The following is a 137,256-nucleotide window of genomic DNA, read 5'->3' as shown; positions in this document are numbered from 1 at the left end:
GTCCCCTCTCAGTCTTCTCTTTTCCAAACTAAACAAACCCAATTCCTTCAGCCTTCCTTCATAGGTCATGTTCTCAAGACCTTTAATCATTCTTGTTGCTCTTCTCTGGACCCTCTCCAATTTCTCCACATCTTTCTTGAAATGCGGTGCCCAGAACTGGACACAATACTCCAGTTGGGGCCTAACCAGCGCAGAGTAAAGCGGAAGAATGACTTCTCGTGTCTTGTTTACAACACACCTGTTAATGCATCCCAGAAACACGTTTGCTTTTTTTGCAACAGTATCACACTGTTGACTCATATTAAGCTTGTGGTCCACTATGACCCCTAGATCTCTTTCTGCCATACTCCTTCCTAGACAGTCTCCTCCCATTCTGTATGTGTGAAACTGATTGTTCCTTCCTAAGTGGAGCACTTTGCATTTATCTTTATTGAACTTCATCCTGTTTACCTCAGACCATTTCTCCAACTTGTCCAGATCATTTTGAATTTTGACCCTGTCCTCCAAAGCAGTTGCAATCCCTCCCAGTTTGGTATCATCTGCAAACTTAATAAGCGTACTTTCTATGCCAACATCTAAATCGTTGATGAAGATATTGAACAGAACCGGTCCCAAAACAGAACCCTGTGGAACCCCACTTGTTATACCTTTCCAGCAGGATTGGGAGCCATTAACAACTACTCTCTGAGTACGGTTATCCAGCCAGTTATGCACCCACCTTATAGTAGCCCCATCTAAATTGTACTTTCCTAGCTTATCTATAAGAATATCATGCGAGACTGTATCAAATGCCTTACTGAAGTCTAGATATATCACATCCACCGCTTCTCCCTTATCCACAAGGCTCGTTATCCTATCAAAGAATGTTATCAGATTAGTTTGACATGATTTGTTCTTTACAAATCCATGCTGGCTATTCCCTATCACCTTACCACCTTCCAAGTGTTTGCAGATGATTTCTTTGATTACCTGCTCTATTATCTTCCCTGGCACAGAAGTTAAACTAACTGGTCTGTAGTTTCCTGGGTTGTTTTTATTTCCCTTTTTATAGATGGGCACTATATTTGCCCCCTTCCAGTCTTCTGGAATCTCCCCCGTCTCCCATGATTTCCCAAAGATAATAGCTAGAGGCTCAGATACCTCTTCTATTAACTCCTTCAGTATTCTAGGATGCATTTCATCAGGCCCTGGTGACTTGCAGGCATCTAACTTTTCTAAGTGAATTTTTACTTGCTCTTTGCTTATTTTCTCTTCTAAATCAACCCTCTTCCCGTAAGCATTCACTATACTAGACATTCCTTCAGACTTCTCAGTGAAGACCGAAACAAAGAAGTCATTAAGCATCTCTGCCATTTCCAAGTCTCCCGTTACTGTTACCCCCTCCTCATTGAGCAGTGGGCCTACCCTGTCCTTAGTCTTCCTCTTGCTTCGAATGTATTGATAAAAAGTCTTCTTGTTTCCCTTTATTCCCATAGCTAGTTTGAGTTCATTTTGTGCTTTTGCTTTTCTAATCTTGCCTCTGCATTCCTGTGTTATTTGCCTATATTCATCCTTCGTGATCTGCCCTAGTTTCCATTTTTTATATGACGCCTTTTTATTTTGTAGGTCACGCAAGATCTCAAGGGTAAGCCAAGGTGGTCTTTTGCCACATTTTCTATCTTTCCTAACCATTGGAATAACTTGCTTTTGGGCCCTTAATAGCGTCCCTTTGAAAAACTGCCAACTTTCCTCAGTTGTTTTTCCCCTCAGTCTTAATTCCCATGGGACCTTGCCTATCAGCTCTCTGAGCTTACCAAAATCCGCCTTCCTGAAATCCATTGTCTCTATTCTGCTGTACTCCCTTCTACCCTTACTTAGAATTGCAAATTCTATGATTTCATGATCACTTTCACCCAAGCTTCCTTCTACTTTCAAATTCTCAACAAGTTCCTCCCTATTTGTTAAAATCAAGTCTAGAACAGCTTCCCCCCTAGTAGCTTTTTCAACTTTCTGAAATAAAAAGTTGTCTGCAATGCAGTCCAGGAACTTATTGGATAGTCTGTGCCCCGCGGTGTTTCCCTGCGGGCCAGTGTCCTGCAACTTCCATGTACTAAGTACTCACTTCCTGTGCAAGTTAAGATTCGAAAAGACCCGTGAGGTTTTGCAGAGAGGGGAGGGTGGGCAGTGAAAGCTGTTAGGTCACAATCAATCATTACTAGCCCAATTTCTTCCTCAATCTGAAGCCCGGATCCAGCTCTCAAAAAGAGCAGTGTATCTTTGCTTTACAACTCCAGCACTGAACTATTCCATCACAAACACCAACCTGATGTCCCTGGCCACTCCCGATCACCTGGGAGCTCCTGTACCGCAGGGTTTCTGTCTGTGCTAGGAATGTTAGTGACCTGGCTTCATGCTCTTCCGGTGCTCGCCCAAACTCCTGCTGAATGCACTGCTTGAGCTCCCATTGTCAAGTGCAACTGTGTAATTCAGACTCCTCTCAGCTTCTGCTGAAGTTCTTGGTTAGTCAGTTCTCTCTCCCCCGGCTCTTCAAATCTCGTTCCAGAACAAATGTCAAACCCTCTTGAGCCAGGTTGACAAAGGTTTTTAGGCTCTTGGAGCTGCAGGGAGGTCCTGGATGGTGGTGATGGTGTTTTGCCAGGTGAGGCACCTGATTTCCAGTGGAACGTCAATGGGATCAGGTGCGTAACTCACTCAGGCATATTGTGGTGCCGAATGGGACTACATCTGCATCTTTAGGTGCCTCAATACCTGTGTGAGTCTGGCACTGTGTGTACAGCGCTTGGTACGACCTTGCCTGGGCTCTCTGGATGCTGCCATAATGGAATAGAGAGATTCAGACTCTGACATCTGCAACTTTTTTTTTAAGGCACTTAATCGTGGGAAAGGGCTCCTTCCAGAGCCCAATATCCTTCAGATTCTTAACAGTCTGGGGAACCCCGCTTCGATCCAGCTCTTACTCAACCCCCTACTTCACGGAGCCGTTGGTGGAAAACAGGGTAAGAATGAGTAATGGGCTTTCTTACGTGGGGCTACAGCCCTAATGTAGCTGTTGTAGGGAACAGGTCCCATGGGGTACTGTGAGTGCTGCCCAGAGCTCCCCAGACAGCTAGATTCCCTCTGTGCTGACTCTTCTCTAACAGCGGGAGCAGGTGGAGGGTTGTACCGATGGTCACAGTCGCTCTTTAGCTGGATGACTACGCTGCTCCTTCATTAGAAGGAAAGCAACTGACCGTGGCTGGGAGCAGAAAATGGGCTCGAGGCCGAGCCTGTTTAGCTAGTCCGTAGCAAGCCCAGGCTTGTAACCTTCTATGGGGCTCCAGAGAGGCTGGCCAGCAGCCAGCCACAGAGCCCAGCGTTCTCCTATTGAGCTACGTGTACGCTGCGTAGGAACCCAGGTGTCTGACACTTCAGGCTTGTTCCCGTCTTGTCCGGGGCCTGCTCAAATTCTCAGCTCTGCTGGCAGCACTGACATGACGCACACGTGCCTTCCTGTTTGTATTTGCATGGTGCTAGCCCAGGATCTCGTGTCACTTGGGGGAGCCGTGCAGACCAAGGCAGAGGTGCCAAGTGGTGGGACAGAGGCTGGGAACAAGGCATTCCGTCCCACTCTGGACAACGCCTCGTTGCTAGATGGCCCGTGCCACCATTCTCCATGCAAAAGTCGGCACTGTCAGTGTGTTGGCAGCCAGTATCAAAACGGTCTTATCCTTTTTCTTCGCAGGAATCCTGGGGGCCCCCCCCGTCCATGCCACTCGTGACCAACCCAGCCCTCTCTGCTGCTCTTCTTCAGCTCGCTCTGCAGAACCAAACGCAAGCACAGCAGGTACTCGCACAAGCCACTCCTGTAATGTCCTGGAAGCAGCTCTGCTTCAGACTTAAGAATTTCCTGTGCTTGTCTCTGTATGTATATTGCTCCCATCACTTGAGCACCTCAAGAACACTAGCAGATCTATTCTCACGGCACCCCTAGGAGGTCTGCTGCAGCCAGGAGTAGAACCGAGCTCTTCTGTGGCTGAGCAGTGCTTTAACCATGCCCTCTACTAGCTACATCCCGCTTCAAGGGAGTGGGAGGAAATTGCCCCCACCCAGTTATAAACAGGCCCTTCTGTGAAGGGAGAAGCTGAATAACAGCCAGACTTTCAGAAGTGGCCACTGAATCCAACTGGTTACAAGACAGGGAACAAAGGGTAGGAATAAATGGTAAATTTTCAGAATGGAGAGGAGTGACTAGTGGTGTTCCCCAAGGATCAGTCCCCGGACCAATCCTATTCAACTTATTCATAAATGATCTGGAGAAAGGGGTAAACAGTGAGGTGGCAAAGTTTGCAGATGATACTAAACTGCTCAAGATATTTAAAACCAAAACAAACTGAAGAACTTCAAAAAAATTTCACAAGACTAAGTGGGCAACAAAATGGCAAATGAAATTTAATGTGGATAAATGTAAAGTAATGCACATTGGGAAAAATAACCCCAACTACACATACAGTGGGATGGGGCTAATTTAGCTACAACGAGTCAAGAAAGAGATCTGGGAGTCATCGTGGATAGTTCTCTGAAGACGTCCACGCAGTGTGCAGCGACAGTCAGTAAAGCAAATAAGATGTTAGGAATCATTCAAAAAGGGATAGAGAAGAAGACGGAGAATATCTTATTGCCCTTATATAAATCCATGGTACGCTTACATCTCAAATACCGTGTACAGATGTGGTGGTTTCATCTCAAAAAAGATCTACTGGCACTAGAAAAGGTTCAGAGAAGGGCAACTAACATGATTAGGGGTTTGGAGCAGGTCCCGTATGAGGACAGATTAAAGAGGCTAGGCCTCCTCAGCTTGGAAAAGAGGAGACTAAGGGGGGATATGATAGAGGTCTATAAAATCATGAGTGATGTGGAGAAAGTGGATAAGGAAAAGTTATTTACTTGTTCCCATAATACAAGAACTAGAGGTCACCAAATGAAATTAATAGACAGCAGGTTTAAAACAAATAAAAGGAAGTTCTTCTTCACACAGTGCACAGTCAACGTGTGGAACTCCTTACCTGAGGAGGTTGTGAAGGCTCGGACTATAACAGAGTTTAAAAGAGAACTGGATAAATTCATGGCGGTTAAGTCCATTAATGACTCTTAGCCAGGCTGGGTAAGGAATGGTGTCCCTAGCCTCTGTTTGTCAGAGGGTGGAGATGGATGGCAGGAGAGAGATCACTTGATCATTGCCTGTTAGGTTCACTCACTCTGGGGCACCTGGCGTTGGCCATTGTCAGTAGACAGGATACTGGGCTGGATGGACCTTTGCTCTGACCCAGTACGGCTGTTCTTATGTTGTGTGCCTAACTTGAGATGCCCCGGGCCTGACTCATCCCATAGCTCTGGTCGGGTACACAAATCTCACACAGTATGCACCCGGGCATACAGACACACTGCATGACCTCCGAAAACATTGGCCTTGAGCTCTGGCCCACCAAACCTACAGCTGGAGAACTGAATCTGAACTCTATCTCTGTCAGTGGCGCCCTGCGCTGCCCCGTTATACTTTCCTGTCTGTTAGCCTCGCTTTCTTTCACCCTCATTGACTGGCGTTGCTCCTAGCGGCGTTCCCCACCTCCCCAGAGTGGCTGGTGTCAATCTGGGCATTTGGAGGCTGGCTTAATGCTGACTCTAGCTGTTCTTCGCTAACATCTGCTCCTTTAGCTGCCCCGGTTCATGAAGTGATCTGTCTTTCTGGTCTGTCTGTCTTGCTTTGATTTCTGACCCAGAAGGCATTGCTTGGGAGCTCCCTGTTACTGCAGAACCAGGTCTGGACGCAGCTGCTGCAGAACAAGGAGAACCAGGCCGTACTCCATGTGAGTGGTAGAGGGCTTCCTGTGTGTGTGTGTGTGGTGTGGAGACGCAGCGCCAGATGCACCCTCAGGCCTGGTCCAAATTCCACTCATGCACTGACCTTTCGGGCTGGTGTGTAAACTGCACTGTCCTGTAAACTGCACACCTGTCAAAATGTCTCCTGTCACCACCTTGCTCCTGAGAGGTCAGCACTTCCTGCTGGTCTAGGGGTTTGACCCTGCTGCCATGGAAATCAGTGGGTGCCTTGCCACTGCACTTCCCCAGGAGCAGGATCCCAGCTGTACCAGCAGTGGGTTGCTGCAGCCCTGCCTGTGGCTTTAGGGAGTACTAAGGTCTCCAGCCATCCCCTCCCTCCCATTTGCAGGGGTGTGGCCCCTGGATCCAAGGGCCTGTGTAGGGCTGTAAGGGGGTTCTGAGCTGGGCATGTCGCAGGTCGCAACCTAACCTCTAATGATCTAAGCATCTCTTTGGGGTTGGTAGTATCCGTCTGAGCGGAGCCCCCCTCTGCCTCATGGGTAAGGCTCAGTTAATGTGCTGCTGCCTAAGCAGGGCTTCTGCCAGTGGAAGAGCGTGTGCCGACCAGGCCTATGGCTGCATTCAGCTGCGGCATCGTGAGATGTGTGCCGTGGCGCAGGCGGGGCCGGGCCTCTCAGCGCTGGTTCTGTTGGACAGTGTTAACATCTCCATTTGTTAGTGGCACAGGATTTGGGGTGAGCTGAGCTGGCCTCTTGGTTCTAGGGAAGCAAGTGGTCTGGACAGAAGGGAGGGCACTGCGTGGGAGTAATCTGGTTTCTATTTTCAGTGGTTTATCTGTTTAAAGAGCCATGAAATTGCTGCAGCCGTCTCCCTGGCGGCCCCTCCAGGGAGAGCTTTGAAATGCAAATAGTGCTCTGGAAAGACAAGCAGCGGCTGTGGTGTGCCCCTCTCCGGGGAAGAGAGCCAGGGAGTGCTTGTGCTAACAAGCTGTGCTGTGTTTAGATCACTCCAGTGCCGGCTGAGCTTCCAGCCCGCTCCCTTGGGAAATGGTAGCTAGAACTGCTCTCTGCAGCCGCCCGTCGGGTCCCTGAGCATGCAAAGTTTGCCAGATCTTCTGTCTTCTCTTCCTTTCCTGGGAAGCTCCAACTTCCCCTCCCATCTGTAAATGTGCAAAGCCTCCTGTGTCCGACCCCTGCTTATCTGGGAGGGGTGTGCTTGGACTGTGATCACAGCACTTCCTTGGCACAAGGTCACCCGGCTGCAACCGGACAGCTGGTATTTGGCCGGGCCTCCCCAGCTGCTGCTCAGCACAGAGAGCACTATAAACAAGTCATTGTATGAAATGTCATTGTGCACTGGCTTGGCCAGTGCTTTATATGTAGCTGGATGTGTTGCTGTATCCCCTGGAAGACCTCTGCGTGCCCCAGGGGTACATGCGCTCCTGGTTGAGAACCGGTGCTCTAGGGAATTCTTCACGTGCACATGGCTAGTGAGCACATGGCAGGCTAGTACTCTGCAGGTTCTGTCCCCGTGTGCTGTGCATGAACTGCTCATGTAGGGCCCAGAGCTGAGTGCACCTTAGGCTCCGATTTGCTTGGGTTGGCTGCTTGCAATGCTCTCACCGCTTGGCTGCACCGCTGGCATTTCATACTAACCGCGTTTCCCGCTGTGCCTTCTGCTTGGCCTTTAACCTGCCTCTTGTTTGCAGAAACCCGGGATCTTGGGGGACTCTCCTCTCAGTTCTCTACAGCACAGCACCTTGGGGTTGGCGACCGCCCCGGCTCAGCCCGGAAGCTCGCTGCTGGGAGAACTTGCCTCAGGTAACGCTGTGGGTTTGTGGCACGAGCCGATTGCTCAGGAGTTGTGATTCCTGCAGCAGGTGCTGGATGCTGGGCAGAGCTGCAGCCGCTCATGTGAGTGCAGCTTCGGTTCTCTGTGCAATGCCCCATCCCGGACGCTGGGGTTTGCAGTTACTGCCACCCTGGGCGCTGCCCATTCACCGTGCCGCCTCGCGCATGGAGAAATATCTGCAGTGCCCATCACTGGAGATTGCTGTGCTGGCATTGACTTCGGGGTCTAAAGCACGGGCATGTTGGACTGCAGATAACCCTGGAGGAGGGCAGAGCCCTTTAGGAAATGCTGGGGTGTGTTGGTGTCAGAGCTCTCTGCCCTCTCTGGAGTAGGAGCCCTTGGCATGGGCCTGCAGCGGAGGGTGACCCAACCCTAGCAGCAGGTGTCTGGGCGCCCACCTAGCTGTTCTCAGGCTCAGATGCAGGCGTGTGGGTGAAGAGGTTGCTGAGTGACTGTCTGTAAAGCGGTGGCATCTCTTCTCCCCAGGGGGGCCTCTGCCTGCTGACATGACGCAGGGGCATGTGAAGTCACCGATCCTGCCTGCGGGGGGCATGCCTCTGGCATCCTTCCTGGGACCAGTGGGGACAGAGAGAGAGAACTCGGCAATGGGGACGCAGGTGTCCCAGCTGACCTCATCTCCTGGCACCCCATCACCCCTGCCGGGCCTCACCACTTCCATCCTGGGATCGGTGATCAGTGGACTTCAGAAACCAAAGCAGGTGGAGAATGGGGTAAGAAGAGCTGCTGTGTTCAGAGTCCGCCTAGAACAAGCACTTCCCACTGCCCATATGCCGCTTGCTCCCCAGTCTGTTCGGTGCATCCTTAAGAGTCTGTAACGCTTCCAGCCTCTTGTCCCTGGCAAAGCAACGTAGTGGTCGGCAGGAGTCTGAATGGCCTGTGCGTTTTCCTCTCCTCCTGACGCTCCTCTGAGTGGCCTGCCTCGGGGCATACCATCCAGCAGCACTAATCCCCGGCACTCCTTCTCTCCTAGGCCTCGCTGCTGGGAGAGCCACCCAAAGACTTCAAGATTCCTCTCAACCCTTATTTAAACCTGCACAGCCTTCTTCCTGCAAATAGCCTGGGAGGTGAGCTGGCGGGGGGCGGCTGCCCCTTTAAACTGACAGTAGGAGAAGCATGGGAGTCGGCATGACTCTTCAACTAAGTGTGCCCTGAAAGGGGCGGATAAGGCTGGAACTGAACCTGAGCTTTGGGGGGAGGGGGGGAGCTGCCCATGCTGGGACCAGAGCAGGGCTGCAGACTAGACTATGGCTCTGCCTGCAAACCTGGGGGAGTAGGGCTAGACTCCTGCCTCAGCTCAGTGCCTGTCTGCACAGCAGAGAGGGATTGATGTTAGGAGTCTGCCAACAAGCGCCCAGCAGTGCATCTCCTGTGCTACCACCAGGACAGCCTGGGACCCAGCACTTGGCTCAGTCAGGCAGACGCCAGTTGGGAGACTCTTTTTGAATGGAGGTGGGGGCAGACTTCGCCTGTTGACCTCGTGCCATGGGGTCACGGATCCCCACTTGCCCAGGGGCACTTGGTGTCAGAGCCAAGAGCAGGAGCAGCCATTAGTCCACCGTGCTGCCCTGACTCGGGTAGGGCAGAGATCCTGCTGTGTTCGAGCTTAGGGTTAAACTCAGTGGATGGCAGGCCAGAGGGACAAATGATTTCAGTTTTGCCTTGTGGGCATTACTGAAGCGAGGTCAGGCTTCGTCTCCAACGCACTGCTAATGGCCCACGGGGCGACGGTACTGTCTGAAACTGTCCCTCTAGCAGGCATGGGGCGTCCGGGGGAAGGGAATCCCGAGGGCTGCGAGTTACCAGGGAGAGCTGCCTCTCCCTGGGGGCAAAGGGCAGGGCTGAGCAGTGCAGTTGGGTAATGGGGCAACCTGCAGTAATTCTCTCAAAAGGGAGCTGTGGCAGCTGGGCTCTTGGCTATCTGCCCGGCTGCCCTGGTGTTAATGAGTAACGCTCTTCTGCAGGTGGTGCCAATAAAGCATTTACTCTGAAGGCTGGAGTGCTCGGTAATGTTTCCAATCCCAGAATCCCACAGCCTCCCATGGCTGACCCACCACTGCCCTCTCCCGGGCTGGCAGGAGACAACTATGCTTTCGACTATCAGCCGGTAAGTACCTTGGGGCAGGACAGAGCCTTAGACCAGACTTCAGCTGGGACAAGTCGAGTCCTCTGGGTATTAAAGCAGCAGAGCAGGGAACAGAACCCAGGCGTCCTGCCTGCTCTTCTCTCGTTTTCTCCCTCCCTGGTCAGGCACACCCCTGACCCACCTGATCTTGTGTTATGGCCTCTGGAAATGCCTATGTAAGAGCCTTGTTTGCTCTCTCCTTTCTCCTGGAAGGACTTGGGATCCCGAATGTATGCCCAGTCGAGGGACCACGCTGGACCCATCCTGGGCGGATTTGGACACAGTAGGCACAAGGTAACTTCTGCTGGTATTCAGCTAGGAGCTGAGCCGTGGGGCTGTTCTGAGTGCAGCTGCCTGGATTCTGAACCTCCCTCTTTCTAGGCGACGATGCACCAGACTGGCAGCTCTGTGAGACTGGGCTCTGTGCAGCCCCTCGGGTGCCCTGCAGCTTCTGGGCCTCTCTGTGGGGGTGGCCTGCTGTTCTCGGGGTTCCCTGGTTGGCTGGTTTTGGGGTGTGGGAGGAGCCTGCCTAGGTCACTAGAAGTGGAGTTCTGCCCTGCGCGTGCCCTGCACAGCTTTCTGCCTGCTTCTCCCAGCACCATTGCACAGCTGATCGTTCCCACCTCTGCCACAGAGGCACCAGGCAGTTCCCTGTCCCGTGTGTCCATGGCTGCTGTGAGGGTATCGATAACAAGGGCCTGATTTGTGGATCTCGTCGGGGCAAGCTGCCAAGTGGAGAAACCATTCCCAGGCTGGCCAGAAAGTCGGTGATGTGTCTGCTCGCTGCTCAGAGCACAGCTGTCAGCCTTGCCCAGAGCAGGATGTCGCAGGGCGACTGTTAGGTCATGTTGGCCAGTGTCTTCCAGCTATCACGCTGGAAAGCCCAGTGCAGACGGGACGTACCGTCTCTAGCAGGGTCTAACTGGAGCCAGAGGGAGGTACCTGTTGCCTTGTCTACATTCGATTTCCAGTGAGTTAGACCACATTAGCCAATCCCTAGCCTCACGCCTTTCTATACTCAGCTAGCCCAGGCCTTCGGGCTCCATGGTGGCATGTTCTTGCTTTTCCACGAGTCCTGTGGGCCTGCTTCAAGGGGGATCCCTCCCAGCAGCCCACCGTCCCTGAGCAAGAGGGGGTATTGTGTCCTTTGCGCCAAAGAGAACTTGGTTTCATTGGGTACGTCTACACTGCAGTAAAACCTGTGGCACCGTGTCTGGGTCAATTGACTCAGGCTGCGGGGTGAAAATTGTGGTGTAGACATTTGGGCTGGGCCCTCAGCTCTGAGACCTCCCCGCAGTGGGGTTTCAGATCCCCAACCCAGCCCAAACGTCTACAGTGCAATTTTCAGTCCTGCAGCCCACAGCCAAGTCGGTTAACCTGGGCCTGTGGTGGGTCTTGGATCGCACTGTAGACACACCCGTTGATCTATTTCCACGCTGCAGAGCACGTAGGCACAGCCTGCAGTTCTGCCTCCAGGGGGCTGAACTGAGCCTCGATCCAACTTGTGATGCGGAGCCGCTTCTCTTCCAGATGTCATCTTCTCCTGGATTTGAGCGGAGCAGCTTGGGGCCACCCCTGCCGCCCTTTTACTCAGGATCCCCAACCTCCTACTTCACCAGTGGCCTTCAAGCTGGGCTTAAGCAAAGCCACCTGAACAAAGTGAGACGTCACTTCTGTGTGTGCCGGGGGGGGAGTGTCTGGGCTTCCGGCTGCTCAGGGTGCAGATGGGTGTGCGTCAGCTCGCTCGCACTCAGGATTCCACTTTTCGGAGTGACTCAAGGATCTAGGCAGGCGGGCTTGGTGATTCCTGGTGGGGATCCCAACCTGCCGTGGCCCTGCACAGCCTGGGTTTTACAGTGGCCGTGTGCTGTGGGGTATTAGCTTTTAATGGAAAAGGCCAGGCCTTCGCCTTGCTCTGGTGCTGCCATGAAATAGAGCCGCCTGGCGGATGAGCAAGCCGGCCAGTTGTACGGTCTCAGGGCCGAGGGGCAGTTCTGAGGGATGCGCTTACTCAGTGACAACAGAGGTCGAGCGCTAAGAGTGGGACCTGGAGGCTGGTACCTTCCCTCTGGGGTGAAGGTCCAGCCAGTAGTGATTAGAAATGGCCTGATATTTGAAGCCCAGCTCTTCCTGTAAGACTTGCTGGGCCAGCTCCCAAAGGGAGCTGCTCTCCCTGGAGGAGAATGGGCACATTCCCTGCTGTCTCGATGTTGCATTCAGTGCCATAAAATCTGCCACTAGGGTCGCACGGCAGGAGACGGAGATGCAGCTGCAGCCCCGTTCCCTAGAGGGAGGGGGGAGAGGGTAAGGGGTGTGTGCAGAATGCTAGGCCCCGCCAGCCCCTTGAGGTGGGAATAGGCCTTTGAGGGATCCCTTGAATGGAGAGTGGCTGTGTTGAGACAGTGGAACTGCAGGGTGCTTGTGGGCCCATGCAGTGCTGGTAAACAGGGACATCAGTGGCGGCGACTCTCTCTTCCAGGCAGTAGGGATGCCACCTGTGGGCACCGGGGACAATATCCTGGGCTTGGGACCAAACAGCCATTCCCACGGCTCCCACTCCAAGGTGAGTATCTGTGGGGATGAGGGCAGAGCTCGCGCTCTCTCTCACACTTTGTCAGTCCGCTGACGCTCAACTCCCGCTGTCTTTTCCAGACTCCGATCGGGGGCCAGAAACGCGCCTTCTCCCACCTGCTGCCATCCCCAGAGCCCAGCCCGGAGGGCGGCTATGTCGGACAGCATTCTCAGGGCCTGGGAGGGCACTATGCAGACTCCTACCTGAAGCGGAAGAGGATATTTTAACCTCCTCCCTGCTGAAGCACTATCATCCCCTCCGCGTGTAAATCTTGTACAAACTTTTTTTTAACGTTAGTCTTGATTTTGAGGTTTTTACATTTGTGAGAAAGATTTGGCTTCTCTGAGCGGGGTGGGAAGCCCCACAGGCTTCCTGCTGGAGGATGGGCCCTTCCAATTCCCCCTCCCTCCCCATCATTCCAGAACCAGCACCTGTCTGCGTCACAGGCAGCCAGAGCAGAGGCGAGCACTCCGCAAATGTACCGTACGGGGGGGAGGACAAAGCTGGCCCGTCTCTGCTGTTCTCGGTGCCTCTCTGTGGGGCGGAACCTGCTGGGGTCGTGCTGTATTCTGATTGCAGTAACTGGGAGCCTACAAACAATCCTGAGGACAGTGAGTCCTAGGGAGATGCACGTTCCCTGCCTTAAACTGCTGCTTCAGAGAGAGGAATGTGACTCCAGCAGGTGCCCATTGCTCACCGGAATGTGAGCATGGAAGCTCTGGTAGCGCAGAGGTGGCGATCTAGGGGGCTAGGCGTACAGAGGTCTAGTTACGCCGTAGGACTCCGGATCTGGCTGGTTCCTGGCCCCACCCTGCTCAAAGCCTTCAGAGCTGCGTCTGGGATGCAGCGCTCCCTAGAGGCTCACGCTGAGCTCGAGGTCTCAGGCCCCGCCTGCCTCTCCAAATTCCTGTTCCGTTTTGTTTTTTAAACCCTTCAGATGCTGAGGTTTTACACTTCTGTTTGGAAATGAGATTTGTAAGTTGCCTTTTTAATTCATGCTTTGGTTTTTATTTCCTTTTTTAACTAGCTAGGAGCAGGAATCTTGGTCCGTTATAAGGTCGCTGAGCCTGGTCATTCCTTTTTTAGTTTCTCTCTCCTGGGAATGAACTTTTGGTTCTAGAAGTTTTTTGGGGTGGGGGGGAGTCAAACATTTTCCTTGATTTCTGTTTTGCTGAGTCTTGCAGTAGAAGCTGGCTGGCAAACAGCTGCTTTCCCTGCAGCCAGGCACCCTCTGGACACTGCTTCCCAGGAAGCCGCTCTGCCTCCCTCTCCTGTTGACCAAGCTTGGAGGGCGATTGTGGCTTCGTGATGTCCGACAGGAGGCCGCCCTTTGTTTGGTGTGGAACTAGACATTCAGCCAGCTGCACCCTCTCTCCAGCTGCATTTTGAATATAGCATTACATGCAGCAGAGCCAGTGTTGGCAGCTTTGGGTATCAAGCCCGTAACGGTGCGTGCTGCTGAGAATTGGATGGGTTAACGCCTAGGGACCGAGCCGCGAGCCAGCTGATTTAGTCGAGCAGGCTGCAAAGTTCCACAGCGAGCTGGTGTCCAGTGATTGAGAACGGTGCCCTGCTGTCCCCCAATGAGGGGAGGGTGATGAGCTGCTTTCTCGGGGAAGGATTTGTATAGAGACTCCCCACTCTCTTGATTTGGGGTTTATAAAGTTGCTACCATGTTTCTACTGTAGATGCTGTCTGGCTTGCTGTATTTGTGGGGCTTCCAAACCCTCGAGAGCTGGACATTGCCTTTCCAAAGTAAAGAGAGATTTCTATCAAGCTGTGTCCCCTTTCTATACTTGCTATAAATGTGTCCTTTTCTGAACACTTACAATTCCTTGGAGCTGCACCGCCCCCTGGGGCCGGGAGCTGTTGGCCAGAGAGGGGCCTGGGAGCCAGGCAGACTGGATTTAACCATGTTTCTCTTGGCTGTGGCTAAGTCCATGAACACCAGCATCTGGTCCTGCAGACACTGGTCTGTGCATCCATCCAGCTCCATGTTAGACCCTCCAACCTTCTGTCCCCAGGGAGACTTCCAGGAGCTAACCGTTCTGGTGGTTCACAAGCCCCATCACTCCAATCCTGCACCCTATAACCTCACAGCAGCTTTCAGCATCCAGACCTCCCCACCCCTTTGCTACACTGATCTGCATCCCCTCTTGCTTTTACCTGAAGGCCTGGGGTGAGTCACAGATCATCTCCAGCCTGATCTATATTGGTAACTGCAGTTGTGTTGGGCTTCAGCCCCAATTCCCTTCCTGCTACTCTGCTCCCCGGGCAGCCGCTGAGCCGGGCTCTCACAGCTCTGCTGTCTTGTTTGCTGGGGATTTTGTTCTCGTTTTTACTTCATGCTGCCTTGATTTGGTTTCCCCTTTTCTGGTCCTTGCTTGCTGCTGCAGGCCCTGGGGAGAAGCTCTTGTGCCCTGGCCTGCGCTGGGGTTCAGCTGGGAACACGGCTCCAAGCAAGTGTTTTGTTTGCTGAGTTGAAATTTTTTAAGTGAAAAAAAAATTTGTAATGAGCTCCCCGTGCCTGACTTTCTCCTTATTAGTGTTTAGTAGGGTGGGGCAGGCCCTGACCGGCACTGGCTTCTGGGGGGTAGTCCCTGCCTAGAGTGAGACAGCTTGCACTCTACATCGACAGGACCCAGGGGGAGGGTGGGAGAAAGGGTGTAACCCCCAAGTAGAGCGAGCGAGTCATTCCATGATGGTGGGGAGGGGGGTAATTAGAAGGGGAGCAGTGCGCCAAGAAGACAAGGTGAGAGTAGCAGACAGCAGGGAGGAATGGGGGGAACTTCAGTGAATTCAGTGGGCTGCCCGTGTCCTTTGAGTTCTTTGGGGATCCCAGCGCTAGGACTGCAGGGAGGTCTGTCCCTTGCAGCTTGCACATACCGAGCCCCTGGGATGGCCGTAGGGGGAAGTAGCAGCAAGACCCATCTCACCGTAACTGCTGCAGGCTGAGGTGGCTTTTGCCTGCACTCAGCTCATGGAGATAACTGGCTGAGGAGCATCTGACAGCTGGTTATGTAGCTGCTGCCTGCGCGTTTTCACTGAGTTCATCTCCACCCTGTACTAGTCTGCAGGCACAGGGCAGGTGCAGCTTTGGCCTAGGCCAGGGTGCCACCCTCACGCAGCCCCGTGCGCTGAATGCACGACAGACGAGAACCTGTGCAAACTGCAGCAGTAAAGCAGGGGGTCCCTGAGCCCATCTCTCACTTCCCTGCTCTGCTGCAGCCTCTTTGGCCTAGTGCCCTGTCTGCCCAAGGGGGAGGGCCTGTCCCAGCTCTTAGCAGGTGTGTGTTGGGGCAGAGCTCAAAGCGCTTTATGCAGCAGGTTGGTAACGTTCAGTTTCTGCCTCTGGAAATGAGGGTAGAGCAGGGATGGGTTGTGCCTAAGGTCAGGCGCTGAGCCCTGCAGCTAGAACCCAGCTCTCCTGCAGCCCAGGCTCGTGTGATCTGCTGGGGCTCCTGGACCAGGGGCCAGATGGATCAAAGCCTGCCAGGCACTCAGCTACTCTGGGGCTGGGGCAGAGGGCAGGGAGGCTTGGTCTGACTCCACTGAAATGGGGATGAGCCAGGTCCCTTTGGTCCCACGGGTGTTGCCCCCAGGCTGGGTGCAGGGCTAGGGGAAGCAGAACGAGATGCTCTTCTGTACTGTGGCTGCTGCCTACAGAGCACGGCTGGCACCAGGCTGAGATCCTGCATCTGCTTCCCTGGACCTGAGCTGGGGTCGCTTGCCCAGGACCGGCGCTAGGGTTTCTCGCGCCCTAGGCGCACGGGCATTTCGCCCCCCCCACGCTGATCCTGCGGCTCCGGTGGAGCTGCCGCCATCATGCCTGTGGGCGGTCCACCGGAGCCAAGCGAGCAGCCGCCCGTCCGCAGGCATGACTGCGGCAGGTCAACTGGAGCCACCTGCCACCCCCCTGGCAAAATGCTGCCTCCCGAATAATCCTGGCACCCTAGGCAATTGCCTAGGCTGCCTAAATGATAGCGCCAGCCCTGTGCTTGCCCCAACCTCCTTCCTGGTTCTGCCCCTCACCGCCCCCCCAGCATAGCTCTAGCCCCACTCTGCCTCCCTCTTGGTCCTGCCCCCTAGCATGGCCCCAGGCTCCCACCCGCTCTCCTGGTCCTAGTCCTGCCTCTCCCCCAAAGCACGGCCCCAGACCCCTCCTGGTCCTGGTCCTGGTCCTGCCCTGCCCCTCACCACCCCCCGCAGCATGGCCCCAGGCCCCGAGCCCCTGTCCTGGTCCTGGTCCTCACCACCCCCCCAAGCATAGCTCTAGCCCCACTCTGCCTCCCTCTTGGTCCTGCCCCCTAGCATGGCCCCAGGCCCCCACCTGCTCTCCTGGTCCTAGTCCTGCCTCTCCCCCAAGCACGGCCCCAGACCCCTCCTGGTCCTCACCCCCCCCCCCCCAGCATAGCTCTAGCCCCACTCTGCCTCCCTCTTGGTCCTGCCCCTCAGCATGGACCTGGGCCCCCACCCGCTCTCCTGGTCCTGCCCCACCTCCCTCCAGCATGGCCCCGGCCCCAGGCCCCCACCCCCGGTCCTGGTCCTGCCCCTGCCCCTCACCCCCCAATGCCCGCCCCCCTCTGGTCCCGGCCCCGCCCCTCAGCATGGCCCCGCCCCCTCCTGTCTCCCGGACTCACCCGCTGCCGGTGACCCCTGACCCCGCCTGGGTCACGTGACGCCTGTCATGGCGGCCCCCGGGGCGGCAGGCGGCGGGACGGTGACTCGGCGGCTGCTGCTGGGGGCGGCCGGGGGGCTGCGGCTCCGCCCGGCGCGGGGCTTCCGCACGGCAGGTGGGGCGGGGCCGGGCCGCCCCGAGCTCGGGCAGGGCCGCGCGTGGGACCCCCACGGCCACGGCCACGGGCGGGCTCGGCGCTGGGGGGGGCTCCGGGGGGGCCGAGACCCGCCAGACACGTCACGATTGTCACCGTCACCCTAGCGGGGCGCGACTGAGCCGGGTGCCCCCCCGTGCAAGGCGCTCGTCGGAGGGGGATGCCCCGCCCGGCTGCGGGCTCGGCGCGGGGTCTGCGGGGCGCCCCACTTCCCGCTGCCTTCCGGGCTGAACTGGGCTCCTAATTCCCTGGCACCTTCCCACGGGCCCGGCCCGGCCCGGGTTCCTGGGCCCGCGGCTCCTTCTGTCCATGGCCTGTTCGAACCGGCCGTTCCCATCCCGCCCGCTGCCCCCTGCCCCGCCAGGGCCGGGCCGGCGTGGGGACCGGGCAGTGGCTGCGCCACCTCCGCACGTACCGGCCCAGGACACTGTTCGCCCCGTGCGCTTTCAGGCTCCTGCCCCTCAGGCTGGGCCGACGGCCCCGGGAGCTCTGCCGCTAGCTGAGCTGCCATGTCTTTGTCCCAGGGGTGCTCCAGGTGGAAGACGAGAGCTGCACAGCGGAGCCCGCGGGCGACGTGTGAGTACCAGGATCCGCGCATGGGACAAAGCTCAGGCCCTTTTCGCAGCCGTCGCATTGGAGGATTGACGCTGCCTCCTCAGCCAGGACAGTGTCTGTGCTCAGAGGCTGCCAGACATGGTCCAGAAGGACGTGGGCAGTAGTGGGCTGAGCACAGCACTGGGGTGCAGGATGCCTGGGTTCTAATCTCAGGGCTGACACCAACTCCGTGTGTGACCTCTGGCAAGTCACTGCCCCTCTTTGTCCCTGGTCAGTAAAACAAGGATCATACCTGCCTCCCTCACCAGGTGGATGATATTTCCAGATCCTGCCCCTCTGTAGGGGGGCTCAGAGAATGGGGTCCTGGGGGCCTCTACAGCCCTGCAAGAGTGGCAGCATGGCCCCGTGGGTGCAGTGCTGGACTGGAATTCGGGAGACCAGGGTTCTGTTCCCAGCTCTGCCGCTTGGGCAAGTCTCTGGCTTGCTCTGTGCCTCAGTTTCCCCACCTGTGATGTGACTAGGATGACCCTGACCTTGCTCTGTAACGTACTGTGCAATCTGTGGCTGGGAGGTGCTGTGTCTGGCGCGTGGCTAATGCCTGTCAGTCGCCCTGGCGAAAGAGAGAAGCACCAGGATTGCCGTGTGGTCCCATTCCAGCTGGCTTGCAGGCTGCCCTGACTTGGAGGTCTGCTGTGTGTGCCCCGAGAACTGATCCCCCCACCCCCGTCAGCAGCCCTGGCTCCATTCACTCTATATAATCCTGCTAGCCCCCGTCTTCCAGTGGTGGCAGGAGGTCACCGGATCTGACTGTGTTTCCCCAACACCCCCCTTCCCTCCTCTAGGGTGAACGTGGTTTTCATTGACCGTTCCGGGCGCCGGATCCCCGTGCAGGGGCGTGTGGGGGAGGATGTGCTGCGCCTGGCCCAGAGGCACGACATCGAATTGGAAGGTCTGTGCCGCTCTGCCCTCCCCTGCCCCGTGCTGGGTGGTAGACGATCGGGGATGCAGACAGCTCCGTGGGCCGGCAGGAGCCAGGCTCTCCCTGGGCCCCAGCAGCTGCCAGTGACTGGTGTGACTACAGGAGCCCTTGGAATCTCTTCAGTGCTCCCCCCAACCCCCCGTATTTCAGGGGATTTTCCAAGTCCCCAGAGGGGGCCATGGTGCAGGGAGGTGGGAAGGGGCAGGGCGGGGTCAAGCTCATGGTCCCCGCACGTCCCTCCCTGTAGCCAGACTCCGCTTCCCCCCCAGGAGCCGAGGATGAGGCTGAGAGGGAGTCCCAAGAATCCAGAGTGGGTCCCTTTGGGGTGAGGGCACTGAGGCCGTCAGGCCGCTGGAGGGTGTCCCAGAGCTGGACCCAGGGGGCAGGAGAGGGGAGCTGCCAGAGGTGAGGGACTCATGTAATCTGCCCTCCCTGTACAGACACGTGGCTGGGCTCCCCCTTCTCCCTGGGGGTAGCTCAGCCCCCCTGCTCCTTTCCACTGCAAGGGCCTTGTCCGCCCCCTGACTCTCTGCTCTTGTGTTCCCAGGCGCCTGCGAAGCCTCTCTGGCTTGCTCCACGTGCCACGTCTACGTGAGCCAGGAGTTGCTGGACAAGCTGCCTGTCCCTGACGAAAGGTAACGGCCTCTGGGTGTCTGGGCCCTGCTGCCCCCCCATCACCAGGAGGGCAGGGCTCTGCGAGAGCCTAACGCTGTATTCCTCTCCCTGTTGTGCCGGGTGAGCGAGAGCGGCCCCCCCTGTGCTGGGTGCAGCAGCGGGGTTCCTGCCCCTCACCGTCTAAACAGACCAGTGAAGAATTTTCTCCATTTTATAGGTGAGGGAAACTGAGGCCCAGAGCCAGTAAGGGCCCGCCCAGTCACCACGAGCATTGCCAAAGCTGTGACTCGAACCCAGGGCTCCTGGGGCCCAGTGTTTTAGCCCCAAGCCTGTTCTTTCCCTTTGCAATACTGCGTGGGGGCTATTCAGCTGCTGCCCTCCCCCCCAGCAGCAGCTGCATTTCAGTGAAACAGTCGCCTGCATTCAGCCTGGAAAATGCTGCCCACCAGCTAACGCCCCCCTGCCTTGTGGATTCACCCTTGACTCTTCGGCTCCCTAGGGAGGAAGACATGCTGGACCTGGCCCCGCAGCTGCAGGAGAACTCCCGGCTCGGCTGTCAGATCATCCTCACCAAAGAGCTGGAGGGGGCAGAGTTCACCCTGCCCAAAATCACCAGGAACTTCTACGTGGATGGCCATGTTCCCAAGCCACACTGAAGGCTGGAGGAGTCTCTGGGCTGCCCGCGGCTCTGGGACTGGGCCTTATAGAGCCCAAAGCAAGGGGGGCTGGTCGGAGAAGGCTCCCCTGGGGGCCTGCTGGTGACATGGAGAGGTGCGGGGAGAGGTTGTTAGTTTTATAGGCCCAGGGTGAAGCGCTGAGCTTCCTACAGGCCTTGGGGGCGAAAGGAGGAAGATGGCATCAGCAAGGATGCTAGAATAACACCCCCACACCAAAAATCCATTCCAGCTCTGCCACCCTCTCCCCAGCACCTGTGCTCACAGCCCCAGAGGTGACGTGGGATGGAGGAGGAGAGGGGGCCGTACAACAGCCCTACATTTTCTGTCCAGGGAACGGGTATTTATTGGTGTTGGTTGACAAACCCTGCAGCCCATCCGGAGGAGAGGAAGGAGGGCGGGGGGCTCTGCATTCTCCCTGCCTGGCGGTCGGTGCCTGATGGCGTTCTTTAATATACAATGGGGCCTTGGTGCATTCCATGTGCCACTTGACAGGGATGGCAGGGACCGAAGCCGCATATTCGCTGGGCTGGTCACAGTCGTTCACCCTGTAACCTCAGGATCAGGGCCGCTGCCCCTCCCGCAGCCACATTCGGTTATTAAAGCTCACGTTTGTACAACACACTGCCTGCTCTCCTCCCCGGCCTCCACACCTGGGACTGTCCACACGGGCATCGTAGGGAGCAGAGAGCCGCTCGCTCTCCAGCTGGAGCCAGGCACTAGTTACAGCTGGCCTGAGAGTCAGTGGTACAAGATTTACCCCTCCCAGGCAGCTGCAGAACCCAAACCCTTCTGCAGCCCCCCATGGAGCACAGGAGGTGGCTGAACATCAGCCAGGGAAGGCGAGGGGGTTACCGAATTACACACGCTCCTAGCATGTGTCTTACCACGACACACGGGAGCAGGCTGGGCTGGTGCTGGGGAGAGCCCCAGGACAGCTAGCTACTGTGCTCCTCCCCTGGAATCAGTGCTAGACTGAGCGGGGTGTTTAGGGGGAGCCCCAGCATCCTGGGGGCCAGATCCCGTTGAAAGCCAGGAACCGGCTTTGCCAGCCAAACACCCATCCAGGTGCTGACTGTTCTACCTTTCTGCAAAGGGAGACACTGCATCTACCCCCAGACATGCACCCACCCCTCTGCTGAACTGTTGCTGTCTGGTTGACAAACAGCTGTTGTGTCCCTCCCCAGAGGTGGCTGCATTGTACTGGTGGGGCTGTGCCCCTGCCCTTTGGAACAGCCTCCACCCTCCCATGAGATGTGCGCAACTGGTCAAGTGTGTTTCTCTGCACCATCTTACCCCCCAGCCCCCACTGGGGGTGGGGGGAAGGGCTGGGAACAGCCACAGCAGCTTAGTGAGTCATTGCAGGGGGTGGGGGGTTCTGACCTGAAGTCTAGCTTTGGTGGCATGTGCAGTGTCACTTTCTCCTGCCTGGGGAGGTGGGAACGTTCCAGCCCCCCCTAGCTCCATGGCTAGTCTGTCTGGGCAGGGAGCACCCTGCATGGTTTGGCAGTGGTAGGACGGCTGAGGGCAGGTGGCCTGAGACCTGACAGACTCACTCCATGGAGGGTCTGGATTCCTGAGCCCAAGGTCACTCACCCAGCAGGAACCGAGCTGAGTCCCAGGACTGCTGCTAGGTGCTCCGCCTGCTAGGGCGCCCTGGCACGGGATGGGATGCCAGAGCCAGGCCTGGGGAATTCACCTGCCCAGCTCTGCCACATCCAGGCCCCAGAGCCTGCAAGAAAGCTGAAACCCAGCCCCAGGGCAGCTCTCCCCCCAGGCTTGTTCATTGGGGGTATTCCGGTAGGTCCGCCGAGCCCCTTGTGCTGGGTACAGCACAGACCCAACCCCAAAGATCTCCGCAGAGCCAGGACGGGGAATGGGGACCCGCACCCCCAGGTACAGGCAGCACTGGCCCAGCCAGGGATTAAACCAAGCCCCAGCTCCATTGCCGTAGCCTCTGGACTATTCAGCCAGTCTGCCTGCCACCTCCCTCTGCCACGTGCAGCACTGTGTGCCCGAGGGGCTCCCAGGCCCAGCTGGGCCGTGGCTGCACACACAGATCCCCAGGCCAGAAGGGGGCCCTGAGAGCACCTAGTCTGCCCCCCTGCACAGGCCAGAGGGGGGAAGTCTGAGGAAGTGCACCCTTGGCATAACCACAGCAGTACCGGGGTGGGGGGTCTCCACGCCACCCAGTGCTCACAGCTCTGGGTCCCACGATGCATTCACTCTACCCCACTGACGGGGGGGGGGGGGAGGAGAGGGGGAGAATCACCCCTAGGTGGTGCTCACCATCCACAGCCAGGGCAAAGGGGGGGGGGGTGTCCGTGTCTCTCCCAGCCCGGCTGGGCTGAGAGCTCCTGCCCCTGGGGAGCCGCTCTGGGGTCCTCAAATGCTCCAGGGCTTGGCAGAGCCATACGGGGGGGGACAAACACCCCACTGCTGGGGCAGGTGGACATCAAACAACCCCCCAGGTTCTAGCACAGCGAGACACAAGACAACCCCCTGCACCGGCCAGACCCACGACCTGGCCAGGCTCCCTCCCCCCTGCTGCAGCCGCCCGGCCCCGGCCCTCCAGGTTCTTATAGGGCGAGGCCCCGGCTGCCCAGGTGTGTCCGGTTAAGTCCCCCCCGCCCCCCAGCTGGGGCCTGGCCCTTGCTCCGGCCGCTCCCCGCAGCGAGGCTGCCGGCCCCGCGCATGGAGGGGGAGCTGTTCCTGGACGGGCACCCCCCCGACTTCTCCCTCCTGCAGCAGCTGCTCTTCCCGCCCTGCCTGGAGCCAGAGCCCGGCAGCCCAGCCCGGGGCCCGGCCAGCCCGGGAGGGGCAGCCAGGTCAGCGCCGGGGGGGATCCGGATCGGCCCCATGGACCTGCCCTGGGGGAGCGGGGGAAGAAACGAGGAATCGGGATCAGCTCCATGCATATGTCCCGCCGCCCCTCCCCCGAGGGGAGATCCGATTCCTCCTCATGCACGTGCCCGTAGGGAGGGAATCCGGATCAGCCCCATGCACTTGCCCTGGGGAGGGAGGGGAGGATCCGGATCAGCCCCACGCCCTGGCTCCGGAGGTGGGGTGGGGGAGGATCCGGATCAGCCCCACGCACTTGCCCCGGGGAGGGGGAGGATCCAGATCAGCCCCACGCACTTGCCCCGGGGGTGGGGGGGAGCATCCGGATCAGCCCCATGTACTTGCCCCGGGGAGGGAGGGGAGGATCCGGATCAGCCCCACACCCTGGCCCCGGGGGCGGGGGAGGATCCGGATCAGCCCCACGCACTTGCCCCGGGGGCGGGGGAGGATCCGGATCAGCCCCACACCCTGGCCCTGGGGGTGGGGGAGGATCCGGATCAGCCCCACGCACTTGCCTCGGGGGCGGGGGAGGATCCGGATCAGCCCCACGCACTTGCCTCGGGGGTGGGGGGGAGGATCCGGATCAGCCCCACACCCTGGCCCCGGGGGTGGGGGGAGCATCCGGATCAGCCCCATGTACTTGCCCCGGGGAGGGAGGGGAGGATCCGGATCAGCCCCACGCCCTGGCCCCGGGGAGGGAGGGGAGGATCCGGATCAGCCCCACGCCCTGGCCCCGGGGAGGGAGGGGAGGATCCGGATCAGTCCCACGCCCTGGCCCCGGGGAGGGAGGGGAGGATCCGGATCAGCCCCACGCCCTGGCCCCGGGGAGGGAGGAGAGGATCCGGATCAGCCCCACGCCCTGGTCCCGGGGAGGGAGGGGAGGATCCGGATCAGCCCCACGCCCTGGCCCCGGGGGCAGGAGGATCCGGATCAGCCCCACGCCCTGGCCCCGGGGAGGGAGGAGAGGATCCGGATCAGCCCCACGCTCTGGCCCCGGGAGGGGGAGGGCAGGATCCGGATCAGCCCCACGCACTTGCCCTCGAGCCGGGCGCGAGCTCCGGGGCTGGTTTGGGCGGGCAGCTCGCGAGCCGCAGCCTCCAGCTGTCATTGGCCGGGGGCTGCGGGCGGGATCCCGGGGCTGAGCCTGGGGGCTGAGGGGGCCGCCCCTGGGGATGAGTGGGGGAGGAGGCCGCCCTGGGGGGAAGGAGGAGGGGGGGTGAGTGGGGAGGTGCCCCGGGGGAGGAGGGGGAGGGTGATCAGGCCCCGGGGGGGAGATGCCCCAGGGGAGGGGGAGGTGCCCCCGGGGGGGTGAGTGGGGAGCTGCCGAGGGGGAGGGGGAGGTGCCCCGGGGGAGGGGGAGGGTGATCAGGCCCCGGGGGAAGGAGGAGGGGCCGAGGGGGAGGGTGATCAGGTCCCGGGGAGGAGATGCCCCAGGGGAGTGGGAGGGGATCAGGCCCCGGGGGGGGAGTTGCGCACGAGGGGGGTGAGTGGGGAGCTGCCCCGGGGCGGGAGGGGGAGGGTGATCAGGCCCCGGGGGGGAGATGCCCCCGGGGAGGGGGAGGTGCCCCCGGGGGGGTGAGTGGGGAGCTGCCGAGGGGGAGGGGGAGGTGCCCCGGGGGAGGGGGAGGTGCCCCCGGGGGGGGTGAGTGGGGAGCTGCCGAGGGGGAGGGGGCGGGGGAGGTGCCCACGAGGAGTGTGTGGGGAGCTGCCCCGGGGGAGGGTGAGGGTGATCAGGCCCCGGGGGAAGGAGGAGGGGCCGAGGGGGAGGGTGATCAGGTCCCCGGGGGGGAGATGCCCCAGGGGAGTGGGAGGGGATCAGGCCCCAGAGGGGGAGGTGCGCACGAGGGGGGTGAGTGGGGAGCTGCCCCGGGGGGGAGGGGGAGGTGCCCACGGGGAGTGTGTGGGGAGCTGCCCCGGGGGAAGGGGAGGGTGATCAGGCCCCGGGGGAAGGAGGAGGGGCCGAGGGGGAGGGTGATCAGGTCCCCGGGGGGGAGATGCCCCAGGGGAGTGGGAAGGGATCAGGCCCCGGGGGGGGGAGGTGCGCACGAGGGGGGTGAGTGGGGAGCTGCCCCGGGGGGGAGGGGGAGGGTGATCAGGTCCGGGGGGGGGAGATGCCCCAGGGGAGTGGGGGGGGGAGCTGCCCCAGGGGAGGGGGAGGTGCGCACGAGGGGGGTGAGTGGGGAGCTGCCCCGGGGGGGAGGGGGAGGGTGATCAGGTCCGGGGTGGGGGAGATGCCCCAGGGGAGTGGGGGGGGCTGCCCCAGGGGAGGGGGAGGTGCGCACGAGGGGGGTGAGTGGGGAGCTGCCCCAGGCCCCTTGGTGCTCCGCCCCCCTAACGCCCTTGTGCTCTCCTCCCCCAGGCCCGCGGGGCGCCCCCGCCCGGAGTCCCCCCCCAGCATGGCCTGCTGCCTGCAGGTTCCGGACAGCAGCGCCCTGAGCTTCCTGCAGGAGTCCGCCCAGAGGCTGCCCCAGGCGCCGGGGGGCCAGGAGGAGCCGAGCCGTGCGCCCAGGGCGCAGCACCAGCAGCCGCCGGCGGACCCAGCCGTGCGCCCAGGGCGCAGCGCCCCGCAGCCGCAGCCGCAGCCGCAGCCCGGGGCCAGCCCCCTCGCTTCCCTGGGCACCTGCAGCCCCATGGACACCCTGAGTCTCATCAGCCTGCACTGTTCTCATCTGGTGTCGGGCGCAGCGGCCCCAGCCAGCCCCCCCGAGACTAGGGCAGGGGCCCAAACGACGTCCCCCTGCCTCCTCCCCAAAGACTGCAACGGCAACCCTTCCAGAGAGGCCGGGGCAGCAGGGCAGGAGGGGCGGAGCTGGGAGCCAGGGGCCGGCGGCCCCAGCCAGCCTGAGCCGAGCTGCAGGAGGAGAAATCCCCGCAAGCAGCCCGCACCCAGCCGGAGCGCTGAGGCCCGAGACCCCTCTTTCCAGGGGGTGACCCTCTGCATGCGCCTGTGTCTTTCCCAAGGCAGCTCCGATGGGTACCAGCTCCTCATCCGCCCCCAGTACAGCAGGTACAGGGCTCCTGTCACAGCGCGGGCACTGGTCACTCTCTGCTAAGGGAGACTGGACTTTTCTGTCTGTCTGAACTACCCCCATAGGCACCCAGAGCTGGCTTGCTAGCTACCCCTATGCACACCCAGTATTTATCCATCCGTCCATCCACTTACCAAACACGCCCAGGATTGATCGATCAATTGATCCCCATACACCCCCATCTATCTATCTATCTATCTATCTATCCATCTATCCCCATACACCCCCTCTATCTATCTATCTATCCCCATACACCCCCTCTATCTATCTATCTATCTATCCCCATACACCCCCTCTATCTATCTATCCATCTATCCCCATACAACCCCTCTATCTATCTATCTATCTATCCCCATACACCCCCTCTATCTATCTATCCATCTATCCCCATACACCCCCATCTATCTATCTATCTATCTATCTATCTATCTATCTATCCATCTATCCCCATACACCCCCTCTATCTATCTATCTATCCCCATACACCCCCTCTATCTATCTATCCATCTATCCCCATACACCCCCTCTATCTATCTATCTATCTATCTATCTATCTATCTATCTATCTATCCCTATACCCCCCTCTATCTATCTATCTATCTATCTATCTATCCCCATACACCCCCTCTATCTATCTATCTATCTATCTATCTATCTATCTATCTATCTATCTATCTATCTATCCCCATACACCCCCTCTATCTATCTATCTATCTATCCCCATACACCCCCTCTATCTATCTATCTATCTATCCCCATACACCCCCTCTATCTATCTATCTATCTATCCCCATACACCCCCTCTATCTATCTATCTATCCCCATACACCCCCTCTATCTATCTATCTATCCCCATACACACCCATTATTTAGCCATCCAGCCCCTTGCACCCTGCCCACCTATGGAGCTCTCTCCAGTGACCGTGTTGTGGCGTAGCTGTCACTGTGCTATCTGCGTGCTGAAAGCAACAGGAAAATGTGAATCACACCAAAGAGGGCAGGGTCCCTGCTTTATGATTGTTTATCATGTATGTGTCTGTGCCTTCTGCAGGTGCTAAAGGAACCACCAGCCCCAACTCCTGCCATCTCTCCTCCAAGCTTCCCCCCCCCAAAGCTTGGGCTACTGGAGGACTGTACGGAGCTCTGTGTAGGGATCCCCTTTCTGCAGGGGGGTCAGAGATACTGAGCTGGGATTTGTCCTTGAAGATACAATGTGACAGTGTGTAATCATAACACAAGTTATGTCATTTCCCCGTCCCCGGCTCCATTGTCTCTCCACTAGTGCTTTCCGCTCATATAATGATCGGATTTGGGGGGGATGCGGGGGTGGGAGGGGATCGTTTGTTCTCTGGCACTTTAAACTGCAGCCGGTTCAAACAGACTTAGGAGCAGAGGCATTGGCAGACCAGCTCAGCCCCGACACCCATCTAGTCCAGGATCCAGCCTCTGTCAGTGGCCAGCCCCAGCTCTTTCAAAGGCAGGTAGTAGCAGCTGTGGGATAATCTGCTCCCCACTTGAAGTCTGGTTTAAGCCCTGGAGCCTGAGGTTTACTGTCTCTTCCTGTAATATCTCCTACTACAGCCTGGTCTTCTCCCACTCGCTAACTTGTCCATCAAAATACAGGACAATCCCCAAATGCCTTTTAAAGTTACAGAGCAGAAGAAAAGAGACTTCACCTTGGTTCTGTTTTCAGCCTTTAGCCTGGAGAGATACGTGGAAATGTTGAAAATTCACATTTGGACAGGAATTGGGATGGTGGTGGGAGGTGTTTTTTAGCCACCTAAGTGTTTTAGGAGCACATGTTCCATTGACTTTTGAAAGAGACGTTTGTGCCTAAATCCCTTAAGATATTTTTGAAAACTCCCCCTCAGTCCTTAGACAGTGGGGCCTGATTTGCCGTTGCCACGTTCAAGGAAAACAGAAATTGGCAAATTCAAACAGAGTACAGGAAATCCTTTTTAAATGCCGTGTGTAACTAGGCCATGGAATGTATTGCAGCGGGAGGTCACAGAGGCCTAGAGGGATCGGACATGATGTGGATAACAAGGATCTGCACAGTTCTAACCACTAGTGCTAATAACCATTTTGGAAGGGGCATTAAACCTCCTGCCTTAGGTCTTAAATCAATCGCTAACTACTAGGGGTTGGGATGAGACCTACACGGGGGGAAGATCACCCCACATCCACCTGCTGTGGAGTTTCTTGGACCTTTCTCTGAAGGAGCTGGTGAGTTGGGAAGTCCTAGGGCCTGCGTTGTACGGGAGGTCAGTGGTCACAACAATCCCTTCTGGTTTGATAATCTCTGAATCCATTGTGCTGTCCCCTGACTAGGCGTCCCATAGGTCAGATCCACTATGGCAGCTGCTCTGTCCTGCACCTTGAACTCTCATTGACACCAGTGGAAAGAGGCTGTGAAACACGACAGGCTGATCTGGGAGCATTTTGTGCCCACTTTGCTAGGTATCCGCGATTGCCCAGCAAGCAGAGGGATGAAAAATCTGACCCTCGGTAGCTGATTGTTGTTGGTTTGGGAGGAAGATTTTTTTTAATGCTGATCCACTGGTTTTTGCTCTTTGTTTTTGTAATGTCACAACCTGGTAAGATTTGTCTCATCTAATCTGTCTGCAGTGCAACATGTGGGAAAAGAAGCCGTAACCCAAATCCAAGTCACGTCTCTTTAACAAGAGAATTTTGCAGAGCCAGCAGTTCTGAGGAGGATCAAGGCTCCCTCTCTGTCCAGAGTATGTTGCTTTTCAGAAACAAAAACTGTTACAATCAAATGGTAACACTCGTAAACAATTGGGGCAGCTATAAATACCTGTATGGGGCCCGATTCTCCTATTGCTGGGAGAAATTCAGTCCTGTGTGGAGACCAGCTTAAGATCTGTACTCCACTTCAATTCCTCTCTAGCCAGAGCCTAGCTGGTGGAAATCAGACAGCGCTCCAAGGAGCAGCCATAGACTCACAGAACCACAGGGTTAGAAGGGACCACAAGAGTCATCTAGTCTCACTCAGGGGCGGCTCTAGGTATTTTGCTGCCCCATGCACGGCAGGCAAGCTGCCTTCGGCGGCTTGCCTGTGGGAGGTCCTCGGTCCCGTGGATTTGGCGGTATGCCTGCGGGAGGTCCGCCAAAGCCGCAGGACCAGCAGACCCTCCGCAGACATGCCGCCAAAGGCAACCTGCCTGCCGCCCTCATGGCGACTGGCAGAGCCCCCCTGTGGCTTGCCGCCCCAGGAACTCGCTTGGCATGCTGGTGCCTGGAGCTGCCCTTGGTTTCACCCCTGCCAAGATGCAGGATTTGTTGAGTCTAAACCACCCAAGACAGGTGGCTCCAGTCTCCTTTTGAAACCTCAGGTGAAGGAGCTTCCACGACCTCCTGAAGCGTCCCTGCCTGATTTACATCAACTGAGGATCTGGGCTTTTATAACTGAAGTGCTTCCTCTCACACGTACTTACTACCGGGTGTGGCACTTCTGTGAGCAGTCCCCTTAGCTTCAACATGCAATGCTCATGGTTGTAAGCGTTACAGGTACTTGTGTGGCTGGACACTGCTTTGGTCACTGTGTTATTGAATTCTAGGATTAGTTTTAGAGACACAGTTGATGAGAAAAGCTATGACAAAATAAAGCTGCAACCGTACTGGGCCTATTGCGACTTCCTCTTTCTTTTTTTCTGCCACACCACAAACTCAAATCCTATTTATCCACCAGCAAGGAAATAGATCTCAAAGCCCTTTCCTCATTTTCCAATACCTGGGGATTGTGGTTTTAATAAACCCACAGCTGTTGATTTGTCTTCCTGTGACATAAGGAACATCAGAAATTGGGCACCAATTTTTAAGGGTGAGGGTGACTCACCATGGGAAAAAAGCTACCAAGGGAAGTGGTGGGTTCATCTCGTGAGGTCTTTATATCCAGACTGGGGAGGTGTTTTAGCAATACAGGGGTAAATAAGCAGGTGAAATGTAATGGCCTGTGACAGGTAGGAGGTCAGGGTAGATGATCTAATCATAGCAGGGTAGGGCTGGAAGGGATGTCAATAGGTCCCCTGCACTCAGTGAAACTCCATGAAACTGTGCCATAAAGCCACCACGCAGCCCACATCTGACACTTGTCTTTTCCTTAGGTGGTAAGTGTTGTGCTTCCTGCCAGACGAGGAAAACTCCCCTGTGGAGGATTGCTGAGGACGGCACCCTACTCTGCAATGCTTGTGGCATCAGGTACCGGTGATACAGTGCTGCCAGTGTTGCTTTCTGAAACTGTGCACAAAAGGGCCAGGCCAAGGTCTGTACAAAATTAAATATGTGGGTGAGTGTCTGCAGGATGGAGGCTTTTGGATTCCTGTAGTCAGGCACCTAAACAAACATCTTGTTTCCACGTTCTGAGCACCCAGCAGTTCCCACTGATGCAGCAGTTTTGTAAAATTAAGCCACGCTTGGGTTAAAACCGGGTAGGTGCCTGGCATAAGATGGCAGTGACGCCATGCCCTTATTTAGGTGCCCAAATCAATATTGCCAGCTCTCGTGGTCTTACTGGGAATCCTGCGATAATTGGCGTTTTTCTGGAAGCTCCAGCTCCCAGAATCATGTGATTACCCAAAACACTGAGCTTTAATTTTTGAAAAATGGTTCAGAAAAAAGCTTGAAACTTTGAACAATGGTCACAGAGCTGAAAACACGACCCGTCACCCTAGTTGACCACATGAAGGCTCTGAAGCCAGACAGCAATGACAAAGAAATCAACAGTTCATTATTTTTTTGGTTTGGTTTCTAAGCTAACCCCTTGATTTTTTTGAGGGTCACTGCCTCATGGTTTTAGAACCCTTGGTGCTGGCAAGGCCACGAAATATGGGTTTAGGAGCTGAACCCAGGCCCAGGTTCTCAAAGGTGACTAACTCCTCTTGATTTCAAGGCACCTAAACACATTTGAGAATCTGGGCCCCATTTCCAAAATTCTTGGCCCAAGCCATATCCCTAAATAAATTCCACCCTAAATATCCCCCTTCTAAGCAAGGAGAACATTTCAAAAAAAGGTGTTTGTATTTATCTGAACCAACTGACTCCCCCTGCCCCTCCGCAGGTACAAAAAGTACAGGATACGATGTTTCCGCTGCTGGAATATCCCAAAGAAAAGTGGCAAACCTTACTCCCGCTGCTCGAACTGTGGAGACAGACTGCGCATGGCCGCGGCCCAGCAGAGAACCCTGAAAAGGTCATTCCCATTTGATTGATTTGTTTAAAAAAGGAGCAGCTTTGGCTGAATCACAACATCCTTCTTTTAAAATTAACACACACCCACACCCACACCTCTTCCAAAGCCTTTGCTCAGGCAGGCTGGGCAGTGGAAGCCACAGACTTGATCCCGTGAAATTGTTCACACTAGCGAAGGGGAGTGGAAGGAGCGAATTGTTTAAATGTATCAGTTCTTGGTTACAGTGAAGTTAGTTGGTGCTTAGAGGCTGAAATTTGCCCTTCTGCAGGGAGTCAGAACAAAATCTGGGCCCTCTTGTCCCATTTAAGCCAGGAGCCTTGTGGTGGCTCTAGACATTTCGCTGCCCCAAGCATGGTGGCATGCCATGGGGGGCGCTCTGCCGGTCGCCGGTCCTGCGGCTTTGGTGGACCTCCTGCAGGTGTGCCGGCGGACGGTCCGCTGGTCCTGCGGCTCCACCGAAGCCGTGGGACCAGCAGACCCTCCGCAGGCATGCCACCAAAGGCAGCCTGCCTGCCGCCCTCCCGCAGAGTGCCCTCAGTGGCTTGCTGCCCCAAGCACGTGCTTGGCGTGCTGGGGCCTGGAGCTGCCCCTGCTCTTCCCACATATTCAGTTTCACCTACTGGAGATACTTTCCCCTGGAAAATAGGTATTATTTTGCCACAAGAAGTTATTTTGCAGTAGAAACATTCTCCCCCTCTCTGTACTCTGGGGGTGTGCGCGTGTGTCTCCCTCCCTGGCCCTGCTGGAGGAGAGGAGTCCTGCCCTGGATGCGTGTTGTGAGGCAGGAAGGAACTGCCTTCAAGTAAAACAGCACACACCTGACCTGACACAGCTGGACCTGTCTGCAACCAGAAGCTGGCTTATGCAGCAGGTATTTAAACATGTTACCAGCCTTCTTTCATTGTCACTGGCTCTTCTCTCTGGTGCATGTGCTTCCTGCTGCAGCGTTCACCTGCATTAGGTTAGCAAAGTGACAGAGTTGAAAAGAGACGGGACATGCTGGGGGCTCAAATTAGCAAGAGGCAAGTGGCTGATTGTAGTTAAGTGCAAGTAGCACTGGTTCCAGAGTGATTTGTTGCCCCCTCTTCCCCCAGCTCCCCACTCTGGCCTGGTCTCAAATATTTTGGAGGTCGGCTGCTCTGAAATGTATCCATCCGGCACCTCTGTCTCTCTGCACTCTCAGTGCATCTTTTCCAAGAGTCAGCTGGGTGCTGGGTGGTCCAGTGGATCCCGCCCTGGCCGGCGAGTCAGGAGCTCTGGGTTCCAGGCGCAGCACTGGCTCTGCACCGACCTCCGGTGAGTTGCCGCTCGAGGCCTCTGTTTCCTGCTCTTTGGGGCTGGGAGTGTCTCTTGCCCTGTGTTTGTCCAGCACCCGGCCCAACAGGGCCCCAGTCTCACTCGGGGTCTCCTCATGCCACTATAATACCCCACTTCAGCGTGACGATGGAGGCCTTCCTCTGATCTAGGCCTTCTCCCCCCTGCAGCTCCAGCCGGGGAACGATCATAGTAACTGTAGCTTTAAAGGGCATCATTGAATTAGGCTCCTTTTGTTTTATTTTCTAGAAAATGTGACGACTTCCTTAAATCTCAAGCAAGGGCTCTTTGCTATTAGCCGGACAGCGGGCTCTGGTACCTGCTGGAGTGAGCAGGGGACCAGCGCTGCCCTGTGGGCTGAACGGAGGGATGCGAGAAGCGTTGGCTCAGTCCAGTTGCCTTTAGGACCAGTTGTTGCGTTTCCCCCTTCCTCTCGTGCTGTTGTGTTCTGTAAAATTAACGTTCGCTCCTGCCTTTGGTTTGCGCGAAGTGGACGGGAAAATGAACCCAGGTTTTTGCACAGGTGAAGTTGTTACAGAGCCTGAATGAGGGGTGGGAAAATAAGAGTTGGAATCTTAAGCTTGCTCCTGGCTCGCTGGGTGGGTGTGAGTGTGGGTGGCTGCTTGTTCAGACCCCAGGATACACTGGCCTGCAGTGCTATGCCCTGGGTCTAACCTGTCTTGACTGTAGAACAGATCACTGCAGGGAGGCTCTCTCTAGCAGGGCTTGTTATGGGGCAAATGCAGACTCCAGAAGAAATTGAGATAATTCTGGATGTTAAAGAAAATAAAATGTTAGCTCCATTCAGATAGTAACTTGCACCTGTGGCAGCAACAATCACTGCTATGGACATGAGCTGAACATGTGGATTCTGGCAATGCTTAAAAAACCTGCTCAAAATGAAATGAAGCATTGTTAAGGGTTTAAGAATGTTGTAGATCAATATTCGTTCATGGCCCCAATGAAGAGCTTTCCTGTTAACGTGCTGAGGTCTTTCCAAGGACAGACACTAAGACTTGTAAACTTGCAGGGCTCAGGCTTCAAGGCTTTTATATTTGCTAATTTAAAAAACTAAATAACATCAAGTGAGTTGGGGATAATTAATATGGAACCTCATTTGTTTTGTTGCACTAAACTTAGTAAGGGTTGCACTTTCTGAATAGCGGGATTATCTCCTTCGTTAGCTCGTTATGCATTTCAGAAACTTATTCAATTCTCAATTAGTTTGCTACTTAAAATAGTACTGATGGGGCATTCTTGTACAAAATGATTATCTCCATCTATTATATGTGTAAATAATATATTTATTTTTGCAGTACGGCACTGTTTACACACACACACACACACACACACACACACACACACACACACACACACACACACACACACACACACACGTGCCAAGTTGTGAACTTGGATGAAAATTGCCATGTTTTCTCCTTTCTGGTACCAATGTTCAAACACTCCAACGTGGTGACAAAGTGGGGAAGAGATGTGGTTTAAGATGATCGGGTGCTGTTGGGTTTTTTGGCTTTCATTCAAGAGTGAATGTGATGGTTGCACTTTAGAATAAAACTGACTTCTTGTTGCTGTGTATGACAAGACTCTACTCGTGCGTCCGTTTTGAGTTTCGATGTGACGTGTTGGTTTCTCCTGGGAGATATAAAGCCAGGCCTCCCCCATTCACAGCTGGGTCAGTCCTGTCTCAATGGTTTGCAAGCAGCAAAGAGTCTTTAAATCAATGGGTGTTAGATGCCTAAACACCGTAGCAGAGCCAGACCTAAGTGACTTGGGGGCTTAGCTGCTTCCAGGAGCTTTACCCATGAGCAATCCCATCTCTGTTCAACACAGCATTTAATCATGTGCTTAAAGTCAAGGTCTTTGCCCTATCGGGGACTAAATAGGAAGCCTAGAGGCGGTGAATTCAGATGTTCCGTGGCTGGATGCAGTATATTGCTAGAGAAACCCATCTCAGGGGCATTATTTTCCTGTCTCTGGCCAGTGACTATGGGCTTGGTTTATTCTGCCAATGAACTTCTCAAAACAGTGAAACCCCTGAGAACAGACTGGTCCCTGCTTTTGCACAGAAAAGCCACCCTGTGAAAAGAGAGTGGAAAGCTTAGAAGTGTTGACCTTGGAAAGACGAGGAAGTGAGGTCAGTACATAAAATAAAGACTGGGCAGAGAAAGGAGAGCGTGAGTTCCTGGTCTCTCATGTCTCATCACGCAAGGGCCAGGGGATGTGCAGTTAAAAGATGGCCGCTTCAAAACTGATGGAAGCAAATGCGTTTTCATACCGTGTGATTAGTCTGTGGAACTCACTGCCACTGAAAGTCATGGAAGGCTAAAAAATTTAGCAAGATTCAAAGGGGAGTTGGAAATTTAGATGGATAGCAACAGTATCCAGAGTTCTCCTAATGAGGTATACAGATTTTGGGAGGGATTTTAAACCTTGTGCTTCAGGGTTTAAGCCAATCTAACTAGTAGACACCAGGAGCAGATTATCCCACATCTACTACTGAGGTGGGTGTGGTTTTTATACCTTCCCGTCCAGTACCTGAACTGGGCACTGTAGGAGATGAGATGCTGGTCGAAGGGACCTTGGGTCTGATCCAGCCTGGGGATTCCTGTTTATGCTGTTTTCATTTCAGCGGCTTGGTGGTGCTGTTGCTCCTGCTAACTCTTAAGGCTCCGATTCAGCAAAGCAGTTGGACTTGTGGCTTTCTTTAATAATGGGTTTAACTCCATTGAAGTCAAAATAAAGCCAAATGAATGCTCAGGGGCTGGGCTGAATTGACTGAAAAGCTTCTGACATGCAGTGCACTGAGGCCTATGTGGGATACAGAGTCCAGGGGTTTCGTGATTTATTATGGGATGATTTATGATGTATAATAAACTGGATGTAACTCCCTGGCGAATGCATGTCACATGCCCTGCTCTCTGTAAGCCGCAGGGGTAGGGGATCCCTGATTCTTTAGGTCAGGCACTAGTAGCTCATGCTTTTAATCCTGCCAGTCCCAGGTCCAATGCCCGGTGTGTTGGCCTTTCCGTTAACATATCGTAGGGCACAATTCCCAGGGTATGGGAGCACACCCTGTTAGCAGCTAGCTAGTAAATAGTAACACTCCTGCTTGGATTGTGGAGGATCGGAACAACCGTGAGCCTCACAAATCTTTCCCTTGTTCTAATCTGCACGATTCTGTTAGCAAGGATGTGCTTGGCCTTTTGCTTTGGATCCATCCATGTGTGGGCATGGGGGTTTTCCCCATGTTTCTCCTGTGCACAGACATCGCTGGTGCTTCCTGGGAGCTCCACTAGTCTGGGCTTGAGGACCAAAGTTTGCAGAGCTCAGGACCAGGTTGACAAGGGCCCAGCACCTACCATCACTGGTTAAGATCTGGAATAAATTGCTCAGGTAGGTTGTGGAATCTCTGCCACTGGGGATTTTTAAGAGCAGGTAGGACAAACACACCTGTCAGAGATGAGCTAGATAATCCTTAGCCCTGCTAGGAGTGCAGGGGACTGGACTAGATGCCCCCTGAGATCCCTTCCAGTCCTATGATTCTGGGATCAGGGCTGAATTTTCAAGACAATTCAGCTCCTGCTGAGGAACCATAACAAGGGGTCAGGTGTCCAAAAGTGCTCAGCACATGGGATGGGATCTGCCAAAAATCTGACCGCAGATGAACTTGGAAATGAGGCTCCAGGCTCTTCAGAGAATTTGGTCCAATCTGTTTACGTTCTACATTTCCCAGCGAGTCCTCTACCCACCCGCGTGTGCTAGGGGAGGAAGGATAAGGGTGTGCAGGAGACCCAGCTCGATCAAACCCAATCTGGCAAGCCCAGAACTACGCTGGGGTTAGGGGAGAGCTTCCCAGATGGGTGCAGTCCTGGGCCTTCTCATGAGAAGTGTTGCAAAGTGGAAAGAAGTGAGAGGACTGCAAAGATTGGCTCATTTGAGGATAGTAAGATGAAAAAAACTCTACAGTGAAAGCCTAGCACAGAGGTCTTGGGGCCATGGCCCCACACACTGTTATAGGAGACAAGGTAGAGAAGACTGTGGCCCTATTCACATGTAAGGGTCAGATTCTCAGCTGTGTGAACTGGGCTTGCGCTGTTGACGTTGAAGAAGTGACATTTATTTACCCTGGGCCAGAATCCAGCTGTCCCCTCTGCTGAGGCCATGTTAGCAACGCTGACACTAGCCACCAGCAGCTGTCCTGAGCCGAGAGTGGCTGGGAGGTCATCCCCCCCCACGCAAAATTGAAACAATTGATTTTTTTTGTTTAAAAAAACAGAAAATTGGAACTTTTCTAGTTTTCTATTTTTCACTGAAAACCTGGAAATTTTGACAGAAAACATTTTCCTGTGAAGATTTGCGTTTTTGTCAAAAAGCCGTTTGCCCCCCACGCATCAACCCTCCCCCACCCCAACTGTTTTTGGGAAAATTTTCCACCATCCCTTCCCACAGCCTGTGCCATTTCCTGAACAGCTGCTGGAGGGGAGTGGCTGTTTGTCCCAACGGTGTGGGGGGGGGCTGTGAACCCAAGGTTGGGTCCTTGCTGTTTTCCCGTCCCATGGTTGGGAGCCGTGAGAGATCAGTTCACGACGACCCCCTGACTCCGCCCTCGGCCTATTTTTTCTGCAGTGGCGATTTTAGTTGCTTAGACCTGAGCCCCAGGTCTGTGCCTTTGAGGCCAAGCACAGCCCCGTGCGGAGGGCTGGTCAATGGCTGGGGTCCAGGGGGGTGAGTGGGCGGGAGCGGTGCCCTGGCCTCGCACTGTCTCTGTGCAGGGCAGGGGTTTGAGGCTGGGAGGCTGTTAACATTTAGGATCCATTAGTGGCAAATGGTCTTGTGCTGCTGACTTTGCTGGAGGGATATCGCCGTACCCCAGCTGAGAATGTGGCCCCGACAGCCAAGGGAGCTGGTTCCGAAAGAGGAGATTACGGCAGCTCAGGCCTTTAAAAAGACTCCGCTTGCCAGAGGATGAACGTGAATGGCCTGGTTAGCAGTGGAGCCGAACTCCCAGTGCTGGGGTTGGGTTGCTGACCTGGGTTTAATTCGCTGCAGTGCCAGGACCTGGGCCAAGGCAGAGGAGGGACTATCTCGCATGGGCCCAGCTTTGATGCTGACACAGAGCTCTGCGCCTTGGTGGGGTCTGCCTGTGCCTGTTTCCCATCTCGACAGCGAGGTTGGCATTTCTCAGGGCATTGGGAGGTTAAGCACAGTGCAGGCCGTGGCGGCACTGGGGAGGGGTAGTGGAGTCAGGGCATTCCAGGTTTCTAGCCCAGCCGGTGGGGAACCACTTTGGCCCATGCGCTGGCTTGGGTGTAGGCCACGCTGGGGTGGGCGCTGGCACTTGTTAAAAGGCAACGATGTCTTTATTTGGCTCCCCCCTGAGCAAAACGCAGGAATGTTTCCTGGGCAGTCAGAAGGATCTACACGGCCCCGGAAGCAGGACACTGCGAGCTCCGAGGAGTGTGTGTGGGGGGGATGCTGGGGCTGGGAGAGGGGATGTAGTGGATGCACTTGAGCAGCCCCCGGGATGGGTCCTGCCGTGGGGGAGCAGCTGTGACTCTCTGGCCCACTGTCCACTGAGGAGGGGGCAGGAGCCTGTGTCCACCAGCAGGATGGGATGGAGGGGTCAGCAGTGCCCCAGGCACCCGGTACTGCAGGTGTGGGGAGCGTAGGGCTCAAGGAACTGACATGGGAGCGGCTGTAGAAAGAACTGGAAAGCTCCTTCCCAGCCTGGGGCTGCCTGTCCATGTTCTACGAGTCGAGCCTAGAACCCGAGCTCGGCAGAGCTGCCCTGAGATAAACCCCTTTACGCTGGTGTAACCGCATCCACAGGAGGGGCGGCGTGTGCTGCTGTAACGAGACGGGTCCGGTTAAATCGCCACAGCCCTCAGGCGCTGACCTCGCCCTCGGTGCACGGCCCAGGGCTGTGAAAAATGTTGTGTTGTGTGACCGACCTCCCCCTCCTCGGTTGTAACTGCAGCTGGGGTGATGGAAGAACTGTTCCCTCGCCCCAGCTCCAGCCCCTCAGCGAGGTGGAGTAACCACAGCGGTGGAAACCCCCTCTCCAGGGAGGCAGGAAATGTCCCTGCTATGGCACAATGCTGCAGCTGGAGCTTGCCCCCAGAGCCATGTAAATCTGCCAACCTGCCCCTCGGTGTAGACCGGGCTCGGCAACCTTCCAGACGTGCTGTGCCGAGTCTTCATTTATTCACTCTGATTTAAGGTTTCCCGGGCCAGTCATGCATCTTAACGTTTTTAGAAGGTCTCTCTCTATGTCTATAATATAGAACTAAACTCTTGTATGTAAAGTAAATAAGGTTTTTAAAATGTTTAAGAAGCTTCATTTAAAATTAAATTAAAATGCAGAGCCCCCTGGAGCGGTGGCCAGGACCCAGGCAGTGTGAGTGCCACTGAAGATTAGCTTGCGTGCCGCCTTTGGCACACGTACCATAGGTTGCCTACCCCTGGTGTAGACAGAACTCTGGAGGGGACGAAGGCTTCTGGGGGCTGAGCTCCCTGTGCTTGGGGACGTGATGTTCTTGTGCCAGGGGCCGAACCCCTCTCGCTGGCATAGGCTGCGGCTACATGCTGGGTTTCCGGCAGCTGCTGTGCAGCTCCAGTCCTCGCTGTGAGAGGCAGCCTCAGGCGCTCGGGAAAGGCTCATGCTCCACCCTTTCACCCGTTCCCCAGCTGCCGATTCTGGAGAGGCAGGCCGACCTCCTGCCCGTGCTCTCGGCAGTGAAACGCTGCCGGCCAGGCCAGGGGAAAGAGGCGAAGGTTCAATCTGTTAGAGAACTGGCACAGAAACTCACCCCAATGCGACTTCTTAACGCTGGCACCAAACCCACCCTCACATGCATAGGAGCCTAGCGAAGACCAGGGCTAGGCCGCATCCAACCGCACAACCAGCAACACTGGCGCTCACGGTCACTCTCACACGACTGGTATGACGCCCACTGAGCACGTTTGCCTGTAGTTTATGGGACAATTTAGTAAATACAACGAAACACGCTGCAACCCTCTATAACAGACTAAATCCCTGCTCCCGTGGCTAGCGCTAGCTACATTGTCGCAAAGCCCAGCTACCCCCCAGGTAAACCAGCCCCCGGGGAGGGGGAGAAGGTGCTTTCATTGTGGCGTTTGCTGCACGTTGTAGGCGTGCAGAATGAGTCATTGCTGCAGCCCTGGGAGTGCGCCGGCCCTGCAGGGGGTGTGGGGGTGGCACTGGGGAACTATTTTCACAGCTTTTTTTGCCCTTTTCTTTAACCCAACTTTACCGACTTGTCCTTTCTTATTCCTCGGGGAAGCATGTTTTAAAACCATTCCTAAGCTGCGAGGCCAGCACTGCCCAGAGCTCCGGGGTTATGTGTGGGAAGGGACCCGTTCATTACGTCGTGCACTGTGGGCCCCCGCCCGCCCTTACGGAACATTAATTCTAGTGCAGCTTGCAATGACGCAGGCCCGTGCTGCGGGGGAGCGAGCCAGAACATACACGAGCAGTTAGAAACGGCTGGCAAACAGCCCTCGAACCCAGCGGAGCCGGCTGTGCAAAGCCCCAGCTCTTCCCCAGTGCACTGTGCCCCTTGAAAAGCTGGCAGAGCAGGACCCATATTCATTAGTGAAACCCGCCCCAAACGAACCCCTTCGTTAGTTACATCCCAGGTGCAGCTTGCTGCTGAACTGGGATTTTTAAGCCTGTGTAAACCCTCTACAATGTGCCACTGGGGGACGGGGGGGGAGCTCAGATGACTCTCAGCCTGATTCTCTGGGATGCTCAGGTCACCGCAGAAAGGGGCCTCATGGTGGGTGGAAGCAGCCCTTTAGAAATCCCCTGTGGGGCAGGGGGCCGGCCGGTGCAGAGATGGCCTAAGGGCTCGATCCCGGGGACAGATGGAGCGTCTGGCCATAGCCACAAGGGCTCCACGGAGATTCTCAGCGTGCCAGGTGGGCGTGGGACGCAGAGCGTCACTTGCACCCAGGGGTGGGTGGAAAATGCGGAGTGCAAAGGGGGCTTCAAGCTAGCTGCATGCTCCTTCCCCCACTGCTGCCAGCGCAAAGTGGGTTTCAACCAGAGCCAGCTCTGCTGCTGCGTCTCCGACCACCTGCTGCTGCTGGAAATCTGCCTGGACGCAGCTCCTGGCGAAGGCGGTGGGTTAGCGCCAGCTCACGGCAGCACCACGCTGGTAGGATCCTTAGCCCAGGAGCCCCACTGCTCCAGCGGGAATGTCCTCAGCAGAGCTGCTTGGGTTGAACCTGTCCCCAAATCTTCCACTTCCAAAGCAGGAGCCAGCATCGACCCCAGGGCAGGCAGGGAGAGAATCCCCTGGTAGCAGAATAGTCCATCACTGGCCCCTCCTGGGACTCCCACGCCCTGGGTGGGATGAACCGGGACAGGCTGGATGGACCCCCCCCTCTGAGCTGCTCTGCCCAGTCCGAAAACTAAACGAAAGAAACAAACATTCCGCTCACGTAACAGGATGAAAATCAAGCCCCGGGTGTCTCTATAAAACCTGCCTTGACCGTTAAAGACAATCACAGGCGTTTGAGAGGCTGGTTACGTCTACGGGCCAGATCGTCCACTGGTGTAATGCAGCCTGGCTCCGTGATGTAACGCGGCAGATCCGTGTCTGTACAGAGCTTAGGGCAGGGCGTTCTGGCCCAGGAGCGGTGGGATCTTAATACATAATGTACAGTGCCTTGCACAATCGGGCCTTGGGCCATGACCGGGGATCCCACCAAACCCATTCGCTGGTGTCAGCAGCGCGTCTGGCCCTTGCTCGGCAGGTCCCAGCACCGTGCCGACTGGCTATCCCACATCTTCGCTGAGCGTGCAGAGCCCCGAGGCTGGCAGCCTACAGCACGCTACCCTGCAAGCTGCTTTTCCCACCTGCTTCGCGTATGGCTTGCCAGGCACGTGCCAAGAAGGAGCTGGTTTTCTCTGCAGCTCAGCCGTGAGGCTGTCACCGATGTGCTAAATTTGTCAGTTGCTAGAGAACAAAGCCTGTGCTGGTAATTAAGTCTGCCTGGAGAGAGACAGCCACAGCGGCCAGTCTGGTACAAATTGCGCAAAGCCAGCAGATGGAGGCTTTTTTTCTGGTGTTTGCAGTTTCCTATGGCACTCTGCCCTGGGAAGTGGGGGGGCTGTTGTTTAATTCTGCCCCACAACACTCACACAAACACGCTGTGGTGTTACATTGTCGCTAAAGAACAGCTCGCCGGGCCCCGGACATTGGAGCGAGCGACAGCACCACACAGCAAATGCGACTCATGCTAGAGTCAGAGCTTGGCCAGTGGAGTGATGCTGATTTGCACCATCTGTGGGCCCAGAAACACTAGAGTTCACTGCCCACTGCGAGCTGGGGGCAGACGTGTGTGGGGTGGGTCCCTGGCTGTCTTTGAGGCAGGAGGGGAAGTTTAACAGGCCGTGGCTGTTACCGCGAAGCAGGAGCAGCCTGGGTGAGCTGCACCCAAACGCTGACTGACAGGGGGCACGGGGCGCTCAGACCATAAACTTAGTGGCCTGTGATGAAACAAGTTTGCTGGGTCTCAGCGCAGTTTCTAGCAGGCCACATGACTCATGCTGGCCCCCAGCTGTTCCGTCTGTTCAAAAAAGAACTCGATAAGATCCTGGAGGACAGGTCCATCAATGGCTATTAGCCAGGCTAGGCAGGGATGGTGTCCCAAGCCTCTGTTTGCCAGAAGCTGGGAATGGGCGACAGGGGATGGGTCACTTGCTGATTCCCTGTTCTGTTCATTCCCTCTGGGGCACCTGGCATTGGCCATGTTGGCAGACAGGATCCTGGGCTAGAGGGACATTTGGTCTGACCCAGTCTGGCTGTTCGTATGTTCGTATATCTGAGGACAGACTGGCCCATTCCTGCCAGCACAGGGACAGAGACCCAGCACACTCATTTCCCTGCAGGCCCCTGACTGTGCTTGGTGGCTCCTGCCTCCCCTTGGGTTGGAATCTGGGACCTAGATGTTCAGATCCCAGCGGGTCACGTACCCATTGTCCCCTGCCCGTGCCAGTCCACCCAGGCACTGGGTTAGGCACCCTGCACCCTGCACGCTCCAGTACAATCATGGCCTGGTCGGGGCCAGCTCATGACCCATTTCCCATATTTAAGGCAAGGTACTGGAAGTTCCACCAAGGCCACGGGGCAGGGCTCTGGAAGGGAAAAAGGGAGGAGCAGATCCGAAGCCAGAAAGATCCAGGGACAGAAGCTGCACGCGGAGGTGCTTGGACGGAGACAGGCCGGGTTTGGACAGAGAACACAGCTTGGCAGGAGCTTCCAAAGTGACCGGAGGACGGATGCAACAACGAACAACCAACCAAACCAGCCAGCCCCCCGGCCGCAGGGACGCACTGCCGGGTTCCCTCCAGCAGCCCTTGCATGGGTGGCTCTGGCCGGCTCACGTCTGGGTGAGCTGTATCCCGTAGACGGCACTGTCGTGGCCGAGGCAGGTGGCTTTGGAGGAGCTCTCGGCGTCCTGCACGTTGTACTCGCCTTTCTTGCAGGCGGTGGATTTGAGGTAATAGACGAGCCCGGCTGTCCCACCCAGCAGCAGCACGGCCGACCCCGCGATCAGGGCGGCGATGATGAGTCTGTGATCTGGCGGGGGGGGCAGGGACACGCAGGTGAGGCTCCAAGAGGAGAGACAGACCCTGCCCCAAAGAGCTTCCAGGCTAGACAGAGGCAGTGAGAGGGGAAGGGACACGCCCAAGGTCACACGGCAGGGCAGAGGTGGGGGAAGGGAAACCGAGTCACAGAGCAGGGCTGCGGCTTGCCAGGGTCGCTCAGCAGCCCAGTAGTGGAGCTGGGACTAGACGGCAGGTCGGCTGGGTCCCAGCAAAGAGCCCCAGCCCCTCCCACCGCCAGGCAGCTTCTCTGTTATGAAGCGAGCAGAGACTTGCCCCAGGTGCGTGGTGCTGCTGAATCAGGCTGGGCTCGTGTCCTGCCTCCTTGCCTGCTGCATGGCAGGAACTCGGCCCCCCAGGGCTGCTGCAGAATGCCCAGTAATCCCACAGGGGGTCTGTCCCCCCCCTTTGCCCTTCCCTGGCGTCCTCGCCCCATGCTCCGTACCTGTCACCTGGATTCGGACCTGGCCCAGGTGCTGCCCGTGGGCATTGGAGACTCTGCAGACGTAAATGCCGCGGTTGTGCCGGTCAGCGCTGGCCACGCTCACGGTGCTGTTATCGGCCGAGCAGTGGACATTGGGGGCCGGGGGCACCGTCCAGCGGTAGGCGGGCGCCGGGGAGCCCTCGGCACGGCAGCTGATGTTGAAGTTGGTGCCACGTGGGACTGTGTCAGAAGGGCTGACGGCCAGGAGCAGGACGATGGGCCTGTCTGGAGAGAAAAGGTCACGCACTTAGCAGCTGTGCGGCCCTAGGTCCCTCTGCTGCCCCTCCCCATTTACTGGCCACCGCTACGGGTGAGCAGCACCCCCATTCTACAGGGCGGCACCGAGGGAGGCCCTGGGCTGTGCAAGGATGGCACTGAGGCCTCCTGAGTCCCAGGTTAGTGCTCTAACCACTGCACCATCCTACCTCTCTCACAGCTCCCTTTGCTCAGCTAGCCCCGGACCCCACACTGCCCTGCGATTTCTCCTCTGAGCTCTGGTAAAGCCTCCCTGCATTCAGCAGCAGGGCAGATCCCTGGCTCCGCCACAGATGCCCTGCGTGACCTTGGGCCTGTCACCCCATTGCAATGGGCCTCAATTTCCCCAACCCTAAAACGAGGCTAACGCTGGCTGAGCAGCTGGCCACGGAGTGATGCTGGCGCCTGGAGTGATGCTGCGACAGTCAGAGCTAATGGCTCCTTGGCTGGGCAAACAGGCGCAGGGAGGCGATTTTACCCCGGTGAGACCGAGACGGGAACGCTGCGGCCGGGTCTGGCTTCGTAAGGGGAGTGGGAAGAGCGGAGCCAGCGCAGGTTCCTGGGTGGAAGAAAACACCTGGCTGGCAGCAAGCAGTGTAACGTGCTTCGCTGCTCAGACAGAAACCTGCGAGGGGAGCTGGTCCCGGCGTGCGAGGCGCCATCCCGGGCAGAAATCCTGGCAAACGGCCCCGGAATGTCGCTGAGGGAAGCCAAAGAAGCACCAGTGCCTGGCAGCTGAAATGGTCTCACTGCAGGCATGTGCAGCGCCCAGTGCCAGGGACAGGCTCGTGCTCCGGCCCCAGAACCGGCTGTGTAGACGCTGCGGCGCCGGCTGGGGCTCTGACAGTTCCGGCGGGGAGCAGGCTGCAGCCCGAGCTGCAGCTCCGCGGCTCTGTGACTATTTGCACAGCACCAGTGGCCCCCCAGCTCCTCCGTCCCAGACCCCAGCTCGCGTCTCCCCGGCCCGTTCGTTTCTCCCTCTGGCTGCGATGGGTTTGAGTGTTTCCGGGTGGAGCTCGTGTGACGGCTGCCGGGTGAGCGGGAGGGGAATCCGCCGCGATTGCGCCATTTTGGGAGCGTCCTGGCGGCGCTCGCCCTCCCGCCTTGCCCTGGGCAGCACTTTGCAGCCAGGCACCCAGCAGCACGATACCACGGGGACCCCCCGGCTAACGTTCGCAGGCCAGGCCAGGTGCAGGGGAATCGGGTGGAGAGCAGATGAGAGGGCCAGTAAATGGACCCAACAGCGGCGAGTACGTGAGACTCTGAACGTTCTTTCACGGTCAGTCATTTCCGGTGCAATTAGTAACACGGGGCAGGGCGCGGGGGCTGGGCTTGTTTAGGAATGTCGAGAGTCAGCTTCCCCCAGCTGTGCTTGGACCAGCGCAAAATCAGATCAGCTGAACTTTACATGTGCTGGGCTCCGTTCCTGTGCTTCTAGCAGGGCCTAACAGACTGTGAGCTTGCCGGGGCAGTGGCTGTTACTCCGTTCTGTGTCTGTGCAACCCCTAGTGCCGTGGGACCCTGCCGGAATTCATCTAATGAATAATGTACAGCGCCTAGCGCCGTGGGGCCCTGAGCTAAGACTGGAGCACCTGGGCACTACCGTAATTCATCTAACAAATAATGTACAGCTCCCAGCACCTGGGGGTGGGGTCCTGCTCTATGGCTGGGACCCGTAGGCTCTGCCGTAATAGTGTGGCAACAGCAACAGGAGCCATTTGTGTTGTCTGTCTTCTGGGGTCATGCAGGGCTCTCGCCCAGCCCACAGGGTGAATTAGAGCAGCCTTGGGGCTGCTCTAACTCACACTCTGCACCCTGTGGCCCCTAGGGAGCAGCAGAGACCGTATGGCTGTGGGCTCCAGCCACGCGCCAGATTCACAGATTCCAAGGCCAGACAGGATCACCTAGTCTGACCTCCTGCAGAGCACAGGCCAGGGACCAGCTGGGAGCAGGGCCTTTATGACAGTTCAGCACCCGTCTGAGGGGGGGATTCTCCGGGAGCCGTTCCCACCCCCTATGCTGCCAGCACAGCCTGAGAGTTGCACGCAGAGTGAGCCAGGCCCGGGCAGCGTAGTGCAAGGCTGGTGCACGATCGAGACTCACATTCCACCTGCACGGTGACCCTCCTGCTCATTGACCCGAGGCGGTTCGTGGCTGTGCAGTGGTAGGTGCCGGAGTCATTTCTGCTCACGTTCCGCTTGCCGCCAAACTCGTCAGCTGCTCCCTCCTTGGTGCACGGGACGCGGGGGACGGGGATCCCATCCGCCTCACAGGCCAGGGTGTGCAGGGTCCCCTCCAGCCACGCCTGGGTACTGGGGCAGCTGGACTCGTCCATGGTGGGCTTGTCTGGAAGGCAGAGAACAAGGGCCCACTGGTCACAACCATGAAACAGCCCTGCGGCTCCCCCAACCCACGGCTCCGTCTTCTGTTAGAGGAACCCTGGCCGAGCACTCATGCTGGGCCACCTTTCTTACCACCAGCTCCTAGTCCAGGCAGGAGCAGGGTAGCCGGGGAGAGGCTGTGCAGCGCCTCGCCCTCAGAGCCAAGCTCCCCAACACAAAGCTTTTGTAACCGAGGGGCCCCCGGCTTCTCCCTCTCTCAGTGCCACAGAAGAGCTGTGAGGAAGCGGGGGTGGTGGTGGTGTGTGGTTGTTGTTTTCAATGGTTTGCATGCTGAGGGGGTGGGACTCAGTGTCCTGGGTGTTACTGGTTTTAGAGGTGGTGGAGAGGGAGTTAGTTGTTACAGAGGGCCAGCGACCGGCCTGGAGAATGGAGACACCAGTGACTGGTGACCGGCCAGGAGGATTGAGACCCTGGCGACTGGTGACCGGCCGGGAGTATGGAGACCCCCGGCGACTGGTGACCTGGGACCGGCTACAGGGAGAAGGGATTCCTGTACCAGGAATGGGCTCCCCAAGGGGAAGTAGAACTGGGGGGAATCGGGAGGCAGCTGGTGGTGCCCCAGGAATTCAGAGGGTTCTTCCCGTTCGAGCTGCTGGATGGGGGAAGAGTGAGGGGACCCCTGGACCTGAAAGGGGAGGATTGGGAGGAGAAGGGGGAAGACCCCCTGGGGGATCTCTTCCTTGAGGTGGGAGACAATCTCCCCATCAGGTGTTCCCCATTCAGAGTCACTGGGAAAGCAGCCCAGAACCTGGAGAGAGAGGTCAGGGACCTGCTGGCTTTAGATGGGATCCAGCCATTTTACAGCCCATGGGCCTCACCCGCGGGGCTGGTCCCCAAGGGAGACAGAATGATCTGGCTTAGTGGGGACCATTGGAAGCTTAAAGCCATCACGGTGTCCAATGCCGACCCCCTGCCTAGGCCTGGGGAGATTCTAGACAAGCTGAGGGGGACAGAGACACCTGTTCAGAGGGTGGCCAAGGTCAAGCTGGGGGCTCTTAACCCAGAGAGCCTGAATTGCAGCCCTCCAAACTGGACCACTGGGAAAAGACCCAATCCCAGTTTAAACCCCAGGGGTATTGGGGTGGCAAAAGGGGCATAGGCTGCATAAACCTTCCCACATGCTGCCTGCAAGGGCCATCAAGCACAACAGACCCACGGGAGGGTTTGAAAGTGGAAGGTCCTGGTGTAACTCACACCGAGGAATGGGAGAGATGCTGGGGCATCCATGGGAAAGTTGGTGGGTTCGAACTTCCCCAGGTCACCGGCTGAAGTGACCTCGCTCAGTTCAGTCTCGAAGGGGAAAGAGATGTGACGAACTGGGACTGGTTTTAATGTTCCCTCTGAATACTGTGGGGGGGCCTCAGCTCTGGCCAACCCTTTGTCTCCTGGCAACTAATGGCCAGGCCCTTCCCCCTGCCAGGGGCTGCTAAAGTTGAGGGAGAACAAAGAGATCAGGTCACCTCCTGGCCCGGGAAAGGGACAAAGGCCAGACAGGAGGGGCTGGAGGGGGTTTCAGTCTGGAGCTGGCTGGGAACGAGGAGTGAAGTGCAGATGTGGGGGTCTGGCTCACTGCCCCCCAGAATGGACCCGGCCGAGGGGTCTGGTTCGCTGTACCTACAAGCTCTGTTTTAGACCCTGTTCCTGTCATCAAATAAACCTCTGTGTTACTGGCTGGCTGAGAGTCACGTCTGACTGCAAAGTGGGGGTGCAGGTCCCTGTGGGTTCCCCAGGACCCCACCTGGGTGGACTCGCTGTGGGAAGTGCACGGAGGGGCAGAGGATGCTGAATGTTCCAAGGAGAGACCCAGGAGGTGAAGACGTGTGAGCTTCTTGCCCTGAACAAGTCTGCTCCAAGGGAGAGGAGTCTTCCCAAAGTCCTGCCTAGCTTTGTGGGGAGCAGTTCCAGAGCATCGCCCGGGGACTCCGTGACAAGGGGAAAGGCCTCATGTCCCATTCCCGGTCCTGGGGTGGGTCAGGGCCGGCACCCCTGGAGGGGAAAGGGACCCGTGTCCCATTCCCCACACCCTAAGCCAGCCAGTCCCCCAAGCAAAGGGGAATCTTGGCAATCACACACTCCCCCTTCGTCTGACCCGTCTTGCGTTTGCTGGGGCTGCGTCAGTTCTAGTCAAGCACCGGAAGCCGCCAGCACCCGCCATTGGGGAGCCCAGCTCTGTGGGGCCCTCAGCTCCCCATCGGCTGCGATCTCTGCCCTCACATTCGACGTGGATGGTCACGTTCCTGCCGGCCGTCCCGTGCGCATTGGCAGCGCTGCAGCGATAGATGCCTGCGTGGCCTCTCGTGACGTTCTGCACGCCGCTGGTGCTGTACACCTGGCTGTCCTTGCTGCAGGAGACCTCCGGCGTCGGGTTTCCGTCAGCTTCACAGGCCAGCTGCTGCAGGGTCCCCTCGAGCCACGTCCGGTGACTTGGGCAGCCAGACTCGTCCAGCGTAGGCTGGTCTGGAACAGAGAGAAGAATCAGGCTGGTGTGGGAAGGGTTAAAACACCCATCGGAAGGGCTGAGCGAGATGCCCGGGACGCCTTCGCTCCGTCTGAACGCCCTGATCTGTCCAGTCCCCGCTCGCCGCGGGGCCATGTCCCCTGGAGGGGAAAGGCCCCGCGTCTCAGTCGCACACCACAGCTGGTGCTGGGCTCCCGCCGGCCCTGCAGACCAGGTTCACAGCCTCCCCTCGAGCCGCGTCCGTTTCGGGCTCCTCCGAAAGTGCAGGGCCAGAACTCAAGTTGCTGCCCATGACGCTCTGCTCTCTCCCGGGGTGGCAGGAGGATCAATGACCAGGGTCACTGGCCTGGTTGTGCCTGGAGGGCCCCAGCGGCAGGGCAGGGGTGGGCAAGAGCTCCAGGCCTGGGACTGCAGCCCCCACACAGCACAGCCTTGGAGCACGTGCTGAGAAGTGACGCATGGGCTCTAGCACTGTGCCACACGGGGATGGACGTCAGCGCCCGCCTGTCTCGGCACCTGCCCTGGGCCACAGGACCTGCTCACACACGAAAGCTTTGGCACGTCCTTAAGTGCTTCGCAGAGACAGAGGCCTCGTATGCTGGGCTGTGGCCAATAACAACCCCAGGTGCGAGTCCTCATGCCACAGCTCCCACCTTCCAGCCGGGGCTTTCTGCAGGAGGCCTGGCCTGGGGCCAAGCACACGCCACCTCAATGATTGCAGTCGACACAGGGAAACCGAGGCACAGAAAGGGGAAGAGATGTGCCCGAGGCCACCCAGTGTCTGTAGCAGAGCTGGGAACAGGCTAGGAATCCTGGCTCCCAGCCCCCTTCCTCTAACCCACCAGAGCCCAGTCCTCTCCTAGAACTGGAATAGAACTCGTGCGTCCTCTCCCTCCTCACTGGCTGATGGGAAAATGCAAATGGGTTTGTCTGGCAGCATCTCTCTCTCTGTCCCTATTAATTTCTGTTAATGAGGGTTTGTAACAAAGCCTGGGGGGTGCAACAGCAATGGGCTCGGCTACGTTTCACAGCGATTTGCTGGGTTCCCCTGCTGAGGCTGCCAGTCAGGCAGAGCAGAGATGGGCGGAAAACCAGGCAGCTGGATGGCACAATGGTTAGGGATCCAACTCTCTCCTCTGCCAGGCTTCCCGTGCCTCAGTTTCCCCACCTACCCCATGGTGATAATGGCACAGCCCTGACTCAGAGGGGAGCATGAGGATAAAGGCACTGAAGGTTTTGAAATATTCCAGTGCTGCCATCCCAGGGACCCCAGCAGGAGGGCGTAAGACACCCTGGGGTCAGTAACCACGGGACGTGCAAAGGCAGGAAGAGACGGGGTCTGTGCCCCACTCCCGACTCACAGAGGACAATGAGCTGTGCGGACATGTTCTTTACGAGGGAATGGCTGCCCAGAGAGAGGTTCCCTTCACACGTGAATTGTCTCCTGTTGTCTCCCTTGTGGGTGGTCAGCGTGAGCTGCAGGCGGGGTTGGGGCCCGGATGCCAGGGTTCGCTCGGAGTCTCTGAGCTGTAGGGTAGTGCCGGGGGGCTGGGAGGCAGGGGCACTGCACGTGACGCTCACGTTCCTGTTCACAAGGGCCTGTGGCTGGTCGATCTCCAGGACGGGCTGAGGGAAACCTGCAGGGGACAGAGGCAGAGCTGCTGTGAAATAATCAGGGTGATTAACACGTGACTGACGTCACTGCTGCAGAGAAACCCAATTTCCACTAGTCTGGGGAGGCCAGGATTATAGCACCAGGCTGGTGTGGTGTGAGCAGGGGCTGGAAACCCGGATTCTGGGTTCTCTTGCCAGCGCCAGGAGAGAGCACAGGGTCTAGCAGGTTGGAGCGGGAGAGCTGGGACCCTGGCCCATTGGACTCATTCGGTTTGTCCTGGGCCTTCGTCTCTCACCACCAGGTCCTCCAGGAAGGGGGGCAGGGTGAGTCCCAGCTGGTTGTGTGGGTTGGAGCTTTTCGGACATTATCCTTGGTTCTAATAAAAATCACCTAGGCTTGGTTCTTCCCTCGGTGTGAGCATGTGCCAGGCACCGGGCGGGTCCCCACTGGTTCTAGGACAAGAGCCCTGCTCCCCCCTGGATCAATTGACAATCAATGCAATTACTATTAGCCAGGGAACATGCCCAGGGAAAGTCCAGCGCATGGCGGGCAGGGACAGCGACTCTCCCCTCTCCAGAACAGAGCCCTGGCTTGGCTCAGCTCAGCTGTGCTCGGATCTGGACATGGGGCTGATCGGCAGAGAGGGGGCAGAGGAGGGCCAGGGCTGCCCAGCACGCAGTTCTTTGCAGGTTCGGCGCCAGCACTGCCCACACCCCGGCGGGGATAATTCAGACACTCACTGTAAACGAGAACGCTCCGCCCTGCGGATCTGGACACGGGCCCCATGGTCACAGTGCAGTTCAGCTCGCGCTGTCCCGGGAACGGGGACCAAACCTCGCCCTGGGCGGTGGCCGTGTCGCCCGACGTGGTGACGGCGAAGTTCAGACTCTCCCCCCCAAAGGACAGGGTGAACCGGGCCTCTCCTGCAGCTGGAAAGACCCTGGCCACCCCACAGCGGGCGGGTGCCCTGGTGCCCACCTCGATATAGTGGGAGGTTAGGAGCTGGGGCTCCTCTGGGAGATCTGCAGCGGGCGAGAAAAACCATCGCGGGGCATGAGGGAAGCATTCAGAGGCATGCGGCCAAGTACACAGAACTCAGGACACCTGGGTTCTAGTCCCAGCTTGGCCGCCAGCCTTGGGCAAATCCTTCCCTTTTCTCTGCCTCTGTTTCCCCTCCCACCCTCTGTCTAGTTGGACTGTGAAATTCTTGGGGTGAGGACTTTCCAGGGCTAGGCAGCGCCTGCCCTGTGGGCCCCCCATCTCGGTCAGGGTTTCCAGGCACTACTGGGATACGCCCAGTTGTAATTCAGCCAGTGGCTGTTGTGAGAGTGTCTCATGCCCTCCCAGGCTCCAGTTCCGAATCCGGACACAATGACATGGGGCCTCACTGTGCTCTGCAAACCTTCCGCCATTCTCACCTTGCCCCTGCCCCAGGATGTGCAGAGAGGGGAAATGACCTACCCCAGCTCACACAGTCAGTGAGTTGCAGAGCAGAGAACTGAACCTAGGAGTCCTGACACCCAGTTCCTGTCCTGCTTTAACCACTGGCCTCCACTCCCCTCCTAGAGAGAACCCAGGAGTCCTGGCTCCCAGCCCCCCCTGCTGTAACCCACCAGCCCCCACTCCCCTCCCAAAACTGGGATAGAACCCAGGAGTCCTGGCTCCCAGCCCCACTCCCCTCCCAGAGCCGGGAGAGAACCCAGGAGTCCTGGCTCCAGCTCCCCCTGCTCTAACCCACCAGCCCCTACTCCCCTCCCAGAGCCAGGGATAGAACCCAGAAGTCCTGGCTCCCAGCCACCAGCCCCCACTCCCCTCCCAGAGCCAGGGAGAACCCAGGAATCCTGGCTCCCAGCCCTCCTCCCCCGTCTCACTTTCACACATTAAGGCCAGGCTTTTCAACCACCGCTAGTGATTGTGGGTGCCCAACTTGGGAGGCCACCCAGGGGCCTGACAGTCACAGAACGGCTGAGGATCTGCTCTTAGAGCTGCAGTGGGATTGGGATCTGGGCCTGAGAACGTCCTATTTCAACATCGTCCCATGGAGAAAACCTGACCCCTCCTCTAAAACTGGCTGCCTCAAGACCTTCCAGCCGGTCACGTAACACGAGCCGGGGGCCACCCAAGGACATTCTTATGCGGAAGGTTTAAAAACAGACACAGGGATGTTCCACTTCACACAATGCACAGACAACCCGTGGAACTCCCTGCCAGGGGATGTCGGGAAGGCCAAAAGAATAACTGGGATCAAAACAAAATCAGGTAAGTTCCTGGGGATGGGTCCAGCAGTGGCTGTTAGCCAGGATGGGCAGGGACACAACCCCATGCTCTGGGGTCCCTAAACCTCCAGCTGCCACAAGCTGGGACTGGACGACAGGGCACTGCCCTGGTCAGTTCATTTCCTCTGAGGCCCCCTGGCACCAGCCATTGTCAGAGACAGGACCCCCGGCAGGACGGACCATTGCTGGGACCCAGCACGGCCGTTCTCGTCGGGACCCCGGGCTGGATGGACCATTGCACTGACCCAGCACAGCCGTTCTCGTCGGGACCCCGGGCTGGACGGACCATTGCTGTGACCCAGTGCGGCCGTTCTCGTCGGGATCCTGGACTGGACGGACCATTGCTGGGACCCAGCGCGGCCGTTCTCGTCGGGATCCTGGACTGGACGGACCATTGCTGGGACCCAGCGCGGCCGTTCTCGTCGGGACCCCCGGCTGGACGGACCATTGCTGGGACCCAGCGCGGCCGTTCTCGTCGGGACCCCCGGCTGGACGGACCATTGCTGGGACCCAGCGCGGCCGTTCTCGTCGGGACCCCCGGCTGGACGGACCATTGCTGGGACCCAGCGCGGCCGTTCTCGTCGGGACCCCGGGCTGGACGGACCATTGCTGGGACCCAGCGCGGCCGTTCTCGTCAGGACCCCGGGCTGGACGGACCATTGCTGGGACCCAGCGCGGCCGTTCTCGTCAGGACCCCGGGCTGGACGGACCATTGCTGGGACCCAGCGCGGCCGTTCTCGTCAGGGACCCGGGCTGGACGGACCATTGCTGGGACCCAGCGCAGCCATTCTCGTCAGGACCCCAGGCTGGACGGACCATTGCTGGGACCCAGCGCAGCCGTTCTCGTCAGGACCCCCGGCTGGACGGACTCACTGCACCGCTGAGCAGGGCAGATGGCGGTTAATGACACCTCCTGAGAGCGCCTTGTCCTGCCCACGGGAAGCGCTGGCACTTCCTCTCTCCCACTGAGAGGAGGGTTTGCAGCAGATTGAAAATGCCCAGGAGAGCTCCAAGATCGCTCGCCCTGGCAGCGGGAGAAACGAGGTGAGTCAAGCAGCCACCGCAGCTCCACCAAAGCCTGGAGCTCAGAGACAAAGGCGAGGAGCCGGCTGGGGGATTCGTCACAGAGTTATTAATAGACTCCCGCTAACGGGATTATAATTCTCGCAGACCTGGTAGCTGTCAGAGCATGAGCGGGCGAGCCAAGGGTCTGGTTCTTGTTTCCCTGCGGTTTGGGCCAGATTCTTGATCAGAGTGTCGGCACTGGGCACTCGCAAAAGGGCCTGTCTGAGAGGCCGGGGCTAATGAATTGGCACTCACCAAAAACCCTGAGCTCCACTGCAGGGGAGGAGTTTTGGAAAAACTGCCCTTGCAGCCTCAGGTCCAGGGCTGTGTGGCAGGTGACCTCCTGCCCGTGGTCCCGTCGCCGAGGGGTGATCTCGTGGGTCACTGTGACGTCGTCGGGTCTGGTCCCGGTATGGTTCTGGAAGGTCTCCGTGTGCAGGGTCCGTCCCCCCTGGCGGAGGGTCACGCTGAGGTGCGTGACGGGAGCCACGTTCAGAACTCGGCACGTCAGGTTATAGACCTGGCCCAGCTCCATCTTGGGGAGCGGCTCCAGCACCACCCACTCTGGCGGCCCTGGAGTGACACAAAGACACAGGCACCTTTCAGGAATCCAATATGGTGGCTGCGGTGGGATCCACCAGGGCATGGCCAAATCCTGCAGCATGTCCCACCGCATCATCTGCACTGTTCAAGAGACAGCACCTGCAGCTGGCTGCATCTCCCTGCCCTGATCACACCCCCACGCCAGCTGACAGATCTAGGACCTTTGTGCTGGCTGGCTGGCCCCATAGGTCACTCCAGTAGCAGGGGAAAGGTGGGACCACACGGGTTCCCAACAGAATGGATCCCCATGATGCTGGGCACAATGCAGGCATCCCATCGACAACCTCTACATTGAGACTGAGGGCAGCATGCTCCTCTGTGACTAACCCCCCTTTCGCCCTGGGGGTGGGTCCCATCCGATGGGGTTTGTGGACTCGGGGAAAGTTTGTGCTGCTACGAGGCTAAACTGAGTCCGGAGTCTCTGGAGAAGCCGACCCAGCTTCTTTCCCCAGAACTACACGAGGATCCCCATCTGCTCCAGGAGGGTCTCTACTCTGATGGCTCATCTCCTGCCTCCCCAGGAAAGAATCTGGGATTCCCCACACAGGACTCGGTCAACCCCCTGGAACCCCCGTAACCATCCCCCAGCAGCCTCCTTAAGTGAGTTACTTACGGTAAGTGGTGATGTGGGCAACTGCACAGGTTACGTTTCCATAGCAGTTGAAATAGCACTGAGGGGCCGACACCCACTCCTGGATATCAACCAGCTCTTGGGCTATCCATCCGGGCCCACTTTTATTTTGGGCTTTGGTGAGCGAGGTCTCAAGGCCACCCCTGGCACTAGGATCCCGGCACGTGTGGCTGCAGTTTAACCAGATGGAGCCTCCGTGCTCCACCACGGAGTCTTCCGGCCAAACACTCACGTTAAAGGATTGTTCTGCAGCCCCTGAAATGGCAAACGCACCTGTTGTGCTGAGCCTCAGGAGGGCTCCCAGGTGCCGCAGGACACCGGGGTCAGGGCAGCCTCCCCCGGCGTTTCGAATCCACGCCCAGGGCGGCGGCTCAGCCTCGTTACAGTAACGATGCTGTGGGGGTCCAATGCCCTCCACTCGACGATCCCAAAGCACTTTGCAAACATTATTGTTCCCACTTCACCAGCAGGGAAACTGAGGCACGGAGCAGCAAAGGCACTTGCCTGAAGTTCTAGGGCAGCTCAGAGTCCTGACTCCCAGTGACCCCATCACTACCCCCACTTGCCTCCCAGAGCTGGGGAGAGAACCCAGGAGACCCCACCCCCAACCACTAGATCCCCCTCCCCTTCCAGGGCTGGGGAGAGAACTCAGGAGTCCTGTATCAGACGGGTAGCCGTGTTAGTCTGGATCTGTAAAAAGCAACAGAGTCCTGTGGCACCTTGTAGACTAACAGACATATTGGAGCATGAGCTTTCGCGGGTGAATCCCCACTTCGTCAGATGCATGGCATGCCCAGGAGTCCTGGCTCCCAGCCCCCCACTCCTCTCCCAGTGTTGGGCAGAGAACCCAGGAGTCCTGGCTCCCAGACCCCCACTCCCCTCCCAAAGCTGGGGAGAGAACCCAGGAGTCCTGGCTCCCAGACCCCCATCCCAGCGCTGGGGAGAGAACCCAGAAGTCCTGGCTCCCAGACCCCCCCCACTCCCCTCCCAGCGCTGGGGAGAGAACCTAGGAGTCCTGGCTCCCAGACCCCAACTCCCTTCCAAAGCTGGGGAGAGAACCCAGGAGTCCTGGCTCCCAGACCCCAACTCCCCTTCCAAAGCTGGGGAGAGAACCCAGGAGTCCTGGCTCCCAGACCCCAACTCCCCTTCCAAAGCTGGGGAGAGAACCCAGGAGTCCTGGCTCCCAGACCCCCCACCACTCCCCTCCCAGCGCTGGGGAGAGAACCTAGGAGTCCTGGCTCCCAGACCCCAACTCCCCTTCCAAAGCTTGGGAAAGAACCCCGGAGCCCTGGCTCCCAGCCCCCTCCTAGTGTTGGGGAAAGAACCCAGGAGCCCTGGCTCCCAGCCCCCCACTCCCCTTCCAACGCTGAGGAGAGAACCCAGGAGTCCTGGCTCCCAGACCCCCATCCCAGCGCTGGGGAGAGAACCCAGGAGTCCTGACTCCCAGACCCCAACTCCCCTTCCAAAGGTGGGGAAAGAACCCAGGAGTCCTGGCTCCCAGCCCCCTTCCAGCGCTGGGGAGAGAACCCAGGAGCCCTGGCTCCCAGCCCCCTCCTAGTGTTGGGGAAAGAACCCAGGAGTCCTGGCTCCCAGTCCCCCACTCTCCTCCCAGCGCTGGGGAGAGAACCCAGGAGCCCTGGCTCCCAGCCCCCCACTCCCCTCCCAGCGCTGGGGAGAGAACCCAGGAGCCCTGGTTCCCAGACCCCCATCCCAGCGCTGGGGAGAGAACCCAGAAGTCCTGGCTCCCAGACCCCAACTCCCCTCCCAGCGCTGGGGAGAGAACCCAGGAGTCCTGGCTCCCAGACCCCCATCCCAGCGCTGGGGAGAGAACCCAGGAGTCCTGGCTCCCAGACCACGCCCCCGCAACCACTGGTGCCCAACACCTCCCACGCAGCCTATCGGGAGGAGCCTTTTCTTAAGAAGCCACACGCCAAATCAGCCCCCCGGCGGCCGGACTGGCTCCCTGTCGGGGTCCCCCCGCCCCCCGCAAGCCGGGCACGGGCTGGGGGGGCAGGCGGGGGCGGGGAGTCCCGCACGTGGGCCGGTCCCGACCCTGCCCGGCTGCCCGGCGCTCGCAGCCCCTCCCCGCTGGCATCGCGCCGGCCCCGATCCGCGGGGTACGTACCTGGGAGCGCCAGCAGCAGCAGCAGGGATCCGAGCTGCCGGAGCCGCATGGCTGCGGGGGAGCGCGGAGCGCAGGGCTCGGGAGTGGCGGCGCCGGGACTCGGTATCTAGGCGGAGGAGGCGGCGCGGCGCGGCGCAGCGCAGCGCAGGAGCCCGGGCGCCCGCCCCTGGGTTTGGGAACTGGCCGGCGCCGGAGCCCGGGTTTCCTCCGCTTCCTGCAGCAACTCAGCCCACGGAACGCCCCTGCCAAGAGCTGGCACCTCTGGGGTCAGGGCTCCGAGGGGCACAGAGCCCCGGCGCTGCCCAGACCCCGGCCCGACCCCGACCCCGGCCGAGATCAGGGCCCCGTCGGGCCGGGCGCTGCCCAGACCCCGGCCGAGATCAGGGCCCCGTGGGGCCGGGCGCTGCCAAGACCCCGGCCGAGATCAGAGCCCCGTGGGGCCGGGCGCTGCCAAGACCCCAGCTGAGATCGGGGCCCCGTCGGGCCGGGCGCTGCGCAGACCCCAGCCCAACCCCGACCCGGGCCCCGGCCGAGATCAGGGCCCCGTCGGGCCGGGTGCTGCCCAGACCCCGGCCGAGATCGGGGCCCCGTGGGGCTGGGCGCTGCCCAGACCCCGGCCGAGATCGGGGCCCCGTGGGGCCGGGCGCTGCCCAGACCCCGGCCGAGATCAGGGCCCCGTGGGGCCGGGCGCTGCCCAGACCCCGGCCGAGATCAGGGCCCCGTGGGGCCGGGCGCTGCCCAGACCCCGGCCGAGATCAGGGCCCCGTGGGGCCGGGCGCTGCCCAGACCCTGGCCGAGATCAGGGCCCCGTCGCGCCGGGCGCTGCCCAGAGCCCCACACTGCCCTCTTCCGGCCATCCCCTGATGCCCCACTTCTGTCCCTTCACATCCCCCTCTGTCTGTCCATCCCCCGACACTCCCCTCTGTCCCTCCATCCTCCTACACCCCCCTCTGTCTGTCTGTCCCCCAATGCCCTCCCTCTGTCCATCCATCCTTCTACTCCCCCCTCTGTCCGTCCATCCCCTTATGCCCCCTCTGTCCATCTGTCCGTCCCCCTATTCACCTGTCTGTCTATCCCCATGTGCCCCTCTCTGTCCACACATCCCACTACGCACTGGACTATCTGTCTGTTCCCCTATGCCCCCCTCTGTCCATCTGTCCCTCTACATGTCTGTCCATCCTTCCCCCTACACACCTGGCTGTCTGCCTATCTCCCTATGCCTCCCTCTGTCCGTCCATCCACCCCCCTGCACACTTCTCTGTCTGATTCAGATGTGCAGGGGCTGGACCCTGCTCTCCCCTGGCCCCGGGGCATCCCTGCCCATGGGCTGTTGGCTCCTCTTGCTTTCTTGTGTTGGTTCGTGCAGCTCCGTGCCGTGCCAGTGCAGACAGAAGCACAATTTGGAAACTGTGACAGTTTTCGTGAACCGGAATTCTTGTTTCTGGCCAGGCCCAGCGCTGGGCCCTGAGTGACCTAAGCTGGGAAGTGTCCCTGGGATGTGTTCCTCCTGTTTGTATGCATATATCATACCTGTATTCAGCGTTACGAATATTGGCTGCGTACTGGCTTGATTGCTAAATAGCCTTGGTAGAGCATTTGGTCAGTTCCTGGAGAAAGGAATTCCCAAAGTTAAGTACCCGGTCAGGAAGCACTTGAGGAACACTGCATCTGAGAAGGCTCCAATCCACTTAAGAAGTCTTCCTGGAGACATACAAGATACCATGTAAACAATAGCTTCTACCTGTAAAGACTGTGAGTCCTGCATGGGAATTTGACTTGCCCAGGTGACTCCAGACTCCATCTTGGAGCTGGACTTTGCATAGGAGAGAGGAGGGGGTCTCCCCCCACAAGAGAAAAGCTATTTAAGCCCGTGGGAGACCCCTCCATTTTGTCTTCAGCTGGCTCAAGAGAGTCGCTCCACCCCCAAAGATACCTGAAAGAGACTGGAACAAAGGACAGTAAGGACAGGGAGTGCGAACGATTGCTGGGCCCAGACTAGCAGGAGACTAATCTGTAAAAGGAAACTCACTGGAACTGGTGAGGTGTTATTTGTATTCGGTTTCTTAGACCCAGACTTGTGTCTTTTGTTTTATTTTACTTGGTAATTCACTTTGTTCTGCCTATTACTACTCAGAACCACTTAAATCCTCCTTTCTGTATTTAATAACAGCACTTTTACTTATTAATTAACCCAGAGTGTGTGTTAATAGTGAGGGTGGGGGTGCAAACAGCTGTGCATCTCTCTCTGTCAGTGTTACAGAGGGCGAACCATTGATGAGTTTACCCTGCATAAGCGTTATACAGAGTAAAACGGATTGAGATGGGTTTAGACATCATTGGGAGTTGGGCGTCTGAGTGTTAAAGACAGGAACACTTCTGTGAGCTGCTTTCAGCTAAGCCTACAACTGTCAGGGGACGTGGTTCAGACCTGGGTCTGGGTTTGCAGCAGGCCAGCGGGTCTGCCTCGAACTAGGCAGGGCACTGAAGTCCTAAGCTGACGGGGCAGGAAAGCAGGGACAGAAGCACATCTGGTGGCAGCTCCCGGGGGTTTCTGTGATTCAGCCCGTCACGCCGGCTTCCTGATGTTTGCAGACAATGTGGCTGCATCGCTCGTCCCCCCAGAGGCTCAGCAAGGACGCGCCCCCTTCCCTGCGCAGCTGGCCTGAACCATGGGCCTCTAAGCTGCAAGAGGAAGGGCTGGGCTCTGCCTTGGCTGCCTGCGCTGGGCTGTGCCTTCCCAGAAGGGGCAAGGGAGGGAGTTCACTGACCAGGTCAGCTGAGAAGGCAGCCAAGGGGTATATGCTGCCAGCCCTGCTCAGTGCCAGGGCCTTCTACGGACACAGCGAGACGAGACAGCCCCTGCCCCAAAGAGCTCCCAGGCTAAACAGCCCATGGGTGGGCGGGGATGTGCCTTGTCTGAGGTCCCCCAGGACTAGGATGCACCCACTAGGCCACGCTGCCTCCCTTGTGAGCCCGGCTCTGGCACCACATGGAACAAGCTGAGTTCCCTCCAGTGTCCCCTGGTGGGTGCCGCCCTCTGCCCCCAGAAGGGCAGATTCTCCTGGGGCTGCTGGCAGGGATCTTGTGATGCCAGCTGTCCCCAGTGCCTCTTCCGGGCATCTGCCAGCCCTTCTCCCCCACAAAGGGTGAGTGGGTGACATGCTGACTCGATGCCCTGGGACATTCCTCACCACGTGCCCTGGCAACGGGGGGGAGTGATGGGGAAGCAGCCGCTAGGCAGAGCAGCCACCTGTGCTGGGCCAGCAGCGCCTCGCCGGGCGTTAGGTTCCCAGCGCCCAGGGCCTGCCCTTTGAGGCTGTGCTAGGAGCCGAGTGAGCTCCCAGTGCCCTGCTGAGTGTGTGCGCAGCGGCTCCGAACCAGGCCAGACCTGAGTGGTTTTTCACAGCCGCAGCACACGGGCCGCCCGAGGGTGAGTGCTTCTCCATTGAACAGCTGCAAGAAAGGTTTTAGCACAGCGCAAGCAATGTATTTCTGCCTAGTCTCCCTCTCAAATGCTTCTGCAGAGACTTTCACCTCAAAGCCCAGCCCGGAGCAGACCCGGCCCAGGAACTTCAGTCTGAAAGGTCAAAGTCTGGCAGAGGTAGACGCATGGGAAACGGGGGAGTGCTTGGCAACATTCACTAGAAGCACCGCGACCTGCCCTGCAGCACATGGACCCTGTCCCATAGTCTCTGTGCATCTCCCGTCTGAGCGGCTGCCGCTTGGCACCACACAGCTGCTCGCTGCCTGCCTGAGCTCTGCCGTCTGCTCTATGGGGAAGCGTCTTCAGCAGGATTCAAGCTGCCTCCTTCTTCTGGGGCATCTTCTGTGCTGGCCTGGGCCATTTCGAAATTGGCCTGGCTCGACGTTGCTTCCCTGGGCTCTGGCCTGGCCTTTCTCCGGGGCCTGTCCCGCTGAACCAGCCCCCAGGCCAGAATGCCCAGCAGAGTGGCCGATATGGTGGCAATTGCAGAAATTGCGATTATTTTAGCCGTCAGGCTCTCTGGAAAAGGAGACAGAAAAGGGTTAAATTCCCTTCCCATAACTCCCCCCTGAATTTCTCCAGTGGTGTCACTAAACGATGTTGGTAAAGAAACAAAATGAAAATACGGCCCCAGTGTTTTCACTGCGGCCCCCGGCCAGGACCGAGACCAGCCGGAATCAAACCCCAGGAATTCAGGAGGAGTCTCACTTCCCCTGGGCTGCAGGGGCAGATCCTGGGCCATGCAAAGGGAACGTGGAGTTTATCCCCATCTAGCAGCCAGTCCAACTCCAAGCGCCCAGCCTGCCTCGCACCAATGGATTTAGGGCTGGATTGAAGAGAGTTCGGTGCCTACAGATACAGATAGGCACCTAGTAGGTGCAAAGTGCCCAACTTTCCTGGGCACCCAGAGAAACAATGGGAGTTAGGAGCCTCCCTGTTCTGGTAATTTTCAAAATCCCACTAGGCACCTGTCTGGATCTTTAGGTGCCCAAATCCCTTTAAAAATCTGACCCTTCCTCCTTTCATGCCGGGGGTTTCACCCGGCACAACGGGTCCCTGATCTCGGCCGGAGCTGTTCGGTGTTTCCACCAGCCGGTGTGATCCAGTCCAGAGAGGTGGCTGGGCCTTGGGCGCAGTCAGGCAATACCCACTCTCGGAGATGGAATGTTTTTCCATTTGTGTTGCTTTTAAACGTACATTTTGATGAAAATAAAACCAAACTGACTCTGAATTTTTCCACACATTTCCTGTGAAAAGCACCTGGCTTTGTGCAACCAGGTGCAGCAGACCCATAAATGCCTGACCCTGGCTCTGGCTCTGGCTCTGGCTTTAGAGCAGGATTCCCTGCCTGGCTCCCTCCATCCATTCAGTGTTCTGGGGTTGGGGGGACAGGAGCACTTGACCCCCGTCCCATTAAATGTGTGACTTGAGCTGCCAGCACCGGGTTGGTCCCCCTGGCACGGAGTGAGCCTGAACTCACCGGCCTCCTGGAGCTCCACCACAGAGGAGCTGTTTTCAAAGTGGGGCCCATGTGGCATCAGGTCCAGGGCTGCGTGGCAGGTGATCTCCTGCCCATGGTCCCAGCGCCAAGGGGTGATCTCGTGGGTCACTGTGACGTCGTCGGGTCCAGTCCCAGTATGGTTCTGGAAGGTCTCCGTGTGCAGGGTCCGTCCCCCCTGGCGGAGGGTCACGGTGAGGTGCGTGACGGGAGCCACGTTCAGAACCCAGCACGTCAGGTTATAGGCCCGTCCCAGCTCCATCTCGGGGAGCGGCTCCAGCACCACCCGCTCCGGCACCCCTGGAATGACAGACATGGAGCCATGGGCAGCCTGAGGGCAGGAATCCAACACGGGGACTGTCCCAGCCCCGGCCCCAGGGGGAGAAGAGCCCAGCTCCCAGAGTTCGGTGAGTGCCTGGCACGCCTCGTGCCCACGTGCAGAGTGGCAGGGGACCTTCACTGCAGCACCTCGTCCGTCAGCCTTGGCCCGGCCAGGCACCGCCCGCCCGGGCCCCTTCTGTGGGGAGCAGCAACCTTCAAAGTCTAGAAGCCTCCAGGCCCGGCCGGGAGCCCCGGGTTGTTCCTTCAGCCCCTCATCTGCTTCCCCTGGCTGCTCCCCCCTTCGCCCTTTGCAGGCCCTGCCTTCCCCCGGCTTTGGGGCGGTGGCTCCTCGTGACTTCGGTAGCTGCTCCCGCCTGGGCTGCTCCCCCCTTCGCCCTCCGCAGGCCCTGCCCTCCCCCTGTCCCCCGGCCTTGGGGCGGTGGCTCCTCCTGCCTTCGGTAGCTGCGCCCGCCTGGGCTGCGTTTCAAACTGCCCCTGGCTCTGCCCTTCGGGCAGCTCTTATCTCTCCTCTCCAGACAGAGCCGCCCAGCTCCCTGCGGGACTGCCATCCACTGCGTGAGAGCAGCACCGCCCGGAGCCATGCAGCTGGGCCAGCGCAGGGCGAGGGGCAGCCCAGGCCCGGAGCGGAGGGTGCAGCCTGCGCCTGCCTCACTGTGAGGGAGGATGCAGCCGAAATCCGTCTGCCAAACGCTGCTTGTCCCTGGGTTGGCTTGTTCCCTGGGCCTTTGCAGAACCTCCCACCACGTCCCTCTGGGGGCCACCTGCCTCTTCCCAGGGGGGGCGGCCAGAGCCCTGTGTCACCAGCCCTTTTCCCCGGGCACCAGTTGCCACACTGGACCCGAGCTGGGGAGGGTCTGGCAGAGGCGATTCACGTACCTCTGGGGGTGGCCTCTCCCATGAGGGACCCCAGGACTCCCCACAGCCGAGGGGATGTGCCCCAGGAAACCCAACCCCGGGCCCTGCCCAGCAGCCTCGTTCTGTGAGTCACTTGTGGTTTGCCGCTCTCCACGGCAGGGGGAGTAGCACTGAGGAGCCGACGCCGAAGGTCGGTTAATCGGATCCCGTCGACCTGGGTGCTGCTGAAAGGCTCTGCTGGGGGAAGAGCCTGGAAGGGGCATCCCCAGGCCGGCTGAGCCCTGCCCTGGAGGGGACCCTGCTGGCGGTGAGAGCCAGGCTCAGACTCGCTGACCGGCCGGCCGTGGCTCTACGTGGGGCGGGGGGCTGGGATGTGGATTCCTGCCCTGCCAGGAGCCGGACTGAGCCCCCGTAATTCCTCCCACCCAACGGCTGCCGAGGGTAACTACCTGCAGGTGCTGCCTGGCTTAATGGATCAGAGCCAGTGTCCCCAGAGGGGAAAGGCCCGTGTCCCGCTCCCTGCCCCCCCTCCCGAGCCAGCCAGTCCCTTGCCCTGGGGCCAGAGCCCAGCTTTGTACCCTACTGTCTGTCAGCAACTTTTCTCTTTCTCTAGCGCTACACTGCACCAGAAAGTGTCAGTGGCACAAAAGCCGCCCCAGACCCACTGCAGCTGGGAGCCAGCGGCACTTACGGTAAGTGGAGATGTTTGCAGCCGCCACCTTCGTATCTCCATCGCAGGTGAAGTAGCACTGAGGGGCCGACACCCACTCCGTGATACCGACGAGGAGAAAGGCCGCCCACCCAGGTCCACTTTTACTATCGGTTTTGGTGAGCGAGGTCTCCAGGCTGCCGTTGGCATCAGGATCCTGGCACGTGGTGCTGCAGTTTATCCAGACGGACCCTCCGTGCTCCACCATGGGAGCTTCCGGTGAAACGCTCACCTCAAATGAGCCCTGCGCAGCCCCTGAAATGGCAAACGGATCTGTCCCGCTGTGGCTACACCTCTGGAGGATACAGCCCAGTGGAACTGAGAAAGCAGAACATCAAACCCCACTCCCTTCCCACAGCCAGGGAGAGAACCCAGCAGTCCTGGCTCCCAGACCCCCGTCTGCTCTAACCACTAGACACCACTCCCCTCCTAGTGATTCTATAAGAAGGCGCCTTCATTGACCGTGAGCAAAACAAATCGATGTCACCAGCTCACTGCCGGGCTAATGGGGTGCTCCCAGCCCAGCCCGGTCCCACTAGCATTCCCCTGGGGACATGCAGCCTGAGCCAGCGAGGGGGAGGGGGGGCACTTACCTGGCAGCACCAGGAGAAGCAGCAGCCACGCCAGGGAGCCCCCGGGAGAGGGATGTTGGAGCCGCTGGGGTCTCATGGCTGAGGAGAGAGGGACAGAGAGAGCAGGAGTCTGGGGAGCCGGGCTTGAGTTTTCTGTCGGTACCATGGGGCCTGGTCCAAGCCCACTGAAGTCAATGGGAGTCTTGCCAGGGGCCCTGCCTAGACCCTGAGCCGGGGCAGTGGGGACTGAGTCACTGTCACTGGAAATGTGGGGATGGTGCACAGGCACTGCCAGGGCAGCTCAGCCCAGGGCCCATCTAGCCTGGTATCTGGTCTGCAATGGAGCCCAGCCCCAGCTGCTCCAGCCCCAGCTGCGAGAGCGACAGCAGGAGGATGTGATGAGAACCCAGTGGGGACAGTTCCCTCCTGATCCCTGCTAGTTAGAGATCAGTCCAGCCCCCACCTGCCAGCTCTAACCACCAGCCCTCGCTCCCCTGCCAGAGCCAGGGAGAGAACCCAGGAGTCCTGGCTCCCAGTCCCCTCTGTTCTATCCCACCAGCCCCCCCACTCCTCTCCCAGAGCCAGGGAGAGAACCCAGGAGTCCTGGATCCCAGTCCCCTCTGCTCTATCCCACCAGCCCCCACTCTTCTCCCAGAGCCGGGGAGAGAACCCAGGAGTCCTGGCTCCCAGTCCCCTCTGCTTTATCCCACCAGCCCCCCCCCTCTTCTCCCAGAGCCGGGGAGAGAACCCAGGACCTTACCTCCGACAATGGTGGTGCTGGCTGGAATGGCGGAATGAGGGTGCAGCTGGGGGGGGCGTGTGCGGAGCTGTCTGCTGGGTGAGATAAGGGGACGTCCCAGGAAGCCCTCAGCCAGCTGACAGCCCTGGGCACAGAGCTAGCTCGCCGCCCCTCGCAGCCGCCTCTAGCTGCCCTGCCCCGTGCGGACACAGACTCTACCTGAGCCAGCTTTGCTGCAGCTTTTGTGGACGCCCCAGTGGGGAAGCCGTGGCAGCAGGGCCGTGCCCACCGGGACCTGGGTAATTCCAGGGGCGGCTCTAGCCCGTGGGGCTGCAGCGTGACAGTGACGGGCGCTCACGTCGCTTGGTGAAAGCCGGCACAGGGACGTCTGCCCACATGGCACTGGCACCTCTGGCTGCAGCAGACATCACGGGGCAGTGCCCTTGGGAGTGCCCTGGGGGCTTCCACCAACCAGCAGTGCTGAGCCCCAGCCAGGGCCAATGCCTGGGGGAAGGGGACACACCAGGGGTTGGCACTATGTGCCGTGCGCCAGCTAGGGGCTCCCCAGACCAAGTCGCCTCAACTCCATTCCCTCCCCCCAAGTTCTGACCGACCAGACACTCACACCATTGCCCTCTGGGTCATCCCCCCAATGTGTGAAACCAGCCCCCTGTTACCAGCTCACCTTGGCCCCCCCGGTGTGTGCCTCAGAGCCCTGCCTGGGGTAAAACCAACCCAAACGTTAGTTACTAGCTGAGCCAGAGCCAGCGCCGAGCCAGCGAGGGGGAGCCACACAGGCCAGTGACAGACACTACCCTCCCCTCCGTGGGCTGGACAAAGTAAAATCCTTTCAGCAAAATACAAATTTGAACTCCTTCCAGCCAAATACACATTTGCAAATAAAGAAAACAAACATAAGCCTAACTCGCCTTATCACCTAGTACTTACTATTTTGAATCTATAAGAACCTGTATCAGGGAGATTGGAGAGAAACCTGGTTGCACGTCTGGTCCCTCTCAGAACCCAAAGAGAACAACAACCAAACACTAACAGCACACACACAAACTTCCCTCCCTCAAGATTTGAAAGTATCCTGTCCCCGACTGGTCCTCTGGTCAGGTGACAGCCAGGCTCACTGATCTTGTTAACCCTTTCCAGGCAAAAGAGATATGAAGTACTTCTGTTCTATTAACTCTGACTTATCTGTTTATGACACGCCCCCCAAATCAGTGACAGTGTGGAACCACACTGGCAGTGATTTCTCCCTAGAACTCTAGAATAAACAGATCAATAAACACATGCACCCTTACATATGCTACTAATTATGTACAAGTACAAGATTCTTCACATTGTAAGGACAATTTTTAACCAGTTGATTTTGGGAAATTTTCACAGGAGAGTGCATCAACTCCTTGATTTGTTGCCGCTGCAGACGTTCCCGGGTCGTGGAGAGGTTCACCTCTTTCACGCCACCTTTACTTTTCCCTTTGTAGTAGACACCATCAGGCCACTCAGCGTCATCTCCTCCCTGGGCTGTAAACTGACAAACCTGTAAATCTTTGGAATAAAAGGGCTTGAGAGAATTAACGTGGTACACTCTGGGCTTTAGGGAGGAATTGGGAAATGCTATGAGGTAGTTAACAGCTCCCAGGTGCTTTTGGACCGTGAATGGCCCTTCCCATGATGCTTCCATCTTATGGGCCTGTTGCGCCTTCAAGACCATAACCTGGTCTCCTACCTTGAAGGAACGTTCTCTGGTATGTCTATCATACCAGGCCTTTTGCTCTTCCTGAGCATCCTTTAGGTTTTCTTTAGCAAGGGCTAAAGAGTGTCGGAGGGTGTTTTGTAGGTTGCTTACAAAGTCCAAAATGTTAGTTCCTGGAGAGAGTGTAAACCCCTCCCATTGCTGCTTCACCAACTGTAATGGCCCTTTAACCTCGTGGCCATACACAAGCTCAAACGGTGAAAACCCTAAACTGGGATGTGGTACAGCCCTGTAGGCAAAAAGCAACTGCTGCAACACTAGGTCCCAGTCATTGGAGTGTTCATTGACGAATTTACGTATTATGGCCCCCAAAGTTCCATTAAACCTCTCCACCAGGCCATTGGTTTGATGGTGGTACGGGGTGGCAACCAAGTGATTCACCCCCTGAGTTTCCCACAGTTCTTTCATGGTCCCTGCCAGGAAATTTGTCCCTGAATCTGTAAGGGTATCGGAGGGCCAACCTACCCTGGCAAAAATGTCTATTAGGGTCTGGTACACAGTTTTAGCCCTGGTGTTGCCTAGAGCTACTGCTTCCGGCCATCGGGTAGCAAAGTCCACGAAAGTCAGTATGTACTGCTTTCCTCTGGGGGTCTTCTTTGGGAGAGGACCCAGAATATCCACAGCTACTCACTGAAATGGGACCTCTATTATGGGGAGTGGTTGGAGAGGGGCCTTGACCTGGTCTTGGGGCTTTCCCACTCTTTGGCACACCTCAGAAGACTGGACGTACTTGGCAACATCCTTGCCCATCCCCTCTCAGTGAAAGGACTTCCCCAACCTGTCTTTGGTTCTGTTCACCCCAGCATGGCCACTGGGATGATCATTGGCTAAGCTTGATCATGGGCCAAGCTTAAAAAGCTTCCCCCGGTACTTAGTTGGAACCACCAACCGTTTTTGCGGCTGCCAGTCTTCCCGGTGTCCACCAGAAAGAGTCTCCTTATAGAAAAGCCCTTGTTCTATAACAAACCGGGATCGGTTAGAAGAGCTGAGAGGCGGTGGGGTGCTCTGTGCTGCTGCCCAAGCTTTCTGAAGGCTGTCATCTGCTTCCTGCTCAGTCTGGAACTGTTCCCTGGAGGCTGGAGACACCAGTTCTTCCTTAGACTGGGGACTTGGGCTTGGTCCCTCGGGAAGCGATGTAGGTGATGGGGTTGTTTCCGTTGCTGGTGAACCGCTCTCCACTGGTGCACCAGGTGATATTTCAGGCTCTGGCTGAGCCTCTTGGGTAGGGTTGTCTGCTGCTTCTGCCAGTTCAGGCTCCCTGGCACCCTCTGGCGTTGGGGTTGAAGATGCGTTTGCAAGCGCTGGTGTCAGTGCTGGCAATGGTTCTGGTGCTGGTTGCGTTTCCAGGTCCAGGTCTGGGACTGGAGGTGCTGTCGCTGTTGCAGTTGTTGGCAGGGGATCCGGGTCCACTACCTCTGTCTGGGTCTCTGCTAACACAGACGGGGCCTCTGTGGACGGTTCAGGAACAGGGATGGGTCTGGAAGCTTGCCTGGCTTGGCTGCGTGTGACCATTCCCACCCTCTTGGCCCACTTTACCTGGTTGGCCAAGTCTTCCCCCAGTAGCATGGGGATGTGATAATTGTTATAGACTGCAAAAGTCCACATTCCTGACCAGCCTTTATACTGGACAGGCAGTTTAGCTGTAGGCAAGTTTACTGCTTGTGACATGAAGGGGTAAATTGTCACTTGGGCCTTTGGGTTGATGAATTTGGGGTCCACCAAGGATTGGTGGATAGCTGACATTTGTGCCCCCGTGTCTCTCCACGCGATAACCTTCTTTCTGCCCACTCTCAAAATTTCCCTTCGCTCCGAGGGTATTTGAGAGGCATCTGGGCCTGGGGATCTTTGGAGTGATGGAGATATAATGAACTGCACTCGGTTGGCGTTCTTGGGGCAGTTGGCCTTTATACGTCCCAGTTCATTACACTTGAAGCATGGCCCAGCTGACTGGTCACTGGGCCGAGGTGGGTTACTGGAGATTGGTGAGGTGAGAGAATAGGGAGCCGGCGGCTTTCCTTGGGTTGTAGGTGGGGTCTTGGGTTGTCCTCGGGTATAGGATTTATTGTCGGTGTGACCCCTGTCATATTCGCTCCCCTTGCTAGTAGCTTTTTTCTTTTCTGCCACTTCCACCCATCTGGCTCCAATCTCCCCCGCCTCAGTTACAGTTTTGGGCTTCCCATCTAGGATGTATCTTTCGATTTCTTCAGAAACACCCTCTAAGAACTGTTCCAATTGTATTAGGAGGTGCATGTCGTCCAGAGATTTAACATTGGCTCCTGATATCCAGGCATTATAATTCTTTCCAGTGTGGTAGGCATGTCGGGTGAATGACACCTCTGGTTTCCACCTTAGGGCTCTGAACCTCCGACGGGCATGCTCAGGTGTTAGCCCCATTCTGATTCTGGCCTTGGTTTGAAAAAGTTTATAATCGTTCATGTTCTCCTTAGGCATTTCAGCCGCCACCTCTGCTAGGGGTCCACTGAACAGTGGCCTCAGCTCTATCATGTACTGGTCTTCAGAGATGCTGTACCCATGGCAGGTCCTTTCAAAATTTTCTAGGAAGGCCTCAGTGTCATCACCTGCCTTGTAGGTGGGAAATTTCCTGGGATGTGGAACAACAACTGGCGAAGGGTTGTTGGGGTTGGCTGGAGCATGCTGCCTAGCCTGTGCTAATTCCAGTTCATGCTTTCTCTCTTTTTCCCTCTCTTCCCTCTCTCTTTCTTTTATCTCCAGCTCTCTCCTGTGGGCAGCCTCTCTTTCTCTTTCTCTCAGCTCCATCTCTTTTTGTTTTATTTCTAGTTCTTGTAGTTTCCTTTCCATGTCTCGTTTGGGTCAGCCTCTTTGATTTGTCCCTCTGCCTCCAGTTTTGCCCGTTCCTGTTTGCCCGTGTCCTGTCCTTGGTAGTCATGGTTTCTGCTTTCTAGTGTTGGGGAGCCCTCTGGTGTTTACTGCTTGAAATGCTACCTTTCTGTTGCCTTCTTCGGGTTGCTTAGCAACAGAGACTTTCTTTTAACTCCTTCTACCTAGCTATTCCCGACAGAGTTAGAAAGAAAAAAAAAACATTCATTTGCAAATGTGTTTTGATGGTGGATGGTGACTCACAACTGGAGTCCCTTTGTTTAACAAAAGACCCTTGTTAAACTTAATGTCTCTGCCTTCAGGCAGTCTCTCTGCACAACCAGAAAGGAGAAAAGAAAAAAAATTTCTGGCTGTAGTTTTAAAAACCCTCTCTCCTGCTTACAAACAGCTAGCAGACAGAAAAGAGAAAGAAAAAATCCTACTGGCTTTTGCTTCTAAACCCAAACCTCTCAGTCTGCCTGCAGATAGCTAGCAGGGAGAGAAATAAAAACCTCACTGGCTTTTTGACTTCTATCTATCTATCCCACCGCTGCACACCATGTCATGGTATAATTCTCCACTCTGAACCTTAGCGTCCAAAAGATGGGGTACCAGCATGAATTCCTCTAAGCTCAATTACCAGCTTAGTACTTGTAGCGCTGCCACCAACCAGGAATTCCAGTGCTTGGTACACTCTGGTCCCCCCAAAACCTTGCTCAGGGACCCCCAAGACCCAGACCCTCTGGATCTTAACACAAGGAAAGTAAACTCTTTCCCTCACCGTTGCCTCTCCCAGGCTTCCCCTCCCTGGGTTACTGTGGAAGATCACTGTGATTCAAACTCCTTGAATCTTAAAACAGAGAGGAAAATTCACCTTCCCCTCTCCTCCTCTTTCCCCCTCCCAGACTTTCCCTGAGAGAGAAAGTAATCCTAACAGAGAGAAAAATAACCTCTCTTCTCTCCCTTCCCTCCTTTCTCCCCACCAATTCCCTGGCGGATCCAGACCTAGTCCCCTGGGGTCTCACCAAAATAAAAAAAACAATCAGGTTCTTAAACAAGAAAAGCTTTTAATTAAAGAAAGAAAAAACAGTAAAAATTATCTTTGTAAATTGAAGATGGAATATGTTACAGGGTCTTTCAGCTATAGACACTGGGAATACCCTCCCAGCCTAAGTATACAAGTACAAAGTAAAATCCTTTCAGCAAAATACAAATTTGAACTCCTTCCAGCCAAATACACATTTGCAAATAAAGAAAACAACCATAATCTAACTCACCTTATCACCTAGTACTCACTATTTTGAATCTATAAGAACCTGTATCAGGGAGATTGGAGAGAAACCTGGTTGCACGTCTGGTCCCTCTCAGAACCCAGAGAGAACAACAACCAAACACTAACAGCACACACACAAACTTCCCTCCCTCAAGATTTGAAAGTATCCTGTCCCCGACTGCTCCTCTGGTCAGGTGACAGCCAGGCTCACTGATCTTGTTAACCCTTTCCAGGCAAAAGAGACATGAAGTACTTCTGTTCTATTAACTCTTACTTATCTGTTTATGACAGTGCCCCACAGGAAGGAATTCCCAAGTGCTTCTTCCTGGGTTCTCAAAAGGGTTTTTTGCACTTGGGTGGTGGCAGTGTTTACCAAGCTAAGGTCAGAGAGAAGCTGTAACCTTGGGAGTTTAATACAAGCTGGGAGTGGAATTTTTAGAATCCTTGCGGCCCCCACTTCCTGCACTCGGGGTGACAGAGTGGGGGTTCAGCCTTCACAACGTGAGCGCTGGGGGAATCATCTCACCCCAAGCCGACTTCAGTCTGTCTGCAGCGGGGTGTGGGCCTACCTGGGTGTGCTGCAAGAGGCCGGAGAGCCTAATTCCTAGAGCAGGGTGAGGGAACCCAGGCTGGGGGAGCAGGAGGGGCTCAGTGAAATGCAGTACATGAGGTGGCATTCTGGATGGGGAGTGCAACCCATCACACTGTTGTACAGACAAAACTACACAGGACCTCTTTAGGGGGAAGACAAAGATGACACGTTTATTATGATGATTTGATTTATGACCAATAACTAATATTTTAGTTTTTATACACACACATTATACCTAATACCTACACACACACGCACACACACACACACACACATTTACACACACACACACTCATCAGATGTTCTGCAGCTGCTGCATAGTTACCAGTCCTGGACATAGCTTGGGTTCGTAGCTTGTGGCAGTAACTGGCCAGGAAAGCCGGGCACGAGGACGAGCTGGGTCTCTGTTGGCCGGCACCGATGCCCTTCCATGTTGGCAGCAGAATGTTACCCTCCAAAGTCTCCCATCTCACCCATCCTTTTTGTAGGCTTTAGTCTGAATCCAGAGTCTATGGGTCTTGCTGAGTCACTGCCTCTGGGTTTGGTGATTGATCACCCATCAATTGCAGGCGACTTTCAGCCTGGGGCCTGGCTTTGATCTTCCTTCTATTGCACCTTTTCTGTTTAGGGTGGACTCTGCTTATTTTGTTAGGGCTCTTGTCTGCATCTTCAGCCGGGGGGGCGGGGGGGTTTGAAGTCTGTTTCATCAGGACAGGCTGGGGCTGGAGGTTGATTCTATCACCCATCCATACCTCATTCACACATCTAAACTGAACGAATAAGAGTACAGCAGGGTTTGCAAAAATGAAGGTTGGAGGAAGCTTTTAGAAAATGGAGTAAGTGTTTTAAAATGGGGTTTGAATTACAATATGGCAAACAGTGAACAGCAGTTACAACGTAGGCAAGTGCAGTGAATGGTGAACAGAAGTTACAATACTGAAACAGTGCAAGTCTCCCTGATTTAAGCAGAAATTGAATAGTGACATTTACAAAGGCAGCTGACTAAACAGCCAAGGCTCTTAATAAGCATCTTAATTGTTATTGGGATAACTGGCTTTATGAATGAATGTTGTTTCAGTCATAAAACTTTACTTATAAAGTTACATTAATAAAGTAAACAATTAAAAACAATTTCATTAATCAGTTCTACAAACTGCTCCCTCTGCCTGGGCTGGCTGGGGCTGGTCGGCGTTGGCCGGGGGCTCTGACGGGCCAGCCTTGCCTTCTCCTGGGCTGGCCGCCAGCTGATTCTTTGATGCCTGGCTCGGAAGGTGCCTCTCCCCATGTAACTGCTAAGCGCCCGGCTGTGAGGGGGAGCGACCGGGTCTGAGCCCAGTTTTCTGTACATGCCAGTGTGTAAACCCCTCCCCACGGCCTGGCTGTGTGGTGCCAGGCGCCCACGCTCAGCTCGCCACACACCTTCCTGCAAGCCCTGGTGCCACATGTTACCCTGTGTAGCCTATAGAATTAACCCGCTGGCTTGCATAGATCTAGCTTTTCTTAGCCTTCAGATATTTGGTTTATTGTAACAGGTTTATAGATTTATATAAAGGTGAGTTTGGCTGTAATGCAAGGGCCCTTCAGGCCAGATCCTGTATGTTGAGCTCAGGCAAAGTTAGCATCTATGTCTGGGGCCTTTCACCCAGAGAGACAGATAATGGTGGAATGGCACAGGGGGGTTTCCAAGTCTGTACCCTCAGACTTAACAGGTGCACCACCAGGAAAGAACCGAAATAACTGGGAGAACAAAAATAACGTGTGTGTGCGCGTGCATGCGATCTAATGTCATTAGTATGTCTGTACATGTCATCAATGCGCACAGACAGACCAGCCTATGGTGTAGGAGACTAACGTTTTTGTGGGTGAGAATTGAAGGTTGGGCACAGGGGAAGGGTCCAGGCACCTGGCCCCTATAAAAAGGGCCTGGCTAGAGGGGGTCTGGGCTGGTTTTTCCTAGAACGTTCTAAGTTCCAAGGGGACTGGACAAAGCTGCTTTCCCAAAGCCTTTGCTCTGAGTTGTGTGTGTTAGGTTTTCATTTTCAGTTTAAGTTAGTTAAGTAAACTTGAAGTTTGCTCCAATAGCTCTTGGCTCCAGCTTCTTTTAAGCTCTGCCCCCTCCCTCAAGAACCCCCGAGGCGAGGCTGGGCCTGTGTCAATCACCACCAGGTTATCAAGGAAGGGTGTGAGTGTTACCCAAAGCTTTGTAGCATATAACACAGTAACACCATCCGTATCTTCTGAAGAGCAGCAACACAATCGTAACTTTGGCCATGTCTACATCTAAAGTTTTGCAGCGCTGGTTGTTACAGCTGTATTAGTACAGCTGTATAGGGCCAGCGCTGCAGAGTGGCCACACTTACAGCAACCAGCGCTGCAAGTGGTGTTAGATGTGGCCACACTGCAGCGCTGTTGGGCGGCTTCAAGGGGGGTTCCGGGAACGCGAGAGCAAACCGGGAAAGGAGACCCGCTTCACCGCGGTTTGCTCTCTCGTTCCCGGAGCCACCCAGCAAACCGCAGGGAAGGAGACCTGCTTCGCCGCGGTTTGCTCTCTCGTTCCCGGAGCCACCCAGCAAACCGCAGGGAAGGAGATCTGCTTGCTCTGGGCTCCGGGAACGAGAGAGCAAACCGGGAAAGGAGACCCGCTTCGCCGCGGTTTGCTCTCGCGTTCCCGGAGCCACCCAGCAAACCGCAGGGAAGGAGACCTGCTTGCTCGGGGCTCCGGGAACGAGAGAGCAAACCGGGAAAGGAGACCCGCTTCGCCGCGGTTTGCTCTCGCGTTCCCGGAGCCACCCAGCAAACCGCAGGGAAGGAGACCTGCTTGCTCGGGGCTCCGGGAACGAGAGAGCAAACCGGGAAAGGAGACCCGCTTCGCCGCGGTTTGCTCTCGCGTTCCCGGAGCCACCCAGCAAACCGCAGGGAAGGAGACCTGCTTGCTCGGGGCTCCGGGAACGAGAGAGCAAACCGGGAAAGGAGACCAGCTTGATTACCAGAGGCTTCCTCCTTCCACGGAGGTCAAGAAAAGCGCTGGTAAGTGTCTACATTGGATTACCAGCGCTGGATCACCAGCGCTGGATCCTCTACACCCGAGACAAAACGGGAGTACGGCCAGCGCTGCAAACAGGGAGTTGCAGCGCTGGTGGTGCCCTGCAGATGTGTACACCTTCAAAGTTGCAGCGCTGTAACTCCCTCACCAGCGCTGCAACTTTCTGATGTAGACAAGCCCTTTGTAACTGCAAAAAGAACAGGAGTTCTTGTGGCACCTTAGAGACTAATAAATTTATTTCAGCATAAGCTTGTGTGGGCTACAGCTCACTTCTTTGGATGCATAGGCTGGAACACACAGACAGGAGATATTTATACATACAGAGAACATGAAAAGTGGAAGTAACCATACCAACTGTAAGAGGCTAATCAACTGAGATGAGCTATCAGCAGCAGGAGGAAAAAAAAAAACCTTTGAAGTGATAATCAAGATGACCCATAGAAGGTGGGAGAACTTAACATGGGGAAATAGATTCAATTAGTGTAATGACCCAACCATTCCTAGTCTCTGTTTAAACCTAAGTTAATTGTATTTAATTTGCATATTAATTCAAGTTCAGCAGTTTCTCTTTGGAGTCTCTTTTTAAAGGTTTTTTGTTGCAAAATTGCCACCTTCAGGTCTGTCACTGAGTGGCCAGAGAGGTTAAAGTGTTCTCCCACTGGTTTTTGAATGTTATGATTCCTGATGTCAGATTTGTGTCTATTTATCCTTTTGCATAGAGACTGTCCGGTTTGGCCAATGTACATGGCAGAGGGTATTGCTGGCACATGATGTTGTGCAGGAGGTCAGACTAGATGATCATAATGGTCCCTTCTGACCTTAAAGTCTGTGAGTCTATATCACATTGGTAGATGTGCAGGTGAACGAGCCCCTGATGGCATGGCTGATGTGATCGGGTCGTATGATGGTGAAAATAACAGAGCGCCACTGGCCGTCACCTTCAGCCTCCAGCTAAAATCTCTCCAGGGCATCATCAAAGATCTACAATCCATCCTGAAGGATGATCCCCCACTCTCACAGGCCAGTCCTTGCTTACAGACACCTCCCAACCTGAAGCAAATACTGATCAGCAACTACACACCACACCATAGAAACACTAACCCAGGAACCAAACCCTGCAACAAACCCCGGTGCCAACTCTGTCCACGTGTCTATTCAAGTGACACCTCTGCGCAGCTTGTGATCTGTCGTGCGGCAGCTGCCAGGCGCCCAGGGCTCCAGGGCATCACAGGGCCGGGTCTCTGCCCTGCAGCGTGTGCCGTTACTTACCCCAGTGCCCGGTGCGGCTGGGCCGGGCCAGGCTCTGAGTTGCTCCTTCCTCCAGCTGCCGGCAGGTGAAACTGACTCACGCTCAGGGCTGTCAGAGTGGGGCTAGGGAGGGAATTTCCCCCAGCTCAGTGTGGCTGGAGCCCTGGGGACTTTTCTTCCCTCCTCTGCAGTGTGGGGCCTGGATCACCCCAGCACAGGGCCCCTGATCAGTTCCCTGCATGGCAGAGTCTCCAGGGCTGGTCATTCCTGTTCTCTGCCCTGGGCCTGACCTGCTGGGATCAGCAGAGGGGTGATGTGCTGAAAGGCTGGACCATCCCAGGGGCTCAGCCCCCACCCGCAGGGGAGGGGGGTTCCCCAGAGCCAGTCCCCAGCGAGGCACCCCGAGAACAGCCGGTTTGGCCAGAGAGCTTCTTCATGCCCCCACAACGCACTGGGCTCTGCTGGCAATCCCGGCCCTGAGACGCTCTGCAAACGCCACCAGCCCTTTAACTCTGATGGCTCCGGGGCCAGCTGCTCCCCAGCCCCCTGACAACAACAAACGAGCCGCAGGGTCAGAAAAGTCCCGCAGGGGAATTTACCAATGTTTGCCTGTAACATAGAAACAGATCCCTTCGCCCCCCGCCAGAGTCTCTCCCTTACGCTCATAAGAACGGCCGTACCGGGTCAGACTAAAGGTCCATCCAGCCCAGTATCTGTCTACCAATAGTGGCCAATGCCAGGTGTCCCAGAGGGAGTGAACCTAACAGGCAATGATCAAGTGATCTCTCTCCTACCATCCATCTCCACCCTCTGACAGACAGAGGCTAGGGACACCATTCCTTACCCGTCCTGGCTAAGAGCCATTAATGGACTTAACCACCATGAATTTATCCAGTTCTCTTTTAAACTCTGTTGTAGTCCCAGCCTTCACAACCTCCTCAGGCAAGGAGTTCCACAAGTTGACTGCGCTGCATGAAGAACTTCCTTTTATTTGTTTTAAACCTGCTGCCCATTAATTTCATTTGGTGACCCCTAGTTCTTGTATTATGGGAACAAGTAAATAACTTTTCCTTATCCACTTTCTCCACATCACTCATGATTTTATAAACTTCTATCATATCCCCCCTTAGTCTCCTCTTTTCCAAGCTGAGGAGTCCTAGCCTCTTTAATCTCCCCTCACATGGGACCCTCTCCAAACCCCTAATCATTTCAGTTGCCCTTCTCTGAACCTTTTCTAGTGCCAGTAGATCTTTTTTGAGATGATGAAACCACATCTGTACACAGTATTCGAGATGTAGGCGTATCATCGATTTATATAAGGGCAATAAAATATTCTCCATCTCCTTTTTAATGATTCCTAACATCCTGTTTGCTTTTTTGACTGCAGCTGCACACTGCATGGACGTCTTCAGAGAACTATCCACAATGATTCCAAGATCTCTTTCCTGATTAGTTGTAGCTAAATTAGTCCCCATCATATTGTATGTATAGTTGGGGTTATTTTTCCCCAATGTGCATTACTTTACATTTATCCACATAAAATTTCATTTGCCATTTTGTTGCCCAATCACTTAGTTTTGTGAGATCTTTTTGAAGTTCTTCACAATCTGTTTTGGTCTTAACTATCTTGAGCAGTTTAGTATCATCTGCAAACTTTGCCACCTCACTGTTTACCCCTTTCTCCAGATCATTTAGGAATAAGTTGAATAGGATTGGTCCTAGGACCAACCCTTGGGAAACACCACTGGTTACCCGTCTCCATTCTGAAAATTTACCATTAATTGCTACCCTTTGGTCTGTTTTTTAACCAGTTCTCAATCCATGACAGGACTTTCCCTTTTATCCCTGTGATGATGCAGTTCTGGAGGGACACAACTGAGAATGCCAATTCAGGACCAATTGCTTAAACAGTGCAGTTACAGCCCAAGGCTGGGGGTTTTCCACCTCTAAGGCAAACCAAACCAGCCAGACAAAGAGGACTTTGGTTTCACCCCACTGGCTAACTACAAGTCACACAAACAATTTACTTAAACACTTCAGTTTCCCAGTATCACCAGCAGTGCCACCCATCCTAGGGATGAATGGTTATGAAAACCAACACCCCAATAAAAGAAAACGGTTCTCTCGATCCCAAAGAATCAAGCCCCAGAACCAGGTCAACATACACATCAGATCTTACCCACAAATCACACTGTTGCCAATCCTTTAGAATCTAAAATCTAGAGGTTTATTCATAAAAGGGGAAAAGATAAGAGATGAGAGCTAGAATTGGTTAAATGGAATCAATTACATCCAGTAATGGCAAAGTTCTTAGTTCAGGCTTGTAGCAGTGATGGAGTAAACTGCACGTTTAAATCAAGTCTCTGGAGAACATCCCCCGCTGGGATGGGTCATCAGGCCTTTGTGTAGAGCCTCAGTTTGTAGCAAAGTCCCTCCAGAGGTAAGAAGCAGGATTGAAGATAAGATGGAGATGAGGCATCAGCCTTTTATAGGCTTTTCCAGATGTAAAAACACCTCTCTGTTCTTACTGTGGAAAATTACAGCAAAAATGGAGTCTGGAGTCACATGGGCAAGTCCCTGCACTTTGCTGAGTTACAATGCGTATCTGCCTTCTCTCAATGGGTCAATTGTGTAGCTGTTGGTCCTTAATGGGCCATCAAGCAGGCTAGGCAGAGCTAACACCAACTTGTCTGGGGTGTCACCCAAAAGCACAGCACAAATTTGAAATACAGACACTATAGAGCCAATACTCATAACTTCAACTACAAAATGACACACATACAGACACCATAATCATAACCAGCAACCCATAACCTGGTCTTAAACACCTTATATGACCCCCTTTTACATAAGATTTGGTGCCACCACAGGACCTTGGTTGCATCCATGTTCTATATGGTCCCAGTTTATATCAATAATGTCACAATCCCATGACAGCTTAATTTACATAAGAGCCTTTGAGAACCTTGTCAAAGGCTTTCTGGAAATCTAAGTACACTATGTCCACTGGATCCCCTTGTGCACATGTTTGTTGACCCCTTCAAATAACTCTAATAGATTAGTAAGACACGATTTCCCTTTACAGAAACCATGTTGAGTATTGCTCAACAGTTTATGTTTTTCTACGTGTCTGACAATTTTATTCTTTACTATTGTTTCAACCAATTTGCCCGGTACCGACGTTAGACTTACCGGTCTGTAATTGCTGGGATCACCTCTAGAGCCCTTTTTAAATATTGGCGTTACATTAGCTAACTTCCAGTCATTGGGCACCGAAGCCGATTTAAAGGACAGGTTACAAACCATAGTTATAGTTCCACAACTGCACATTTGAGTTCTTTCAGCACTCTTGGGTGAATGCCATCTGGTCCCGGTGACTTGTTAATGTTGAGTTTATCTATTAATTCCAAAACCTCCTCTAGTGAGACTTCAATCTGTGACAGTTCCTCAGATTTGTCACCTACAAAAGTCAGTTCAGGTTTGGGAATCTCCTTAACAGCCTCAGCCGTGAAGACTGAAGCAAAGAATCCATTTAGTTTCTCTGCAATGACTTTATCATCTTTAAGTGCTCCTTTTGTATCTCGATTGTCAAGGGGCCCCACTGGTTGTTTAGCTTCCTGCTTCTGATGTACTTAAAAAACATTGTTATTACCTTTGGAGTTCTTGGCTAGCCGCTCTTCAAACTCCTCTTTGGCTTTTCTTATTACACTCTTGCACTTAAGCTGGCAGTGTTTGTGCTCCTTTCTATTTGCCTCACTAGGATTTGACTTCCACTTTTTAAAGAAAGTCTTTTCATCTCACTGCTTCTTTCACATGGTTGTTAAGCCACGGTGGCTCTTCTTTAGTTCTTTTACTGTTTCTCTTAACACTGACTGGGGGCTTTCACTTCCAGTTATTAACATCTGTCAGAGTGTGGGGGAGTCAGGGCCCGGCTCCCCCGTCTTCCTGCGATTGACCGTGAAGCTCAGCCAGCAACACAGAAGGTTTATTAGATGGCAGGAACAGAGTCTAAAACAGGTCTTGCCGGTACAAACAGGACCCCCTTTAGTTAGGTCCAGCTGGGGGCCCAAGGCAGGCCACAGCCCCATTGGGAAGCCCAAGCCCCATCGGAGCTCCTCTCCATTTCCCAGCCAGCTCCAAACTGAAACTCCCTCCAGCCTCTCACTCAGCCTCCCCCCAGCTCCTCCCCCAGCCTTTGTGTCCTTTGTTCAGTTTCCAGGGCAGAGGTGTCACCTGGCCTCCAACCCCCCTCCTGGGTTCACATGTTACATGCTCAGGTGTCCTCCCTTCCCCAGTGCAACCCGTCCCAGCAAAACTCCCCTGCACCCTTCCCAGGTCAGTACTCCACACTCAGCATTCAAACACATCAAGAACATTCCCATTTTGTCACAACGTCATTGACCCCCTCCCCTCTCCTGGCCCGAGGAGCACAGATCCTGGTCCTTGCCATGCCGTGCCCAGCTCAGCCCCACAGGAGAGGGAGACCTGGTATCCCTGTCTGCTCCATGGCTGGGGATACGGGGGGGGGGGGGTGAGGGAAGCCGTAAGGTCTTGCAATTCAGCTGATCCGAGAACGGACCCCCCGGCCTGTCTCAGTTGCACAAACCCGGCGATCCCAAAGCCCGTCTGGTTAGTGTTGAACCGTTTTCACAGTGATCCCGTGGATCCATTCGCACGTGCCCTGGGCGGCCACCTCCCCAGCTGGGGCAGAGCTCGTGTGCGGCTCGGAGGCGCCTTCCCCATCACTAGCAGAAGTGGTTAGAGGTGGCTGTTAACACCGTTCCCTTCCCGGCACAACTGTTCCGACTTAGTGTTTCCTGCTGGGCCTGGGGTCTCCCAGCCACCTGCTTCCCCAGCAGGGTAGAGCTCAGCTGCAGCCAGATGTCCTTCTGGCCAAGGACATGGGAGATTCCAGCCCTGGATGTCCTGGGGTGTCTTCCCAGCGCCAGGCACCTCCCTCCCTCTCCGGAGAGCAGCTGGTGTGTGCAAGGGAGGGCCCCGGGCTGCCAGCGCAGAGGCCATGAACCGCCAGGCTCTTGGCACTGCCCAGCATCCCAAGGGTTAACGGGGCCACCCCGCGGGCGAAGGGGTAAAGCAGCAGCCAGGAGCCCCAGGGCTCTGGGTCCTGCACTCCAGGCTAGACACTGTGCTCCACATCCGGCGGGCTCTGGGCCGCCCCGTTCAGGTTCCTCTGCTCGGCCGGCTTGCCCTGCTCGACAAGCTTGGCCTGCTGCTGTCTCAGGCGGTACTTGCGGATTCTCTTGGAGCGATAGTACATGTAGCCCCACGCGGCTAGTCCGGCCCCAGCAGCAGCCGCACCTACCAGCCCCAGAACCAACGGCAGGATGTGGAAGTCTGTTAAAGAAGGAGCGAGGTTGAGAAGGACAAAGAGCTGGTTCAGTCTCGTGGGTTGGGCAGTGGGCTGGGATTCAGGACACCTGGGTTCTACTCCCCCCTGCCCCCCAGCCACTGGCTTTGGGCAAGTGCCTCAGTTTCCCCTGCAACTCTTTGCCTTTTAGATGGTGAGCTCTCTGGGCAGGGACTGTCATGCTGTCTCTGGGCAGCATCTGGAACAATGGGCCCCTGATCTCGGTTGGGGTCTGTGCAGCATCCAGCCCAACAGGGCCCTGGTCTCTGCCAGGGCCTGGGCAGCGCCCGGTATGATGGGGCCCTGATCTTGGTTGCTGTTCTGTCATATTACACATGATTAGTAGTAGTTGGGACAGAGATGAAGCAGAAAACCGTCAAGCTGCAGGACGCTGGACCCATCTCTGCTCACTCCTGGGGGGAGTGATGCCAGGACGCACCCCCTGAGCCTGGGGGCAGGGGTTGTGCCCTGGCCCAGCCTGCAGAGCACAAGCCACACTGATGGAATGGCCAGACGGGATCATTGGGTCTGCCCGTCTGACCTCCAGCAGGACGTCAGACCAGAGAATGGCAGCCCAGATCCCCTACCGAGTCCCGCGGCTTGAGGGGTGTGTGTGTTTGGGCTCCTAAATCAAGGGGTGGCTCCAGGCCCCAGCACGCCAAGCATGTGCTTGGGGTGGCAAGCCACGGGGGGCGCTCTGCTGGTTGTTGTGAGGCAGGCTGTCTTCGGTGGCTTGCCTGTGGAGGGTCCGCTGGTCCCGTGGCTTTGGTGTGCCGTGCTTGGGGCAGCAAAATCCCTAGAGCTGCCCCTGCCTAAATCCCATGGAAAGTCAATGGGGTTTTACCTGAGACCCATTCGCTTTCACTCCTAAATCCCCTTGGTGCTTTGGAATCCCGCCCTCCGGGTCATCTGCTGGAGGCGCCACCAAAGGCCACTTACATTCCACCTGGACGGTCACATCCCGGCTGGCTGAGCCGTGCGGGTTGGATGCTTTGCAGTGGTAGGTCCCAGCATCCTCTCTCCTGACCTGCCGCTGCACCCCGATGCTGATGGACACCCCGTCCTTCGTGCACTCCACGGCTGGTGCTGGGTTCCCCCGGGCCAGGCAGGAGAAGTTTTGCTCCGTCCCCTCCTTCCAGATCCACTCCCTGGGGCAGCCGGAGTCGTCCATCCTGGGCCCGTCTGGAAGCGAGAAGGGGCGGTTGGTTACGCTGCCCAGTACTGTGTAGCCACATCTCCTGCCCTCCCCTGGGGCTGCTGCCAAGGACGGCGGCTCTTCCCTGCCACAGGAGCCTCCTCGCTGGGCTCTCCCCACTGCCCTGCCTGGCACCAGCAGCCCTGCTCTGGGGCAGCACAGGGGGCCCTGCGGGCAAGGCAACAGCCTGGACTTGGGAGATCTGGGGTCAAGCCCTGCCTCTGCCGTGGCCGCCCGGTGTGACCCTGGGTCTAAGCCAATGGGGCCCTGATCTGGGTCAGGGTCTGGGCAGCGCCAGGTCCGCTGGGGCCCTGATACTCTAAGGCTAAGAACTGATTGGACCCTTCCTGCTTCTCCACATGGGCACCAGTGATACGGCTAAGAATGGCCTTGAGCGGATCACTGCAGACTACGTGGCTCTGGGAAGAAGGATAAAGGAGTTTGAGGTGCAAGTGGTGTTCTTGTCCATCCTCCCCGTGCAGGGAAAAGGCCTGGGTAGGGATTGTCGAATTGTGGAAGTCAACGAATGGCTATGCAGGTGGTATTGGAGAGAAAGCTTTGGATTCTCTGACCATGGGATGGTGTTCCAAGCAGGAGGAGGAGTGCTAGGCAGAGATGGGCTCCATCGAACGAGAGAGGGAAGAGCATCCTCGCAAGCAGGCTGGTTAATGTAGTGAGGAGAGCTTTAAACTAGGTTCACCGGGGGAAGGAGACCAAAGTCCTGAGGTAAGTGGGGAAATGGGATACCTGGAGAAAGCACGAGCAGGAGAGTGCAAGAAGGGAGGACTCCTGTCTCAGACCAAGAAAGCGGGACGATCAGCAAGTTATCTTAAGTGCCTAGACACAAATGCAAGAAGCCTGGGAAACAAGCAGGGAGAACTGGAAGTCCTGGCACCGTCAAGGAACTATGATGTGATTGGAATAACAGACTTGGTGGGATAACTCTCATGACTGGAGCACTGTCATGGATGGATATAAACTGTTCAGGAAGGACAGGCAGGGCAGAAAAGGTGGGGGAGTTGCATTGCATGTAAGAGCAGTATGACTGCTCAGAGCTCCGGTATGAAACTGCAGAAAAACCTGAGAGTCTCTGGATTAAGTTTAGAAGTGTGAGCAACTGTTGTCCCACAAACTTACAAAGGATCGTTTTAGAGGTTAAGACAAAGATGCCACATTTATTATTAATTCGTAACTATTAGCAAATACCCTAATGCTTATACACACACACACACACACACACACACACACACACCAAAATGTTCTGCAGCTGCTGGATAGTTACCAGTCCTGATTGCAGTTTGAGTTCGCAGCTTGAGATCGGAGCTCGTGGCAGCTAACTGGCCAGGAAAGCTGAGCACGAGGAGGAGCCGGGTCTCTGTCGGGCGTGCACCGATGCTCCTTGACGTTGGTAGCAGAACGTTACCCAAAGTCTCTCATCTCACTCTTCCCTTTTTATAGGAGTTTAGTTTGGATTCAAAGTTTCTAGGTCTCGCTGTGTCACGCAGCCTCTGGGTTTGCTTGATCACCCGTCAATTGCAGGCGTGACTGTCAGCCTGGGACCTGGCTTTGATCTTCCTTCAGTTGTTTCTTTTTAGGGTGGATGCTTCTTGCTTGAGTTAGGGCTGTTGTCTAGTTCTTCAGCCGTTGGTATTTGAACTTTATCTCATCAGGACGGGCTGGTGCTGGAGGTTGATTCTATCACCCATGCATACCTCATTCACACATCTCAACTAGACTAATAAAATTACAGTATGGCTTGCAAAAATGGGGGCTGCAGCACAAGCCTTCTACAAAATGGAGTCAGCATTTTAAAATGGGTTTTGAGTTACAATATTGCACAGAAGTTACAATGTTACAATGTAGGCAAAATGGCAAGTGTAATGAAATGGTGAACAGAAGTTACAATGGTACAGTGACTAACTAAAAACAATTTCATTTACTTTGGTTCTACACAACAAGGGTGATGTTGTAGTGGGAGTCTGCTATAGACCACCAGACCAGGGGGATGAGGTTTTCTTCCAGCACCTAACACAAGTTACTAGATCGCAGGCCCTGGTTCTCATGAGTTACTTCAATCACCCTGATATCTGCTGGGGGAGCAGTACAGCGGTGCACAGACAATCCAGGAAGTTTTTGGAAAGTGTCGGGGACAATTGCCTGGTCCAAGTGCTGGAGGAAGCAACTAGGGGCAGAGCTCTTCTTGACCTGCTGCTCAAACAGGGAAGAATCAGTAGGGGAAGCAAAAGTGGATGGGAACCTGGGAGGCAGTGACCATGAGGTGGTTGAGTTCAGGACCCTGACACAAGGAAGAAAGGAGAGCAGCAGAATACAGACCCTGGACTTCAGAAAAGCAGACTGATGACTCCCTCAGGGAGCTGACGGGCAGGATCTCCTGGGAGAACAACATGAGGGGGAAAGGAGTCCAGGAGAGCTGGCTGTATTTTAAAGAATCCTTATTGAGGTTACAGGAACAAACCATCCCGATGTGTAGAAGGAATAGTAAATATGGCAGGCGACCAGCTTGGCTTAACAGAGAAATCCTTGCTGATCTTAAACACAAAAAAGAAGCTTACAAGAAGTGGAAGGTTGGACAAACCACCAGGGAGGAGTATAAAAATATTGCTCAGGCTGCAGGAGGGAAATCAGGAAGGCCAAATCACACTTGGAGTTGCAGCTAGCAAGAGGTGTTAAGAGTAACAAGAAGGGTTTCTTCAGGTCTGTTAGCAACAAGAAGAAAGTCAAGGAAAGTGTGGGCCCCTTACTGAATGAGGGAGGCAACCTAGTGACAGAGAATGTGGAAAAAGCCAATTTACTCAATGGTTTTTTTGCCTCTGTCTCACAGACAAGATCAGCTCCCAGACTGCTGCACTGGGCAGCACAGCATGGGGAGGAGGTGACCAGCCCGCTGTGGAGAAAGACGTGGTTTGGGACTATTTAGAAAAGCTGGACGAGCACAAGTCCATGGGGTCGGATGTGCTGCATCCAAGAGTGCTAAAGGTGTTGGCGGATGTGACTGCAGGACCATTGGCTATTATCTTTGAAAACTCCTGGCGATCGGGGAGGTCCCGGATGACTGGAAAAAGGCGAATGTAGTGCCCAGCTTTAAAAAAGTGAAGGAGGAGGATCTGGGGAACTACAGGCCAGTCAGCCTCACCTCAGTCCCTAAAAAAGTCATGGAGCAGGTTTTCAAGGAATCCTTTCTGAAGCACTTAGAGGAAAGTGATCAGGAACAGTCATCATGGATTCACCAAGGGCAAGTCATGCCTGACTAACCTAATTGCCTTCTATGAGGGGATAACTGGCTCTGTGGATGAGGGGAAAGCAGTGGATGTGTTATTCCTTGACTTCAGCAAAGCTTTTGATATGGTCTCCCACAGTATTCTTGCCAGCAAGTTTAAAGAATGAATGGGGCTGGATGAATGGACTATAAAGTGGATAGAAAGCTGGCTAGATCGTCGGGTTCAATGGGTATTGATCAACGGCTCCATGTCTAGTTGGCAGCCGGTATCAAGCCGAGTGCCCCAAGGGTCGGTCTCAGGGCTGGTTTTGTTCAATATCTTCATTAATGATCTAGAGGATGGGATGATTTGCATCCTCAGCAAGTTTGCAGATGATGCTAAACTGGGAGGAATAGTAGATATGCTGGAGGTAGGGACAGGATACAGAGGGACCTGGACAAATTAAAGGATTGGGCCAAAAGAAACCTGATGAGGTTCAACAAGGACAAGTGCAGAGTCCTGCACTTAGGACGGAAGAATCCCATTCACTGCTACAGACAAGGGACCGAATGGCTAGGCAGCAGTTCTGCAGAAAAGGACCTGGGGTTACAGTGGACAAGAAGCTGGATAGGAGTCAGCAGTGTGCCCTTGTTGCCAAGAAGGCTAATGGCATCTTGGCCTGTATACGTAGGAGCATTGCCAGCAGATCAAGGGACGTGATCATTTCCTTCTATTCAGCATTGGTAAAGCCTCATCTGGAGCTTTGGGCCCTACACCACAAGAAGGATGTGGAAAAATTGGAAAGAGTCCAGCGGAGGGCAACAAAAATGATTACGGGGCTGGAGCACATGATTTATGAGGAGAGGTTCATGGAACTGGGATTGTTTGGTCTGCAGAAGAGAAGAGTGAGGGGGGATTTGATAGCTGCTTTCAACTACCTGAAAGGGGGTTCCAAAGAGGATGGAGCTTGGCTGTTCTCAGTGGTGGCTGATGACAGAAGGAGCAATGGTCTCAAGTTACAGTGGGGGAGGTCTAGATTGGATATTAGGAAACACAATTTCACTAGGACGGTGGTGAAGCACTGGAATGGGTTACCTAGGGAGGTGGTGGAATCTCCTTCCTTAGAGGTTTAAGGTCAGGCTTGACAAAGCCCTGGCTGGGATGATTTAGTTGGGGATTGGTCCTGCTTTGAGCAAGGGGCTGGATTAGATACCTCCTGAGGTCCCTTCCAACTCTGATATTCTATGACTGTGACCCAGTGCATTTCTCTGGCTGCTGCTGCACAGGAATGGCTGCCCCAGGTCGCAGGCACAAGGAAAGTTACTGTCCCAGCCGAGTGTGTCTGAAGAAAAGCTTGTGGGAATGGAGCGGGAGGATGGGCCGGGAGCCCTAGGTTTGAGTCCTTGGCCGAGGCTCTGCGGGGCTCAGTGGACATGTGAAAAGGGGGAGTTGCTTCAAGTGCAGAGCGTGGCCGGTGGTGATGGGCCGGAGCAGCACCTCAGACTGAGCCGCGGCCCCTCTACTCACAGAGGACAGTGAGCCTGGCGGACGTGTGTTTCACAGCCGGGATGCCTGAGTGAGGCCTTGCTTCACACGTGAACTCCCTCCCATCGTCTTCCTCACCAGCCGTCAGCTGGAACTGCACAGGGGGCTGGGCGGGGGCGCTGGGGACCAGGACTCCCTTGGCATCTCTGAGCTGGAGCAGGACGCCCAGGGGCTCGGGCTCAGGAGAACGGCACGTAACGGTCACGCTGCTGTTAACGAGGATCCGGGACTCAGTTACCTCCAGGACAGGCTTGGGGAGACCTGCAAGGGACCAGGACAGAGCTGCTGCTTGGCCCAGGCTGCTGATCCCCCTCCGAGGGGCCGCATGCTGGCACCCCAGCAGGAGGCTTCACTCGAGACCCGACGGGTGAGATGGTCGAAGCCAGCTGGGAGCTGGACACACCTGGCCCCTTCAAGTTGACCCCCAGATCCCGAATGGAGTTAGGCCCAGATCCCATGGGAGTTAGACGCCTAGTTCCTCCCGCAGGTTGCTCCACACATGGGCTGGTACCTAAATCCCCATGGCTCCCCCCTACCCCACCCCTCCAGCTCCGGCCGGCGAGGGCTCCATTCTCTGGCAGCGCCCGCTCCTCATGCCCTGCGTCAGGGTATGAACCTGCCTCTCCCCAGCGGGGCAGGCCGGGCCAGGGGCAGACTGACCCCAGTCTCCACATGGCTGGGGGGGCTCAGTGGCCTCACCCTCTCCCTTCCAGCCCACTGCAGCTCTGATTCTCTGGAGCCTCTGGGAGGAATTCCCTGGCCTGGGCTACACAGCTGCTCGGCCGCGATGGCAGCATGGTTTGTTGGGAGCATCCCCGGCTCAGTGGAGCGCCTGTGTGGAAGGGGAGCCAGGTCAGAGCCCCACAGAGGGGCTGTTGGGGGACGAGTCCCAGGCCAGGCTAGGACTGGGTGTTGGAGCAGGGAGGGGATCTGGTGCTGGGGGACCCGTGGGAAATCGGGCCCTGGGGGGGGGGTGCTGAGTTCTGCTCTGGGCGAGTTTAAGCCTGAAAACGCCGATGGAAAGTCCAGGGGGAGGAACCGACTTGAACTGAAACCAGCCCCCGCGGGAGCTGAACCCACAGAGATCTGCCCAGCCTCCGTGCCATCCCGGCCCACAGTGCAGACGTCACCCACCAAGCCCCCCCGAGCCCTCAAAATCTGGGCAGGCCCTGCTCTGGGCGCGGCCAGGACCCCCTCCAGACACTCACTGTAAATGAGAACGCTCTGCCCTGTGGATCTGGACACAGGCCCCAAGGTCATGGTGCAGTTCAGCTCACATTGTCCTGGGAACGGGGACCAAACCTCGACCTGGGCGGTGGCCGTGTCGCCCGACGTGGTGACGGTGAAGTTCAGACTCTCTCCCCCAAAGGACAGGGTGAACCGGGCCTCTCCTGCAGTGGGGAAGATCCCGGCCACCCGACAGCGGGCGGTCGCCGTGGTGCCCACCTCGATATAGAGGGAGGTTAGGAGCTGGGGCTCCTCTGGGAGATCTGCAGTGGGCAAGAAAAACCATGTCAGTGGGGAGTGCAGGGAGCTGGGCAGTCAGGCAAAGCCACTGTATCCCCTGAAGTGCCAGCACCCAGAGCGGTGTGTTTGGCACCGAAAGTGAGTTTCCAGTGCATGGAGGAGCAGTGGGCATGGCACATGGAGCGTGTCTCTGGTGCAGAGTGTAGTGTCTATGGTGCATGAAATGGTGTCTCTAGTGCACAGTGTCTCCGGTGCACAGAGTAGTGTCTCCGGTGCATGGCTCAGTGTGTATGGCACATGGAGAGTGTCTCTGGTGCATGGAACGGTGTCTCCGGCGCATGGAGGAGCAGTGGGCATGGCACAAGAAGCGTGTCCCTGGTGCACAGAGGAACGATGTCTCTGGTGCACAGAGTGGTGTGTCTGGCACATGGAGCGTGTGGGAACTCACCATAAACCTTGAGTTCCACCGTAGAGGAGCTCTTTTCGAAGTGGGGCCCGTGCGGCGTCAGGTCTAGGGCTGCATGGCAGGTGATCGCCTGCCCGTGGTCCCAGCGCCGAGGGGTGATCTCATGGGTCACTGGGATGTCGTTGGGTCCGATCCCAGTATGGTTCTGGAAGGTCTCCGTGTGCAGGGTCCGTCCCCCCTGGCGGAGGGTCACGGTGAGGTGCGTGACGGGAGCCACGTTCAGAACCCAGCACGTCAGATTATAGGCCCGTCCCAGCTCCATCTTGGGGAGTGGCTCCAGCACCACCCGCTCCGGCACCCCTGGAGCCAGAGGGGGAGCACCCGAAGGTCAGTTAATCAGATCCCATTGACCCGGGTGCTGCTGAAAGGCTCTGCTGGGGGAAAAGCCTGGAAGCTGTATCCCCGCGCCCAAGGCCGGCTGAGCCCTGCCCCGGAGAGGACCCTGCTGGCGGCAAGAGCCAGGCTCAGACTCGCTGACCGGCCGGCCGGGGCTCTACGTGGGGCAGGGGGTTGGGATGTGAATTCCTGCCCTGCCAGGAGCCAGACTGAGCCCCCGCAAATCCTCCCACCCAACGGCTGCCGAGGGTAACTACCCACGGGTGCTGCCTGGCTTAATGGATCAGAGCCAGTGTCCCCAGAGGGGAAAGGCCCGTGTCCCGCTCCCTGCCCCCCCTCCCGAGCCAGCCAGTCCCCTGCCCTGGGGCCAGAGCCCAGCTTTGTACCCTACTGTCTGTCAGCAACTTTTCCCTTTCTCTAGCGCTACACTGCACCAGAAAGTGTCAGTGGCACAAAAGCTGCCCCAGACCCACTGCAGCTGGGAGCCAGTGTAGGGTTACCGTTATCTGAACTTTCAAAGAAGAGGACACTCTGTGGGGGGGCAGACCCACCCCTATCCACTCCCTCCCACTTCCTGCCCCCTGACTGGCCCCCACAGAGCCCCCAACCCATCCAACCCTTCCCCTGCTTCCTGTCCCCTGATCTCCCCCTCTGGAACCTCTGCCCCTAACTTCCCCCTGGGACTCCACCCTATATCTAAGCTTCCCTTCTCCTTGTCCCTGACTGCTCTCTCCTGAGACCCCCCCACCCTAACTTCCCTCCTAGAACTCCATCCCCTGCCTGTCCGTGGAATGCCCTGACTCCTATCCACACCTCCGCCCCCTGACAGCCTCCCCCAGATGCCCTGACCCATCCAACCCCCCCGCTCCCTGTCCTGACTGCCCCGACCCCTCTCCACACCCCCAAACCCTGACATCCCCCACCCCCAGGAACCCCCAACCAATCCAACCCCCACTGCTCCCTGTCCCCTGACTGCCCCCTGGTACCCCCGCCCCCTATCTAGCCCCCCAGCCCCCGTACCGTGCTGCTCAGACCAGCGTGTCTGGCTCCATGTGGAGCCAGACACGCTGTTGCGCTCCCCCCCTCGAAGCGCCCCCGCCCCCCACAGAGTGCTGTCGGCGTGGGGCGCTGAGGCTGCAGGGGAGAGGGGAGGGGCTCTGGGTGCTGGAGGCCCCTATGCAAGCAGCTCAATCCGGCCAGGCCACTCTGTCAGCCGTGCCGCGCTCTGCACTGGGCGGGAAATCCCAGAGTTTTGAGATTTTTACAGAGTCCTCCTGGACAGCTATTGAAAACCCCCAAATCTGGACATGTCCGGGATAATCTGGACATATGGTAACCCTAAGCCAGCGGCACTTACAATAAGAGGAGATGTTTGCAGCCGCCACCTTCGTATCTCCATCGCAGGTGAAGTAGCACTGAGAGGCCGACACCCACTCCGTGATACCGACGAGGAGAAAGGCCGCCCACCCAGGTCCTCTTTTACTATCGGTTTTGATGAGCGAGGTCTCCAGGCCACCCCTGGCTCCAGGATCCTGGCACGTGGTGCTGCAGTTTATCCAGACAGACCCTCCGTGCTCCACCATGGGAGCTTCTGGCGAAACGCTCACCTCAAACGAGCCCTGCGCAGCCCCTGAAATGGCAAACGGATCTGTCCCGCTGTGGCTACACCTCTGGAGGATACAGCCCAGTGGAACTGAGAAAGCAGAACATCAAACCCCACTCCCTTCCCACAGCCAGGGAGAGAACCCAGCAGTCCTGGCTGTCTGCTCTAACCACTAGACACCACTCCCCTCCTAGTGATTCTATAAGAAGGCGCCTTCATTGACCGTGAGCAAAACAAATTGATGTCACCAGCTCACTGCCGGGCTAGTGGGGTGCTCCCAGCCCAGCCCGGTCCCACTAGCATTCCCCTGGGGACACGCAGCCTGAGCCAGCAAGGGGGCGGGGGGTAACTTACCTGGCAGCGCCAGGAGAAGCAGCAGCCACGCCAGGGAGCCCCCGGGAGAGGGATGTTGGAGCCGCTGGGGTCTCATGGCTGAGGAGAGAGGGACAGAGAGAGCAGGAGTCTGGGGAGCCGGGCTTGAGTTTTCTGTCGGTACCATGGGGCCTGGTCCAAGCCCACTGAAGTCAATGGGAGTCTTGCCAGGGGCCCTGCCTAGACCCTGAGCCGGGGCAGTGGGGACTGAGTCACTGTCACTGGAAATGTGAGGATGGTGCACAGGCACTGCCAGGGCGGCTCAGCCCAGGGCCCATCTAGCCTGGTATCTGGTCTGCAACGGAGCCCAGCCCCAGCTGCTCCAGCCCCAGCTGCGAGACCGACAGCAGGATGATGTGATGGGGACAGTTCCCTCCTGATCCCTGTGTGACGATGCGGTTCTGGTGGGACCTAACTGAGAGTGCCAATTCAGGACCAATTGCTTAAACAGGGCAGTTACAGCCCAAGGCTGGGGGGGTTTTCACCACTAAGACAAACCAAACCAGCCAGACAAAAATGACTTCTGTTTCACCCCACTGGCTAACCACAAGTCACACAAGCAATTTCCTTAGACACTCCAGTCTCCCAGTATCACCGCCAATCCCACTTGTCCTGGGGATGAATGGTTATGAAAACCAACACCTCAATGAAAGAAAAATGGTTCTCTCGATCCCAAAGGACCAAGCCCCAGACCCAGGTCAATATACACATCAGATCTTACCCACAAATCACGCTGTTGCCAATCCTTTAGAATCTAAAATCTAACGGTTTATTCATAAAGGGGAAAAGGTAGAGATGAGAGCTAGAATTGGTTAAATGAAATCAATTACATCCTGTAATGGTAAAGTTCTTAGTTCAGGCTTGTAGCAGTGATGGAGTAAACTGCAGGTTCAAATCAAGTCTCTGGAACATCCTCCGCTGGGATGGGTCATTCAGTCCTTTGTTCAGAGCTTCAGTTTGTAGCAAAGTCCCTCCAGAGGTAAGAAGCAGGATTGAAGACAAGATGGAGATGAGGCATCAGCCTTATATAGGCACTTCCAGGTGTAAGAACCTCTTTGTTTTTACTGTGGAAAATTACAGCAAAATGGAGTGTGGAGTCACATGGGCAAGTCCCTGCACTTTGCTGAGTCACAAGGTGTACCTGCCTCCTCTCAATGGGTCAATTGTGTAGCTGATGGTCCTTAATGGGCCATCAAGCAGGCTAGGCGGAGCTAATACCAGCCTGTCTGGGATATCACCCAGAAGCACAGCACACATTTGAAATACAACAGTATAGAATGTGACAAAGTTTCTCCTTTACCTTGGTGGGTCCTGCGCTTATTGGTGGATTTGCTCACCTCAGTGATCTTCCCCTCTGGTGGAACCCACAGTCTGGGTCAGCTCCTCCTGTGTCTGATCAGGAGTTGGGAGGTTTGGGGGGAACCCAGGCCCACCCTCTACTCCGGGTTCCAGCCCAGGGCCCTGTGGATTGCAGCTGTCTATGGTGCCTCCCATAACAGCTGCATGACAGCTACACCTCCCTGGGCTACTTCCCCATGGCCTCCTCCAAACACCTTCTTTATCCTCACCACAGGACCTTCCTCCTGCTGTCTGATAATGCTTGATTATCTGATAATTCCTCAATCCTCCAGTAGCACACCCTCTGTCTCAGCTCCTTGTGCCTCTTGCTCCCAGCTCCTCACACGCACTTCCTCTCCTCTGGCTCCTCCCCACCTGACTGGAGTGAGCTCCTTTTTAAACCCAGGTGCCCTGATTAGCCTGCCTTGATTGGCTGCAGGTGTTCTAATCAAAGTAGCTCTCTCCACTGCCTTCTGGAAAGATCTTAATTGGCCCCCGGTGCCTTGATTAACCTGGAGCAACTGCCATTTGGTTACCATGGTCCTATTGGCATCCAGCGGGGGTGGGCGGGCGAAGCCCGCCCACTTCTAAAGGGCCTCCTCCCAGCCTAAGGGGAGGACCCACAGGTCTGGGACACCAAATAATTACGGGGGACAACTAATGAAAAAAAACAGGATCGGGAGTGAGGTCATAGGGCTAAACGAAGGGAACCCGATGGGGACACCAAGCAGAGAACCCCAGACAACGCCCACTGCTCCTCGAAGGCGTCAAGGGAGCCAGTGGACGCCGCCCAGAGGAACTCTGCCCGGATGCGAGAGCAGACAGAGGAACGGAAATAGGCCCCACAGTCGCAGGAAATCCCCGGCCAACCTCCTCTCCCTGGTGTTGTAGATGGCCAGTTTGGCCAGGGCCAAGAGGAGGTTGAGAAGGAGATCCCGCGACTTCGTGGGGCCACGGATGGGGAGCGTGTAGATAAAAAGGTGAGGGGGAAAAGTGCAACCAAAAACGCAGGAAAATATTCAGGAGAAGCCGGAACAGGGGCTGCAACCTGGCGCACTCCAAATAAACGTGTGCCAAGGTCTCCTTCTCACTACACAAAGGGCAGGTGCTAGGGACAGATGTGAACCGCGCCAAGTACACGCCTGTGCCCACGGCTCCGTGAAGGAGCCGCCAACTAATATCCCTGGCGGGCCTTGGGACCAGGGCAGAGTACAAGCTGGCCCACCGGGGCTCCTCACCCTCGAGAGGCGGCAGGAGGTACCGCCGTTTGGTATCGGGGCGGGACGCGAGGGTGAGGTAGTGAAGGGTGTGGAGCACGAGTGTGTACAGATGTTTCCGTGGCGCGGTCTGGAAGAGAACCGGCTGCAGATCATGCAGCCGGCCGGCAGTGAAAGGGTGAGGGGGCCGATTGGGTCCACGGGGCAGGGACCCGATAAAAATGTCCACGGGGCCTGGGGTGGAGGGTGGGCGGGGCGTGCCCTCTCGCAGGACCCGGTCGAGGTAAGCCCGAGCAGCGGGCAGTAAAGCGGCCTTCACCTCCTGAAGTACGCGCTGGGGAGTACGAGGTCTGGAGAGCCCCATGCGCTGAGCGAGCGTCAGGGGATCCAGCCAGTCTCCCCGGTCATAGTCCAGGAGGTCTCAGACCCTGGTGATTCCCGCCAAGACCAGCCTCTGGCACACCGCGGGGGACTCCGCCACCTGCACACGGAGCTGGGGATTGTGTAGCAGGGGCTCCGCGAGGAGGTCAACCCCCACGGTGGCCGCCACGGACCTGGTCGTTGAAAAGAGCTTCCAGGTCCGGAGGAGGTCTTGGTAGAAGACCGGCAGCCCGGAGAGGTCTCACGGAAGACCTCTCGGATGGAGGTAAAAGAGCTGCCGGTCGTATCGGAGCCCTCGGAAGCGGCGGAGGAAGGCGTGCGCCAATACGCTCCACGCCGGACTTCCCGCACCAAACAGGAGCCTCTGCAGGGCCTGGAGGCGGAAGACATGGACCTGAGCGCGTAAGCACTTCAGGCCCTGCCCCCCTCCTCCAGGGGCAGGTGGAGGACCCCTGCAGAGACCCAGTGCGTCCCTGGCCAAAAGAACTCCAGAATCACCGTCCGGAGGTTGGCCAGGAAACCCAGGGCCGGGACCAGGGTGTTGAGTCGGTACCAGAGCATGGACAGGACCAGTTGATTAAGCACCAGTGCCCTCCCCCGAAGGGAGAGGCACCGGAGTAGTCCTGTCCATTTCCGGAGCCGCTCCGTCACCCTGCCCTGCAAATCCTGCCAGTTCTCCGGCGGAGACGGATGCGTGGCAGAAAGGTAAACGCCGAGATAGAGCAGCGGACCCACGCTCCACCGGATGGCCTGAAGCGCAGGTGGGAGGGAGCTCGCCTGCCACCCGTCCCCGACCACCAGGCCAGAGCTCTTGACCCAGTTGACCCGGGCGGAGGAGGCCGCCGAGTACACAGCCTGGCAAGCCTCCACCCGCGCCAAGTCGCCCGGGTCCTGGACCACGAGGAGCACATCGTCAGCGTATGCCGACAGGACCAGCCGCAGCCCCAGCTCCTGAAGCACCAACCCCGTCAACCTCTTGCGGAGGAGACAGAGGAAGGGCTCGATCGCCAGAGCGTACAGCTGGCCCGAGAGGCACTCCCCGCCCAAAGCTGACCGGCTCGGTCAGGGTCCAGTTGAGCCTGACCAGACACTCCGCAGAAGGGTACAGCACCTGCAGAAAACCCACAAACAGGGGTCCGAAGCCGAACGCTCGCAGAGTGCCCAGGAGATACCCGTGATCCAGCCGGTCGAACGCCTTCTCCTGATCCAGGGACAGGAGGGCGAACGACAGACCATCCCTACACCCCAATTCCAGAAGGTCCCGGACCAGATACAAGTTATCAAAGATGGTGCGGCCCGGGACGGTGTAGGTCTGGTCTGGATGGACCACGTCCGCCAGCACGGATCCTAGCCGCATCGAGATGGCCTTCGCAACAATTTTGTAGTCCGTGCTGAGGAGCGAGACGGGACGCCAATTCCGTAAGTCGCGGAGGTCCCCCCTCTTCGGCAATAAGGCCAGCCCGGCTCGCCTGCACGAGAGAGGGAGGACCCCGCTATGCAAAGCCTCAGCCCAGACAGTGACCAGGTCTGGGCCGAGGACGTCCCAGAATACGCGGTAGAACTCCACGGTCAGCCCGTCCAAGCCCGGAGATTTATTGGTGGGCATGTGACGGAGGGCCTCCGAGAACTCGGCCAGAGTGAGAGGCAGCTCTAGCCGGTCCTGGTCGCCCGTGCTGACCGTCGGGAGCCCGTCCCAGAGCACTCTGCAAGCGTTAGGATCGGTCGGATCCGGGGAGAAAAGAGTGGCGTAGAAGGCCCTGGCCCTCTGGCACATCTCCGCCGGATCCGTGAGGGGGGCTGCCGTCCTCCGCCAGGAGGCAGGTGACGTGCTTCTTGGCCCCCCTCCTTTTCTCCAGGGCGTAGAAGAAGCAGGAGCCGCGATCCATCTCCCGAAGGAGGTGGATGCGGGATCGAACAAAAGCACCCCGGGCCTGATGGTCTTCGAGGGCCCGGAGCTCCTCCCGCTTCTCCCGGCACGCTCCGCACCATGGTCCTAGGGATTTGTTTAGCCTGGGGCTAACAAAGTTGTTCCTCAGTACTTTACTGTAGCCATCTGGCCTTGCCCCATCACAACAGCCAATATTCATAACTTCAACTACAAAATGACACAGACATACAGACAGCATAATCATAACCAGCAACCCAGAACCTGGCCCTACACACCTTATATGACCCCCTTTACATAAGATTTGGTGCCACTACAGGACCTTGGTTGCAACCCATGTTCTATATGGTCCCAGTTTATATCAATAACATCACACCCTGCTAGTTAGAGATCAGCCCAACCCCCACCTGCCAGCTCTAACCACCAGCCCCCGCTCCCCTGCCAGAGTGAGAATCCAGGAGTCCTGGATCCCAGCCCCATCGCAATCTAACCCACCAGTCCCCACTCCCCTCCCAGAGCTGGGGAGAGAACCCAGGAGTCCTGGCTCCCAGTCCGCACTGCTCTAACCCACCAGCCCCCCACTCCCATCCCAGAGCCAAGGAGAGAACCCAGGACGTTATCCCCGACAATGGTGGTGCTGGCTGGAATGGTGGAATGAGGGTGCAGCCCAGGGGGAGCGTGTGCAGAGCTATCTGAGATAAGGGGACGTCCCAGGAAGCCCTCAGCCAGCTGACAGCCTTGGGCACGGAGCTACTTCGCCGTCCGTCTCAGCCGCCTCTAGCTGCCCTTCCCCAGGGGTGTGTCCGCAAGACACAGACTCTACCTGAGCCAGCTTTCAGCCGCCTCTAGCTGCCCTTCCCCAGGGGTGTGTCCGCAAGACACAGACTCTACCTGAGCCAGCTTTGCTGCAGCTTTTGTGGACGCCCCAGCGGGGAAGCCGTGGCAGCAGGGCCGTGCCCGCTGGGACCTGGGTAATTCCAGGGGCGGCTCTAGCCCGTGGGACTGCAGCGTGAGAGTGACGGGCGCTCAGGTCGCTTGGTGAAAGCCGGCACAGGGACGTCTGCCCACATGGCACTGGCACCTCTGGCTGCAGCAGACGTCACGGGGCAGTGCCCTTGGGAGTGCCCTGGGGGCTTCCACCAACCAGCAGCGCTGAGGCCCAGCCAGGGCCAATGCCTGGGGCAGGGGAGCACTGCCAGGCTGCTTGTCACTCAGGGTGAGAACTTGCATGTTCTGTTTCAGTTGCTTAGTGATCTGCTTTGTTCTTTTTGAACCACTTAAAATCTGCTCTTGTGGTTAATACATTTGTTTTGTTTCTGATTAAACCCAGTTGATGTAATTTCTACCTGGGGGGGGGCAAGAAGTCGGGATCATCTCGTGTCACATTGAGGAAGAGGATGGATTTTGTGTGACCCACACACCACCTGGCTGCGGGGATCTGCCCCAGCTGGTGGCACAGAGACCACTTAGCAAGAGAGATTAGTGAGTTTGCTTAACAGCCGGTTGGCTTCTAGCTCCTGCCCTAGCGGCTCATGCCCTATGCTCCAGCAGTCCCAGATTTGATCCCAGCGCCCGGGTCTGTGGGCGTTATGCTTGTGCTGTGCAGATTTTTCTATACAGTGCAAGACAGTATTATTTTGGGTTTCTCTCCCAAAGGGGTGTGCCCATGAGTGCTGGGGGAGTCCTCTCACCCAGAGCTGACCTCAGTCTGTGTCTGCAGTGATACCAGGCAGTTCTGTGTTCTTGGGGAACCAGGGCGCAGTATCCAGCCTGTCTGATCATGAAGGACCCTCCCCCCCCCCCCCCCGAACCAGAACAGATCAGAGAAAAGACTTGCAGAGAGCAGTGAAGGGCGATAGGAGACTCACCCAGACCCCACTGACAAGGGTGAAAGGATTAAGGCAACTCCCCCAGACTCATCTGCATCGAAGATGGAACAGGGCGGCATTGCCATTAGCTACAGAATGGAGACCAGAGATTCCAAGGCAAGAACGGCACTGAACTCTGGGACCAGAGGAGCAGGGAAGCAGTGCATCCTGGGGGACCTCTGCTCCAGATGTTAATGAATCCACCCAGCTCAGCAGTTATCAGACCAATTCTAGTAATAAATCCTTCATTGGGATCCAAAATAGTGAAGCCGCTTAATTGCATTGTGAGCTCCCCGGAAGGAACATCACCCATCTAGGGATCTGGGGCAAAAATCTGTCTAGGGATTGGTCCTGCTTTGAGCAGGGGGTTGGACAAGATACCTTCCAGCCCTGTTATTCTATGATCAGCTCCCATGGAGTAGCCTGAAGAAACCCTTGAGTCATCAGTTTACCTATAAAGAAATCTAGTGTTCTCCCGTGAGCCATTGTTTCTCTACAAAACCCCCGACCCATGTTCAGGGAAGTGTTCTGATGCAGGGAGCCAAACTCTGCCTTTTTTTCTGCTTTGCCACTCCGGCCGCCCCACAGGTTTGGTTTTTTTGCTTGGGGCGGCAAAAAAGCCAGAGCCGGCCCTGCAAGTGGGTCACGACCAGAATAATTATAATGTGAAAGTGCGGATAGAGACGTGCTGAACCTGGGGCATATGAGGGTGGCAGCTTGAAAAGGCTGCTCGACCCAGCCTACTGAGTCCAGGGGCATATAAGGGGGGGTCAGCTTGAAAGACTGATTGACCTGGTCCACTCAGACTTCCTCTGTTAGAGAGAGAGAGTGTATGTGTGTGGGTGTGGGTGTGTGCACGTGCGTGTGCAGGGCCAGCTTTAGGAAGTGCAGGGTCTGATCTGGATACCTGGTGGTAATCCAGGTCTTTGGCAGCAGGTCCTTCACTTGCTCCGAGTCTTTTGTGGTACAGAAGGACTCGCCGCTGATATGCTGCCGAAGACCTGGACCTCCGCTGGGTGAGTAAAAATTAGAAAGGCGCCTAAGTTAGGCACTCTTCTTTAGGGGGCGGGGCCCTCTTAGGTGTGGGGCCCGATTTGGGGGAATTGGCCTCAAGCTGGCCCTGTGTGTGTTCGTTCACCTGGTGGTGGGGCTGGAGAAGCCCAGCCCTGGGGAAGCGAGGTCCTGCAGGGTAGCTCCATTGGGAGGGGACGTGCAGCAGAGAGAAGCAGAGCTCCGAATGAACACACAGTGACACAAGCAGCACATTGAGAGAATTACAACCCCCTCACCCCCCAAGAGTAACGAAATAAATGAGCGTGCCCCAAAGTAACGGGCACATCTGGTAACAGCAGTGGGGTGTGGGCCTACCTGTGTGTGCTGCAAGAGGCCAGAGAGCCTAATTCCCAAAGCAGAGCGAGGGAACCCAGGCTGGGGGAGCAGGAGGGGCTCGGTGAAATCCCATCAGGTGAGGAGACATCCCAGAACGGGGTCCAACCCATCACACCCTCCCTCTGCCTGGGCTGGCTGGGGCTGGTCGGCGTTGGCCGGGCGCTCTGACGGCCAGCCTTGTCTTCTCCTGGGCTGGCCGCCGGCTGATTCTTTGATGCCTGGCTCGGGAGGTGCCTCTCCCCATGTAACTGCTCAGTGCCCAGCTGTAAGGGGGAGCGACCAGGTCTGAGCCCAGTTTTCTGTACATGCCAGTGTGTAAACCCCTCCCCATGGCCTGGCTGTGTGGCTCCAGGTGCCCATGCTCAGCTCGCCACACACCTTCCTGCAAGCCCTGGTGCCACATGTTACCCTGTGTAGCCTATAGAATTAACCCGCTGGCTTGCATAGATCTAGCTTTTCGTAGCGTTCAAATATTTGGTTTATTGTAACAGGTTTATAGATTTATATAAAGGTGAGTTTGGCTGTAATGCAAGGGCCCTACAGGCCAGATCCTGTATGTTGAGCTCAGGCAAAGTTAGCATCTATGTCTGGGGCCTTTCACCCAGAGAGACAGATAACGGTAGAATGGCACAGGAGGGGTTCCCAAAGTTGTACCCTCAGACTTAACTGGTGCACCACCAGGAAAGAACTGAAATAACCGGGAGAACAAAAATAGTGTGTGCGTGTTTGTGTGTGATCTAATGTCATTAATATGTCTGTACGTGTCATCAATATGCACAGACAGACCAGCCTATGGCGTACGAGACCCTAATGTTTTTGTGGGTGAGAGCTGAAGGTTGGGCACAGGGGGAGGGTCAGGCACCTGGCCCCTATAAAAAGGGCCTGGCTAGAGGGGGCCTGGGCTGGTTTTTCCTAGAACGTGCTAAGTTCCAAGGGGACTGGGTGAAGCTGCTTTCCCGAAGCCTTTGCTCTGAGTTTTGTGTGTTAGGTTTTCATTTTCAGTTTAAGTTAGTTAAGTAAACTTGAAGTTTGCTCCAATAGCTCTTGGCTCCAGCTTCTTTTAAGCTCTGCCCCCTCCCTCAAGAACCCCCGAGGCGAGGCTGGGCCTGTGTCAATCACCACCAGGTTATCAAGGAAGGGTGTGAGTGTTACCCAAAGCTTTGTAGCATATAACACCGTAATATAATCTGTTAAGTCTGAGGGTACAGACTTGGAAACCCCCCTGTGCCATTCTCAGAGCAGCAACACAATCGTAACTTTGTAACTGGTTGTTTTACCATTTAATTACTACTTCATTTCTCTTAATTAAAAGTCTTTACAGCTCTGTCTGTCTCAGTGGGAGCTTCCTGTCATCTCTCCAAGGGCCCTTTGTAAATTCTGTGGAGCCTGATTCGGACCAAGAACCTTATTATCTTCTGTTGAAACAGACTGGTGAGCCTGAAACCCCACACTATCCAAATTCATATTATTAACCTCCTCAATCAGGCAACAGACCAGCAAGCCAGACAGGAAACTCCAGGCATGTCTGACAGGGATTTCCCGGGATTCCAGGCCTCTTCAGACCCCTGAGACTCTCATCTGAGGCATAAGTAAAGAGTTACAGCAAGATTCTGTGTCTTGCTCGCTCACTCTTAAGAGCACAGGAACCTGATTTCCGGTGACTGTTTCCTGTTTACGTGGTCGGACTTAGTGTTTTAGCTCAGAGGTTTTGAATTTAAACTTGCAAGATAAAGAGTAACCGTGTTGTTATTTAAAGTGATACATGCGTTTAAGGGGCTTTGTTGAAGGTTGAGTTATAACAAATGCTACCCATAAGATATTAACAATAGCATTGGGCCTGATGACCCAAGCTAGCGGTGGTGGGGAAGTTGATAAATCTATGTATTAATTGCCGCCAAGAGGCCGCAGTAACTCAGAACTTGTATAGTTCGAGCTACCTTATTTCAGTCCCCTCAACTCTCCCAGGCTGCATATCTGAGCTCTCTGCCTCAGTTTCCCCCAGCTTTTTGGCAGGCCCCTACGGGAAAAGAGACCTTTCAATCAGCTACGAGCCATCGAGCGAAGAGAGGGGAACGTGCCCCCTCTCCTCTATCATTTACTTGGGACTAATTGAACTAAGTGTAAAAACTGGTTTGCCGGGGTGCGGGGAGGAGTGTTTCCTGTGGTTTCTGTGAAGGGAGCCCTCAGTTTTCAGAGTAAAGAACAGCAGAGTGTTCATTACACAGTTTATTATACAGGCAGGTCAACAGTGAAGTTTTAGAATTGAAATGAGTTCTGTGTTATGCGTTAAGGTGAATGGAGCAAGCACGAGAGCAGAGTTTGTTGGAGTTCCCCGCAGTCTGGCTTCCGAAAACTTTGCCAGAAAAGACTTTCAGGAATATGGAGAAGGTTTAAACAGCTGAGGAACAGTGAGATGATCTCTGAGCATTGTAACCCGTGGGGTTTTGTGAGTGAGGCGTTTGATGTAGAAACCGAGCAGAAAAAAAGGCTAAACTGGTAACGGAAATAGCTCTTGAATGTCTGCTTGTGGCTTGTAGTTCACTGGGAAAGTAATTGAATAAAAAATTAGTTACTCAGAAAAGCCCAGCAAACTTTGGATGAGGGAGGAAAGTTATTCAGGACTTAATGAATCGGCTCCATGTATTGTCAGAGGAGCGGTCAGTGCTTTTCCAAAACAAGCAGGAGTTAGAGAAAACGTTAGAACGGTCTAGGTACCAGGTACAGGCAGCAGGAGAAGAAGCACATTGTTGGCAAGAGCCAGTGGCTGCCAGATTGAAATCACTGGATGGCTGTAAATCAGTCCGAGGTCGGCTGTTGGAAAGAATCAAAGAGTTGGAAACAATGGGAGAAGCATTCGAGGAGGACAAAGAATCGGTTCCCATCCCTACTGGCATGGTGGAACCGACGGAGATAGAGAAACCTGCAGGCCAATTACTAGAAGGAGGGCGAGAGAGTTAGCTCAGGCTGATACGGTACCTTTAGGAGCGGAGTTGGAGATTGAGTCTCAGGAGCCACTGGGAGTCAGGAGAGGAAGTTGGCGCTGCAGAAGCTACTAGCAGTCTGCAGATAGGAAAAGGAAGTCCCAGGGCAGCAGCACAAGAGGTGAAGTTAAGTAGAGGAGGCCACTAGTGATGTAAAGGATGAGATGAGCAGAGCAAAGGGGGAGGAGATATCCTCTCCTCTGTTAGTGTCTGCCCCTATAGTGAAAAGGCAGTGCCTTTAGAGACTGCGATTGTTCAGGGACTAGAAGAGGCAATGTCACAAGTGTCACGAGTAGCTAGTGCCTGTGATGTAGTAATCTCTAGGTTACAACAGAGAGAGATACAACAACCAAGGGATGCAATTCCTGCTCCTCCACCCAAGGTTACATTGGCACCATATAGATCAGGAGACCCAGCCCCTTTGGGTGGACACCAGGGCCGGCTTTAGGAAGTGCAGGGCCCAATTTGAACAGTTTAGATGGGGCCCCAGCATGACTATAAAAAAAAATGTAAAAAAACACATGGGGCTTGTACTCACCAGGCAGCGCTCCGGGTCTTCGGCGGCAGGTCCTTCACTTGCTCCAGATCTTCGGCGGCACAGAAGCACCCACTGCTGAAGTGCTGCCGAAGACCCAGAGCAAGCGAAGGACCCACCGCCAGAGACCTGGAGCACCACCAGGTGAGTAAAAATTAAAAAGACGCCTCTAGCCAGAGAAGAGATTTTCACTGGGCGCGGGGCCCCCTTAGGCGTGGGGCCCGATTCGGGGAATTGGTGGAATTAGCCTAAAGCCGGCCCTTGTGGACACTTATTGGCATATGGGCGATCATCAAGGTTGCCTACATTCCTAGGATTTCATGGACTCTCTACACCTCCTTGGTATATGCTGGTCTCCTGGTGTACCGGTAGAACACCTTACTACATCAGATCTTAACGGGCTGAGAGATGTCCTGCATCAGTGTGGAGATGCCTTGAGTGTAGGACTTACAGGTTTTATGGAAAGTTACCTTGCTCATCCAGGATTATTTCCAGAGGAAAGTTCTAATCACTCTGATGAGGAAAATGTGGATTTGGGTAGGAGAAGTAAAAACATAGAAATTATAGATTCCAGCCCAGATAGAAGCCCAGATCCTGATCCGGAGAGAAGATCCTCAGATTCTAATTCTGATTGCCCTGTAGCAGTTGTTACAGATATTAAGACCCTAGATCTGGTAGCTAAGCAAGTAGGGATGATGGAGGATTCTTCAGTTGCAATGCATGCACAACATGTACAAGAAACAGCAAAAGTGTTTGGCTTCCCAAGGAAGATTGGGTTAAAATCTTACAACTCACAGTGAATCCAGCGTTAGGGAGTACTTTTGCCACCTGAGTTTAGGGTAGGAGAAAGATCTTTTAAAGACACAGTAGCCCTCTTGGAACATAATCAGCATCTGGGGCAAGCTGGAGTGACCATCCTGTCTAATCTAAAGCAGAGACCTAATGAGTCCCCCCATCAATTTCACCTGTGGTTAAGGGCAGCATGGCACAGTCACATGAAAAAGGAAACAGACGAGCCACTGTACGTTAGTTTGTTGGTCAATAACTCTCTTCCCCATTTGCAGGCAAAGGTTAACATGCATATAACTAATGGCACTTCTTTGAAGGAGGCAGTAGCCTTACTGGCCAAGGCATATTCTCAAGGAGGCCCTAAAATAGGAGCCTCTGTTGCAATCCTTCGGGAACCATGAGCTGATCCCACCGTGAGGCTTGAGGGACCCCCAGGGTTAGGCCGAGGTGTTCCTACCTTCCCTAGGTACCACCATTGGCAAAATGACCCTAAACCACTTAATAATCCTGGCCCTTCGAGTGGACGTGCCCCACGACAGGGTTATGTGTTTGGACCCCAGGGAGGGGCCCGGGAGCGTGTTCCTTTCTTTTCAGATTCCGCCCAGAACAATTCATGCCTGCAGAGACCCAAGTCACCACCTCGTCACAGAAATGGGGACTCCATTGTAATGATGTAGCAGGCTCTTGAGGTTCAACGATGGGATATCCGGGAACTCAAAGCATGTGTGAATGAGCCGATGATGGAAGGCCAAGACCCAGCATCCTCGAACCATCCAGTGGCCTCCGTTGAACCATTTCCTTCTCTCCAGTAAGAGCCTGTCCTCCTCCAGAGTTGGCTGCATCCGAAGAGATAGAAGCAGAACCCATAGATTATTTGTCTGCATATGCTACAGATTATTCGGCATGATGTCAACTAGCCCCAAGTGTAGTCATAGCCCTGTTAGGCAGGGATGCAAGTGGGAGACCCACAGTCTCTGCAGTGGTAGGGGGCCGCCCCAGGAATTTTATTATAGATACTGGGGCAGCAATTAGCATTGTCCATATCAAGGATCCTAGATCCTCTTCTCTGTCATCAGGTTGTACAAAAACGCTTTCAATTTTTGCAAACAATCAGGTTGTTACCACACTTTCTAAACCCATTGAAGTACAGAGAGGTCACCTAGGAAAGGTTCAGACCGTTGTGTTGATGAAATTAGCAGAACCAAGGAATTGCCTATTGGGAACTGATTTCCTGTACAAACAGGGATATGTTCTTGATTTGGTTAACCCAGGGGTCTCAAACTCAATTTACCTTAGGGCCAGTGCCTTTCCTCGAATCCTCCCAGCAGGCCAATAACATCGCTGAAGATGGTGTTCATGCCACCTCGTGGCCCATTTATCACCCTTTTCCCTCGCTCCCTTGGCCTCATGCTGGCGACTAGTGATGCTGCCTCCATGGCTGACTCTGCCCGGCGACTAGTGATGGTATCCCTGTCCCTCTCCCCTAGCCAATGGGAGCTGCTGAGGGGGACACCTGCAGCAGACAGCCGGCAGTGTGGCTGCATGGGTCTCTCCTCTACGGCTCCGCCAGCAGGGGTAGGGAACCGCTTGCAGGGAGCCAAGCTGCCCAAGGTGAATGCCCAGGGGGGGTCCCAGGAGCAGCAGGCTGGAGCAACATTGAGGGGAGGAGATGTGACTCGCTCCTGCCCACTCCCCTCCTGGCCCCACCTTTGGCCGGCAGCCATGAGGGCTGGATGAAAGAACTTTTAAAAAAGTTTCCATGGGCCACGGTGGGGAGGTTCTAGGGTGACCAGAGAGCAAGTGTGAAAAATCGGGATGGGAGGTGGGAGGGTAATAGGAGCCTATATAAGAAAAAGACCCAAAAATTGGGACCGTCCCTATAAAATCATGACAACTGGTCACCCTAGGAGGTTCTTCTTTTCTTCACAGTGCCCTGTGATTGCCTTCTCAGGGTGGATTACATCAGCCCCACCTGGCTCCAGGCTTTTTTCTCCTTGCAGTTCCTCTGTACCCAGTCCCACACACACTCCCTTGTTCACACTCTCCCTGATCGCCTGGTGGAATATTGCAAAGCTTGAAGGTTATACAAGTGGTAGCTGAAAAGGTTACAAAACTTGCAAAAGTTACAAGATGTAAAAGGCTCTGCTAAAAATGACTAAATGTTACAAAGTTTGCAAAAGGTTACAGAACGTAATGATCACTAGCAAGGACTGAAAAGTTACAAAGCTTAACAATCGCATTCTACTGGCCTGAGCCGAGCCTTTACACGCACTGAAGACACCAGTCAACCAAGCTATTCCCCCGATTCCCACTTTGAAAACCTCACCATTATCCAGTCCAACCCAGCCTATCAGAATTTAACTAGCCAACGTACACCCAGCTTTCTTGTCCACACTCCCCCACTAGGTTACAGTTAAAGTCATTACTGGCTCGTAAGAAGAACCACCTCATACAAACTACTAACGATATGGACAAAGCCAAACACGCTCTTACCCAGTTAATGAATGAGGGTCACGACTCTGCAATGACTCCTGGGAAAAAATTTGGATTAAAAGGACTGGATATTATCCAAGGAAGTGCAATTAATTTCTCTGTTTTAGGATGCCTGCAGCATAGAATCTCAGGGTTGGAAGGGACCTCAGGAGGTCATCCAGTCCCACCCCCTGCTTAAAGCAGGCCCAATCCCCAGACAGATTTTGGCCCAAGATGCCTAAATGGCCCTTCAAGGATTGAGCTTACAACCCTGCACTTAGCAGGTCAATATGCAAACCCCTGATATCTAACCAGCCCAAACAGAGACCTACATGGGCACCAAATGTTAAGGCTAATGAATAGGTATACATGGTGCCTACTCCAGAAATATGCCAGGGTCCAGAATACCAGCTTTATAATCACCTTCCTACACCCGACCAAGGGAAACTGGCATTAAAACTGTCCCCACAGATAACCACCTGCATCCGTACCTATGTGACAAGGTTCATTGTTGCAAACCACCCCGTCAAAGGGGGGCATGTAGCCTATAGGATTAACCCACTGGCTTGCATAGATCTAGCTTTTCTTGGCGTTCAAGTATTTGGTTTATTGTAACAGGTTTATAGATTTATATAAAGGTGAGTTTGGCTGTAATGCAAGGGCCCTACAGGCCAGATCCTGTATGTTGAGCTCAGGCAAAGTTAGCATCTATGTCTGGGGCCTTTCACCCAGAGAGACAGATAACGGTAGAATGGCACAGGAGGGGTTCCCAAAGCTGTACCCTCAGACTTAACTGGTGCACCACCAGGAAAGAACCGAAATAACCGGGAGAACAAAAATAGTGTGTGTGCGTGTGTGATCTAATGTCATTAATATGTCTGTACGTGTCATCAATATGCACAGACAGACCAGCCTATGGCGTACGAGACCCTAACATTTTTGTGGGTGAGAACTGAAGGTTGGGCACAGGGGGAGGGTCAGGCACCTGGCCCCTATAAAAAGGGCCTGGCTAGAGGGGGCCTGGGCTGGTTTTTCCTAGAACGTGCTAAGTTCCAAGGGGACTGGGTGAAGCTGCTTTCCCGAAGCCTTTGCTCTGAGTTTTGTGTGTTAGGTTTTCATTTTCAGTTTAAGTTAGTTAAGTAAACTTGAAGTTCGCTCCAATAGCTCGTGGCTCCAGCTTCTTTTAAGCTCTGCACCTTCCCTCAAGAACCCCCGAGGCGAGGCTGGGCCTGTGTCAATCACCACCAGGTTATCAAGGAAGGGTGTGAGTGTTACCCAAAGCTTTGTAGCATATAACACCGTAACACCATCCGTATCTTCTGAAGAGCAGCAACACAATCCTAACTTTGTAACTGGTTGTTTTACCATTTAATTACTACTTCATTTCTCTTAATTAAAAGTCTTTACAGCTCTATCTGTCTCAGTGGGAGCTTCCTGTCATCCCTCCAAGGGCCCTTTGTAAATTCTGTGGAGCCTGATTCGGACCAAGAACCTTATTATCTTCTATTGAAACAGACTGGTGAGCCTGAAACCCCACACTATCCAAATTCATATTATTAACCTCCTCAATCAGGCAACAGACTGGCACCACGAGGGCTGGTTTAACTGCTCAGCTGGGGGGTTTAAACCTGCTCCCACCAGGGGGGGCCTGTTTCCTAACTGGTCCTGCCCAGAGCCCATTTCCCTCCCCATTGTCACCCCCCTGCCTTGGCCCTCCCCGCCAGTGCTTGGATGTGCCAGGCATGTCCTGGCTCTGAGAGGCTCAGGGCTGGGTGTGCTGGCTAGTGTGTGTCTCATGGCCCAGACCCCCCCCTCCCTTTGTCTGGTTTGGCTCCACCACGGCTCCACCAGTGCTCCAGCAGGCAGGCAATGCGCCTTTCACTTTAATTTCCTCCCCAGCTGCTGCTTCCTCCCCGCAACGGCTGCACGTGTGTGCACATGTGTTTGTGCGTACGTACGTGTGTGTGCACCTCTGTGTGTGCTGGGGCCAGCTCCCCGCTAGCCTGGGAGGGAGAGTGCCAGCAAATGCTCTGTGTGGGTCGGGAACTCACCCAAGCTGCTGGATTCCTTCACTTTTAGCGCCTTTATGGCAATGCCATTTGGGCTCGGAACTACTGCGCTGCTCTAGCCCCTGTTGCCCGGGGAGCCAGGCAGCTCCCCCCTCTCCCCATAGTGACCCAGGGAGCCAGGGCAGGGCTGTTATCCCACTACTGCCCATGCAGAGACTGAGGAATAGAGACTTGGCCCAGGCCACCCAGGAAGCTCTGGCAGAGACGGGAACTGAACCTGTCCTGAGGCCCAGGCTAGTGCTCTAAATACTAGGTCGTTCTGCTAGACAACCCTTACAGGGTGGTGTGACTTCACCCACCACTGAGATGCATCCACCTCTGAGCTGGAACGTGGCAGCTGTTTGCAAGCAGCACAGTTACGCTGCCCAATGGTGCAGGGCAGGGAGTGAAACACACTGGCGTGAATCCGCTCCTGCTACAGTGGCCAGACTCTATGGACGCAGCCCTCTGCCTGGCGTGAGCCCTCCTGCCCCGCTGGAGTATTGCCAGACTCCCAGGACAGGTGCTAGGTCTCCAGGAGAAAGGGGCAGCGCGGGTGGCAGGGGAGGGATGGAATGGGGCTGGGTGAAGCTGTACCGTGAGCCATGGGCACCCTGTGTTCAGTCTAACGGGCGCCACACAAGGGGAAATGGGGTGCAGCCGCCCGTGCCACCACTAGGGGGTGCTGCTGGTATGCACAGTGTGGTATGGTAGCAAAAAGTGACTGAGTGCGGAGGGAGGGTCTATTCCGGGCTCTGCCGGTGAACTTGGACAAGTACCTGTGCCTCTCTGTGCCTCAGTTTCCCCTGCTGCCCCTTCTTTAGTTAGATTGTGAGTCCTGTGAAGCAGGTACTGTCCCGCACGGTGTGTTTCTGCAGCGCCCAGCACAACATGACCCTGGTCCTGGTTGGGGTCAGGGAGGAACTGGGCACAACAGATCCTCAATATCAATGAGGTTGGGGCAGCACCTGGCGTGACAGGGCCCTGATCTCGGCTGGGGTTGGGTTAGCGCCCGGCGTGACAGGGCCCTGATCTCGGCTGGGGTTGGGGCAGCGCCCGGCGTGACAGGGCCCTGATCTTGGCTGGGGTTGGGGCAGCGCCCGGCGTGACAGGGCCCTGATCTTGGCTGGGGTTGGGGCAGCGCCCGGCCCGATGGGGCCCCGCTCTCGGCTGTGGGCTCTGTGTAATGCGACCTGCTACGGGTCACTCTTGCACGGGTGCCAGGAGCACTGTTCTGAGCAGCTCCAGCCACACGCCCCAGTAACCGCACAGGAGCTGGTGGGTCACACTGACAATATTTTCATCCTTTATTTGCACAGCCTCCTTCTCGTTAGCCGGCCTGCGCTCGGTTCTCCGTGATTCTAGCTCCTGGCTCGACCCGGGTGGACAATCTCCCCAGTCGGCAATGCTCCTGTCGCCCCAGTCCTCTGTGCGGCCTGTGATCCATCATGCGGTAGCTGCCAGGCGCCCGGGTCTCCAGGGCGTTGCAGGGCCGGGTCTCTGCCCTGCAGCGTGTGCCGTACAAAATGGGCATTACCTGGCAGGACGCAGGCGGGGCGGGGCTGGGCCAGGCTCTGAGTTGCTCCTTCCTCCAGCTGCCGATGGGTGAGGCTGACTCACGCTCAGGGCTGTCAGAGTGGGGCTAGGGAGGGAACCCAGCTCAGTGTGGCGGGAGCCCTGGGGGCTTTTCCACCCTCCTCTGCAGCGTGGGGCCTGGATCACCCCAGCACAGGGCCCCTGATCAGTTCCCTGCATGGCAGAGTCTCCAGGGCTGGTCGTTCCTGTTCTCTGCCCTGGGCCTGACCTGCTGGGATCAGCAGAGGCGTGATGTGCTGAAAGGCTGGACCGTCCCAGGGGCTCAGCCCCCACCTGCAGGGGAGGGGGGTTCCCCAGAGCCAGTCCCCAGCGAGGCACCCCGAGAACAGCCGGTTTGGCCAGAGAGCTTCTTCGTGCCCCCACAACGCACTGGGCTCTGCTGGCAATCCCGGCCCTGAGACGCTCTGCAAACGCCACCAGCCCTTTAACTCTGATGGCTCCGGGGCCAGCTGCTCCCCAGCCCCCTGACAACAACAAACGAGCCGCGGGGTCGGAAAAGTCCCGCAGGGGAATTTACCACCGTTTGCCTGTAACATAGAAACAGTTCCCTTCGCCCCCCACCAGAGTCTCTCCCTTACACTCTCTTCACACTGACGGTGGGGTTCGCTTCCAGTTATTAACATCATTGATCCCCTGCCCCCTCCCATCCCGGCCTGAGGAGCACAGATCCTGGTCCCTGCCACGCCGTGCCCAGCTCATTCCCACAGGAGAGGGAGACCTGGTATCCCTGAGTCTGCTCCATGGCTGGGGATATGGGAGGGGAGGGAGGACGTAGGGTCTTGCAATTCAGCTGATCCAAGAACGGATCCCCCGACCTGTCTCAGTTGCACAGACCCGGCGATCCCAAAGCCCGTCTGGTTAGTGTTGAACAGTTTTCACAGTGATCCCGTGGATCCATTCGCACGTGTCCCGGGCGGCCGCCTCCCCAGCTGGGGCAGAGCTCGTGTGCGGCTCGGAGGTGCCTTCCCCATCACTAGCAGAAGTGGTTACAGGTGGCCGTTAACGCCGTTCCTCTCCTGGCACAACTGTTCCGACTTAGTGTTTCCTGCTGGGCCTGGGGTCTCCCAGCCACCTGCTTCTCCAGTGGGGCAGAGCTCAGCTGCAGCCAGACGTCCCTCTGGCCAAGGACATGGGAGATTCCAGCTCTGGACGTCCTGGGGTGTCTGCCCCGCGCCGGGCACCTCCCTCCTTCTCCAGAGAGCAGCTGGTGTGTGCAAGGGAGGGCCCCGGGCTGCCAGCGCAGAGGCCATGAACCGCCAGGCTCTTGGCACTGCCCAGCATCCCAAGGGTTAACGGGGCCACCCCGCGGGTGAAGGGGTAAAGCAGCAGCCAGGAGCCCCAGGGCTCTGGGTCCTGCACTCCAGGCTAGACACTGTGCTCCACATCCGGCGGGCTCTGGGCGGCCCCGTTCAGGCTCCTCTGCTCGGCCGGCTTGCCCTGCTCGACAAGCTTGGCCTGCTGCTGTCTCAGGCGGTACTTGCGGATTCTCTTGGAGCGATAGTACATGTAGCCCCACGCGGCTAGTCCGGCCCCAGCAGCAGCCGCACCTACCAGCCCCAGAACCAACGGCAGGATGTGGAAGTCTGTTAAAGAAGGAGCGAGGTTGAGAAGGACAAAGAGCTGGTTCAGTCTCGTGGGGTGGGCAGTGGGCTGGGACTCAGGACACTTGGCTTCTACTCTTCCCCCCGCCCCAGCCACTGGCTTTGGGCAAGTGCCTCAGTTTCCCCTGCAACTCTTTGCCTTTTAGATGGTGAGCTCTCTGGGCAGGGACTGTCCCTCACACTGTGTCTGTGCAGCACCCAGCCCAATGGGGCTCTGATCTCGGCCAGGGTCTGGACAGCGCCCGGCCCGAAGGGGCCCTGATCTCGGCTGGGGCCAGGGCAGCGCCTGGCGCGAAGGGCCCCTGATCTCAGTTGCTGTTCTGTCATATTACACATAATAAGTAGCAGTAGGAGTTGGGACAGAGATGCACCTGAAAATCGACAGGCTGCAGGACTCTGCCAGTCTGACCTCCAGCAGGACACCAGGCCAGAGAATGGCAGCCTGGATCCCCGTACTGAGCCCCACAGCTTTGGGGGGCACTTGGGATCCTAAATCCCACGGAAAGTTAATGGGGTTTTACCTGAGACCCATTCACTTGTGCTCCTTAATCCCCTTGGTGCTCTGGAATCCCCCCCACCGGGTCGCCTGCTGGAGGCTCCACCAAAGGCCACTTACATTCCACCTGGACGGTCACATCCCGGCTGGCTGAGCCGTGCGGGTTGGATGCTTTGCAGTGGTAGGTCCCAGCATCCTCTCTCCTGACCTGCCGCTGCACCCCGATGCTGATGGACACCCCGTCCTTCGTGCACTCCACGGCTGGCGCTGGGTTCCCCCGGGCCAGGCAGGAGAAGTTTTGCTCCGTCCCCTCCTTCCAGATCCACTCCCTGGGGCAGCCGGAGTCGTCCATCCTGGGCCCGTCTGGAAGCGAGAAGGGGCGGTTGGTTACGCTGCCCAGTGCTGTGTAGCCACATCTCCTGCCCTCCCCTGGGGCTGCTGCCAAGGATGGCGGCTCTTCCCTGCCACAGGAGCCTCCTCGCTGGGCTCTCCCCACTGCCCTGCCTGGCACCAGCAGCCCTGCTCTGGGGCAGCACAGGGGGCCCTGCGGGCAAGGCAACAGCCTGGACTTGGGAGCTCTGGGGTCAAGCCCTGCCTCTGCCGTGGCCGCCCGGTGTGACCCTGGGTCTGAGCCAATGGGGCCCTGATCTGGGTCAGGGTCTGGGCAGCTCCGGGTGCGATGGGGCCCTGATCTGGGTCGGGGTCTGGGCAGTGCCCAGTGCGATGGGGCCCTAACACCCTAATGCTAAGAACCGATTGGACCCAGTGGATTTCTCTGGCTGCTGCTGCACAGGAATGGCTGCCCCAGGTCGCAGGCACAAGGAAAGTCCCTGTCCCAGCCGAGTGCGTCTGAAGAAAAGCTTGTGGGAATGGAGCGGGAGGATGGGCCGGGAGCCCTAGATTTGAGTCCTTGGCCGAGGCTCTGGGGGGCTCAGTGGACATGTGAAAAGGGGGAGTTGCTTCGAGCGCAGAGCGTGGCCGGTGGTGACAGGCCGGAGCAGCACCTCAGACTGAGCCGCGGCCCCTCTACTCACAGAGGACAGTGAGCCTGGCGGACGTGTGTTTCACAGCCGGGATGCCTGAGTGAGGCCTTGCTTCACACGTGAACTCCCTCCCATCGTCTTCCTCGCCAGCCGTCAGCTGGAACTGCAGAGGGGGCTGGGCGGGGGCGCTGGGGACCAGGACTCCCTTGGCATCTCTGAGCTGGAGCAGGACGCCCAGGGGCTCGGGCTCAGGAGAACGGCACGTAACGGTCACGCTGCTGTTAACGAGGATCCGGGACTCAGTTACCTCCAGGACAGGCTTGGGGAGACCTGCAAGGGACCAGGACAGAGCTGCTGCTTGGCCCGGGCTGCTGATCCCCCTCCGAGGGGCCGCATGCTGGCACCCCGGCAGGAGGCTTCACTCGAGACCCGACGGGTGAGATGGTTGAAGCCAGCTGGGAGCTGGACACACCTGGCCCCTTCAAGTTGACCCCCAGATCCCGAATGGAGTTAGGCCCAGATCCCATGGGAGTTAGACGCCTAGTTCCTCCCGCAGGTTGCTCCACGCATGGACTGGTACCTAAATCCCCATGGCTCCCCCCCACCCCACCTCTCCCCTCCAGCTCTGGTTGGCGAGGGCTCCGTTCTCTGGCAGCACCCGCTCCTCATGCCCTGCGTCAGGGTATGAACCTGCCTCTCCCCAGCGGGGCAGGCCGGGCCAGGGGCAGACTGACCCCGGTCTCCACATGGCTGGGGGGGCTCAGAGGCCTCACTCGCTCCCTTCCAGCCCAGTGCAGCTCTGACTCTCTGGAGCCGCTGGGAGGAATTCCCTGGCCTGGGCTACACAGCTGCTCGGCCGCGATGGCAGCATGGTTTGTTGGGAGCATCCCCGGCTCAGTGGAGCGCCTGTGTGGAAGGGGAGCCAGGTCAGAGCCCCACAGAGGGGCTGTCGGGGGACGAGTCCCAGGCCAGGCTAGGACTGGGCGTGGGAGCAGGGAGGGGATCTGGTGCCGGGGGACCCATGGGAAATTGGGCCCGGGGGGGGGCTGAGTTCTGTTCTGGGCTTGGGGCGAGTTTCAGCCTGAAAACGCCAATGGAAAGTCCAGGGGGAGGAACTGATGTGAACTGAAACCAGCCCCCGCGGGAGCTGAACCCACAGAGATCTGCCCAGCCTCCGTGCCAGCCCAGCCCACAGTGCAGACGTCACCCGCCAAGCCCCTCGAGCCCTCAAAATCTGGGCAGGCCCTGCTCTGGGCGTGGCCAGGACCCCCCCCCAGACACTCACTGTAAATGAGAACGCTCTGCCCTGCGGATCTGGACACGGGCCCCATGGTCACGGTGCAGTTCAGCTCGCGCTGTCCCGGGAACGGGGACCAAACCTCGCCCTGGGCGGTGGCTGTGTCATCCGACGTGGCGACGGTGAAGTTCAGGCTCTCCCCCCCAAAGGACAGGGTGAACCGGGCCTCTCCTGCAGTGGGGAAGACCCCGGCCACCCGACAGCGGGCAGTCGCCCTGGTGCCCACCTCGATATAGAGGGAGGTTAGGAGCTGGGGCTCCTCTGGGAGATCTGCAGTAGGCGAGAAAAACCATCGCGGGGCATGAGGGCAACATCAGCAAAGGGAACCACTTGGGACCCAGTGAGGAAATCCAGAGACGCGGCAACAACGGGGGCTGAGAGGCAGTTTGCTCCCGATCGAACTACCAACCTGTTTATCCAGCCCCGTGCTGTCCCCCCCAGTCTTCTCCCCATCTTGTGTCTCTATCCCCCACTGTCCCCTCCAGCTGTCTGTCCATCCCCTACCCAGACTCACCCCTCTATCTTCCTGTCCAGCCCCAGACTGCCCCCACACACTTCTCCCTCCATCCCCACCCCCCGCCCCCAGCTGATGGACCCATCCCTGCTGTTCCTGGCCCCATTCCACACCCTGCTCTCACCACTCCCCCGTAGCAGCCCCGAGAGCGCTCTGCACTCCTCTGCTCCGGCCAGGCCAGGCCCTGAAGGCTGAAAAAGGGGAAGGAACCGTCACCCCGAAGGGGAAGCAGGAGCCTCACGCCGCACGAGGCACAGCCCCACAGCGACTGCATGTTGCAGGAGTGAGACAACCCACCCCCTAGGGACCCTCCCTCTCATGGCTGGGCGGGGGCCCCCCTGGGCTCAGACAGTACCCTCGGCCCTTGGCTCCCACCCCCAGCACTTGGGCAATGTGACTACACGTCCCCCCTCTACGTAGGGCATGGGAGATGGGGGGCATTCCTTTAAATAGCTGTGACCCCTCCACGGGTGCTCTGTTCTGCGGGTCAGAAGCCAGCCTGAGCTGGGCCTGGTGGGGCTGGGGGGAACTCGCAAACAGGGTGCGTGGGACTCACGCCACAATTGTGTAAAGGGCAGGAGACACATCGGTCTGCGTTAGGGGAGCCTCCAAAGGGGTAGCCCTGGACATCTCGGCCACCTCGGAGAACAGATCTCAGCCTCCAACCATCGACAGGCCCAGGACAGCAGGGAAACCATCCTGGCAAGGGAGCATTTGGGGCCTGTTTGTGGGGGGGTGACTGTCAGCAGGGAGTGCAGGGAGCTGGGCAGTCAGGCAAAGCCCCTGTGTCCCCTGAACTGCCAGCACCCAGAGTGGTGTGTCTGGCACCCAAAGCGAGTCTGCAGTGCATGGAGGAGCAGTGGGCATGGCACATGGAACAGTGTCTCTGGTGCCCAGAGCGGTGTGTCTGGTACACAGAGCATGTCTCTGGTGCACAGAGCAGTGTGTCTGGTGCATGGAGGAGCAGTGGGTATGTCTCTGGTTTACAAAGTGTGTCTCCAGTGCCTGGAGCGGTGTGTCTGGCACCCAAAGCGTGTCTCTGGTGCATGGAACCGTGTCTCTGGTGCATGGAACGGTGTCTCTGGTGCACGGAGAAGCAGTGGGCATAGCACATGAAGTGTGTCTCTGGTGCACAGAGGAACGATGTCTCTGGTGCACAGGGTGGTGTGTCTGACACATGGAGCGTGTGGAAACTCACCATAAACCTTGAGTTTCACCGCAGAGGAGCTGTTTTCGAAGTGGGGCCCATGTGGCGTCAGGTCCAGGGCTGCGTGGCAGGTGATCTCCTGCCCATGGTCCCGTCGCTGAGGGGTGATCTCATGAGTCACCATGACGTCATCAGGTCTGGTCCCGGTATGGTTCTGGAAGGTCTCCGTGTGCAGGGTCCGTCCCTCCTGGCGGAGGGTCACGGTGAGGTGCGTGACGGGAGCCACGTTCAGAACCCAGCACGTCAGGTTATAGGCCCGTCCCAGCTCCATCTTGGGGAGTGGCTCCAGCACCACCCGCTCCGGCACCCCTGGAGCCAGAGGGGGAAGCACCCGAAGGTCAGTTAATCAGATCCCATTGACCCGGGTGCTGCTGAAAGGCTCTGCTGGGGGAAGAGCCTGGAAGCCGCATCCCCGCGCCCCAGGCCGGCTGAGCCCTGCCCCGGAGAGGACCCTGCTGGCGGCAAGAGCCAGGCTCAGACTCACTGACCGGCCAGCCAGGGCTCTACGTGGGGCAGGGGGTTGGGATGTGAATTCCTGCCCTGCCAGGAGCCGGACTGAGCCCCCGCAACTCCTCCCACCCAACGGCTGCCGAGGGTAACTACCCGCAGGTGCTGCCTGGCTTAATGGACCAGAGTCAGTGTCCCCAGAGGGGAAAGGCCCGTGTCCCGTTCCCTGCCCCCCCTCCCGAGCCAGCCAGTCTCCTGCCCTGGGGCCAGAGCCCAGCTTTGTACCCTACTGTCCGTCAGCAACTTTTCCCTTTCTCTAGCGCTACACTGCACCAGAAAGTGTCAGTGGCATAAAAGCCGCCCCAGACCCACTGCAGCTGGGAGCCAGCAGCACTTACGGTAAGTGGAGATGTTTGCAGACGTCACCTTCATATCATTACTGCAGATGAAATAGCACTGAGGGGCCGACACCCACTCCGTGATACTGACGAGGTGAAAGGCTGCCCACCTGGGTCCACTTTTACTATTGGCTTTGGTGAGCGAGGTCTCCAGGCCACCCCTGGCTCCAGGATCCTGGCACGTGGTGCTGCAGTTTATCCAGACGGACCCTCCGTGCTCCACCATGGCAGCTTCCGGTGAAACGCTCACCTCAAACGAGCCCTGCACAGCCCCTGAAACAGCAAACACCCCTGTCACGCTGCGCCCCTGAGACACGCTCATGGCAAAGCAGTGTGCGAGACACACAGCCCACGTGGGTGAGCTCAGCCCCTGGAAACCCCTTGCTGAGGCGCAGGGTGTTTTGGCTGGATGGGGCTGGGAGGTCTGCGCTGCGGCCCGAGGGGGGCTGGACTTTGCTGCTGCTCTTTGCCAGGCACCGGGCGAGCGACAGCCACAGCGTCACCTTGGCTCTGGAAAGTCCAGGGTTTGGTTCGCTCCTGGCCCCAGGTGCAGTGGAAAGGGGCTCCGGCCCTCCAGAGAACCAGGTAGTGCTAAGGAGGTGCCTTTCCCAGGGCAGGAGGAGCTTGGCCAGGGCTGGTTCTGCAGGGATCCAGGAGAATATCCCCACCCAACCCATTGCTCCCAGCAGCCCTTCGCCGCCGGCACCCAACGCGCTCTCTCTCTCTCTCTCAGTTACCGCGAAGCTGGCTGAATACTGCACCCTTCCAGGTGCCCCCTCATCTCTGCACTCTGCCCTCGGCTGCACTGGGGTCCGAGCGAGGCCCACGGCTTTGCACCAGTCTGCCGAGTCCTGGGACTGAGTCGTTTGCTTTCCCAGGTCATTGGGGTGGGGGATTCCTGGCCTCGTCCCCAGCCAGCCATGCCCGCTGGGTACAAGAATTCCAAAGTGCGTCCGCAGAGGACTCTGCCCTTGCTTGCCCCAGCCAAACACTTAGCCCCGGGCAGGAGCCCGGTCTCCCCTTTCACGGGCTCCCTCAGCCCCAGCCCCTGCCGCAAAGAATGCAGGGTCAGATCCTCAGCTAGCGGGAACCAACCCAGCTCCCTCGGCTCAGTGGAGCGAGGCTGATTAACACCAGCCGGGCACCAAGCCCATAATAGGAACTTGGCAATGACACAGATAAACAGTGGGCCAAGCATGTCCCTGTTCTAATCCCCCTGCAGAACTTGGCCCGGCCCAGGGCTGGGTTTAATACTCCACAGGTCGAACTCGGGGGCTCACGCTAGCGAAAAGGCTCTTGATTCCAGGGGGAGTTTTGCTCCAATAGGGACCGGAGCTTGGCAGCAAAATTAACAATCCTAAATTATTCCTGTCGCATCCCAGCCCTCTCCTGCTCTGGTCTGTGCCCCCGGGCAGTCGGGCAATGGGTGCAGCGTGGGCCAGGAGAAGGAAAAGCAGTTTCTCTCTCTGCAGTGCGCAGTCACTCCAGTCTGCCAGATCCCGCCGAATCCGGCCCCAGCTTCCCCCCAGACATTTAGGGGCTGATCCCTTCCCCCGGCCCCCCCACCCCTGGCTCGCCATGCAAAGTGAAACACTCCTAGAGCCAATGGGGGCAGCACTTCCCTCGCACTTGGGAGGCAGGCCCCCTTCATCAGCCTCAGGCATGGGGCAGATCCCAATCTCAGCTCCCCAGCGTCGATCCGGAGTCACTCCGGAGGAGGGGAGGAGGAATAGTCACAGCAGGGTGCATGAGAGTGGAAACTGACTTGTGGGTCTAGAGACTTTTACACACACACACACACACACACACACTCTCTCTGTATGCACTAGGGACACAGACACACCCTCCCCACACACATACACACACTGTATACGCACCGGGGACTCACACACAGTGCGGGTAGATCACTAGGGACACTTTTTGTTTCTCGGCACGAGAATCACTTTGGGAGATGCGCACACACAGTGTATAACTGGGGGAGTCTCTCTCTCTCACACACACACCCCTCTTCTGCTCCACGATCCACTCAGCCAAACCCGTGGTGCCAGGGTGCGGCGGGCAGCGCCGGTCAGGGCTGCGGGACAGGGGCCGCTCAGGCCGGGGGGCTGCGGGACAGGGGCCGGGGGGCTGCGGGACAGGGGCCGCTCAGGCCGGGGGCTGCGGGACAGGGGCCGCTCTGGCCGGGGGGGCTGCGGGACAGGGGCCGCTCAGGCCGGGGGCTGCGGACGAGGGGCCGGGGGGGCTGCGGGACAGGGGCCGCTCAGGCCGGGGGGCTGCGGGACAGGGGCCGGGGCTGCGGGACAGGGGCCGCTCAGGCCGGGGGCTGCGGGACAGGGGCCGGGGGGCTGCGGGACAGGGGCCGCTCAGGCCGGGGGGCTGCGGGACAGGGGCCGGGAGGCTGCGGGACAGGGGCCGCTCAGGCCGGGGGCTGCGGGACAGGGGCCGGGAGGCTGCGGACAGGGGCCGCTCAGGCCGGGGGCTGCGGGACAGGGGCCGGGAGGCTGCGGGACAGGGGCCGGGGCTGCGGGACAGGGGCCGCTCAGGCCGGGGGCTGCGGGACAGGGGCCGGGGGGCTGCGGGACAGGGGCCGCTCAGGCCGGGGGGCTGCGGGACAGGGGCCGGGAGGCTGCGGGACAGGGGCCGCTCAGGCCGGGGGCTGCGGGACAGGGGCCGGGAGGCTGCGGGACAGGGGCCGCTCAGGCCGGGGGCTGCGGGCTCGGGGCTCGGTCGCCGCTTACCTGCCAGAGCTGCCAGCGCGCACCAGGCCAGGAGCGGGAGCTGCAGCGGCAGCGGCAGCGGGAGCCGGACAGGCTGCGCCATGGCGCTGCTGGGACCCCTCCGGGGCCGGACCGCTCCCTGGGCAGCACCGTCCGGTGGGGAGGCAGGCGCTGAATGAGCCGCCGGGCGCTGCTTTGAGTTCAGGGGAGGCTCCAGCGCGGTTCCCGGAAGCCGCGGCCCCCCCGGGCTGGGCCGGAGCGGGGGATTTCCAGCCCGGCTTTGCCAGAGGGACTTTTGATTTTCTCAGGCTTTCCAAGGCGGGGTTCCCCGGGGAAAGGCCCCCGCCCCCCGCCCCCGGCCCGGTGCCTGCGGGGGGCTTGGAACGAGCCCTGGCACTTGGTTATGTGGCAAAGGGACAGCACAGGGGCTTCCCCGTTCCGCACTGCCGGGGTCATCCCCGCCCCCCCGCACCAGGGGCCTTCTTGGCTATGGGACCGGGGGGTACCGCCCCGCCCGCCCTTGGGTCTCTCCCCGTCCCCCCATCGCTGACACAACGCTCCTCACCCCCGCAGGCTCTGAAACGACCCCTGCACTCGCTCCGGGGGGGGGTCACACCCCGCAGCAGGGGGCCGGAGCCTCCTCACGATCTAGGGAGCCCAGCTTGAGACAGAGTAAAGGGCTCTGACTGCCAGAGGCCCAGTGCTCGGCGCTGGCTGGGAACCCTTCAAAGTGTCTGGCTGCGCACCCACAATCAACAGCTGCTTTTCCAAAGTGTCTGCCTGCACAGCTGGGGTGATCAGGGCTGGCGGGGGGTGTAGATAGATAGATAGAGAGGGGAGGTGGCTGGGATAGATAGATAGAGGGGAGGTGTATGGGCAGACAGACAGACGAGGGAACAGACGGACAGACTGGCGGGGGGACAGGCAGACAGACAGGCGGACAGATGGGTGGACAGGCGGGGAGACAGATGGTACAGAGGGCAAGACACTGTGGTCGCTGTTGTTTATTTCTTAGAACAGCAGCCAGAGGCCCCGTCAGAACTAGGGCCCATTCCGGATACTGCATGAACAAAAATAAAATAAATCCTGCTGCGCATGCACGTGTAAAACACCAGACACGCATCTAACCCCCCCACGCAGGGGTCACCTTTAACCCACCCCCCTATGCAGCCCCTTTGCATTCCCACGGCTGCTACATCCCGGGGTGAGCGTGCGGCATAAATAACCACTCTTGTCAAAACTCTCTGCTGCCAAAGTGGGGGGAGGGCATTTGCCTTATGGTCAGGGTGCTGGGCTGGGACTTGGGGGAGCTGGGGTCAATTTGCAACTCCACCACTGACTCCTCGTGTGACCTTGGGCACATCCCTGAGTCGCTCTGTGCCTCAGTTTCCCCATCTGGAGAGCAGGGTAATAAAACAAACAAGTCCATGCTGCCCAGTGGGCAGAGCACTGTGTCAGGGCCCAGGACACCTGGCTCTGGTTCTGCTGTCCCGTCAGAAGGGTGTGCACGTGTGTGACAGCCCCGTCGCTGTCTTAGAACAGCCCTGCAGGCAGACACGGGGCTGTCTGCGGGTGCTCTTTTCCTTTGCAATGCTGGGAGGCCAAAGGGCCAGGCTGCGTGACTGTCTGAGTGCACACGACACCACAACACCCTCCCACCGGACACCCCAGGGGCAAGAGTGGTGCTGTGACCTACACAGGCTGCCTGTTCGGCCTCTGGGGCACCAAACATTGCTGGAGATAGCAGAGCCTTTAAAGAAAGGAAACATTGCGGGACTTGTTCTCTCATTGTTTGTGTTAAGGTACCCGAACCAAATCCAGGCCCTGCCCTGAGCCTGACCCAGATCGGGGCCCTGGTGCTGCCCAGCCAGAGACAGTCCCTGTCCCAACAGCTCATGCTTTGATACAAGGGAAGGTTCATTATCCCCAGTCAGAGGTGGGGATCTCAGCCTGGAGGGATGCAGGGATTTGCCCAAGGTCACACAGGGCATCTGTGGCAGAGCTGGGAATCAAACCCAGGTGTACAGAGTCCCAGCGCAGAGCCTGACTCCCCCACTCCCCAGCACCATGTGCCGTCAGCACAACCTGCCTACACCAGGGGCTGGGAGCAAGGCAGGTGTTGGACCCACCCAGCGCGGGGCAGTCTCAGGGGCCCCTTCCCCTCATTTGAAAGCCCCACTCCTCCCCCAAAGTGCCCATCATATTCCTGGGGAGCTGACCAGTGTGGCACAGGAGTGCAGGGCTCGGGCGGGGCGGGGACACTCTGCAGATCTTTGGACCTGTGTATCTGCCAGGCATTTCTTCCATTTATGGAGAAGTGTCAGAGCCTTGCCTGGGGACGCCGAGCCCAGGCATTAGCACTGGGGGTTTCGCTTCCTCGTTCCAGGCTGAGCCCATCAGCCTCATTCCCACACAGACGGAACCAGCCCCCGGCCCCTGGGGAGTTCTCCAAAATGCTGCACCTAAAAACCAGGGCTCAGGATCACACTTAAAACCAAGCCCCAGCCCCCGCCCAACGAGGTTCTGGTAAATAACTAAACTCCCCTCCTGCCATTTCAGGGCTTGTCTTCACTTCCTGTTGGGCAGCAGGACTGGAGCTGAGCAGCTGCTGTGTTCCACCCCAGAGGTGGCTGCATTCCTGTTCGGGGCAGACTTTCCAGACTGCGCAGTACCCAGTTAGGCACGTAACTAGAAGATCTGCTCAGGAGCGCGCACCGGCTGCTGGAGTCTTGCGGTGCTCTGGTCACTGGGGTCTGACCAAGGCTGCTGGGTCTGAAAATCTGGCCGCTCATTTAGGTGGCTAAATGGAAATGGAGTTTTGGAAAGTTTGGCCCAGTCTGGGGGTGCTGCTGAGCCTTTGGGAATCTGCTTTGAAATCCTGCCATTCATGCGCCAAATTTGCCTCTGCTCCATCAATGCAAATCCGCAGTGACTCCGCGGGTGACAGTGAGTTACCCTGGGTTTGCAGCGGTGGAACCAAGGCAGGACTCGGCCTGCCCGGTACTTTGGGATCCTCCAGGTTGAAAGCTGCAGGCGGACTCGAGGGGTTGTTGCTATTCAATATCCTGGGCTGCTCAGACCCTACAGAAGTTTGCGCTGGCTGCCTAGGGTGAGGGCTGCCCAACGGTTCCAAACTGACACCAGCTTGGCATGAAGATTACCACTAACTAGGCAAAGCAGGTGTAACGATGCTGTCTTTGGCGGGACACCTCTGAGAGTGCCAACTCAGGATGAATTCCTGAGAGCCGGGCAGTCACAGCCCCAGGCTGGGGGTTCTCCACTTCTAAGGCACCAAACCAGCCAGACAGAGGGGCCTTGGGTCTCACCCAACTGGCTAACCACAAGTCACACAAGTAATTCCCTCAGACACTCCAGTTTCTCGGTATCACCACCAGTGCCACTCGTTATGGGGACGAATGGTTATGAAAACCAACACCCCATTAAAAGGAAAAAGGCTCTCCCGACCCCAAAAGGCCAACCCCCAGACCCAGGTCAACATACAAGTCAGATCTTACCCACAAATCACGCTGGTGCCAATCCCTTAGAATCTATAATCTACAGGTTTATTCATAAAAGGGAAAAGATCTAGCTGACAGCTAGAATTGGTTACATGGAATCAGTTACATCCCGTAATAGCCAAGTTCTTGGTTCAGGCTTGTAGCAGTGATGGAATAAACTGTACGTTTAAATCCAGTCTCTGGAACATCCCCTGTTGGGATGGGTCATCAGTCCTTTGTTCAGAGCTTCAGTTTGTAGCAAGGTCCCTCCAGAGGTCAGAAGCAGGACTGAAGATAAGATGAAGGGGTTTCTAGGGCCTTTTATATCCTCTGCCTGTGGAAGGACCCCTCCATTCTTACTGTGGAAAATTGCAGCAGCAAGATAGAGTCTGGAGTCACGGGCAAATCACATGTCCCTGCATGACTCAGTTTACAGCCCAATGCCATTGTTTCCATGTTAGTTTGAACATTCCCAGGAAAGCTCAGATTGCCCAATGCCATTGTTTCCATGTTAGTTTGAACATTCCCAGGAAAGCTCAGAGGTGGGTTGGCGTCTCGCAAGGTCCATTGTCCGTTAAGTGTTTCTTGACTAGGCACTTCCTGAGAACAGCCCTTTCTCGAGACGCCGACCAAATGCTCCACTGGGGCCACTTAGAATCAAAGCATATTGAGATCCAAGTACAGAGCCAATATTCCTAACTTCAACTACACAAATGACACACATGCACCCCATCATCATAACCTTTCCATAGACACCTCACACAACAACTGTTGTATGATACTTGCTGCAAATACAGAACAGTGGTTACAGTTAATGTCAATGCAAGTCGTTAGGTTCATTATGATTTGTGCTATAGTAGTGCCACAACTGAGACCAGGGCCCCATTGTGCCAGGTGCTGCCCTGACACAGAGTGAGAGACAGTCATAGCATAGTAGGGCTGGAAGGGACCTCAGGAGGTATCTAGTCCAACCTCTGCTCAAAGCAGGACCAAGCCCCAGACCCCTAAATGGCCCCCTCAAGGATTGAACTCCCCACCCTGGGTTTAGCAGGCCAATGCTCAAACCACCGAACTATCCCGCCCCTCAGGGGGCCCTGTGCTGAAGGGCTCTCAGGCACAGCGAGGGGACAGAACCTGCCCCAGGCCAGTGACAGAGCTGGGACAAGCACCCAGCTCCCCAGAGTCTCACTCCTGCACCCTCCCCCTGTGCCAGCTGCAGTCCCGCTGGAGCCTGCAGCTTCCTGCTGCTCCCTTTGCACGGAGGCCAAGCTGCACCTTGGGTGACGTCGCAGCACCCCGTGCCCTTCTGGAGCACGTCGGCCCTGCCTCCGCTGCAGCGTCAGGGCGAGAGGGAGGCCTGGTGTTGTGGGAAATTCTCATGTGCTCAGGGTTATTTTGGGGCTGGTTTGTGGTTTAACTGTCTCTGATGTCAGCGTCACATGGGAGGCTGCGCTCGGCTCCCCCGCCCCGCCCTGGCAGAGCAGAGAGTTGTGTGAGGTTTTGTCAATGGCCAAGGAGAGGTGGGGAGCTGTGTGAACGAGGAGGCAGGAAAGTCCGGGGCTTCTGCTTTGGCCAACACCGAGAAACAGACGCGAGTCTGGGAAATGACACTTCCTCTTCGGCTTTGCTGCACGGTCCCAGGGGGGACTCGTCCCTGTCCCTTCCCCAACTTCCAGAGAGAAACCAGAGACTCTCAGCCCCTTTTGGGGGAGCTCCGGCTGCAGAAGGGCGTCATGCAGCGAGGAGACCCCCTTCGGCTCTGGAGAGTGAAACCCGGCCAGGCTGAGGGTAACTGTGCGGATAGTCTTATGCCTCTCCTCATTCCAGCCAGCCAGCTGGCCAGCCCTCCTCCCCCAGCCCTCCTGCTCCATCCATCCAGTCGTCCATCCCTATCCCTCCTCATTCCAGCCAGCCAGCTGGCAAGCCCTCCTCCTCCAGCCCTCCTCCTCCACCCATCCAGTCCTCCATCCCTATCCCTCCTCCTCCAGCCCTCCTCTTCCACCCATCCAGTCCTCCATCCCTATCCCTCCTCCTTCCAGCCAACTGGCCAGCCCTCCTCCTCCAGCCCTCCTCCTCCACCCATCCAGTCCTCCCTCCCTATCCCTCCTCGTTCCAGCCCTACCCCTCCGCCCATCCAGTCCTCCATCCCTATCCCTCCTCCTCCAGCCCTCCTCTTCCACCCATCCAGTCCTCCATCCCTATCCCTCCTCCTTCCAGCCAACTGGCCAGGTCTCCTCCTCCAGCCCTCCTCCTCCACCCATCCAGTCCTCCCTCCCTATCCCTCCTCCTCCAGCCCTCCTCCTCCACCCATCCAGTCCTCCATCCCTATCCCTCCTCCTCCAGCCCTCCTCTTCCACCCATCCAGTCCTCCATCCCTGTCCCTCCTCCTTCCAGCCAACTGGCCAGCCCTCCTCCTCCAGCCCTCCTCCTCCACCCATCCAGTCCTCCATCCCTATCCCTCCTCCTCCAGCCCTCCTCCTCCACCCATCCAGTCCTCCATCCCTCCAGCCCTCCTCTTCCACCCATCCAGTCCTCCCTCCCTATCCCTCCTCGTTCCAGCCCGCCAGCTGGTCAGCCCTCCTCCTCCAGCCCTCCTCCTCCACCCATCCAGTCCTCCATCCCTATCCCTCCTCCTCCAGCCCTCCTCTTCCACCCATCCAGTCCTCCATCCCTGTCCTTCCTCCTTCCAGCCAGCTGGCCAGCCCTCCTCCTCCAGCCCTGCCCCTCCGCCCATCCAGTCCTCCATCCCTATTCCTCCTCCTTCCAGCCAGCTGGCCAGGTCTCCTCCTCCAGCCCTCCTCCTCCACCCATCCAGCCTTCCCTATTCCTCCTCCTCCAGCCCTCCCTATCCCTCCTCTTTCCCTATATCCCTCCCTCCCTCCATATCCCTCCCTCCATCCCTCTCTCCCTTCCTATCTCTCCTCTTTCCCTATATCCTTCCGTCCCCCTCATCCCTCCCTCCATATCCCTCCTCCATCCATCCATCCAGTGTTTTCCCCAGGAATTGAAATGGAGGGGTGTTCGAATTTTCAGGGCGAGGGGGGTGTCAGACCGTGAGGGCAAAGGCGGGCTATTGGCACCATAGTAAAACTGAAAAATGTTTTATGACCATCTTATTAGATTTAACTCATGTTTTGAAATCCTCACACAAATTAAAGTTGGCTACTCAAGCCTTCTATGAAGCACTACGTGAACATCCTTCTTGGTTTCTTGTTATAATTTAGCACAACTCTGTTAATAAACTTCTTGAATGCATCTTTGATGGCTTCTCGTGCGTCCAGTACTTCCATTCCAATTGATATGCTCATTAGTTCAGTCACATGATCAGGCAGAAGGTGACTTCTTTCAGAACACAAAACTCTATTCACTGATGAAAAAGACGCTCAGCTGTAGCTGTTGTGACTGGGAGTAGCAAGAGATGAATTCCTACTTCTTTCACCCCAGGAAACAGAACACAGACTCATAGACTCATAGACTCTAGGACTGGAAGGGACCTCGAGAGGTCATCGAGTCCAGTCCCCTGCCCTCATGGCAGGACCAAATACTGTCTAGACCATCCCTGATAGACATTTATCTAACCTACTCTTAAATATCTCCAGAGATGGAGATTCCACAACTTCCCTAGGCAATCTATTCCAGTGTTTAACTACCCTGACAGTTAGGAACTTTTTTCTAATGTCCAACCTAAATCTCCCTTGCTGCAGTTTAAGCCCATTGCTTCTTGTTCTATCATTGGAGGCTAAGGTGAACAAGTTTTCTCCCTCCTCCTGATGACACCCTTTTAGATACCTGAAAACTGCTATCATGTCCCCTCTCAGTCTTCTCTTTCCCAGACTAAACAAACCCAATTCCTTCAGCCTTCCTTCATAGGTCATGTTCTCAAGACCTTTAATCATTCTTGTTGCTCTTCTCTGGACCCTCTCCAATTTCTCCACATCTTTCTTGAAATGCGGTGCCCAGAACTGGACACAATACTCCAGTTGAGGCCTAACCAGCGCAGAGTAAAGCGGAAGAATGACTTCTCGTGTCTTGTTTACAACACACCTGTTAATGCATCCCAGAATCACGTTTGCTTTTTTTTGCAACAGTATCACACTGTTGACTCATATTAAGCTTGTGGTCTACTATGACCCCTAGATCTCTTTCTGCCATACTCCTTCCTAGACAGTCTCTTCCCATTCTGTATGTGTGAAACTGATTGTTCCTTCCTAAGTGGAGCACTTTGCATTTATCTTTATAGAACTTCATCCTGTTTACCTCAGACCATTTCTCCAATTTGTCCAGATCATTTTGAATTTTGACCCTGTCCTCCAAAGCAGTTGCAATCCCTCCCAGTTTGGTATCGTCCGCAAACTTAATAAGCGTACTTTCTATGCCAACATCTAAATCGTTGATGAAGATATTGAACAGAGCCGGTCCCAAAACAGACCCCTGTGGAACCCCACTTGTTATACCTTTCCAGCAGAATTGGGAGCCATTAACAACTACTCTCTGAGTACGGTTATTCAGCCAGTTATGCATCCACCTTATAGTAGCCCCATCTAAATTGTACTTTCCTAGTTTATCTATAAGAATATCATGTGAGACTGTATCAAATGCCTTACTAAAGTCTAGGTATATCACATCCACCGCTACTCCCTTATCCACAAGGCTTGTTATCCTATCAAAGAACGCTATCAGATTAGTTTGACACGATTTGTTCTTTACAAATCCATGCTGGCTATTCCCTATCACCTTACCACCTTCCAAGTGTTTGCAGATGATCTCTTTGATTACCTGCTCCATTATCTTCCCTGGCACAGAAGTTAAACTAACTGGTCTGTAGTTTCCTGGGTTGTTTTTATTTCCCTTTTTATAGATGGGCACTATATTTGCCCCCTTCCAGTCTTCTGGAATCTCCCCCGTCTCCCATGATTTCCCAAAGATAATAGCTAGAGGCTCAGATACCTCTTCTATTAACTCCTTGAGTATTCTAGGATGCATTTCATCAGGCCCTGGTGACTTGCAGGCATCTAAATTTTCTAAGTGATTTTTTACTTGCTCTTTTTTTATTTTCTCTTCTAAACCTACCCTCTTCCCGTAAGCATTCACTATACTAGACATTCCTTCAGACTTCTCAGTGAAGACTGAAACAAAGAAGTCATTAAGCATCTCTGCCATTTCCAAGTCTCCCGTTACTGTTTCCCCCTCCTCATTGAGCAGTGGGCCTACGCTGTCCTTGGTCTTCCTCTTGCTTCTAATGTATTGATAAAAAGTCTTCTTGTTTCCCTTTATTCCCATAGCTAGTTTGAGTTCATTTTGTGCCTTTGCTTTTCTAATCTTGCCTCTGCATTCCTGTGTTATTTGCCTATATTCATCCTTTGTAATCTGACCTAGTTTCCATTTTTTATATGACTCCTTTTTATTTTGTAGGTCACGCAAGATCTTGTGGTTAAGTCAAACTGGTCTTTTGCCACATTTTCTATCTTTCCTAACCATCGGAATAACTTGCTTTTGGGCCCTTAATAGTGTCCCTTTGAAAAACTGCCAACTTTCCTCCGTTGTTTTTCCCCTCAGTCTTAATTCCCATGGGACCTTACCTATCAGCTCTCTGAGCTTACCAAAATCCGCCTTCCTGAAATCCATTGTCTCTATTCTGCTGTACTCCCTTCTACCCTTCCTTAGAATTGCAAACTCTATGATTTCATGATCACTTTCACCCAAGCTTCCTTCTACTTTCAAATTCTCAACAAGTTCCTCCCTATTTGTTAAAATCAAGTCTAGAACAGCTTCCCCCCAGTAGCTTTTTCAACTTTCTGCAATAAAAAGTTGTCTGCAATGCAGTCCAGGAACTTATTGGATAGTCTGTGCCCCGCAGTGTTATTTTCCCAACATATATCTGGATAGTTGAAGTCCCCCATCACCACCAAATCTTGGGCTTTGGATGATTTTGTTAGTTGTTTGAAAAAAGCCTCATCCAGCTCTTCCACCTGATTAGGTGGCCTGTAGTAGACTCCCAGCACGACATCACCCGTGTTTTTTACCCCTTTTAGCCTAACCCAGAGACTCTCCACACTTCCATCTCCTATGTCCATCTCCACCTCAGTCCAAGTGTGTACATTTTTAATATATAAGGCAACACCTCCTCCCTTTTTCCCCTGTCTATCCTTCCTGAGCAAACTATACCCATCGGGTCGAGCCACTAGTGATGATAAAAAAGAAGTTGAAGTCAAATCTTCATTCGTTCATTGTACGATATTCCACTCTGTGTTCAGATTCTCTATTCTGTCCCCAACACCTGGCAGCCCCATTGCTGGTAGTGCTTCACTCCGCTCGAATGTTGGTGTTTTATAGGACAGGGGTCTGTGAAAGCTACACAGAGGTTGAGTAGAATCTAGAAGTCGCTGTTATAGATGTTTAAGAATCAAGTTTGTACTTTTTCAGTTGTCTTAACAAACACTCCTTGTCCTCGTCACTTAAGGATTCAGTAGAAATGCCTTCGTTAGTCAACTTCTGGACAGAAGTCTTTGCATCTTCCAGTACTTTTCCAATGGATAGTTCTCTGATTGAGCCAAATGTAGCTTCTATTGCTGGACAAAGATCTACTACTGTTGTAGCAGATGCCTGGATGGTATTGTTTAAAGACCCAAGTGATTTCAACAGTAGACTTATGAGAGAGAGAATGGCAATAGTCTTCTCTGAACGTAGTAGCAAAAGTAGTCCACCAGCCTCACTGCTTAGATCCATCCCATCTTGGCAGATACTTTCCAAAGTCAGTAATAACGGCTGGAGTAATTTTAAGAAACAGCCAAGGATCGCTCATGAGAAAGCCAGCGGGTTTTCCCAAGTTGGACTAATTTGAAGTTCAGTCTCAGTGTATCTTCTATATTTTCCAAGATATTCAGTCTTTTTGGACTCTTGCTGAAAAAAGAATATAATGAAGACATTAAATTTATAGCTTTTGCAATGTCTTTTGAAGATTCTGCAGTGCTAGTGCTAGTTGGAGTAGATGGCCTCTGCAGTGTGTATAGGAGAGATTAGGGTTACACTTTTCTCTGAAAAAAGCTTGTACTCCACCATGTCTTCCAGAGAAGTTTGCAGCTCTATCAGATGCACAAGCAGCCATCTGTTTGGGGGTCCAATTGACAAGCATTTAACTCTTCTAAGATATGGGTTGTCACAGATGCAGCCGATGTGTCTTCTATAACTTGAACATCTAGAAATGCATCTACTGGCCTACCCCTGACATCAAGATAACATACACAGTGACTTAATACTTGATGCCCATCTGCATCGGTGCATTCATCAGGCATATATGCAAATTTTTTAAATGTGTTGAGGGAGTTCTTCACTTTTTCAGCTGTTGAGTCTTTCACTGTTGCATTTGCTGGTCTTGTTCGGAACCAGTGTTCAACTTGAGGATGAATAAGTGACAATGCACTTAACATTGGCCTCCAGTTTGTAGTGTGTGGTATCTCTTGCTTAAATAGAAAGTAGGATGCCACAGCCATGTTTGTTCGCATGAACTGTGTTGTGTCTCCAGCATTCTCAACAGCCTCATTAACACTCACCCGTGTTGTCCTTGGTCAGCGGAGACTCAAGAGTTCAGAGGTGCTTTCACGTGAGTACACCTGCCAGGTGGGGGGCAGGGAGGCACCTTGCTCATTCCTCCAGCTGCTCACTGTTCACTCTGGCCACTGTTGTTTGTTGTGCCATCGTTCACTCCACCACTCTGTTGCCAATGGCCCTGCGCAGTCACCTTCTGCTGCCACTGTGACCTCTGCAAGTTGGTCTCTTGAGGTTTCACCCAGCTCTCAGTGACTTCAGCTGAGCTCTCCGTGGGGGAACCTCACTGCTAGTCAGGGCCAGCACTTGCATTTAGGCAGCTTAGGCAATCCCCTAGGGCGCCAGCATTATTAGAGGGCGGCATTTTGCTGGAGGGGGTGGCAGGCAGCTCCGGTGGACCTGCCGCAGTTGTGTCTGCAGAGGGTCCGTTGGTCCGCGGCTCCCGTGGAGCTGCCACAGGCACGGCTGCAGCAGCTCCACCAGAGCCACGGACCAACGGACCTTCCGCAGAAATGGCTGGGAAGCTCCACCGGAGCCACGGACCAACGGACCTTCTGCAGAAATGGCTGGGAAGCTCCACCGGAGCTGCGGGAGCAGTGCGCGGGGCGGCGAAATGGCCGTGCGCCTAGGGCTCGAGAAACCCTGGCGCCGATCCTGCTGCTAGTGCAGACTGGGCCATCTCTTCCACAGGAACACTGTCCCCACAACAGGACTAAGCACTTAGACCTGATTGTCAGTGATTGCAGCTGCAGTGGTCACTTAACAGAACAAAAGACTCTCTATGGAGCCTAATCAGCTCTGTCTTTAAACAGTGGAGAGGGGCAGCTACCCACCCTCTCTCTTGGTGCCCTCAGTCAGCACAGGCCAAGTACAGTTCTACTGCCCTTTACTCATACAACAAGAACAACATTTCATCCCCCCCCCCCCCGCCCCAATATTCAAGTGGTTTGTAACCCAACCCCAGCCAAAATCTATCACTTGGACAACACAGCTCTGTTTGCTGGATCCCTGGGTAGATTAGGTGTGACTGTAAATACAATCTGGCCCTGAAGCCTTTCCCCGCAGCCCCAGCTCATCACTAGCTGCCAGGGAGAGCTTATTTAGCCTTTGTTTACAAATCATTTGAAATTATTAGGTTGGCCAACATCACCGCAATGAATGCACTGGCATTGTCATAAAAAACAACAGCTGTATAAGGAAGCTAGTCTATGTTCATACTTTTCAAACCTATTATGCTTTTTCAGACACACGTACTTTATCATACACTGTATATGCTTTTAAAGTGTGTATTAATGTTTCAATTTCAATTCAAATTTCCAAAGAGTCACTAAATTGGCATGTAACTAGTTCACAAAACTGGGGGGGGGTGTTGGGGAAATTCAGGGTGTGTGTGTAGGGAAATCCCTGCACCCATCCCTATCCCTCCTCTATCCATCACCCTCTATCCATCCCTTCATCTCTATCCATCCCCAGCCAGGCTCCAGCCAGCCAGCCACAGTGGTGCTGCAACTGTTTTAGAGTGGGGGTGCTGAGCTGCACCCCCCCATCCACACCCTTTACCATCCTCTAGAGCGGGGGATGGGAGCAGGCCTGAGGCTCCAGGAGCGGGGCTTGGACAGAGTAAGGGGGCCGAGGCTGGGGGCAGGTGTGGAGCCATTGGGCATGGGGCTGGCAGCCAGGACCCTGCACAAGCCTGGGGGTGCTGCAGCACCCCCCACACTCCTAACTTCCACACTGATGTCCATCCATCCCCCATCCTTACAGCCCCATCCCCCTCTATCCACCCCCCATCACCCCCATTCTGTCACTGTACTCCCCATCCCACTCTATCCACCCCCCATCACCCCCATTCTGTCACTGTACCCCCCATCCCACTCTATCAGGCCCTATACACCCGCCCAGCTATGTCCAGCCCCAGGATTTGCTTGGGTCCCTCTCAGCTAGGAGACGAGCTTGCAGTGCAGCCTTGTCTAAAAGCCTTCACAGCCACACCTCTGCTGCCCACCCCAGTCACTGAGACCATCCCAGCAATGGCAGACACCTGAGTGTCTCCATCAGCAGCACGGGGTCTATGACACACAAGTGAAGGGCTCTGATTCCCTCCAGCAGAGGGCAGCGGGGTGCAGCCACACCAGCCAGCTCATGGCAGTATCTGCATGTGCTGCCTTTTGAGCATCTACCCTGGGCCCAGCCCTGCTGCCAGGTGCGGTGCTGGCACGGGGCCCAAGGGACAGCTCTATGAGACCTGCCAGCAGCAGAGCTCCGTCACGAACTCACAGATCATGCTGACTCGTGGCCCTATGCGGTCCGGGGGGGGGTGCCCCTTTCAGAGCGACAGCCCTTCTCGGGGGTCCACTCTCTCTTGGGGTCAGGCCCCTCCATCTCCTGGAGCCGCCCCTCTCTGAGCCTCAGCACGTCTGTCTCTGCCGTGGGCCCCCCCCAGGGAGTCCCCTCGCCCTGGGCCCCCCCCGGGCCTCCTCACCCCCGAAGGGGATATTGCCCTCCCCTCCCCCCGATCTCTAGCCCAGAGCAACTCTCAGCCAGTGTAACACAGGAGGGTTTATTGAGAGTTGAACCCAGCACAGGAAACTGTCCGGCCTCAGGCCTGGCCTCCCTCAGCCCAGCACATCCCAGTCCCCCTGCAGCCAGGGGGGCTCTGCCTGCTCCCCCTCCAGCCCCGAGCCCCCCTGCTTCCCAGCTCGGCATCTGAGATCCCCGGCCCCAAGCCTCCTCTGTCCATTGTCTGCTGTCCAGGTAAACAGGGTCGTAAACAGGCAGGCCTGAGTCTCTCCTCTGGCTGGAGCCGGCTGGTCAGGGCACCGGGGTCCTCTCCCCGCAGCCCATTGTCCTCCCACTGGCCAGAACCAGCTGTGTCTCCTGAGCCGGGTCTCCGGGTCACCAGGTCACTGGTCGCTGGGGTCTCCATCCTCCAGGCCTGTGTTCCAACAAACTCCCTCTCCCCTCGCCTCGTTAAACCAGTAACCCCCGGGGACACTGAGTCCCACTCCCTCTGCATCCAACCCACTGGAAAACACGGAAAAACCAAGAACCCCCCCACACACTTCGGCACAAGCTCTGAGAAGAAAAACCATCCCAGCCAGTCCTGCAGCCCCAGCTTCCTGGCACGGCGGGCGGGCGGCCAGCCTCGAGGGGATGTCATCCCTTCAGACACAACTCGGTTTGTGCTGACACGAGCCCCTGAGATGTTCCCTGGCCTCTGGCTGGTGTCTGAGTGTGAATGTGGGTATGTGTCAGTAAAGGGAGGCCATTTAGGGGACAGGGGGCTCTAGCACCTGCCCCCCTCCCCCAGGTTTCGTACCAGAGATCTGCTCACCAGAGCCCTGGACAGAGCTTTTAACTGCAACAGAGCGTGTGTGTGTGTGACATGTGATGAGTCCAGAAGCTGGGAGCTGCACAGCCTTTGGGGCAGGAGTTTGTTTATAACGAGAGGCAGGTGATTAAGATAACAAAAGACTTGTTAAAGCAGATTAAGGCTGGTTAGATGATCCTGAAAGCAGTGCCAGGCACAGGCTAGGAACCCAGGGCAGGACTAACTGGTCAGGTTTCACAATGGGGACAGGTAAATGCTGGTGTCCCCCAGGGGTCTGTACTGGGCCCAGTCCTAGTCAACATATTCATAAATGGTCTGGAAAAAGGGGTAAACAGTGAGATGGCAACATTTGCAGATGATACAAAACTACTCAAGATAGGTAAGTCCCAGGCAGCCTGAGAAGAGCTACAAAGGGATCTCACAAATCTGAGTGACTGGGGAACCAAATGGCAGATGAAATTCAGTGTTGATAAATGCAAAGTAATGCACATTGGGAAACATCATCCCAACTGTACGTATAAAATGATGGGGTCTGAATGAGCTGTTACCACTCGAGAGAGATCTTGGAGTCGTGGATAGTTCTCTGAAAACATCCACTCAATGTGCAGCGCAGTCAAAAAAGCGAACAGCATGTTGGGAATCGTTAGGAAAGGGAGAGATAATAAGATAGAAAATATCATGTTGCCTCTATATAAATCCATGGGACGCCCACACCTTGAATACTGTCTGCAGATGTGGTCACCCCATGTCAAAAAAGATAGATTGGACTTGGAAAAGGTACCAAGAAAGGCAACAAAAATGATTAGGGGTATGGAACCAGGGGTGGCAGGTTTGTATAATTTTTGCTGGTGCCCAAAATGGGTCCAAGTCCACACCCCTGACCTGCCTAAGGCTCTGGGAGAGAGTTTGGGTGCAGGAGGGGGTGCAGGGGTCAGGCTCTGGGAGGGAGTTTGGGTGCAGGGTCTGGGCTGGGGCAGGGGGTTGGGGACAGGAGGGGGTATAGGGGGCAGGCTCTGGGAGGGAGCTTGGGTATAGGGCCTGGGCTGGGGCAGGGGGTTGGAGTGCAGGAGGGGATGCAGGGGTCGGGCTTTGGGAGGTAGTTTGGGTGCAGGAGGGGGGAGGGATCAGGCTCTGAGACGGAGTTTGGGTGTGGGGTCTGGGCTGGAGAAGGGGGTTGGGGTGCAGGAGGGGATGCTGGAGGCAGGCTCTGGGTGGGAGTTTGGGTGCAGGAGGGGGTGCAGGGGGGTGGGCTCTGGAAGGAAGTTTGGGTGTGGGGTCTGGGCTGGAGAAGGGGCTTGGGGTGCAGGAGGGAATGCTGGAGGCAGGCTCTGGGAGGGAGTCTGGGTGCAGGAGGAGGTGCAGGGGTCAGGCTCTGGGAGGAAGTTTGGGTGTGGGGTCTGGGCTGGAGAAGGGGCTTGGGGTGCAGGAGGGAATGCTGGAGGCAGGCTCTGGGAGGAAGTTTGGGTGCAGGAGGGGGGAGGGGGAGGGCTCTGGGCTGGGGCAGGAGGTTGGGATGCAGGAGGGGGTGCAGGGGTCAGGCTCTGGGAGGAAGTTTGGGTGCAGGAGGGGGGAGGGGGAGGGCTCTGGGCTGGGGCAGGAGGTTGGGGTGCAGGAGGGGGTGCAGGTGGAGGGCTCCGGGAGGAAGTTTGGGTGCGGGGTCTGGGCTGTGGAAGGGGGTTGGGGTGCAGGAGCAGGTGAGGGGTGCAGCGCTTACCTCAGACGGCTCCCGAAAGTGACCCGCACTCCCCTCTGACAGCAGCTCCTAGGCGGGGGGCCGGAGGCGTCTCTACACGCTGGTGCCCGCAGGCACCGCCCCCACAGCTCCCAATGGCCACAGTTGGCAGAGTCGGTGCTTGGGGCGGGGGCAGTGCGCAGAGACAAAGCCCCCCTCGGGGGGCCGCAGGGACATGCTGGACGCTTCCGGAAGTGGAGCAGGTGGGCAGGAAGCCACCGTAGCCCTGTTATGCTGCCGGTGATGGTGGCGGGGGCTCTGGGCCCTTTTAAATCGCCTGGGGGCAGGAGGTGAGACCGGGGGGGACGGCTGGGGGAGGTGCATGGAGGCAGCAGCTGGGGATGGGGGAGAGACCCGGCCCTGAACTCTGGTGGAGCCAGGACCCCCTGCTCTCATACTGGTGGGGCATGGGCACCACGGGCCCATACAACTCGCCAGCCCTGTAGGGAACGGCTGCTATGTGAGTGAGATTCATAAACCTGGGACATTTCAGCTTGGAAAAGAGACGACTAAGGGGGATATGATGGAGGTCTATAAAATCATGAGTGGTGTGGAGAAGGTAAAGGAGGACGTGTTATTTACTCCTCCTCATAACACAAGAACCGGGGTCACCAAACGAAACCTGGGCAGCAGGTTTAAAACAAATAAAGGAAATTCTCCCACAGCGCACAGTCAGTGAGTGGAACTCCTTGCCAGAGGATGTTGTGAAGGCCAAGAGTATATCAGCGTTCAGAAAAGAGCTAGATCAGTTCCTGGAGGACAGGCCCATCGATGGCTATCAGCCAGGCTGGGCAGGGATGGTGCCTGTAGCCTCTGTTTGCCAGAAGCTGGGAATGGGTGACTGGGGATGGGTCACTGGATGATTCCCTGATCTGTTCATTCCCTCTGGGGAACCTGGCACTGGCCGCTGTCGGCCAACAGAACACTGGGCTGGCTGGACTTTTGCTCTGACCCAGCTCGTTCTGATGTTCTTATATAGAGCCCAGGTGTATCTTCCCCCTCCCCTCCCAGAGCTGAGATGGAACCCAGGAGTCCTGACAGGGGCTCCCTCTCTGCAGTTAGTAACAAAGTAAGAACAGATGTTACAGTTTTAAACCTCACCAGCGTCCCTGAAGTGACTTGCCACAGGATGTCAGAACATGTTCGCATTAGGGCCAATTGGGTCTAATATTTACTGAATTTTCTTTCTTTTCTATAGGAATTAGACCCGGGGCTCCTGTCAGCTAATTGCTAAGTTCTCTGTCAAAACACCAGTTTTTTCAAATGCTTCTGTAGCCCCTGGAATCTCGGTCAAAGTTGCCCCTCCCCACCAAAATCTGAAATGGTGCCCCGATAAGTGTGAAAGCAGCTGTGCTTGTGCATGTGTTTGTGTGAAGGTGAGTATTGGTGTGCATTGGTGCACGCGAGTGCATTTGGGCGAAGGTGAGTATTGGTGGGCATTGGTGCGTGTGTGCGTTTG

General features: G+C 56.4%; 6 protein-coding genes and 1 long non-coding RNA gene across 13 annotated transcripts in view; 4 read left to right on the top strand and 3 right to left on the bottom strand.

The window, feature by feature from the left end:
* Window positions 1–14,159, top strand: part of RAVER1 (ribonucleoprotein, PTB binding 1) — a 23,444-nt gene extending 9,285 nt beyond the window's left edge. Inside the window, 12 exon segments of the mRNA XM_050924813.1 lie at window positions 2,867–2,996; window positions 3,722–3,735; window positions 3,737–3,823; window positions 5,757–5,843; window positions 7,526–7,637; window positions 8,155–8,399; window positions 8,660–8,753; window positions 9,651–9,793; window positions 10,025–10,105; window positions 11,342–11,470; window positions 12,291–12,374; window positions 12,464–14,159. Of these exon segments, the coding sequence (XP_050780770.1) occupies window positions 2,867–2,996; window positions 3,722–3,735; window positions 3,737–3,823; window positions 5,757–5,843; window positions 7,526–7,637; window positions 8,155–8,399; window positions 8,660–8,753; window positions 9,651–9,793; window positions 10,025–10,105; window positions 11,342–11,470; window positions 12,291–12,374; window positions 12,464–12,610 (1,353 nt within the window). The 3' untranslated portion in view covers window positions 12,611–14,159.
* A 2,900-nt stretch (window positions 14,160–17,059) lies between these two features.
* On the top strand, window positions 17,060–20,660 carry FDX2 (ferredoxin 2). Its single transcript, XM_050924857.1, has 5 exons — window positions 17,060–17,176; window positions 17,740–17,791; window positions 18,613–18,719; window positions 19,297–19,384; window positions 19,864–20,660. The coding sequence occupies exons 1-5, from the start codon at window positions 17,071–17,073 to the stop codon at window positions 20,018–20,020; spliced, it is 510 nt and encodes a 169-aa protein (XP_050780814.1). The 5' UTR covers window positions 17,060–17,070; the 3' UTR covers window positions 20,021–20,660.
* Window positions 20,661–25,499: 4,839 nt separating this feature from the next.
* On the top strand, window positions 25,500–33,771 carry ZGLP1 (zinc finger GATA like protein 1). Its single transcript, XM_050924852.1, has 5 exons — window positions 25,500–25,886; window positions 28,537–28,649; window positions 30,036–30,129; window positions 30,989–31,120; window positions 32,684–33,771. Exons 1-5 carry the CDS (start codon window positions 25,510–25,512, stop codon window positions 32,730–32,732), a joined length of 765 nt encoding a protein of 254 aa, XP_050780809.1. The 5' UTR covers window positions 25,500–25,509; the 3' UTR covers window positions 32,733–33,771.
* Window positions 33,772–38,199: 4,428 nt separating this feature from the next.
* ICAM5 (intercellular adhesion molecule 5) lies at window positions 38,200–119,992 on the bottom strand. The gene is made up of 11 exons (XM_050924814.1): window positions 119,714–119,992; window positions 117,004–117,248; window positions 90,916–90,943; window positions 89,205–89,522; window positions 88,598–88,779; window positions 51,046–51,145; window positions 50,052–50,327; window positions 48,447–48,689; window positions 45,934–46,176; window positions 43,537–43,800; window positions 38,200–43,065 (listed from the first exon to the last, which is right to left on the bottom strand). The coding sequence occupies exons 1-11, from the start codon at window positions 119,793–119,795 to the stop codon at window positions 42,866–42,868; spliced, it is 2,181 nt and encodes a 726-aa protein (XP_050780771.1). The 5' UTR covers window positions 119,796–119,992; the 3' UTR covers window positions 38,200–42,865.
* On the bottom strand, window positions 60,471–97,000 carry ICAM4 (intercellular adhesion molecule 4 (Landsteiner-Wiener blood group)). 3 transcript variants are annotated; one of them, XM_050924849.1, is made up of 6 exons: window positions 96,977–97,000; window positions 91,516–91,595; window positions 91,166–91,188; window positions 63,876–64,125; window positions 61,970–62,287; window positions 60,471–61,008 (listed from the first exon to the last, which is right to left on the bottom strand). In XM_050924849.1, the coding sequence occupies exons 2-6, from the start codon at window positions 91,589–91,591 to the stop codon at window positions 60,776–60,778; spliced, it is 900 nt and encodes a 299-aa protein (XP_050780806.1). In that variant the 5' UTR covers window positions 91,592–91,595; window positions 96,977–97,000; the 3' UTR covers window positions 60,471–60,775. The 3 variants fall into 3 exon arrangements, with proteins under 3 accessions (XP_050780806.1, XP_050780807.1, XP_050780805.1); XM_050924850.1 differs by lacking the exon at window positions 91,166–91,188 and having other exon boundaries at window positions 63,876–64,148; window positions 96,977–96,995; XM_050924848.1 differs by lacking the exons at window positions 91,166–91,188; window positions 91,516–91,595; window positions 96,977–97,000 and adding exons at window positions 64,487–64,564; window positions 65,226–65,360 and having other exon boundaries at window positions 63,876–64,148.
* On the top strand, window positions 61,969–116,437 carry LOC127035231 (uncharacterized). Its single transcript, XR_007769603.1, has 3 exons — window positions 61,969–62,049; window positions 89,285–89,421; window positions 116,339–116,437. It is a non-coding gene; the product is annotated as an uncharacterized LOC127035231 (long non-coding RNA).
* On the bottom strand, window positions 79,303–116,259 carry LOC127035209 (intercellular adhesion molecule 5-like). 5 transcript variants are annotated; one of them, XR_007769597.1, is made up of 6 exons: window positions 116,122–116,259; window positions 114,398–114,679; window positions 113,164–113,442; window positions 112,250–112,492; window positions 110,751–111,615; window positions 79,303–80,448 (listed from the first exon to the last, which is right to left on the bottom strand). XR_007769597.1 is itself a non-coding variant. In XM_050924829.1 (5 exons), the coding sequence occupies exons 1-5, from the start codon at window positions 116,252–116,254 to the stop codon at window positions 81,101–81,103; spliced, it is 1,155 nt and encodes a 384-aa protein (XP_050780786.1). In that variant the 5' UTR covers window positions 116,255–116,259; the 3' UTR covers window positions 80,455–81,100. The 5 variants fall into 5 exon arrangements, 3 of the variants coding, with proteins under 3 accessions (XP_050780786.1, XP_050780785.1, XP_050780784.1); XR_007769598.1 differs by lacking the exon at window positions 79,303–80,448 and adding an exon at window positions 80,455–80,550 and having other exon boundaries at window positions 110,848–111,615; XM_050924829.1 differs by lacking the exons at window positions 79,303–80,448; window positions 110,751–111,615 and adding an exon at window positions 80,455–81,318.
* Window positions 119,993–137,256: the final 17,264 nt, after the last annotated feature.

The sequence above is a fragment of the Gopherus flavomarginatus genome, chromosome 16 (genome assembly GCF_025201925.1).
Source record: "Gopherus flavomarginatus isolate rGopFla2 chromosome 16, rGopFla2.mat.asm, whole genome shotgun sequence".
NCBI lineage: Eukaryota > Metazoa > Chordata > Testudines > Testudinidae > Gopherus > Gopherus flavomarginatus.
Note: the sequence above shows the minus strand (reverse complement) of the source record. Positions and strands in the feature narration are given on the sequence as shown.

Coding starts and splice junctions, on each gene's coding strand:
- FDX2 (XM_050924857.1), top strand. CDS start 17,071: ATGGCGGCCCCCGGGGCGGCAGGCGGCGGGACGGTGACTCGGCGGCTG. Junction 17,177..17,739: donor GCGGGGCTTCCGCACGGCAG/GTGGGGCGGGGC, acceptor TCTTTGTCCCAG/GGGTGCTCCAGGTGGAAGAC. Junction 19,385..19,863: donor CTGCCTGTCCCTGACGAAAG/GTAACGGCCTCT, acceptor TCGGCTCCCTAG/GGAGGAAGACATGCTGGACC.
- ZGLP1 (XM_050924852.1), top strand. CDS start 25,510: ATGGACACCCTGAGTCTCATCAGCCTGCACTGTTCTCATCTGGTGTCG. Junction 28,650..30,035: donor AGGCTCCCTCTCTGTCCAGA/GTATGTTGCTTT, acceptor TCTTTTCCTTAG/GTGGTAAGTGTTGTGCTTCC. Junction 31,121..32,683: donor CAGCAGAGAACCCTGAAAAG/GTCATTCCCATT, acceptor TTTATTTTCTAG/AAAATGTGACGACTTCCTTA.
- ICAM4 (XM_050924849.1), bottom strand. CDS start 91,591: ATGAGACCCCAGCGGCTCCAACATCCCTCTCCCGGGGGCTCCCTGGCG. Junction 91,189..91,515: donor GCTTCTCCTGGCGCTGCCAG/GTAAGTTACCCC, acceptor TTGCCATTTCAG/GGGCTGCGCAGGGCTCGTTT. Junction 62,288..63,875: donor TGCAAACATCTCCACTTACC/GTAAGTGCCGCT, acceptor CTGTCATTCCAG/GGGTGCCGGAGCGGGTGGTG.
- LOC127035209 (XM_050924829.1), bottom strand. CDS start 116,254: ATGGTGACTCATGAGATCACCCCTCAGCGACGGGACCATGGGCAGGAG. Junction 113,443..114,397: donor GCAGAGCGTTCTCATTTACA/GTGAGTGTCTGG, acceptor GGTCCCTTGCAG/GTCTCCCCAAGCCTGTCCTG. Junction 112,493..113,163: donor CGCCAGGCTCACTGTCCTCT/GTGAGTAGAGGG, acceptor TCTCGCTTCCAG/ACGGGCCCAGGATGGACGAC.
- ICAM5 (XM_050924814.1), bottom strand. CDS start 119,795: ATGGCGCAGCCTGTCCGGCTCCCGCTGCCGCTGCCGCTGCAGCTCCCG. Junction 50,328..51,045: donor GCGGAGCGTTCTCGTTTACA/GTGAGTGTCTGA, acceptor TGTCCCCTGCAG/GTTTCCCTCAGCCCGTCCTG. Junction 43,066..43,536: donor GGTCCGAATCCAGGTGACAG/GTACGGAGCATG, acceptor CCCCCCCGCCAG/ATCACAGACTCATCATCGCC.